General features: G+C 42.4%; 1 protein-coding gene across 1 annotated transcript; it reads right to left on the bottom strand.

Moving 5' to 3' along the window:
• Window positions 1–33616: 33616 nt before the first annotated feature.
• svild (supervillin d) lies at window positions 33617–143555 on the bottom strand. The gene is made up of 30 exons (XM_038991550.1): window positions 143145–143555; window positions 111446–111982; window positions 99195–99229; window positions 92462–92526; window positions 90575–90696; window positions 78754–78868; window positions 75747–76064; window positions 75072–75319; window positions 74612–74741; window positions 65855–66002; window positions 65580–65663; window positions 65090–65176; window positions 64439–64622; window positions 59095–59267; window positions 57107–57262; window positions 55023–55159; window positions 50840–50987; window positions 50377–50522; window positions 50110–50285; window positions 49359–49488; window positions 48511–48823; window positions 42588–42742; window positions 42293–42398; window positions 39618–39825; window positions 39243–39376; window positions 36844–36999; window positions 36547–36690; window positions 36078–36190; window positions 35553–35708; window positions 33617–34449 (listed from the first exon to the last, which is right to left on the bottom strand). The coding sequence occupies exons 2-30, from the start codon at window positions 111802–111804 to the stop codon at window positions 34363–34365; spliced, it is 4533 nt and encodes a 1510-aa protein (XP_038847478.1). The 5' UTR covers window positions 111805–111982; window positions 143145–143555; the 3' UTR covers window positions 33617–34362.
• Window positions 143556–144179: the final 624 nt, after the last annotated feature.

Raw genomic sequence — 144179 nt, 5'->3', positions numbered from 1 at the left:
ATTTTGCCAGTAGCGCTGTGGAACATCCAGGTGAACTTTTGCAAACTTCAGACGTGCAGCAATGTTTTTTTTTTGGACAGCAGTGGCTTCTTCCGTGGTGTCCTCCTATGAACACCATTCTTGTTTAGTGTTTTACATATCGTAGACTTGTCAACAGAGATGTTAGCATGTTGACACTAGGACTCTTCTTAACCTTATTGAGCATTCTGCGCTGTGCTCTTGCAGTCATCTTTGCAGGACAGCCACTCCTAGGGAGAGTAGCAACAGTGCTGAACTTTCTCCATTTATAGACCATTTGTCTTACCGTGGACTGATGAACATCAAAGCTTTTAGAGATACTTTTGTAACCCTTTCCAGCTTTATGCAAGTCAACAAATCTTCATCTTAGGTCTTCTGAGATGTCTTTTGTTCAAGGCATGGTTCACAACAGGCAATGCTTCTTGTGAATAGCAAACTCAAATTTTGTGAGGTTTTTTTTATAGGGCAAGGCAGCTCTAACCAACATCTCCAATCTCATCTCATTGATTGGACTCCAGGTTAGCTGACTCCTGACTCCAATTAGCTTTTGGAGAAGTCATTAGCCTAGGGGTTCACATACTTTTTCCGACCTACACTGTGAATGGTTAAATGATGTATCCAATATAGACAAGAAAAATACAATAATTTGTGTGTTGTTAGTTTAAGCACACTATGTTTGTCTATTGTTGTGAATTAAATGAAGATCAGATCAAATTTGATGGCCCATTTATGCAGAAATCAAGGTAATTCCAAAGGGTTCACATACTTTTTCTTGCCACTGTATATATATATTTATTCTCTTAGGTCAGTCAAGCATCCAGTTCAGTCGGCATGGAGGTGCTTGGTTTCAAAACTGGCATGGAAATGTTATTATAACGTGCCGTTAAAAAGGAGTGCGTCACCACTGACCAGTCCCCGTCAATCAAGAAGACGATGGCGGAGGAACACAGCGACGTTCCCCATGAGTTTGATACCTGGCACACTTCAAAGGGTGGGTTTGAATAATTTATATTTTATTCTTCCAATTCTAATCTCCCCATCATGTTTAAAAACATGTATTCACCTATTGCTGACTGGGTTATTTCATTTAATCTATTGTCGTTCTAATCTATTTGATTACAGGTCTGAAAAATAAATTGGTTGCTCAGGGAACTGAAAAGGCCAACCGAGAACTTCTTCCAAGTCGATCTCAAATCACTTCGTCTGCTCATCATGTGGTGAGGATGATGAAATATTGGCATAAATTACTAAGCTTTCTATTCAGTGCTTTCACACCATTATACTGTGTCCGTGCGTGCACTCCAGTTGGTAATGTCATTTTGGGACTATTTATTGATTCTGTTTTTTGTCATTTAGTTTGTTGTTAGACCTCCCACTTCACTCTGTCTTATTAGCTCAAGAGAAAACGCAAGTCCCTCCTTTATCATGTACAAGGAGTCCACTCGTGGACTGAAAATGGTGTAGAAAGGAGGTACTACCAAAAGAAAACTCACAGAAAATGAGGACCTCCGGAAGCGGTGGTTGTCAAAGGACTCGGAGGTCTACAAGGTTATCTTTGAAAAAGTCCTGGACAAGAGACTAGTGAGAGACCTCTCTCAAATGTTCAAGATTCAAGCACATTGGTATTTTTTACACACATGTACTACAAAAAGTAAATAAATTACTGTTGCTTTCTAGTACAGGTGTAGGCAACCCTGTTCCTAGGCATAGGCATAGCACCAACAGGTAATTTATCAGTTCAGATATGCCTAAATCCTACACACTTGGTCTAACAGGTCAGTTACATCAAAAACACTCCAAAAATACACCAAAAACACCTGGTCTAGTAGAATATGCTTTCAAATCAAAATGCTGATTGTAAAACTGGAGGTGTTCAACAACACTGCTCAAGTACACCCCCAAAAGAATCCACTTGAAGTATCCATTTATGGCGACACGGACCCGGCTTACCATCCTAGATCACAACGAAAATGTGGGACGTGCACGAGCCACGACAGCTACAGCCATAGAACACATCACATTTCACCACGCAGTGTCTGGTTTAATGCCTCTTATGTCTCTCCACCCATCTACTTCCCTCTTATCACCTCTAATTATGTATTTTCTTACTATAGAGCCAGCGCCTATAGCCACTGAAATTTGATATGGGTGTCAATTTTTTTATATCTGTTGCTATATTTGAAACTTTAAAGTGGTAAAAACTATCTTCCGGGAAGGGCGCTAATGGGCACCTTTCCCAACAAATCAATACTTTTATTAGGGGCAGCGGGTAGCCAAGCGGTTAATCTGTCGATGTGCCCTTGAGCAAGGCACTTAACCCTAATTGCTCCTGTAAGTCGCTCTGGATAAGAGTGTCTGCTGAATGACAAATGTAAAATGTAAAAGTTAGATTTCGTTAAAAATGGATTCACAACATCCTGCTTGTGCACTTCCTTTCTGTTTAAACCTGCCATGGAGGAAATTGAAGGGCGGGTGGGGGGTGCGGGGGGGCAGACATGAGAATTGGACAATGAACCATATTGTCTCAGATTTGATCTTTTGTTAATTTCCCCCATGTTTGTATGCTTTTCCCACCCTTTTCAAAGAGGAAAAGAGATTCCTCCACCCAGGCATCCTCAAATAGTGTTTGTCATAGTTTTTTGCCATTGCCATCAGCGAGGGAACAGCTGCTTTGAAATCAATGAAAGCTGCTATACTACCCGCGAAGCATTGCTACAGTACTTATTACCATTTCACACCTGTTACACGTGCAGTGTGACTGCTATGTAGACCACCTGCACTCATTTATCATCCTGAGCTCCCACATCTCCCACATGCTGACCTCTGATGTCACCTACTAAGGAAATGACCTACCTTCTGCAGTTAAATGCAACTAAACATTATTTATAAAATCTATTAATATGTTTTTTGAACAGTAATTTGTTAACAATCATGATAGCTTGGTTACTAACGGAGCAGAACTAACACTGAGTGACAGTGCTAATCTCATTGTTGAGTTTTATAATGTGTTTATAGTTTATGTGTTTAAAATGTTAATTAAAAAAAAACTTGAATACAATGTTACTTCTTTAAAACATTTATTTGTATACTATGTCGTGAGCCTCCTCTACTTCCTGGAATCCAACATAGCTTGCATTGGGATCAGGGTATTTAGATCAAATTGCTGCCATCACACAGGCTGGGAGTACCCGGCTTTGGCCTCGACAGACGTTCTCCCCTCAGCATCCATTACAAAGTGATCCTGTAGGAAACCAGTCTGTATTGTCTAGACAAGAGAGAAAATAAATACATGACAATGTTATATACAACAACCTTTTTAAAACAATAGGCCTAGGACTATACAACATAAAATATAACAATAGGCTCAAGAATCATTAGGTCTATTCATTTATAAGCCATATTGATTACACAAAACTATTGACAGCTCTCTTGGTCTTGTATACTTGAAGACTGCTTGGTTGTAAGGACAGACGCTGGGAGACGAGATGCAAGTACAGGGAGTAAACATTTAATAAATAACAGACTTGAAACAGAACACGGACAGCGTCTGGACAGGGGAAACAAAACAACATTTTGGGATCAAACTGAGGAATATAGACAGATATAGAGGGGGCGATCAACAAAGTGAAGGAGTCCAGGTGAGTCCAACGAAGCGCTGATGCGCATAGAGAGGGGGAGCAACGCTAATAATAAGAAAAACGGAAATAATAAAATGCAACAATAAAGAAACTATAAATACATTATACTATTCAAGTTAGGGAATGTTGGCAAATAATTGGTATGCTATGTTTTATGTATAGTATTTATAAATAGAGATGATAGGACAATTAATGAAATAATAAAAAGGAACTGGAACACAAGTACCCAAAGCCCGAAATTAGGCAGGAACCAACAAGGTAGAAATAAAAACACGACAAACAGAGGACATAAAAGGCTGTGGGTGTGTTGGAAGATGGGGTGCCTGTGTGTTTTGTGTGATTGGAAAAGTGTGATGAGTGAGTAAGGAAAATGGTTGCAAATACCAGATCCCATGTGTGTCTGCGAGCAGGAGTTGTGACAGAGCGAGAGTATTCATTTTTTGTGCAGATATGGGATATACATTTTAAAATAAAAATATGTTGTTTGTTTATTTTTGTCAATGGAACAGTTCAAATCCTATATCTAAGACACCCACCTGAGCAATCCACCCACTAGGGAGAAGTCCTTATCCGTTGTATAGGCCTACTGCAAGTAGCCTATGCAGCCATGACAGAAAGGTGAAGACAGTCAGAGACCCACTAAAGCAGCACCACACCCTCGAGAGTCTGAGCCTGCCTGGCAGGGTAGGTCCAAAAGCCAAAGCCCCCGGATGGGTGAGCATAATATACAAGTATTTTATCAAAGCTGCTAATCAGAACCTTGACGACCTCGTACCTGGCCAGTGGGAATTCCAGTGGGGTGCCCCACCCAGGTAGTGGCAGTGCTGGTAACACTGGCTGCAGTAACCCATGGGGAGGGAGTTACACTCGGACAATCAGAGAGGGGGCATAGAGTTGTGGCCCTAGCAGCACAGAATAATCAAAACGGTCTGACTGCACAGAGGTGCTTGGGAAGATGGGTCACAACGGAGGACCAGCGTGTGTGGGTGTTGGGGGGAAAGGGGGGTATCCGATCTCCATCGGCTTGGACTAGATATTGGTTTATCAAATCTTCCCATTCCTGCTCAATTTGACATGCCTTCTTAAAACAGCTAAACTGTATACTCATTCATACATCAGGTCTTCTCTTGTGTTAGGCTCGGGGATGGAACAACTGTTGAACATTTGAGCTTGTGGTTATGTGTGTGCGTGTGTGTGTGTGGGGGGGGGGGGGGTGGGGTGTAGGTCGATCTATGGGTGGAAGGGGAGAGGGGGGCAGAGATGTTCGTTTGGGTGGGGTGAGTGAGCGTATGCATCCCACATCTGTTGACAAAAATGTAGAATTCCTACTGCCAGCCCTTGTTATCGATAACAATCCTTCGTAGAAATGCTTATATTATTATGCATATTATTTCTGAATTGTGGGAATAAATTAAGATATGCAAGACTTTTTAATATATATACACAGGATATATTTTTTATAACTAGATGCAGTACAACGAGGCGAAAGAGTTTCGAAGGATGTTGGCTGCTGATCTGGTTCTGTACTATAGGTGGCACCATGTGCTCTTTTTAAAGGATGGGCCCCTATCTCTTAAAGGCCCTAGTCTCCATGTGTTCAGGGATGGTCAACCAGTCACTGGGACGACAACCCAAATTGGGATGGAGGGAGGTTTTAGTGGGTGGAACATTGGAGGACAATTAGAGGTTTACATAGTCACAGCTACAGTATCGTTAACAGTGCAATGGTACATGATACATCTACAGTTGGTATAGTTGAACACAGAACGAGGAAGAGCTCGGTATTGTTGTTTTGAAAAAGTTTGTGAAGTGTATTATTGGAAAGTTCTTAGTAGTTGTGATCCCGCAACGCAGTTGGCATCAGTTGCTAGGACTGCTAGTCTCTGCCCAGTGATCCTGCCGACCAAGGATGGGTCTTAGGAGCTATTTGGCGTCGCAGCTAGCCTAATTACTAGCTAGCTGCATATTAAGCTAGCAGAGTTTTCGTGAGGGCTTGAACGCAGGCCGCGATGCGGTTAGCCATTGTGGCTGGGACCGCAGATTGTCCCGGGTTTGTGGCTGTCTAGATCCCTGCTGTTTGTTGTTTTCAATCTTCCCTGTCACCTGCCCTGCCTGAAACTGAGGAGTAACAGCATAACCTACGTTGCTAGCTACCATGACAAAGACCAAAGCCAGCAGGAGTACCGTTGAGGACAGTGGTGCCTCTCTATCACATTTGAAGGATCTTTTAAACAAACAAAAAGAGTTCTACAAGCAGTTGTTACAACAACAAGAAAATATCTTCAAGTGTTGTCCAAATACTGGTGGATCCAACTAATAAAAGAATGGATGACCTGACCAGAGAGGTCCAGGATCTGAAGAACAGTTTGCAGTCCTCCCAGGGCCAGCTCGATGAGTTGAAACAGGAAAATGGCAAGATGATAGCAATCTGTAAGTCATTGAGAGAGGACATCAGTTCTGTGTGTGAATCCATGATAACAATGACGGATAAATCGAGGGACAATCAAGGCGGAAGAACATGGTTGTGGACGGAATTCCAGAATCTCCATCTTCCACAGGAAGATAGAGGGGGTGTCACGTTCCTGACCTTATTTCCTTTGTTTAGTATGTGTTTAAGTGGTCAGGACGTGAGCTGGGTGGGCAGTCTATGTTATGTGTTTCTATGTTGGGTTAATTGTATTTGCCTGATATGGTTCTCAATCAGGGGCAGGTGTTTTACGTTTCCTCTGATTGAGAACCATATTAAGGTAGGCTGTTCTCACTGTTTGTTTGTGGGTGAGTGTCTTCCGTGTCTGTGTATGTACCACACGGGACTGTTTCGTTTGTTTAGTCTGTTCCTGTTCGTGCGTTCTTCGTGTTATGTAAGTTCTCATGTCCAGGTCGGTCTACGTCGTTTTTGTTATTTTGTAATTTATCAAGTGTGCTTCGTGTTCGTCTTGTCTAAATAAATTCATCATGTCTTCACAACACGCTGCGTTTTGGTCCGATCCATGCTCCTCCTCAGACGAGGAGGAGAACAATCGTTACAGGTGGAGTGCGCCCAGAGGACTGGAAAACCCACCACTGGCCCAGGTGACAGGCCCAGGCCGATAGTGGTCAAGTTCCTGAAGGACAAGGTAGCTGTTATGGAAAGAGCCAACAGGACAATGACCCAAAGCACATCTCCAAACTGTGCAAGAACTATTTAGGGAAGAAGCAGTCAGCTGGTATTCTGTCAATAATGGAGTGGCCAGCACAGTCACCGGATCTCAACCCTATTGAGCTGTTGTGGGAGCAGCCTGACCATATGGTACGTAAGAAGTGCCCATCAAGCCAATCCAACTTGTGGGAGGTGCTTCAGGAAGCATGGGGTGAAATCTCTTCAGATTGCCTCAACAAATTGACAACTAGAATGCCAAAGGTATGCAAGTGCTGTAATTGCTGCAAATGGAGGATTCTTTGACGAAAGCAAAGTTTCAAGAACACAATTATTATTTCAATTAAAAATCATTATATATAACCTTGTCAATATCTTGACTATATTTCCTATTCATTTTGCAACTCATTTCATGTATGTTTTCATGGAAAACAAGGACTTTTCTAAGTGACCCCAAACTTTTGAACGGTAGTGCAAATCTTCCTCAACGAGGACTATCCTGAAGCTGTGCGTGCGAAGAGGAAAGAACTGATCCCAGCCATGAAAGCTGCCAGAGCACGTGGGGACATTGCTTACATCCGCTATGACAGGCTCATTGTCTACCGTTCAGGTTATTAATCAACCTACCAGGGTGTTTACAGACATCCACATGTATCGATCACATTTTTACTAATACTGTAGAACTTTGTTCTAATGCTGTATCCATACCCATTGGATGCAATGATTACAATATAGTGGTTATATCCAGGAAAGCCAAAGTTCCAACAGCTGGGCCTAAAATAGTGTATATCATACAAATGATTCTGCTGTTACTCCTATGTGAATGATGTTAAAAATATTTGTTGGTCTGATGTGATTAATGAGGAGCCTCCAGACGCTGCACTTGATGAATTTATGAAATTGCTCCTTCCAATTATTGATAAACATGCACCTAATAAGAAACTGACTGTTAGAACTGTTAAGGCTCCATGGATTGATGAGGAATTGAAAACCTGTATGGTTGTGTAACGAGGGCGCTGAGAGTCGGGAAGCAAGTTCAGGGAATGAGTGTTTGAATAAATAAATGAAACAATGAACACGAAACACAAACAACGCACCGACATGAAAACAGAGTCAATAACACCTGAGGAAAGAACCAAGGGGGGTGACAGATATAGGGAAGATAATCAAGGAGGTGATGGAGTCCAGGTGAGTGTCATGAGGCACAGGTGTGCGAGATTATGGTGACAGGTGTGCGGGATAATCAGCAGCCTGATGACCTAGAGGCCAGAGAGAGAGTAAACGTGACAGTACCCTCTCCTCGAACCTGTCGAGTCAGCTGGGGCGCGGGAACCTGACAGATCAATTGAGGCAGGGGAGCCTGGCAACCCGGATGAGGCATGAGAACCTGATGAGTCGACTGAGGCGGGGGAACCTGGCAATCCGGCTAAGGCATGGAAGCCCGACGAGCCAGCTAAGGCATGGAAGCCCGACGAGCCGGCTGAGGCAGGGTAGCCTGGCGATCTGGTTGAGGCATGAGAGCCTGTAGCAGTTCCAGGGCCCGACGTCATTACTCCATGGCACAGCTGGTGCGAGATGCCTGGTCCGCAATCCTTTCGGCCCTCAGCAGCAGCAGAGGCCTACAGAGGGAAGGCATACAGAGGGAAGAAACCGAAAAGGACCTGAAAGCCTTCCTGGGAGATACTTCATGTTGTATCCCGGGTGGCGCAGTGGTCTAGGGCACTGGCTGGGCTGGGTTCGCGCCCAGGCTCTGTCGCAGCCGGCCGCAACCGGGAGGTCCGTGGGGCGACGCACAATTGGCATAGCGTCGTCCGGGTTAGGGAGGGTTTGGCCGGTAGGGATATCCTTGTCTCAGTATGTAAAATGTAATAAAATGTATGCACTCTACTGTAAGTCGCTCTGGATAAGAGCGTCTGCTAAATGACTAAAATGTAATGTAAATGTATCCTACAGTCATAGAAATCGTCTCCACGCCTGGTAGCAACACGAAAGATAAGACCAACTACACATTGCCCACTGCCAGCAAAAGCCTCCATGTGTATATGCACACAAGACACACTTCCACACACTATGTGTACACACTCCTATGTCTCCCAAGCATTCTCCTGCCCCCTATCCACTTGTTCCTACGAGCGTCATAGCCATAGAGAAAGATTCCTTGAGCCCAAGGCCAAACATACAGTGAGGATGGCACAGTTTGGTTTCACCGAGACACACAGTTCAATTCCAGTCATACAGCAGGCTCTGCCTTTGGCTCAGCTAAACAGTCAAAATGAAATGACAGCTTTGCCCTCTCTAATAGAAAGAGCAGTGCTGTCCAGCAGACTGTGTTTGGGTACTGAATACCATTCGGAAGGGTTACGTGTTGCAGTTTGCTAACAGTCCTCTGGGATTCATTGGTGTCAAGCCCACTATTCTAGAACAGGAACAATCTCCCTTCTAGGAAAAGGAGCTATTCACCCAGTGAGGGAAGCAGACAAAAATGGGTCATTACCAGAAATATTTTCTAGTGCCACAAAAATTCATGAGACCAAACTTAGATTTGAAGGTGCTGAACAAATAATTACAAAACTACTTTTTTGCATGTTAAACACACCGCATCCATTCAAAGTTATCAGACAGGCAGATTATTTCACCACGGTGGACATGAAGGACACACTCTATCATGAACCGATTCTGGAAAGGTACAGGACATTTCTCATGTTCTCATTTCAGAACAAAGAATACCAGTTTTGTGTCCTCCTGTTTGGCCTAAACTTAAGCCCTCACTGCTTCACCGTTTGTGTGAATGTAGCTGGTTATGGTTTTACTTTATCTTTTTAGCAACATATTAAGTTGCATTCATTCTTAATTGTTTTGGGTAAAAATTTAATTAACCAGTTAAATGTAACTAAATGTAATTGAAAATGTAATCTATGTAATCCCCAAAAGTAATTATTTAACATGAAAAGGCCATAAACAATAACTAATAGTGCTGCATACTCAAAGAAAGGTTAAAATCTCACCTTTCTGGTAAAAATATTTATAAATTGCTGAGATGTAGTCACTTTTGAGGACACAAATATGATGAAAATATAAAATATTTTATATGATGTATTTCTTATTCAACAAAACTGTATGAATAAGGCTTGAAATAATGCATATGCTTTCTAAATATAGCATAATCAAATTATAAAACAACTATAAGATTTCACCTTCCATATTTGCATGTTTAGAGAAAATTTGCATATTTTCTAAATGTCTCTGTTGATCAAAACGCCTGTCCCCAACGCTGGGAAAGTCTCACAGAGCTCTAGCTTAGCTTCCTGAACTCGTTAGGAACTCGACTTTCAACTCATATTGGTTTATGACAAACAGAAAGTGTTTTTTGTTTAAAATCTATGAATTATATTTAGACTAATGGATAGAAATTGATCTCTTAATGTGGTACCGTGATGAAACCACTCTCCCCTGCACTACGATGTAAGAATTAAAGGCATGTGCTTTGACAGTGGCTGCAATGTAGGGTTCAGCCAGGAGTTGATGGACAGTTGCAGGAGCGAATTAAATGGTAGAAGGGACATCCCAACTTCAAGTGGTTTCAGATTTTACGTCACACAGGCACTGTGTCCGTGGGAACCAGCTCCATCGCTCAATGCAAGCCATTTCAATCTATGGTGTCCACAGATCGGTTTATAAGCGAAAAGGTCCATCGGAAACCAGTACCAAAACCACGTAGGTTCCCAAAACAGGGGACCTTACATCGAAGTTGACAAATCATTAAAACAACTTGCATTCATTTGAATTAAGTATAATGCTATTATATCCATTTCAATTCACCCCAGAATAGGCTACATTTTACAGTGTCGGCTACATCATGTTGTTTATATGCATAACAGACAATAGACAAAGAAGTTTGAAGAGTTACAGAAGGTAGGGTGGTTTAGTTATCAGGAAGAGGCATCCAGAGAATCAGTACAAAGAATCCGGTCACGCAATCCAGTCCCATAGGGCAGCGCACAATTGGCCCAGTGTAGTCCGGGTTAGGGAAGGGTTTGGCTGAGGTAGGCCATCATTGTAAAATAAGAAGAAGTTGTTCTTAACGGACTTGCCTAGTTAAATAAAGGTTAAAAAAATATACAAAACGTAGCCTCTCAGTATTAAGTAATTATTTAGCAATTGCCATTTTACTATGGGATTTCTAAACTAAATACCAGGTAAATAACAGGATAAAACAAATCGTAACCTTAATTCATAGTTCATGGTATTTTCGTAGTCATTGTAATGACTGAATTGGGCTGACATTATGCAATGGAAGCTTCTTCTGTTTGTGTTACATCACCCTGCTGTTTGGTTGAAGTTAGATAAGACAGTAGCATAATTAGGCACATCTGGAGGTCAGCTGCTATTCATACTTGATTGGCCTTCGGACAAAGCACAAACACACATGCATGCACACAATACATTGGGCACTATTACAGTAAACACACCTCTGTCACGTATACAGATGTCATACTACCACACACACACACACACACACACACACACACACACACACACACACACACACACACACACACACACACACACACACACACACACACACACACACACACACACACACACACACACACACACACACACACACACACACACACACACACACACACCTGGTCCTGCATGCCCTGTTCCTTCCTCTTTGGCCCTGGGTGCAGATGAATGAAGCATGAAGGCATGTCCGTATGTCACTGTGTCTCTTCTCTTTATTCCTTATGATGAAACATTAACCCTGCCTTGTGTTTTGTCAGTGCACACATCCCTCCTCTCACTCCAGACACACATAACGGAGAGGAGTGCGTAGCTGGATCTGAAAGGTGAGGTAAGCCAACATAGGAACCAAGCTAGCTAACCGCTCATCTCTCTTTTGACATAACAGACCTCAACGGTGTATGTGTAGGAGAGAGAATGAGAGTGTGTGTGAAAAAGAACGGCACCAACTGATGGTGGTCTTGAAAGAGGGGCCTGTTTGAAATATAGGAACAACTGTCCCAGCGTCCCGGTAAGACGATGTAGATCTCACGTTTTGAGGGAACTTGCAATTGGCATGCTGACTGCAGGAATGTCCACCAGAGCTGTTGCCAGAGAATTGAATGTTCATTTCTGTGCCATTCTACGTTGTCTAACCAGGACACCGGGGCCGATGTACCTATATTTTAAACAGTTACCTCTTTCAAGACCACCATCAGTTGGTAGTGCTCTTTTTCACACACACACACTCTCATTCTCTACATACATGTACATACATACATACATACATACATACATACATACATACATACACATGTATGTCCCCAAATACAGTGGGGAGAACAAGTATTTGATACCCGATTTTGCAGGTTTTCCTACTTACAAAGCATGTAGAGGTCTGTAATTTTTATCATAGGTACACTTCAACTGTGAGAGGCGGAATCTAAAACAAAAATCCAGAAAATCACATTGTATGATTTTTAAGTAATTAATTTGCATTTTAATGCATGACATAGGTATTTAATACATCAGAAAAGCAGAACTTACTTTTTGGTACAGAAACCTTTGTTTGCAATTACAGAGATCATACTTGAAATACATTCCAGGTGACTACCTCATTAAGCTGCTTGAGAGAATGCCAAGAGCGTTAAAAGCTGACATCAAGGCAAAGGGTGGCTACATTGAGTAACCTCAAATCTAAAATATATTTAGATTTGTTAGCAGTTTTTTGGTTACTACATGATTCCATATGTGTTATTTCATAGTTTTGATGTCTTCACTATTATTCTACAATGTAGAAAATAGTAAAAATAAAGAAAACCCCTTGAATGAGTAGGTGTCCAAACTTTTGACTGGTACTGTATATACACGTACATACAGTTTAAGTCGGAAGTTTACATACACTTAGGTTGGAGTCATTAAAACTCCACAAATTTCTTGTTAACAAACTATAGTTTTGGCAAGTCGGTTAGGACATCTACTTTGTGCATAACACAAGTAATTTTTCCAACAGATGTTTACAGATTTTTTCATTTATCATTCACTGTATCACAATTCCAGTGGGTCAGAAGTTTACATACACTAAGTTGACTGTGCGTTTTTAAACAGCTTGGAAAATTCCAGAAAATGATGGCATGGCTTTAGGAGCTTCTGATAGGCTAATTGACATAATTTGAGTCAATTGGAGGTGTACCTGTGGATTTATTTCAAGGCTTATCTTCAAACTCAGTGCCTCTTTGCTTGACATCATGGGAAAATCAAAACAAAATCAGCCAGGACCTCAGAAAAAACATTGTAGACCTCCACAAATCTGGTTCATCCTTGGGAGCAATTTCCAAACGCCTGAAGGTACCACATTCATCTGTAAAAACAATAGTGTGCAAGTATAAACACCATGGGACCACGCAGCCGTCATACCGCTCAGGAAGAAGACGCGTTCCTTCTCCTAGAGATGAACATACTTTGGTGTGAAAAGTGCAAATCAATCCCAGAACAACAGCAAAGGACCTAGTGAAGATGCTGGAGGAAACAGGTACAAAAGTATCTATATCCACAGTAAAACGAGTCCTAAATTGACATAACCTGAAAGGCCGGTCAGCAAGGAAGAAGCCACTGCTCCAAAACCTCCATAAAAAAGACTACGGTTTGCAACTGCACATGCGGACAAAGATCGTACCTTTTGGAGAAATGTCCTCTGGTCTGATGAAACAAAAATAGAACTGTTTGGCCGTAATGACCATCGTTATGTTTGGAGGAAAAGGGGGAGGCTTGCAAGCCGAAGAATGCCATCCCAACCGTTGAGCACGGTGGTGGCAGCATCATGCTGTGGGGGTGCTTTGCTGCAGGAGGGACTAGTGCACTTCACAAAATAGATGGCATCATGAGGTAGGAAACTTATGTGGAAATATTAAAGCAACATCTCAAGACATCAGTCAGGAAGTTAAAGCTTGGTCGCAAATGGGTCTTCCAAATGGACAATGACCCCAAGCATACTTCCAAAGTTGTGGCAAAATGGCTTAAGGACAACAAAGTCAAGGTATTTGAGTGGCCATCACGAAGCCCTGACCTCAATCCCATAGAAAATTTGTGGGCAGTACTGAAAAAGCGTGTGCAAGCAAGGAGGCCTACAAACCTGACTCAGTTACACCAGCTCTGTCAGGAGGAATGGGCCAAAATTCACCCAACTTATTGTGAGAAGCTTGTGGAAGGCTGCCCAAAACGTTTGACCCCAGTTAAACAATTTAAAGGCAATGCTACCAAATACTAATTGAGTGTATGTAAACTTCTGACCCACTGGGAATGTGATGAAATAAATAAAAGCTGAAATAAATCATTCTCTCTACTATTATTCTGACATTTCACATTCTTAAAATAAAGTGGTGATCCTAACTGACCTAATACAGGGACATTTTACTAGGATTAAATGTCAGGGATTGTGAAAAATGTCAGGAATAGTGAAAAATGTTAAATGTATTTGTCTAAGGTGTATGTAAACTTCTGACTTCAACTGTAGGTATGCATGGAATTTCTTGACGCTCCACACTAGCGCCAGTGCTTCTTTGTCGATTTGTGATTTGTTTTTCTCTGGGGGAGAAAAAAAATCTTTCAGTGTGTGTGAAAGGACGGCCCCTAAGCCGTAAGGGGACGCATCACAAGCCAACTGCACTGGCAGTTCAGGGTCACAATGCATCAGGACCTGTTCAGATGTGATGAGCCGTTTTGCCTCAAGAAACATATTTTCACACTGTTCTGTCCACTGCCATGTGCTATTCTTTTCCAGGAGCTGATTGAGAGGGTGGAGTACTGCTGAAAAGTTTGGGAGGAATCTTCTGTAGTAATTGATCAGTCCCGTGAAAGATCTCACTTCTGTGATATTTTGTGGATGTGGTGCCTGTACCACTGCATCGATTTTGTCCTGCGTCTTGTGCAATCCATTGCGTTTGATTTCATGTCCACAGAAGACAATCTTGTCTTTGAAGAACTCACACTTCTGTAAGTTTGCCTGTAGTCCATACTCTTTCAGTCTTCTCAGGACCTCTTCCAGGTTAGCCAGGTGCTCTTTGTTGGTGCGTCCTGTTATGATCATGTCATCCAGGATACACTGGGGACCTGGGATTCCTTGCAAAATCTGGTCAATAGTTCGTTGCCAAATGGCTGGGGCCGACGCAATGCCAAAAACCAGGCGGTTATACCTGTATAGACCTATGTGTGTGTGTTTATTGTCAGGTACTGTTTGGAGCTCTCTTCAACCGGTAGCTGCAGGTAAGCCTGTTTCAGATTGATTTTAGTTAAATGTTTTCCACCAGCTAGTGCAGCAAAGATGTCATCCAGACATGGCAGGGGGTATTGGTCCACATGCAACATTGAATTCACAGTTACCTTGAAGTCCCCACACATTCTAACAGACCCGTCTTTCTTTACAATAGGAACTATGGGTGTGGCCCATTCGCTTCTGTCGACTTTCGTCAGGATCCCTGTATCCTGCAAGCGATCGATTTCCGCGTCCACCAATGGTCTCAGGGAGTATGGAACAGATCTGGCTTTGCAGAATTTTGGGGTTGGTCATCTCTCAGTACAAGTTTGGCTGTGAAGCCAATTACTGTTCCTATCTGATCACTGAACACTGTTGTATTTCTTCCGCAAGTGTTCCAGTGTTTGGTCTGTGCCTTTCTCTTTGGGCTGGAACGTGTGGAGCGTTTACAAGTCACACCAGTTCAGTTTTATTTTTGAAAAGCCATTCCTCTCCAAATAATGGGGGGCCAGTTCCAGGTACCACATACAGCTGTAACTGCTGTGTTTGCTCCCCATAACTCACGCTGACCTGCAAACGTCCCCATTGGGCTCAATCTCTCTCCTGAGCAGGTCTTCAGCAACACATTTGTGTCCTTCAGCTTGAAAGCCTTCAAGTGCTCATTGTAAACAGTCGTGGAAATTATAGACACTGCAGATCCTGTGTCCAGCTCCATTTTGAGGGGTTTGCCTTCAATGCTACTGCTGGGAGAAGTCACTGTGCTTAACTCCATTGTACCAATTAATTGTTCTCTGCTCTTGCATTCACAGACCCTTTCATTTTCTCAGTTTTCCTATTGTGACTGAATTTTGCTCTGCATGCTCTTTGAATGTGCCCCCTTCTATTGCATATCTGACAAATTTCGTCTTTGAAACGGCAGTCCTCTGCTCTGTGACCGTCTCTGTCACGCCTGTTGAATTTTTCGGCCACCCGGGGGCGCTGTCGGCTGCGTGAAAACTTGTGCGGGGAAGTTTGTGATAGGTCAGTATTTCTTTTACTTTGCAACTCAATTGCATCTTTAGTGGCGATTTCCATAGCCACAGCAATTTCAACAGCCTTTGCAAAAGTGAGATCTGATTCTGTGAGCAAACGTTTTTGAATGTGTTCATGTTTCAGTCCAGAAACAAATCTATCCCTTAATGTGTCATTTAGGTTCTCTCCAAACTGGCAATGTTCAGACAGTTTCTTCAACTCTGCTACATCTGTACTAACACCCTCCTCCTCATTCTGATCCCTCTTATGGAAACAAATAAATTCCGCGATTAGGAGTGATTTAGGTGATAGGTGATTTTGCAATATCTCCACAATCTATGTGAATGTTTTATTGGAGGGCTTCAGAGGGGCAGTCAGAACTCTAAGCAAACTGTACATTTGTGGGCCAATTAAACTCAACAACGCTGGTACTCTCTTGTTATCAGCAATGCCGTTTGCAATGAAATACTGTTCCAGTTCTTCAATGTAAGTTGCCCAGTTTTCTTGCGTGTCATCACACACATCTATTTTCCCGATGCTCGCCATTCTCTTTACCTCCGGCTCCACGGGTCTTTGAACTGCCGCCTCGTTCTCGTCAGCGCTCCACTCGTCGTCACTGATTGCTAGCTGTTGTGCTACAGGGTCAAAAATATTCCTCCTTTCCTATGAGCTCCATCTGCATTCGTGATGCACACCGCAGGTCATCATCCTCGTCGCCATTGTAGTGTCTTAGCTCTTATTGCTTATTTATATAAGAAGAAAGACTCCGAATACAAGGAAGTGAACTGGGGCTTCACATTTACTAAAACGAGTTAGTACCAGAATAACATAGAACGCTCCGCATGGCCAAGGGTGCTCCATTCTTAAAGGGGACATCGGTAATTAACGGAACATAACAAGAAGATTCGACCAGGATGGGCTAGGGATATAAGCAAGACGAGAGAAAACCAACATTGACCCAGCCAAAGGAAGCACAACTCAACTGAATGCACAGTCCATTGACTCCCTTCACCTGCCCATGCAGCTAGACACAGGGCGCGCCTGCTGCTCCAACTCCACATGTTGGGAGCGCATAGCCCTGCAGCACGTGGCAGGACCAATGGTTCAACAAGCTGCCGCACTGCAGTTAAAATTCTTCATTCAATGCGTTTTGGGGATGTATTAGTTGGTTTTTGTTGTGTTACAAAATGTCAAATTGCAATGTTAATGTGTTGGCTATCATGAACAATAGCTTGTGAATAGAATTGTGTTTGCTACGGAAACTAGTCAACTGTGCTTTTTCTCTTCTTGAACGCAGTTGTGCTGTGTTGTGGTTTGTTGAGGAATTATTTCTAATGATTGTGTGCTTTGGTGGGAGGTTCTGCTGTTAAGTGAGTCCACTTTGCTGGATTTAGTTGGGTGGCACAGGCCCGATTCTGCATGGAGAGCTCTCAGCTGTTTTGTAAGTGGTGCTGCTCATGATTTACGCTCTTATCTATTAAATTGTGGGGGTTTGGAGTCAAACAAGCTCTGCTGCACGATAAACAGTTTAGTTTGAGTTGTCAGAGCTCTGTCTCCCTCCCTTTCCCTCTCCCCCTATTCCCCCTTGTTGTGGATATCAAGTGATCTGGAGCAGTGCTCGCAATAGTTTCCCACTTCTATTTTCTATTAGTTTACAATTCTATACTCTCTCGTATGCCTGCTCCGGCCCATGTCAAACACACTAGCCCACTAGCAAGCAACACAGGGCGCGGTCCCGGTGGTGCTGGATCAAGGTGAGCACTTTTCTCTGCGATGGCTTGCATAGCTGTCCATGGTCCTGAAACCGTTTTTTTTTTTTGGTGTTCAGTTTTCTTAGGAACGATCTTGTTTTTACTAATTTAGTTACCACATTCCCTTCATTTTCTCTCTCACACACACCAGTTGCAATTATGCAGTACAAAGAAATGTGCACGCTCTTCACAATGGGCTTTTATTTTACAAAAAGCCATGAGTTAAATGACCTTGGCTGCAGTGATACAGTTACTGAATCTTGTCCTATGCTTAGGCTACTCATTACATTAGGAATTGTATTTTATTCTTAGTCTGCATAGAGGCATGCAATGCTTTATTATAAAGGTGATTTTGGGGGGCTCTCACTCACTCACCCCCAGGGCACATAAGTGTTTCTAAAATCTATGTCTGATAATAAAATGGGTTTGTTGCTGTGATATAAGCTACTGTCATGTCGAATGGTATTACAGATTCAGAATATGGTTTGCAGACATTACATTCCAGCAAGGAGATGAAGAAGTGTTCAGAAAAACATGCACGAGGCATGTGCACGCACAAAGAAGGTACAAACACACACAGTTAACTTCTATAATTACATGATTTTCAAGTAATTAGATATAAGCCCATCGAGTCACATTGCACCCACACACATTTCTATAAACCCAGCTCTCATCATAAGATAAACTTCATAGTGACCCAATTTGACCGACTCCATCAAAAACCACAGCCTCTTCAGAGCTGAACGAGTCCCTATCCCACCCACCCCACAACACAATGTAAATGTCCCTTGGTGAGTGTGTGTGTGTGTGTGTGTGTGTGTGTGTGTGTGTGTAAGCTAATGGAAATCTCTCCTCAAGGACCAATGGTCAATGAGAACTCATTCCTCCCACTCAAACCAACTGTCTGTGGCGGTCTAAACTGGTTTAAACCAGATTCAAAACTATATTTTCAGAAAGTTTATGATATGAGTGTGATGAGTGTAATTTTTTAACTATGTATCAAGCATGTCAGAGTAGGAGAGTTGATTTAGGATCAGTCTTACCTTTAGATCACAATGAATAAGATTACATGGGAAAAAATGTCATAGCACTTACACACACGCTAAATTAGCACAACACATTACTAGGCATGACCAGTTAGTTAACATTACTAGCCACCCATCATCTCAACCACCTTTTTTTGCCACTTAATCCTAGATAAAGACCAAAGACAAAAACTCTTGACAAATACCTATGACCACAACATATAATTTAACCTGCAGCACATTGTATCAATACAATTTAGCAATAAGGCACAAGAGGCAGTGCTATGTGCTGAATACAATCACAGGTAAATGGCATTGTTTGGCCCGCCGCCTCCCCATAACACCTTTTTCTATTTTTTTCCCATAAAATTTCCTTAAAACTAAAGAGACCAACCCAGCGATCAATGAGGAATCGGCCCAGAAGCTGCCCTCTTCCGGGTGGCAGACACTGATTAAATAGGCCCGGAATTGGGTGTCGGCCTGGAATCAAAACGAATAACTGCCCAGAATCGGCCCAAGTACATCGGGCCGTTTCCGTCTTCCAGAATTCAGACAAATTTGCCAGCATCTTACCAGACTCCCCCCAGAAGCAGCCCGATGAAAATGTAAAGAAATGTATACAAAATTACCCGGTTTAGTAATTTAAATATTAGTATCATACATACAAATTATACCCATCCACAAAAAAATATTTTGTCTGAGGAAACACCATATACCTGGTGACCGTGTCAGCGTGCATGCACCTGGCCCGCCACAGGAGTCGCTACAGCACGATGGGACAAGGACATCCCGCCTGGCCAAACCCTCCTCTAACTCGGACGACGCTGGGCCAATTGTGCGACGCCTCATGGTTTCCTGGTCGCGGCCGGCACAGGTCTTGAAACAGCATCTGTAGCAACGCAGTTTGCACTGCGATGCAGTGTCTTACACCGGGAGGCTCCATCCAGAAAGTTAATGCTTATCAATTGCCTTGCACAAAGTATCAAAATACTAAAATACAACTTAAACAGGACTCTTAAAGAAGTTTATTTAAATGTTAATTGTATTTTTTGATCACAGAAACTATGAGAAAACATGTTAAAATAAATAATGAAATATTAATTATATAAAGCAGCCCATGTAATCATCTGCCAGAGAGTAGTCCCAATCGGCCAGAGCCCCAAGTAATACATTTGGGCCAGATAACTCACACCGGAATCGGCCCGAGCCCCAAGTAATACATACATTTGGGTAAGATAACTCACACCGGAATCGGCCCGAGCAATACATACATTTGGGTAAGATAACTCTCACCGGAATCGGCCTGAGCCCCAAGTAATACATTTGGGCCAGATAACTCACACCGGAATCGGCCCGAGCAATACATACATTTGGGTAAGATAACTCTCACCGGAATCGGCCTGAGCCCCAAGTAATATATTTGGGCCAGATAACTCACACCGGAATCGGCCCGAGCAATACATACATTTGGGCAAGATAACTCTCACCGGAATCGGCCTGAGCTCAATCCCCGCATCCTAGCCATAAGTAATACTGCCACTTGACGTCGGCCGAGTCTGACTCTCAGCCGGAATCGGCCCAGATCCATTGTGCTAGCTGGGAAATATGTACACAATGAACACTAGACCTGCAGTTACACGAACTGACTATCGAAACCCCCAACTCAGAGGTAAAGCCTTTCTCAAAACTGGAAACCAGTCCAAAGTTTTTTTTTAACAGCAACATCCAATTCACTACTCTGCACTCAGGTAATTTCTTCCTGCCAAAAGCATCTGACTTGATCAAACCAAGGGACAACCTGTAACCCCTCTGCTTCTAAACTGAGATACCAACTCCCTTCACTTGGACAATGGTCACAAGCACCAAGCTCCAACTGATATGAAAGCCAGCGATAAGAGACTTGGAGCAACCACCATCAGGGACATAGACCACAACTTCAGCAAACTCACTAGGAACACCATCCACATTCCTCTCACAGCTACAGACACGTAGCTGTGTGAGGCTACACCCAACGCTACCAAGTAGCCGGGACGGTGTGCAGACGGGGACATTGCCCACTGCTCTGTGAGGGAATCAACTGCTGTGTTAGTTTGCCCCAGTGCATAGTTAGGGTTATAGGCTAAGTCCTAGCCCTTTTATACATTTCTAAATCGGCCATAGTGATACTGTATACTGTCATTGTTGTAAAAGCAGAATTTATAATAAAGAACCTTTTGATTGTACTTTGGCCTGCCTCTGTGGTTGTTTGCCATGGGATCCTAAAACCCTGCTTTTGACATGTTCAAGACAGCATGCATAGGTCATCACAGGTCTGTGGAGAGCTTCACAATTGCTGTAATCCGAATCTTCAACGGCATTGATCACTTGCGCCATGTACTTTTAATGTCATCTCAACTGCAATCCAAGTCATTTGGTTCTGCTATTCAAATGACATTGTATTTGTCACATGCGCCGAATACAACAGGTGTAGTAGACCTTACCGAGAAATGCTTACTTACGAGCCCTTAACAAACGATGCAGTTAAAAAAATATTTACTAAATAAACTAAAGTAAAAAATACAATAAAGTAACACAATAAAATAGCAGTAAGGAGGCTATATTTTTTATGCATTTATTTAACCTTTATTCTTATTTACAATGACGGCCTATATACAAGGGGGTACAGGTTAGTCAAGGTCATTTGTACATGTAGGTAGGGGTAAAGTGACTGTGCATAAGTAATAAATAACGAGTAGCAGCAGTGTAAAAACAAAAGGGAGGGGGTGTCAATGTAAATAGTCCGGGTGGCCATTTGATTAATTAGATGACGCACAGTGATATCACATTAATCAAAATATGGGACATTGTATTCCCAATTATACTTTGTTGTGCATTTAAATGTTTGAAAGCACAGTGATAGACATTTGGGTGACAACTAAACCAAAAATCTGACATCGTTTTTCCATCAGAAGTTGGTTGTGCTTTCAGATGGTTGAAAGCAATGATAAGGCAATGGAAATTCAACTAACTTTTGGATGTCTTTTTGAGTGGGTGAATATAGAGCCCCACAGTGGAGGTGTCATAATACCCATAAAACCTAAACGGTCAAACAGAGACATGGTTCCAATTGTTTTTACACCATTCATTTTTCCCATTACGGGATTTTAGAAACACTTAGGGGTCTATTTTAACAAACCTAACGCAATGGAAAATCTAAACCCAGGTGACAGCGCTATAGGTTAAGAGGTTGTGTCAGAAATATTTTTCCTATTTTCACTATCACAATTATCGTGGCACTTGCTGGCATTGGCACAAAAGGGTTTTGATGGATAAACAAGTTGTGGGTGTGTCGAGGCTTGGCCCCTCACTGGCCAATCAGAATGTGCTCCATTGAGAAATATGTGGTTGCTTCAAGCTGTGTATTTACAGTCTTATGTATTGCCTTGGAACTCCAGTTCCAATGTTAGTCCTTTATAGTTTGTTAAATGGCTTACAGAAACGATATAAAGTAAACCTATCTTTGCTAAATACGTTCAACTTGAATCCATTTGGCAGTCCACATTGTTCTATGTAATTTTGCGTGGCTTCAATAGCATTCACACTGACATGGGGGCTAGGACTGCGATAAATTGCATTAAGGCTGAGCATGGACAAGCCCAACATTGTCAATAAGCAATAATAAATTAATTATTTCTAGGCCTAAAAAGTGATTAGAAACAAAATAACTTGTTTTAAATAGGCTGTGTCACACTTATAGGCACCATGATTGGTGTGTAACAGCAATCCCAACCCCGTATTGGAGCAGCCACTATCGTGGAGAGAAAATAGCCTTCCCTGGATCTTATTGTTGTGAATAAAAAGGGCATGGGGGAATAGAGAAGGAGTGGAATGGAGCGGTTGTAAGAAAAGGGGTGGAGGGTGTTTCTGTACTTCTATTACACCTCACCTTTCATTTGTCTGTGTGTGTGTATGTGTATGTGTGTGAGCATCATAGCCATAAAAGCCATTTCACATGCTCTCAGTGGTTATCTGCATTTCTTATATAACAAATCAAGCTTAAATACTGAAACAGGTATGCTGAAAACATTTTTTAAAGAGAGTACAATAACTTCTAGAACAAATATGGTGTGAAAGACAACAAAACCCAACAACTGAAAAAGAAATCTAACAAATTGTGTATATCATCAATTATGGAGGCCTTTGGTTCGGGACACCATTATGTTAGCTTCCGAACATCTTTATTAATGTCTACCGGATAACTTATACAGAGCACTGTGGGTACTGTAGTAGATAATGCTACACTTTCTTCATACAAAGGAACAAGAAAAAAGGGCAAGACGATGGAGTGTGAAGAGAGAAGGCGAAAGAGTCACAGCTAAATCCCCTTAATAGGTTTACACAGAAGGTATCAAGCATCCACCGGCAATCTCACCGGACACATACCACCGATAAAGTCTCCATTGCAAATGTTTCATCGTTCTTTTGACAGGACATAACACTGACTTTCTTTGATGAATTCATACAATGATAGGGAGGAAGGAGGAGCAGAGGGAGGGAGGGAGACAAGGTAGAGGAAAGGAAGAGTGGGGAGGAGGAGAGAAGAGGAAGACGACTGAGGGGAAAGGAATAGGGAAAGAGAAGGGGGGAAGAGAGTGAATGTACCTGTCCCTGTCTGTTTCAGTCGGTTTGGTGCCTAATGAACACAATCCAGCAGTCTTAGCTCAGTTTAGGGAACAGACATAGAAGGCTGTAAGGTCTAACACTAGAGAGAGGAGGATAAGCCTTAGTGCTCCAACAAGATCAAATGCTAATCAAACAAAAGACAAGATATTGAATGACATGACATTGGTATTTAAGAAACCACAATACCTAGCACAATTCATATTGGAGGACACATTGAAGAAAAAAAGCTGTACAGTTATACAGTCAAATGGCAAAGGTGAATTGGGGGGGGAGGGGGGGGGGTGGACAAAACAGACTGGTCGGAAATGAGTCAACTCTGTTGAGAGCAGGGAGAATATGTTGTGTAGAGAACCTGAATTCAGGGTCATGTTAAATAGGGCACACTGTAGCAACACGTTTTGCAACAGAGAAATAAAATCAAGTTCAGGTCGTACCTCCCCACTTCACAATGTTTACTCCTTACTGAACATGACCCAGGTGTCACATTCACAAACATTACCGTTTGGTATCCCTATAATATTTAACATAATTGGATTCATTACTATAATTATAGGTGATTAAAACATCAGATGAAATGACAATGACATGTAATTAATCAAATTACACAAAAGACTTGTATGACCAACAGATAAAGCAATACGCAGGATTCAATTGAAGATGCATCACAGTGGAAGTTTCTCTCCACCGTCAGAGTGAAAAAGACCAGGTCAGATGTACAGTATTGTCCATCAAACATAGAACTATCATTAACAAATAATCTTGGGGTAGCCTAACACTTTCACCAAAAACCCCAATCTGAGCTCTGGCAGTGTGGCCAAGGCTGTTTTTAAGATGGCCACAGTAAACAGCAATTGATAAACAGACATACTGGTGAAAGAGAGAAAGAGGGATAAGAGCGAATGAGGGACAAGAGACCGAGAAGGCAGTGAGGGAGAGAAAGAGGGATAAGGGTGAGAGAAGGGAAGGCCAGTCAATCTGTCATCTCTCATTCCTGTCTCATCCGGAGGGGGGGGGGGGGGGGGGGCAAATGTCACAGTCAATACAAATGTGCCTTTCTCCCTCACACACACACACGGGTGTTTGTGTATGCATGTGCGTGTGTCAGGGGCTTGGGGGGGGGGGGGGGGGGGTCATTCTAGCAGGTGCCTTGACAAAGGGTTTAAACAAACACACAAGGACTTGTATACACGAGGATATTGTATATCTATGGCAAATTGAATGATCAATATGGGTTTCCATGGAGAGGAACGACCTTGGCGGCGGCCATGTCTTCCTGGTAACAGTTCCAACTCCTTTCCATTGAAATATATTTCATACAAATAGAAAAGCATATGCAATCGTGGCCTATCCGTCACCTTATGTCCCAAAGGGAATTATGAGGACTAAATAAGGAAGTAATGCAATATAAATATACAAAAATAACTGCACCCATAGAATTAGTTTGGGACCCTTGTAAAAATAGCAACTTAGCAGCAATGGCATTTGCTATCAAAAAAACATGAGTGAGTTAGAGATTGATAAGATAAAGAGCAGAAGAGCAAGCCTAATAATAATAATAATAATAATAATAATACAATAATAATGGACCAACATTAAATAGCTTAACTATTATTGGATGTTGATGGGGTAGAGAAAGTATACTTTGTCAATAACTAAAATCTGTAACAGAATGATGTTGACCCTGAAAAATGTTTCATGGATAAGCCATTACAAATTCTTATGCTTGTATATTGATTGCAATTGTTTCTCTGTTAAAAAATAAATACATGTTGAAGTACTCATTTATGAACGTATGTACACTATTAGTTTATTTGTGCATATTCATGAAAGTGAGCTTATTATAAAAAGTGTTACTAAAAAGTGTTTTTATTTTAAGAATCAAGAGGAAAGTCCCCCTGGACCTAAAACTAGTGAATGAAGATGAATAAGATCTAAATCAAGGGACTGAGGGCCCAGCTGTGCATTAGACAAGCATCATGTGCCACTATAGGTCTGAGCCAAATGTCTCTTTCTATGGTCTTTAAAAAAAAATCTTCTAGATTTATAACGTATGGGATGAGGGCCAAAAACAAAACATCAATTAACTACATTATCACCTCATTCCTTCGGATTCTAAACTAGATTGGAAAGGTTCAACAGTGTTGATGCACCACTGACACACATTCAGTATAAATGCACACACACCTCTCGCACACACACGCATATCTCACATGCATACCTCAAACACACACTTTCCCACATGCTCAAGGTCAAAGCTTGTTTCGAGGTAATATATTCTCTATTGAACAATTTCATTTTTTTTTCAAGCCCTTGGATTTCCAGAGCATAAAAACCCAGAGCTTTTACCTGATGAAATGCTACTTCTCTATAGTACGTTCATTATTTGTCTCTCAAGGACATGGTCAAGTAACAGTTTGTCCTCCTCTACTTCATCTAATGGATGTCTTACAGTGAAAACCATTAGAAGAATAGAGGAGTGAGGAGTGAGTGAAAGAGTGCAAACCACTGAGGACTTAATTGCGCAGGAGTATTCAAAATGCTTGCGAGGAAGCTTAATTATTTTATTTTTTGTGCTCTTTTGTTGATTCCTCAGACGACGTTCTTCTCGTACATTTTCAAGTATGACAGCGTATTCCTTGGAGGAGAAAACATGCAGTAGTTGCTCTGTACTTATCTCTAAAGTTGGACAATCGACAAGGGCAAGAGGGTCTCAAGTGATTTGCTTGGAGAGTGAACTGTGCAGCGTGAAATATTTCACACGTCTCTTTAGTAAAAAGAGACTACGTCTAAACAAGCCTGCTAAAATAAAGATAAAAAGGAAACAAAAGGAGTAAACTTCAGTAGATACAGTAGATGCACTAAAGTAGGTGTAACGAAGGTGGTTCGTCGACATAACTCTTGTGATTAGTAACCTTCCTTGTGAGCCAAGGATCATATTTGCTGTCAGAGCTGACGCCCAGTACCCAGGGCTTTAGCGCAGAGTGCTAAGATGGTCTTCGAGCACAGACGACCTGTGTTCAATACCCGGTGTACTAAGCACTGGGTGTACTAAGCACTGAATTTACGTATTGCTTTATCAACAGATACCTTTATCCTAATCAAATTCATTATTCCTAAATGAACTATTTCTTATAAAACCTTCCTTATTAGTATTATCTCTCTTGTAGCCTACAGCGCCATTACTGGTTTCTCGGACCCGGATTTAAACCTTGTCCTGGACAAAAATCACACTAAATCTCATTTTAACAATGCTATTTATTCCAGGATTAGGCTTGTGGGTCCGGTAAAACCAGCCCATCCCCATCATGTTATTACTCCAAGTTAATTGGAGTCTTATTAACAGCACTGTTTTCCAGCAGCGTTGTGTCGTGTTGTGTGGCTGGTCTCTGTCTGTCTGACACCTGTGCCAACAAGCTGCTGCATGGTCCATGTGATTAATGCTCCCAGGACAGAGATAATAAATAAATAAACTAACACAGCCGCTGTTCTAGGAAGCCATCGCTGGCTGAGGCCATCTGCTGTGGAAATGACTTCACATCTGTGTGTGTGTGTGTGAGGGAGAGGACAAGTGTGTGTGTGTGTGTGTGTAAACAAATTCAGAAGCAGAGGTTGTGTTTGCATCAGGGACCATGATGATACCCAATACCTAGCAGGTAGTATCATGGGTATCTAAAATAGCAGATATTATTACAGCCATTACACTATGTACAGTATGAGTCAGGTAGGATACAGTGAAAATCCATCATGCAATTTTGGACATGGTAATGCATTACCTTTGAACTCCACTGATGGTGGATAGACCCTAATAGACCCTAGAAACCATTCTCCTAATAAAATAAAAAATTGCACCCACCTTGGGGGTAGTCGATTCAGCAAGGCCGTGTGGCTTAAGCCTTAGAGAATTAACAGCCATATTTGTTAGTATTATCATCATCACAATGTGCTTCTGCTCATAAATTAGTTGATTTAAAATGCAATGCTTGAATTTGTAATGAAACCCCCATAACCTTCAGTATAGTTGAGTGAAAAGATACTTACCTGCTTAATAAGTCAACACTGCCACCTGGTGTTTTAAAAAAACATGTTGACATGTTGAAAACGTATTTTTAAACCTGAAGCCAAGGGCTTTAGCCTGGAATCCAGACACAGTTAGCAGTTTGGATTCCAGGCTAACAAAAAAAAGTCAACTGAAGTTGCCAGATTTTTTGTGCTTTCCCCTTCACCTATATGCCATTGAACAGTATATGAAGTGTTGTTATTGAATGTACATTTTTTTTTTTAAAACACCTTATCCGACTTGCCTATATCATTGACATCCAACACAGACAAACACGGCAGATGTATCCACAGTATATTTGAAACAGTATATTCTATATTGTAACATGTTGCGTTGGTTAAAAAGGACACATTTAGTACTATACATTTGTGCATACAGTTGTAGCTATGAAGCCAGCTTTATACTGTGCCTAGTGAAAGTCTACACACACCATGCAGTTTTCACATTCTGCTGCCTTGAAATTAAATCTAAAAAGGAAATACAGATTTTTTTGTCCTACTTCTTTATATGGGTATGTGAATAACTCACGTTGGAGAGTTTGGTGAAGTTCAAGCATAATCCTTTACTCAGGTATAACATGTTACAGGTCACGACATCCTAATCAGACACTCATAATGCACCCGTTGATATATCCTAGATAGGTGCCCCACTAGCGCCATGTCTGGGTTGGCATTATGCCCATTATCTACTGGGTTGGAATTATGCCCAACACTACTGATCTACACAACATACTCCACGTTTTCAAAGTGAAAGAAATTATAGAAAATGTTAATTCATAAAAACAAAGATGTCTTGATTGTGTTTGTCTCCACACCCCAGAGTTTATACATGGCGGAAGCAATTACAGTTGTGCATCATTTTTCAACGCTTAGGGCAACATGCAGTGCCTTCAGAAAGGTCACAACTCTTGACTTTTTCCACATTTTGTTGAGTTACAGCCTGAATTTTAGTTTTTGTGTAACTGATCGACACACAATAGCCCATAAGGTCAAAGTGGAATTTTGTTTTTCGATTTTTTTTATCTTCATTTTTTAAATTAATTTGTAAAGTTGAAATGTATTGAGTCAGTAAGTATTCAACCCCTTCGTTAAGGCAAACCTAAATAAATACAGGTGTACAAATGTGCTTAACAAGTCACAAGTTGCATGGACTCACTCTGAGTGCAATAATAGTGGTTAACATGATTTTTGAATGACTACTCCATCTCTGTACCACAAACACATACAAGATAAATGTAAGGTCCCTCTCAGTTAAGAAGTGAATTTCAAAATACAGATTCAACCAGATTCAAAGATGGAGTTACTTACCAAGGCGACATTGAATGTTCCCGAGTGGCTTGAAAATCTATGGCAAGCCTTGAAAATGGCTGTCTAGCAATGATCAAACAACCAACTTGACAGAGCATGAAGAATTTAAAAAAGAATAATGGGAAAATATTGTACAATCCAGGTATGCAAAGCTCTTCGAGACTTACCCCAAAACACTTACAGCTGTAAATGCTGCCAAAGGTGATTCTAACATGTATTAACTCAGGGGGTTGAATACTTATCTAATCAAGATAGTTTTATTTTTCATTAAATTGTTAACAAATCGTATAATCTTTCTTCCACTTTGACTAATATTGTGTGGATCTTTGACCAAAAAGGACAATTAAATACATTTTAATCCCACTTGGTAACATCACAAATTTAAAAAAAAGCCAAGGGTGAGAATAATTTCTGAAGGCAGTTTGTCGTCTAAATTGTTCAAGCTCAATATTCAAACCTTGTCTATGACGGTCAAGCAGATTTAAGTCAGGACTGAGACTGGACCACTCAACACCACTTGGAAAGGTTCAACAGTGTTGGTGCACCACTGACAGGCATACAGTATAAATGCACACACACACACACACACACACCTCTCCCACACAAGGATTAGGTATTCAGAAGACCGAGGCAGGTTTTCCTCTTACTTTTTACCTGGGCTTCGCTCCTTTCATATTTATCTTGATCTTGACAAACTCCCTCGTCTCTGCTAGTGACAAGCATACCCATAACACGATGCTGCCACCCCAATAGATGAAAATAGAGAGTTTCACTCTGTGATGTGTTGTATTGGATTTGACCCGTACCTTAAGGTTTTAATTTAAGCAAAACAATGAATCTTTGCCATGTTGTACTGCAGTATTCCTCAAAGCTGGAATCCGTAGCTATGAAACTGCCACGTAGGTTTACAATATTACAACGACAGAGAAGTTACTTCAAACCAAGAACCCAATTGCACCCGCAATAGAACAGAAGAGTATGTACTGCGATTTGTTTTTTAACCAAGATGCTGTATGCTCCTCTCCTCGGTTCACAGACCAAACAAAAACGATAAATGGAGCCTGGGGCGACCAGTGGCACTGTTTCACCTCCTGTAATGCGGATTCAAGCTTTAACGTCCTCGATTTTTTAAACACAGGGTTCCTTCTTTTCACTTCATCATACGTGCCAGTAATGTGGAGTGAATGTAATGTTGTTGATCCATGCACTGTTCTCTCAGCTCAGCCATTGAATTCTGCGGCCATTTTAAAACAATCTTAAACCCCATAGAATGTAAACTGCTCAGGGACATCCCTATCTCACAGCTCAGTTAGGAATGACAGCCAGAACTTTGCAGTGTCTGGGTCAGTGGCGGTCGGTGCCATTTAGTATTAGGGAGGACACTTATTTTGTATTTTTTTATGAGCATGGCCTTATTTCTATTACAGCATATTGGATGACTGTTATTCATATTCCATTCACCCAGCTCAATGTAACATCGATAGGTTTAGGCTACATGATATTCAAATTTGCCCTACACCCATCATGAGGTTGCTAAAACCTAGCCTACAAATGAAAGTTTATAATGTAGATCCACAGGTTGAGAGACAAATTGGAGTAATCATGGCGGCACAGTGACATATTCGATAAAATACTCATGCTAGACATTGGTGGTTTACTACTAGTACTGCACGGCAAAGCAAAGGACAAACTGAAAAAAAATCTCTTGCGACACAGCATGGAGTACTACCCACAACCTCACACTGGATGGAGTACCACCCGCAACCTACGCCTCGATCAGACCAGCAGTATCATTGCGTTTTGGTACACCAGAAGTATACTGAACAAAAATATAAATGCAACATGTAAAGTGTTAGTATCATGAGCTGAAATAAAAGATCCCAGAAATGTTCCATTAGCACAAAAAGCTTATTTCTTTCAAATGCTGTACACACATTTGTTTACATTCCTGTTAGTGAGCATTTCTCCTTTGTCAAGATAATACATCCACCTGACAGGTGTGGCATATCAAGAAGCTGATTAAACAGCATGATCATTACACAGGTGCACCTTGTGCTGGGGACAAAAGGCCACTAAAATGTGCAGTTTTGTCACAACACAATGGCACAGATCTGTCAAGTTTTGAGGGAGCATACAGTTGGCATGCTGACTGCAGAAATGTCCACCAGAGCTGTTGCCAGATACTTTTATGTTAATTTCTCTACCATAAGCCACCTGCAACGTTGTTTTAGAGAATTTGGCAGTACGTCCAACCAGCCTCACAACCGCAGACCATGTATAACCATGCCAGCCCAGGACTTCCACATCCGGCTTCTTCACCTGCGGGATCGTCTGAGACCAGCCACCTGGACAGCTGATACAAACGTGGGTATGCACAACCGAAAAATGTCTGCACAAACTTTCAGAAACCGTCTCAGGGAAGCTCATCTGGGTGCTCGTGGCCTTCACCAGGGACTTGCTCTGACTGCAGTTTGGCATCATAAAAGACTTCAGTGGTCAAATGCTCAGCTTCAATGGCCACAGGCATGCTGGAGAAGTGTGTCTTCACTGATGAATCCTGGTTTCAACTGTACCGGGCAGATGGCAGACAGCGTGTATGGCGTTGTGTGGGTGAGCAGCTTGTGGACTTCAACGTTGTGAACAGAGCGCCCCATGGTGGGGCTATGGTATGGGCAGGCATACTGTAAGCTACTGACAACGAACACGATTGCATTTTATCTATGGCAATTAGAATGCACAGATATACCGTGAGGAGATCCTGAGGCCCATTGTTGTGCCATTCATCCGCCGCCATCACCTCATGTTTCAGCATAATGCACAGCCCCATGTCGCAAGGATCTGTACACAATTCCTGTAAACTGAAAATGTCCCAGTTCTTCCATGGCCTGCATACTCAGCAGACATGTCGCCCTTTGAACACACCAGATACTGACTGGTTTCCTGATCCATGCCCCTACCTTAAAGGTATCTGTGACCAACAGATGCATATCTGCATTCACAGTCATGTGAAATCCATAGATTAGGGGCAAATTAATTCATTGCAATTGACTAATTTCCTTATATGAACTGTAACTCAGTAAAAAACAATAATAATTGCATATTGCGTTTATATTTTTGTTCAGTGTAGCATTCCTCTCCGAGTCAGGTTTTTGAGTCGGCTAAATTAGCTGCATTAGCTAGCTAAGTAAGTGAAAGATAAACTAAAACTAAATACAATGAAATGTAGCTAGCTCTTTCTCCCTCTGCTGCTTCTCCATTTAAGAAATTAATTTGTTCAAAACTGTTAACTACTGTATTTCTCTCTCTCCGAGTGAACTTTCTCTCTCTCCGAGTGAACTACTAGCTGTAGATTATGCTCTCAGTATTAGATTAATGCCCTGATCATTTCATTGGCTGGACAACATGTCAGTTAATGCTGCAAGAGCTCTGATAGGTTAGAGGACATCCTCTGGAAGTTGTGTTTAAACAGTGCATTTTAAATCAATTATTTGGTGACATGTGAATATATTTAATATAGTTTATTCTAAAAAGTGTTTCACTACATTAAAAAAAGTATGAAATTCACTTAATATGATGGTCCGCCACCTCCCCCACTGCTCTCCACTGATCTGGGGCAATTACCATACTTGACAACACTCAATGGGATACTCAGTGGCTTAGAATTATTTCTAAACCTCCCCTGATCTATGCCTGTCCAAAAATGTATCCCAGACATGCTTTTAAAGCTCATTGGGTGTGGCTCGGAGGTTGAATCACGGTTTGACATTCATTATCCAATTGCGGGACCTTACAGAGACAGAGAAAGTTGTTCTTAAAATCAGGAAAACCACAACTTTTGCATGGACCTCATTCAACAAGTGTGATTTTGTATTAAGATAATTTGCAACTAAACGTATTTAGATGTGCCACAGCGAGGGGTGTGAATAAAAAATTAAATAAAATCTGAAATATTCTAATTACATTTTTCTAGGAAAATGGGGGAGTATGTTGTGTAGATAGATCAGAGAGAAAAAAATACTTCTTGAATATTTTTGGGGGATTTAAGTTTTAGGCTGCAAAATGGGAAAACTGTGCAAGGGTTTGTAGGCTTTCACTAAGCACTGTAACGCTTACTCATCCACCACACACTCCAAGAAATTCATAGTGAAGAGGTACAATACAGTCAGAGGTTTGGTCCTAGAGAAGCAGTCACACCATTGTCAAACACATGCAAAGATTTGGGTCCAGTTCCCCGGACAGAGATTAACCGTTGTGCTGGACTGAAAATCATTCAAGGGAGATTCACAATTGAAAGAGCTTTTTAGTACAGAACTAGGCTTATTATCTGTTCAGGAAACCGGCTCTTAGGGTGTACTGTATTCATAATACTTAAAACCCCACAAAAAATCTAGCACCTTTTTTTTGTGTTTTTTTTGGAGCCATTAGTATTTACCAATTTTTCATTTCATCTTTAATTATACAGGTTAGTCTCAATGATATAAAATCACTTTTGCAAGAGAGACCTGAAAGTTCAAGGGGCGATTTCCCGGACACAGATTAAGCATTGTCCTGGACTAAAAATCTATCTCAATGGAGATTCTCCAATAAATGCTTTTTAGTCCAGGATTAGGCTTGATCTGTTGGAGAAACCACCCCAAAGAGACTTATTGTTTCAACTGCAGATTGAACCTTTAACAAAGAGGCACCCCACTAGTGTTTTGGTAAAAAGCTGAGGGATGGGGCTGGAGAAATGTAACCACTCTCAAATTCATAGACAAAGCTATGGACCATGATATCAAAATTATAGTTTAAACCATGGTTTGAGGCGATACAGTGTTTGTTGACATTTATGTTGTTTACAAACATTAGGTCAAACAAGCTTATATTTTGGGTCGTAATGGGGTACGACAGTTGAACAAAGCTAATGAGGCATTCGTAAATTATAGTCCTAATGAATCAATGGGTATATATAAAAAAAAATGTATGTATGTATGTAGCAACTGCAGATGGCCTCTAACTTAGAACGGCTAATGAGTATTTCTTCTCTAAAAACTGGTGGCAACTTTTAGGTGATGGTTAGGTGTATGAATGACCCTCGAGTGTTTTTGTTGAACACAGCCATTCAACACAACAGACACAAAGACAATCTCCCACTCTTGACAGAATTGACAATGCTAGAGTACACATGTAAGAACAGACATTTATAATACATATTTATAATTCAGGGGCATATATAGTTCACTATAATGAACAATAACCTCGCTGCCAAAAGGTAACACTTGCATATACTGTATATATTTGGCTACAATATATTGCTTTGTAGGAAAGGTCTATAAAATTGGCATTTTTAAAAAGAGGTTATCGTTTTGTCTGTACATGTGTTTTGTTCTTTCGGTTTACATGAAAAAAACAACATGATTTCCCACAGAATACAAAACAGTATGAAAAAGGTGCCATATGGGCTTTAAAAAAAATCCTCTTGTTTTTTGGTTTGTTTACAACAACAAAAAAGGAAAACTTTTTAAAAAAGGCCCTTGCTTTTCTTCAGGTTCTTCTGTTTCCAGTTTGGCAGGGCGTTGAATTCGGTGCGAGTCATCTCCAAGACCCTCTGTAACAGACATTTATAGGAAAATAGAATAAGTGTGATAGCAGTCATATTCATTACCATTATGTCGCAGCAGTTTATTTTTTTCCTCAGTACCAGACAAAGCACTCCGGTAATATGAATAAATGGATGTCATTTTCGCTAACAACCCAATTGGGTTCTCTAAATAGCTCTCGAGTCATGGAGTGCACTCAGAATTATGACAAATTATACACAGATGACAACGTAAATGTTCGAGATTGATGTGTGTATGTTGTTAAACGTAAGTAAAAACAGATTCCCTATAGTTCATTTATTCATAGATTAAATGTTTTTATATTGGATTTTTAAACAGAACAGCCTCAATTCATCGGAGCATGGACTCTACAAGGCGTCGAAAGCGGTCCACAGGGATTCTGGCCCATGTTGACTCAAATGATTCCCGCAGTTGTGTCAAGTTGGCTGGGTGGTGGGCCATTCTTGATACACATTGGGAAGTGTGAAAAACCCAGCAGCGTTGCAGTTCTTGACACAAACCGGTGCACCTGGCACCTACTACCATACCCCATTCAAAGACGCTTATAAATGTTTCGTCTTGCCCATTCACCCTCTGAATGGCACACATACACAATCCATGTCTCAATTGTTTCAAGGCTTGTAAATCCTTCCTTGACCTGTCTCTTCCCATTCATCTATACTGATTTAAGTGTATTTAACAAGTGACATCAATAAGGGATCATAGCTTTCACCTGGTCAGTCTACAGTATGTCATGGAAAGAGCAGGTGTGCTTAATTTTTTGTATACTCAGTGCAGAGTATAACCACCCTCGGCTACCTCAATCAAGTTCATTCTCAAAATCTATCAATACAACTTTTATGTGCTATATTAACCAATATTTCAAAACAATAAAAACTTGCTCCAATTGTAAAGCCATATGTAATGTTAATCTGTACTGTTTTTTTGTGTTCTTTTACATCCTGTTGGATTGTTGTGCATATCGTCTTAATGTTGTAAATGTGTCGATGAAAGATGTTCTTTTAAATAAATATATCAATACAACTTTTACATTCAGCTAAATAGTTTCAGTTCCGCCAAGCCCCAGTATGGTTCCAGTAAGTCCCTGTACCTGGAAGTCCTGGTCTGAAAGGTAGATCTCCAGGCGGAGGGGGTCCACTCCTTCTGGTAGAGGCTTGGCCGTCAGCTCCTCCACAGAGTATTGGTTCTTACTCAGCCAGTTCAGGGCGTCCTGCACCAGGGTCACCTTGTTGCGTGCCCCCTCCGCCTACACACACGTTCACACACAAGATATCAGCGACAGCGTATCATACTCAGACTTCAAAAGGAAAAACACAACATGCTACATTAGGGGAAGGCACCACCCTAACCCCTCCCCTGTCAAAGTACAACCGTGTTTACAATTTGGGCTGTACAATATGCACTGTATGGCGAACATGGCGGTATATGATATTTTTTGTTGTTGATACAATCACTTTGCAGGTTACCAGTGTAACATTAATCCACCACACAGGAAGATTCCCACCCCCCCTTAACACAAAGATATGTGTGTTAAGTCTCTCACGATCAACTACATTATTGCTGACTAGAAGGGTATTCTTGTATTAGTAGGGGAGTAGGGCTGTCAGTCTCTTGCCTGGGTGGTGATGTTGGGATCTCTCTCCCAGTAGGGGAAGATGTTGGTGAAGGTCAGCGGTTCAGAGCCCGCAAGGACCAGGTAGGCCTGAGGGGGGCGGCGAGAGTTCTTCTCTGAAATACGACAGCACAACATTATCAATAGTCAACTCAAGTACCACAACCTTTATATACTGCACATACAACACAACATTATCAATAGTAACATCAACTACCCGCAACCTTCATATACATACAACATTATCAATAGTAACCTCAACTACTATATCATATTCACTACATCTACATAAATATATGAATACACAAAACCTAAACAAACAGCACTGTGTCAATATAGCCTCTGCTGAATCTAATACATCTAATAATGATAATAATACATAAGATTTAACTCTCTCTCTTTTTCCTTTCTCTTAGACTTCTGTTCATCTCTCCGTCAACGTCTTCCCTCTCTCTCGTGACCTCTGACTGACCTTTGCAGTACTGCAGCACCGTCTCCATGGCACACTTCTTCTGGTTCTCCCAGCGGATCTTGGCTGAGCCTGTACACTCTCCGTCGTCGGGCTGCTGGCCCTGCCACAGGTACACCTCCATACGGTTATCTAGCATGAAGAGGGCTGGAGGGAGAGAGAGTAAGGGAGGTGGAGGGAGTTAAATGAAAGACAGGTGTAGAAAGGAGAGAGGGCGTACGCATGCATGAAATATTGTGGACAGAAACAGAATGAGTAAGAAGAGCGCGAGAGACAGAGCTATCCATCTGGGGTCTGTACCTGGCTGTGGCACAGAGTATAGATTCTCCTGGAGGAAGGGCATGGCCATGACGGCCCCTGTCACACGGGCCGGGCTCAGCAGTTCCTCCCCTTCAAATACCCCCGAGCTGGCGCTCAGACAGAACAGACGTGGGGTGAAGTTGTATTTGCCTGGATCTGGACCAAACAACACCACAGGTGAAACAACACCACACAGGTGAAACACAACACCACACAGGTGAAACACAACACCACACAGGTGAAACACAACACCACACAGGTGAAACACAACACCACACAGGTGAAACAACACCACAGAGGTGAAAAACAACCACAACAACACAGGTGACGGAGGTAAGCTGGATGTGTAGCTAGTGCGGGACAACAGCAACATATAATTATCTGGCAGATGCTAATATCCAAAGTGACATAGTGAATACATATAGTCAGTTTAGTGTGTGTCAGAGTAAGGAATTGGTGTGTTGCACTAAGGGATGTGCATTACGGTAAGGAGTGCGTGTTACGGTAAGCAGGACATGTTACGGCATGAGTGTGTGTTGCATAGAAACGATGTGTGTTACGGTACGGTTAGTGTGAGTTAAGATAAAGAGTGTGTTACCGTCCAGGGAGTGTATGTTATAATAAGACGTATACGTTAGGGTACAGTAAGAATGTGTTGCGGTAAGGAGTCAGTTTAAGTTATGGTATTGTAGTCTTTATGTTACGATAAGGAGCCTGTGCAGTGCAGTCGGAAAGTATTCAGACCCATTGACTTTTTCAACATTTTAGTTATGTTACAGCCTTACTCTAAAATTGATTAAATACATTTTTGTCCTCCTCAATCTACACACAATAGTCCATAATGACAAAGCAAAACAGGCTTTAGATTTTTTTGCAAATGTATTCAAAATAAAAAACAGAAATACCTTATTTACATAAGAATTGAGACCCTTTGCTATGAGACTCAAAATTGAACTCAGGTGCATCCTATTTCCACTGATCATCCATGAGATGTTTCTACAACTTGATTGGAGTCCACCTGTGGTAAAATCAATTGATTGGACATGATTTGGAAAGGCACACACCTGTCTATATAAGGTCCCACAGTTGACAGTGCATGTCAGAGCAAAGACTTAGCCATGAGGTCAAAGGAATTGTCCGTAGAACTTCGAGACAGGATTGTGTCGATGCACAGATCTGGGGAAGGGTAACAAAAACGTTCTGCAGCATTGAAGGTCCCCAAGAACACAGTGGCCTCCATCATTCTTAAATGGCCACCTTGCCAAACTGAGCAATTGGGGGAGAAGGGCCTTGGTCAGGGAGGTGACCAAGAACACAATGGTCACTCTGACAGAGCTCCAGAGTTCCACATTGGAGATGGGAGAACCTTCCAGAAGGACAACCATCTCTGCGGCACTCCACTAATCAGGCCTTTATGGTAGAGTGGCCAGACGGATGCCACTCCTCAGTAAAAGGCACATGACAGCCTGCTTGGAGTTTGCCAAAAGGCACTTAAAGGACTCAGACCATGAGAAAAAAGATTCTCTGGTCTGATGATACCAAGATTGAACTATTTGGCCTGAATGCCAAGCGTCATGTCTGGAGGAAACCTGGCACCATCCCTACAGTGAATCATGGTGGTGGCAGCATCATGCTGTGGGGATGTTTTTCAGCAGCAGGGACTGGGAGACTAGTCAGGATCGAGGGGAAGATGAACGGATCAAAGTAGAGAGATCCTTGATGAAAACCTTCTCCAGAACACTCAGTACCTCAGACTGGGGCGAAGATTCACCTTCCAACAGGACGATGACCCTAGCACATAGGCAAGACAACGCAGAAGTGGCATTGGGACAAGTCTCAATGTCCTCGAGAGACCCAGCCAGAGCCCGGACTTGAACCCGATCGAGCATCTCTGGTGAGACCTGAAAATAGCTGTGCAGCGACACTCCCCATTCATTGACAGAGCTTGAGAGGATCTGCAGAGAAGAATGGGAGAAACTCCAAATACAGGTGTGCCAAGCTTGTAGCATCATACCCAAGAAGACTTGAGGCTGTAATCACTGCCAAAGGTGCTTCAACAAAGTACTGAGTAAAAGGTCTGAATACTTATGTAAATGTAATATATCATTTTATTTTTATTTTTAAGAAACCTGTTTTTGCTTTGTCATTATGGGGTATTGTGTGTAGATTGATGAGGATTTTTTTTTTTTTAATCAATTTTAGAATAAGGCTGTAACGTAACTAAATGTGGAAAACGTCAAGGGGTCTGAATGCACTGTATGTTACAGTATTTGAGCCTCTGTTACAGTAAGGAATATGTATGTTACGGTTAGACTAGCGATAAGACGTGCGTTACAGTATAGTCAGAATGCGATATGATAAGGAGTGTGAAAATGTTACTGTAAGAAGTGGTACGGTACCTTGGAGCATGCAGTCATATGCCTTCCGGTCCTGCTGTCCCAGAGCATTCCTGAACCCAACTGGCTCCGTGCCTTCCTCTACCTCCTCTACCTTCAGACTGCTGTTACTGTTCAGGCCCAGCTCAGAAGGATGCCTGGTAGACACACACGTAAGCAGTGTGCACACACACACACACACACACACCACCACACGTTAACAAACAAACACATTAACTTGTATACATAAACTAAACGAATGGCACACCAAACTAGTCAGAGCCTAAACTAGTCAGAACCTAAAAACGAATGTATTTGCTTTACGTTTGGTTGCTACTTTACGTAAAGAATAAAGCAGATGGCAACAAGTCTCTCCCATAAACTGTATAGGATACTCACCTCTGTTTGAGCCTTTCCACAGCCCTGGCGCCCACCTCCCTGGCGCTGGCGTGGGACTTACATCCGTGCCACAGGTAGAGCTGTCCCTGGTGGGCCTCCAGCAGAACCAGGGTGGCACGGGAACGCAGGCTGGCACAGCAACACTCCACCTCCACCAGGGAAGCCTCCACCGTGGCTTCCCCGCGCACGCAATACAGATGCCAGCCGCCTGGACAGGGAGACACACGGACAAATTCAAGTAGACGCACACAAGCTCAGTGGCACAAAACAGACAGACGTGTGGTAAACACAAGCACTATGTTTTAATGCCACTCAAGGCATCCGTTCTAGTAGTGCTAAGTGAATAATAAATAAGTGATCGCCCAGCTACTAGCCATATTCCTCATTCAGATTTTGTTTTGAAAGAGCCTACTGGATTACCTTTGCAGTAATGAAAAGAGTGCTATATATTGTATCGACAGTATAAATGTAATACATTACTATTATTAGTAGTAGTAAGTGCTCATGTGAAACATACACTGTGCTCTAAATAACAAAATGTAATTAGTAGCACTGGTACTCCCAATTTATAAAAGTAAGGAGCACAACATAACATTTAGGAGCACCAGAAAATGTTTAATCGATTGAGATATAACCTATATTGGGTCCATACAGTTGAAGTCGGAAGTTTACACAGAGCTTAGCCAATTACATTTAAACTCAGTTTTTCACAATTCCTGACATTTAATCCAAGTAAAAATTCCCTGTCTTAGGTCAGTTAGGATCACCACTTTATGTTAAGAATGTGAAATGTCAGAATAATAGGAGAGAGAAAGATTTATTTCAGCTTTTATTTCTTTCATCACATTCCCAGTGGGTCAGAATTTAACATATACTCAATTAGTATTTGGTAGCATTGCCTTTACATTTTTTAACTTGGGTCAAACATTTCAGGTAACCTTCCACAAGCTTCACACAATAAGTTGGATGAATTTTGGCACATTCCTCCTGACAGAGCTGGTGTAACAGTCAGGTTTGTACGCCTCCTGCTCGCACACGCCTTTTCAGTTCTGCCCACACATTTTCTATGGGATTGAGGTCAGGGCTTTGTGATGGCCACGCCAATACCTTGACTTTGTTATCCTTAAGCCATTTTGCCACAACTTTGGAAGTGTGCTTTATTGTCCATTTGGAAGAACCATTTGCGACCAAGTTTCAACTTCCTGACTGATGTCTTGAGATGTTGCTTCAATATATCCACGTAATTTTCCTTCCTCATGCCATCTATTTTGTGAAGTGCACCAGTCTCTCCTGCAGCAAAGCACCCCCACAACATGATGCTGCCACCCCCGTGCTCCACGGTTGGGATGGTGTTCTTCAGCTTGCAAGCCTCCCCCTTTTTCCTACAAACATAATGATGGTCATTATGGCCAGACAGTTCTATTTATGTTTCATCAGACCAGAGGACATTTCTAAAAAAGAACGATCCTTGTCCCCATGTGCAGTTGCAAACCGTAGTCTGGCTTTTTTATGGCGGGTTTTGGAGCAGTGGCTTCTTCCTTGATGAGCGGCCTTTCAGGTTATATGTCGATTTAGGACTCGTTTTACTGTGGATAATAGATACGTTTGTACCGGTTTCCTCCAGAAAATTCACAAGGTCCTTTCTGTTGTTCTGGGATTGATTTGCACTTTCCGCACCAAAGTACGTTCATCTCTAGGAGACAGAACGTGTCTCCTTCCTGAGCGGTACGATGGCTGCGTGGTCCCATGGTGTTTATACTTGCATACTATTGTTTGTACAGATGAATGTGGTACCTTCAGGCGTTTGGAAATTACTCCCAAGGAAGAACCAAACTTGTGAAGGTCTACAATTTTTTTTCTGAGGTCTTGGCTGATTTCTTTTGATTTTCCCATGATGACAAGCAAAGCAGCACTGAGTTTGAAGGTAGGCCTTGAAATACATCCACAGTTACGTAGCCTAGTGGATTATTTTGCTCTTCACTCGCGTAGGCTAGGCTACCCCCGACCAAAAGCCTGTGAGTTGTCTGATAATCAATCGGATTTAGTTCCACTGAATCTTTGTCTGTATTTGGTTAATTAATCTCTGGCTGGGCAAATAAATGGAGGTTAAGATTATCGATTTGTTTGCTCATCACTTATCAGAAACATTTAGCATGCTATAAAGTAGCCTAAATCAAGAGTAGCCTATTATGTAGCTATTGACTAGCTCATAGGCAGCACCAAAAGCCTGTGGAGGTTGTGAAATATGAACACGAGACTCACCTGCTTCTGAAAATATACATTGCTATTTTCTATGCGTATTGTGATGAAGATATTGCCCAATTTAAAACCCTACGCCTGCTCCTTAGCCTACTAGGTGTAGGATCTGCCATAGGAAGGAGGTTGGTAATATAGGTTGGTAATATAGGTCATATCATAGGGGTCAAATCTTTTGAACTGTTTTGGCTACAAACAAGCTGTAGTAATGGTATAACCATGATGGCAACAAATATGTGCTCGCTTTCTTCTCTCCGAAACAACGGTTGAGTGAAGACTAATCATGACAACAATTATTACCAGGGCGATTTTTTTTCTAGGTGCACTGGTGCTCCCAAATGAAAATATGCAGGTCGCACAGCAAAATATTTAGGAGTGTATGCGAACGAAATGGTCAGACTTTAGAGCTGTGCATATACCTGTGTTGTTGACGCCATCATCTTCTCTGCTGCCCTTTTGGATGACCAGGCCTCCCTGGAAAAGCTGCAGGAAACATGGAGGCTCCTTGCCCTGTGTCACCAACACCTAACCACCAGTAAGAAAGACAGACCCCATTGTAACACAACGGATTCAATCAATCAAGGTCCTGTTGAACAGCTAATTCATACAATCAAGTGCGCTAGATTAGGGCTGGAGCGAGAGCCTGCAGGAGGGTAACTTTCCTGGGTAAGTGTTAGGCAAAAAAAGTGATACTTTTGGGTGCGGTGGACTCACCTGCGCCCCCCTGTGGTTCCCCAGCTCTACGGTCATCAGTGCGGAGGTGCCCTTGCCGCTGACGCTGGAGTGACGGCCCTGCCAGAAAAAACAGGCGCTGCGCTCCCGACCTGGACCCCCACTACTCAGCTCCCCCGGCTTCTGCCTCTTACCCACTGGAGGACAAATAATGCAACATACAAATTACAACATGAATGGAGTAATATAATATTTGTCGGGTTATGATGGGTAAGATATACTAAGCTATTTGTATGTATTATGCAAAGGCAGCAGCTCTCCTCACGGGGTCCGGCAAAATTAAGGTAGTTATACAATTTTAAATACATTACAATACATTCATTACAGAATTCCCAACACACTAAGTGTGTGCCCTCAGGCCCATACTCCACTACCACAACACAAAATCCATGTGTACGTGTGTGTATAGTGCGTATGTTATCATGTGTGTGTATGCATGTGTCTGTGCCTATGTGTGTGTTAAATCTGATTCTACTGCTTGCATCAGTTACCTGATGTGGAATAGAGTTCGATGTAGTCATGGCTCTATGTAGAACTGTGCGCCTCCCATTGTCTGTTATGGACTTGGGGACTGTGAAGAGACCTCTGGTGGCATGTCTTGTGGGGTATGCATGGGTGTCTGAGCTGTGTGCTAGTTGTTTAAACAGACAGCTCAGTGCTTTCAACATGTCAATACCTACCACAAATACAAGTAGTGATGAAGTCAATCCCTTCTCTACTTTGAGACAGGAGAGATTAACATGCATATTATTAATATGTTTGCTCTCTGTGTACATCAAAGGGCAAGCCGTGCTGCCCTTTTCTGAGCCAATTGCAATTTTCTTAAGTCCCTCTTTGTGGCACCTGAACACACGACTGAACATTAGTCCAGGTGTGAGAAAACTAGAGCCTGTAGGACCTGCCTTGTTGATAGTGCTGTTAAGAAGGTAGAGAAGAAGGTTAAAAAGGACAGTCTTCTCCCCATCTTAGCTACTGTTGTTTCAATATGTTTTGACAATGACACAGTTTACAATCCAGGGTTACTCCAAGCAGTTTAGTCACCTCAACTTGCTCAATTTCCACATTATTTATTACAAGATTTAGTTGAGGTTTAGTGAATGATTTGTCCCAAATATAATGCTTATATTTAGGACTAACTTATTCCTTTCCATCCATTCTGTAACAAACTGATGCTCTTTGTTAAGTGTTGCAGTCATTTCAGTTGCTGTAGTAGCTGACATGTATAGTCATCCGCATACATTTCGTTAGTAAAGATTGAAAAAAGTAAGGGGCCTAGACAGCTGCCCTGGGGAATTCCTGATTTCTACCTGGATTATGTTGGAGGGGCTTCCATTAAAGAACACCCTCTGTGTTCTGTTAGACAAGTAACTCTTTATCCACTATCCACTATTATCCTCAGTAATTTTCCATCCAAGTTGTCAAGACCCCGGTGGCTTGTTTTTTATTTATTTATTTAACTAGGCAAGTCAGTTAAGAACACATTCTTATTTTCAATGACGGCCTAGGAACGGTGAGTTAACTGCCTTGTTCAGGGGCAGAACGACAGATTTTTTACCTTGTCAGCTCAGGGATTCCATCTTGCAGTTAATTTACAGTTAACTAGTCCAACGCTCTAACCACCTGATTACATTGCACTCTACGAGGAGCCTGCCTGTTACGCGAATGCAGTAAGAAGCCAAGGTAAGTTGCTAGCTAGCATTAAACTTATCTTATAAAAAACAATCAATCAATCATAATCACTAGTTAACTACACATGGTTGATGATATTACTAGTTTATCTAGCGTGTCCTGCGTTGCATATAATCGATGCGGTGGCATTCGCGAAAAAGGACTGTCGTTGCTCCAACGTGTACCTAACCATAAACATCAATGCCTTTCTTAAAATCAATACACAAGTATATATTTTTTAAACCTGCATATTTAGTTAATATTGCCTGCTAAAATACATTTCTTTTAACTAGGATAATGGTGTCACTTCTCTTGCAACAGAGTCAGGGTATATGCAGCAGTTTGGGCCGCCTAGCTCACTGCAAACTGTGAAGACTATTTCTTCCTAACAACGACAGCCAACTTCGCCAAACGGGGGATGATTTAACAAAAGCACATATGCGAAAAAAGCACAATCGTTGCACGACTGTACCTAACCATAAAGATCAATGCATTTCCTAAAATCAATACACAGAAGTATATATTTTTTAAACCTGTATATTTAGCTAAAAGAAATACAGGTTAGCAGGCAATATTAACCAGGTGAAATTGTGTCACTTCTCTTGCGTTCATTGCACGCAGAGTCAGGGTATATGCAACAGTTTGGGCTGCCTGGCTCGTTGCGAACTAATTTGCCAGAAATGTACGTAATTATGACATAACATTGAAGGATGTGCAATGTAACAGCAATATTTAGACTTATGGATGCCACCCGAACGGTTCCGGATTTCACTGAAAGAATAAACCTTTTGTTTGAGATGATAGTTTCCGGATTTGACCATATTAATTACCTAAGGCTCGTATTTCTGTGTGTTATTACGTAATAATTAGGTATATGATTTGATAGAGCAGTCTGACTGAGCGATGGTAGGCACCAGCAGGCTCGTAAGAATTCATTCAAACAGCACTTTCGTGCGTTTTGCCAGCAGCTCGTCGCTGTGCTTCAAGTATTGCGCTGTTTATGACTTCAAGCCTATCAACTCCTGAGATTAGGCTGGTGTAACCGATGTGAAATGGCTAGCTAGTTAGCGGGGTGCGCGCTAATAGCGTTTCAAACGTCACTCGCTCTGAGACTTGGAGTAGTTGTTCCCCTTGCTCTGCATGGGTAACGCTGCTTCGAGGGTGGCTGTTGTCGATGTGTTCCTGGTTCGAGCCCAGGTAGGGGCGAGGAGAGGGACGGAAGCTATACTGTTACACTGGCAATACTAAAGTGCCTATAAGAACATCCAATAGTCAAAGGTATATGAAATACAAATCATATAGAGAGAAATAGTCCTATAACTCCTATAATAAATACAACCTAAAACTTCTTACCTGGGAATATTGAAGACTCATGTTAAAAGGAACCACCAGCTTTCATATGTTCTCATGTTCTGAGCAAGGAACTTAAACGTTAGCTTTCTTACATGGCACATATTGCACTTTTACTTTCTTCTCCAACACTTTTTGTTTTTGCATTATTTAAACCAAATTGAACATGTTTCATTATTTATTTGAGGCTAAATAGATTTTATTGATGTATTACATTAAGTTAAAATAAGTGTTCATTCAGTATTGTTGTAATTGTCATTATTACAAATAAATAAATAAAAATCGTCCGATTAATCGGTATCGGCTTTTTTTGGTCCTCCAATAATTGGTATCGGTGTTGAAAAATCATAATTGGTCGACCTCTACTACAAACCTTATTGTATGACTTCTTATACACTATATTAGGCCCAGCATTTGACACTTTGGTTTTCCTAGATATGGCTATGATACTGTGATCACTACATCCAATTGATCTGGATCTGCAGCATGAGTAAAGATGTGATCAATACATGTTGATGATTACATTCCAATGCTATTTGTAACTACCCCGGGAAGGTTGACTGATAACCTGGACCAGGTTGCAGGCACTGGTTACAGCTTGATGAAAGCAAGTCAATATTCAAATCACCCAGAAAATAGACCTCTGTTGATATCACATACATTATCAAGCATTTCACACATGTTATCCAGATACTGACTGTTAGCCCTTTGGTGGTCTATAGCAGCGTCCCACAAGAATGGGCTTTAATTGAGGCAGATGAACCTGTAACCATATTACTTCAACAGTATTTAACATGAGATCCTCTATAATCTTAACAGGAATGTGGTTCTGAATATAAACAGCAACACCTCCACCACTGGCATTTCTGTCTTTTCTATAAATGTTATAACCTTGTATTGCTACCACTGTAACAAAGGTATTGTCTAAGTGAGTTTCTGAGATGGTCAGAATATGAATGTCATCTGTTACTAGCAAGTTATTAATTTAATTAACCTTGTTTCTAAAGCTGCATATGTTAAAGTGGGCTATTTTGAGAACTTTTCTGGGATGTTTGTTTTCATTGGGAAGCTTTGCAGAAGTAGACATTCTCATGTTATTTATGTCCGTGCAGGGTGAGCTGCACACAGACTTCCTACTAGAGCACAACGCCTCAGTGCTAACAGCATAAATCTGGTTCATAGACATGCTTGCTGCATACAATAGCTGTAGGATCAGCAGAGGCATTCGGGGCGGTTTGAGAGACCACGATTAGGTTACTTACATTGTGTCTACCAATGTCCTTGGTATAATATACATTTGTTAAAGCATTATGTTGACTCAGGAACACAATGGTAGGGATTAACTGGGCTTGGGTCATTGATAAGTCATTGTCTCAACGCAGCCTTATAAGGCTGTGAAAGGGTCCAGGAAGCCAAATTATTTGGGTGGATCCCATCCTCTTTATAAACGTGTTTTGTTTCCAAATGGTATCAAAATTGTCAACAAGTTACACCCATTAAGCTGCAATAACCACGTAGCCAGTTGTGAGGAGAAAGAAACCTAGTAAAGTGTTCAATGCCACAATTCAGAGAGGTCACAGGGCCAGATATGATGGATCTTTTATTAGTGTCAAGCAGAGAGTCAATCAACTCTTTGAAATCCAGTTTAAACTTTTCAGAGCAGCCCTTCATAATGTCATTAAAACAAAAATGGACTACGATAGAATCGATGTCCATGTCCTGCCGTACTACATTCGGGAGCAGATTAGTAATGTCATTTACTCATGCTCCGGTATAGGACATTGTATTTGCACCAGGAACAGTCACATTTCTTACCACGGAGCTGCCCAAAACCCCGGCCGGCGAGAAGGACGAGGAAAGCCGCCCACTCCCACAATTCACAGGATGGCGCAGGCCTCTGACAGATGGAAAAGCCCAGCTCGATCCAGAGCAGGGACGGACACTCGCCGACGTCGAAATCGTAGGGGAAGGATAGGAGTAGGCACAGCGGCCGCAGACACAGGTACCCCCAGTGACTAAGGTGCAGGAGAATCAGGCTCCAGGGCCTCTCGCTGGGAGTGTAGGCTGCTTTGCGGCTTCCAGGGCTCGTGACATGCGACCATCGTTGATTGCCATGCTCCCTTTTGCTTCAACTCAGCTATCAGATGGGGGAGGAGAGGTAGGAGATGGCTCCCCTGGCGAACGAACTCCGAGCAACACCGGCCAGTCGGATAACGACAAACGACAAGACGGAAATGCATCCAACATGCGCAAACGGTAAACATTCCACTCTGCGTTTTCCCTCAGGTTCTTACGTAGGCTGGCTACCTGCATGATCAAGAAAGCCACCTCGAGCTTATAATCCTCGGCAAGCAAACAATTGCCGCACTGGATCTCTTCCAGTTTGTCCCGAAACAAAGCGTAGGAGATACAGCTCCTACAGCGCTGGTTCATTTACCTCTCCAGACAAAGAGGGCTCCATTGGAAGACTCATCTGGGACTAACTTCATAAGCTGAATGGCTGACGTTAGCTATAGTCAGCTCATGAGATATTATTTTTCAAGAACCGACGGGTATACATATATGGCAAAAACATCTTTAACTATCACCGATTGTGTGTTTAATCCTGGTAAAGCATCGATCAAAACTTTTGACGAGATCCAATGAGTTGTTTTTGTAATATTCAAGATACAATACCAGTGAGCTGGAGTTTCTCAATCGTCTTTTCCTCCATGCCTCTGGAACTACGAACAACTACAGCGTGCAAAAACATCCCTCTCCTCAACAACCCGCTGTACTACTTCTACCCCCATAGAGATACAATATAATGTTACACCTAATACCGTGACTCACCCACAGTGAGTCTACCTTAAGTAGATTTTGATGATGTTCGTCTGACATTACTCACCCACAGTGGTGACCGAGTACTTCCAGCGGATCACGTAGGTGTCTCCTTCATGCAGCTGGCCCAAGCTCGCCGCCACCAGCTCCTCCTCCTCAAACTCCCGGATATGCCAGGTGTCCACTGCCACTGTGGCGAGCTCCGCCTGGCGTCCGTCCTCCGTTCGGACCAGCCCGTAGCCACGCTGCACGTCTACGCCCTCCAGGAGGCTACGTACGGGGCCTCCCACACTGTCCAGCAGGGCCTTGGCATCGCACGGTTTTAAGACGTCGGGCTTGGCCGCCTCAAGCGGCGAGCGGAGGGTAGAGTGGACAGGGCTCTAGAGGGGGAGAGAGAGAGGGGGAAATGGGTATGAGAGAGGAGGAAATGGGTGTTAGTATTTTTCACCCCCTTCTTTCCACAAAAGCAATGAGACCGTATACTGTATGACTAAGTATGTGATTATGCCTCATAACATGATGACCCAATGTGACAAAAAGGCCTGAAAAGGGTGCATTCTATGAATCTATTATTTTTAATACTGTAATGAGGTAAACATTTTTAATTGCATCCCCATACCAGAACGCTTTCATTTGCTACACAGACATTCTTCTCCCTGTCTCATCTGCACTGATCTGAAAAAAACTGATCAGGTGAAAGACAGCCTAACGATGAGCTTGCACCATATTGCTTTCACCTGTCTTTCCCAATCCATTGCTTGCTCTCTGGGGTTTTAGGCTCGGTTTCTGTGTAAGCACTATGGTGACAACTGCTAATGTAAAGAGGGCTTAATAATAATACTTTTTTGATTGAGGACAGATGTTTAAGCAACTGAGATAAAGCCCATGGCCTCCCCCCTAAACCCATTTCCATACCTTGGCCTCATCCATGGCAGACTCATCTTTCCTCTCGGCCCAGTCCAGGAACTTCTCTCTGAACAAAGCCGTCTCGTTGTGCTCCGACAGTCGGCCGAACAGAGCCCAGCTGGGACGTCCCTCACCCTGCCTACACACAAAACACATACAGATACACACAAACATTGAGAAAACGACACCAACAAAAACACTTTCTCACAGACAGATACAAGCGGTGCATCTAAAGCAGTGATGGGGGAAGAAAATGGATACAATTACATATCGCAATATTATTTGATGATCTTATAACGATACTTTGACTCCGAGTATGTCTCTCTGTAGCAGACAAGAGCAATATGTTTGGAAGATCAAATCGCAATATCGAATCGCAATACATATAAAATCGTGAATAGCAATACATATATTGGCACCTAAGTATCGTGATAATATCGTATCGTTAGGTCCCTTGCCCCATCTTCACTCCATCGACACTGACTTCAACATTTGCAAATACTTATCACTGCTAAACAGATGCTAGGCACATGCTGCCATACTCTAGTGTAGACAGTCCTTTGCCTCTGCATATTCGTGTTAGTGGTACTCTGTTCAAATGAGAGCACTGGTCCTTCAAACACTAGCCCTTCAAGCAACTCCAAACGTTTTTGTGGCATGACCCGGCAAAGACCTTTTGAATTTTCCTGTGGTCATCAAAAACTGAGCGATGTGATTGGACAGTGTGTATAAATGGGCAGGCTAAGAGCTTGTAACTCACTCAGGGACATCAGTATTGGTTGAACAGGAGTCCAGGGGGTTGACCCTGCAGCTGCTGTAGTCGTAAGAACCGCTCCACAGCTGCTTCCCTAATTGGACAGCCACCTTTCTGTCACCCAGGGGGACGTCCTTCCCCGTCCACACGTACACCTCACTGCCAAAGTCAAACACTAACACCTAGAGAGAGAGGGAATCAGGAAAGTCAGACACACACACACACAAACACATATATACAAAGACACACAAACTTACACACACAGGTATATACCTCTTTAGAGTTGAGCAGGGTGACACTGGGGATGGAGGCCCAGGCCTCTTTGTGGGGCACCAGTTTGCCCTCCTGCAGCCCGTAGACCCCATTAGAGTCTAACACACCACTTTCATACAGCTCATCCTCCTCTGGCTCCCCTGCACCTGCACACAAATGGACATACGTGTGTGTGTTTTGGGTGTTGGAAGGTGGTGTGTGTGTGATGGGGGTGTATTAGATATGGTCATCAAATAATATACGGTCATCTAATGTGTGTTTGTGTGTGGTCTGTGTTCAAGAGTGCACCTGGGATATGTTTACGACCTGGTCCACCGTGTGTGTGTGTGTACAAGAATGTGTTTATGCGAGTAGGCGCATTTATTTATTGTGTAAGTGTACACTGTGTGTGTGTATGTGTGTGTGTGTGTATGTGTGTGTGTGAGAGAGACTGTGAGAGACATGCAAACATGCACGTATGTACCTCTGTAGTCGGTCTTGCCTCCCAGTAGGTCCCAGAACTCCTTAGCCCATTTGTTGTCAGTGTTGATGCCCTCCTCAAGCACAGTCACCTGGGAGGCCTTACAACCAAGGTCCCTCTTAGCCTGCACGAACGATGCCATCTCTGAAGCCTAGGGATACAGGACAGGCCAAAGAGCTTAGACCATGGCCGTGTTCATTCGGGCAAGCAACGTAAAACTTTTTTTCCAATTCATTATTTGTATTTCGACTAACTTCCTGACGTGAATGAAACGGACTACTTTCGGATCAACAGAAGTGTCTGGGGGATTAGGACCTACTGTAGATACCGTTTCTGGATGGGGATCAACTACAGTACATTGATCAAATAGAAAAGCATTATAACAGAGGCGTGAGACGCTACGCTCCCCAGATAGACGTGGACATCAGCTCGGAGCCAGAGCGTCAGCAGTCTCAGAGGAAGAGGACCAAGCACTGAACTGAACTGCCCAACTGCTTTTACTCTTTAAAAATATAATGAATATATTTTTTACACATTGCCATTTTCAAAATAAATATTTTTAAACTATACTATTTTGGGCTGGTCTTCCTAAATATCATATTTAGACAATAAAATGAAGATATATTTAAAATATATATTTTTAAACAAATAGTTCATAAACTATAACAGTCTTCCTTATCATCTGTTCATTTGAGAACATGTTGAGAAGTCGGACGGTGTTAGTGAATGATAGTCATGTAGAATAGAGGGTTGAGAGTGATGGATGGAAAGGTGGAAGGAATGTAATGGGAGAGTGCTCAGCCCATGTCCCTGTGAGTAGATCTGAAAGGATCAGATAACAGTAGCCTGTTCCAGGAGAATGTTGTGGTGAGTACATCCTGTTTGAAGTACATTATACCAACATAGCTACAGTCATGTAGCATGTGTCAAAGCTGAGTGCTGAAAAACCTTGGAAGTACATGAGTGAAGTTATGGCTATGACGCTCATTTGAATTTCCTAGCTTTTTCGGGCTATGGATCAGTCCAAAATGTTCACCTAAAACATTGTTTTTGTGTTTAATTATAGACAGAGGCTGCGGTTACAAAAGTAACCACCCCATTCCGGCCCTGTCAAGGCCCCCCCGAGCAAAAAACAACACTGAATCTTCCCCAGAGGAACAGCTGTATCACGTTCTGCACGTGTGTTTCTTTACCTCTACTTGACCTCTACTTTTGTCATCATCCTCCCTTCACATGTCTCACTGTCAATTGTGAATGAAAAGTCATGTTTTACGATGAACCATCCATGCCAATCATCTGATCAGTTTAATGGGAATCTGCATTTAGATCTTCTTGAGGTGTGTACAGTGTTGTTTCGAAGTAGTGTTGTTTTGAATGATGTATAATGACTGAATTTTTGAGCAGATGGAGTTCAACTGAAGCATAGCTGTGTTTTGTTTCAATCAAAACACATTTTGCCTAGTGGCGCACGCTGTTGAGTTTTGGCCGCATGAGAAATACGCACAATCTTCCTTAAATCTCATGAGGTGATGTTTTTCGTCTTACAGTATTATTATATTACGCTGTTATATTCTGTTTTGTAGATTGTAGACAACTATCATTGTGTGACCTTACACATAAGTGATTGATTCAACTTTGATTCATGTGCAGAAGCTTCAGATATTTTGCTTTCAGGAATAGGACTGTTTTGTCTAGTTTTACAAAACAGATGCCTCACAAGTCCTCAACTGGCAGCTTCATTAAATAGTACCTGCAAAACACCAGTCTCAATGTCAACAGTGAAGCGGTGACTCCGGGATGCTGTCCTTCTAGGCAGAGTTCCTCAGTTCAGTGTCTGTGTTCTTTTGCCCATCTTAATCTTTTTTTTATATATTTTTTATTTATTTATTTAATTTTTACCCCCTTTTCTCCCCAATTTTCGTGGTATCCAATTGCTAGTAATTACTATCTTGTCTAATCGCTACAACTCCCGTATGGGCTCGGGGGAGACGAAGGTCGAAAGCCATGTGTCCTCCGAAACACAACCCAACCAAGCCGCACTGCTTCTTAACACAGCGCGCCTCCAACCCGGAAGCCAGCCTCACCAATGTGTCGGAATAAACACCGTGCACCCGGCTCCCTTGATTAGCGCGCACTGCGCCCGGCCCGCCACAGGAGTCGCTGGTGCGCGATGAGACAAGGATATCCCTACCGGCCAAACCCTGCCTAACCCGGACGAGGCTAGGCCAATTGTGCGTCGCCCCACGGACCTCCCGGTCGCGGCCGGCTGCGACAGAGCCTGGGCGCGAACCCAGAGTCTCTGGTGGCGCAGCTAGCACTGCGATGCAGTGCCCTATACCACTGCGCCACCCGGGAGGCCTAATCTTTTCTTTTTATTGGCCAGTCTGAGATCTGGAATTTATTTTGCAACTCCGCGAAGGCCAGCATCCTGGAGTCGCCTCGTCACTGTTGATGTTGAGACTGGTGTTTTGAGGGTACTATTTAATGAAGCTGCCAGTTGAGGACCTGTGAGGTGTCTGTTTCTCAAACTAGACACTCTAATGTACTTGTCGTCTTGCTTAGTTGTGCACCGGGGCCTCCCACTCCTCTTTCTATTCTGGTTAGAGCCAGTTTGCGCTGTTCTGTGAAGGGAGTAGTACACAGCGTTGTACAAGATCTTCAGTTTCCTGGCAATTTCTCGCATGGAATAGCCTTCATTTCTCAGAACAAGAATAGAATGATGAGTTTCAGAAGAAAGTATTTTGTTTCTGACCATTTTGAGCCTGTAATCAAACCCACAAATGCTGATGCTCCAGATACTCAACTAGTCTAAAGAAGGCTTTTTGGAAGGTTTTATTGCTTCTTAATCAGCACAACAGTTTTCAGCTGTGCTAACATAATTGCAAAAGGGTTTTCTAATGATCAATTAACCTTTTAAAATGATCAACTTGGATTAGCTAACACAACGTGCCATTGGAACACAGAAGTGATGGTTGCTAATAATGGGCCTCTTATGCCTATGTATATATTCCATAAAAAATCTGCCGTTTCCAGCTACAATAGTCATTTACAACATTAACAATGTCTACACTGTATTTCTGATCAATTTGATGTAATTTTAATGGACAAAAATGTGCTATTCTTTCAAAAACAAGGACATTTCTAAGTGACCCCAAACTTTTGAGCGGTAGTGCATGTTGGGCGATTAGGCCTGGCTCGCAGTCGGCGTTCCAATTCATCCCAAAGTTGTTAGATGGGGTTGAGGTTAGAGCTCTGTGCAAGCCAGGCAAGTTCTTCCACATCGATCTCGACAAACCATTTCTGTATGGATCTTGCTTTGTGCACGGGGACATTGTCATGCTGAAAGAGGAAAGGGCCTTCCCCAAACTGTTGCCACAAAGTTGGAAGCACAGAATCGTTGAGAATGTCAATGTATGCTGAAGCGTTAAGATTACCCTTCACTGGAACTAAGGGGCCTAGCTCGAACCATGAAAAACTGCCCCAGACCATTATTCCTCCTCCACCAAACTTTACAGTTGGTCCTATGCATTCGGGCAGGTAGCGTTCTCTTGGCATCCGCCAAACCCAGATTTCGACCGTAGGACTACCATACGATGAAGCGTGATTCATCACTCCAGAGAACGCGTTTCCACTGTTCCAGAGTTCAATGGGCTTTACACCACTCCAGCCGACGCTTGGCATTGCGCGTGGTGATCTTAGGCTTGTGTGTGACTGCTCGGCCATGGAAACCCATTTCATGAATCTCCCGACAAACAGTTCTTGTGCTGAGGCAGTTTGGAACTCTGTAGTGAGTGTTGCAACCGAGGACAGACGATTTTTAAGCGCTACACGCTTCAGCTCTCGGCGGTCCCGTTGTGTGAGCTTGTGTGGCCTACCACTTCATGGCTGAGCCATTGTTGCTCCTAGACGTTTCCGCCAGCACTTACAGTTGACTAGGGCAGATCTTAGAGGGCAGAAATTTGACAAACTAACTTGTTGGAAAGGTGACATCCTATGACGGTGCCACGTTGAAAGTCACTGAGCTCTTCATTAAGGCCATTCTACTGCTAATGTTTGTCTATGGAGATTGCATGGCTGTGTGCTCGATTTTATACACCTGTCAGCAACGGGTGTGGCTGGAATAGCCGAATCCACTAGTTTGAAGGGATGTCCACATACTTTTGTATATATAGTGCATGTCTAGTACCTTGGCTTTCTCGATGACGTTGGCGAACTCTCCGCTCCACATGAAGCAGTGTTTGGGGGTGATAAGCAGGAAGCAGTCGCCGCTGTTCAGGGAATGGGCAGCGGGCTCCACCAGACGCACCTGCACGTGCCTCCGACCTGCAGACCACACCCAGACAGACCTCCTTTAGAAACCAGACACTCACTTACTCCAACCAGTCATTCCTCTGCTTATGGTTTATGGAAGTTTAGTTAAGGAACTACCCTGAAAGAATTTCCGAAAAATATATGCTACTGTACACTCCTTGGAGATAAAGTGGAAGGGTGAAGCAAAGTTTGAAATCTGTGCCACTGTTGTATTGTTCAAGAGTACTGGTAATATATATATATATACACTGCTCAAAAAAATAAAGGGAACACTTAAACAACACAATGTAACTCCAAGTCAATCACACTTCTGTGAAATCAAACTGTCCACTTAGGAAGCAACACTGATTGACAATAAATTTCACATGCTGTTGTGCAAATGGAATAGACAAAAGGTGGAAATTATAGGCAATTAGCAAGACACCCACAAAAAAGGAGTGATTCTGCAGGTGGTGACCACAGACCACTTCTCAGTTCCTATGCTTCCTGGCTGATGTTTTGGTCACTTTTGAATGCTGCCGGTGCTCTCACTCTAGTGGTAGCATGAGACGGAGTCTACAACCCACACAAGTGGCTCAGGTAGTGCAGTTCATCCAGGATGGCACATCAATGCGAGCTGTGGCAAAAAGGTTTGCTGTGTCTGTCAGCGTAGTGTCCAGAGCATGGAGGCGCTACCAGGAGACAGGCCAGTACATCAGGAGACGTGGAGGAGGCCGTAGGAGGGCAACAACCCAGCAGCAGGACCGCTACCTCCGCCTTTGTGCAAGGAGGTGCACTGCCAGAGCCCTGCAAAATGACCTCCAGCAGGCCACAAATGTGCATGTGTCAGCATATGGTCTCACAAGGGGTCTGAGGAGCTCATCTCGGTACCTATTGGCAGTCAGGCTACCTCTGGCGAGCACATGGAGGGCTGTGCGGCCCCACAAAGAAATGCCACCCCACACCATGACTGACCCATCGCCAAACCGGTCATGCTGGAGGATGTTGCAGGCAGCAGAACGTTCTCCACGGCGTCTCCAGACTCTGTCACATGTGCTCATGTGCTCAGTGTGAACCTGCTTTCATCTGTGAAGAGCACAGGGCGCCAGTGGCGAATTTGCCAATCTTGGTGTTCTCTGGCAAATGCCAAACGTCCTGCACGGTGTTGGGCTGTAAGCACAACCCCCACCTGTGGACGTCGGGCCCTCATACCACCCTCATGGAGTCTGTTTCTGACCGTTTGAGCAGACACATGCACATTTGTGGCCTGCTGGAGGTCATTTTGCAGGGCTCTGGCAGTGCACCTCCTTGCACAAAGGCGGAGGTAGCGGTCCTGCTGCTGGGTTGTTGCCCTCCTACGGCCTCCTCCACGTCTCCTGATGTACTGGCCTGTCTCCTGGTAGCGCCTCCATGCTCTGGACACTACGCTGACAGACACAGCAAACCTTTTTGCCACAGCTCGCATTGATGTGCCATCCTGGATGAACTGCACTACCTGAGCCACTTGTGTGGGTTGTAGACTCCGTCTCATGCTACCACTAGAGTGAGAGCACCGCCAGCATTCAAAAGTGACCAAAACATCAGCCAGGAAGCATAGGAACTGAGAAGTGGTCTGTGGTCACCACCTGCAGAATCACTCCTTTTTTGTGGGTGTCTTGCTAATTGCCTATAATTTCCACCTTTTGTCTATTCCATTTGCACAACAGCATGTGAAATTTATTGTCAATCAGTGTTGCTTCCTAAGTGGACAGTTTGATTTCACAGAAGTGTGATTGACTTGGAGTTACATTGTGTTGTTTAAGTGTTCCCTTTATTTTTTTGAGCAGTGTATATATATATATTTTTTTTTAAATATGTCAATTTTATTTACAATGAAGAATCATTGTAAATAAAACGTAGTGCACTATATTGAGAATATGGTGCAATTTCTGAACAGAAAAAGGGCGTTCCTGACCTATTGACCTTTGCCCTCTGACTGACCTTTGATGCGGATGAGCATGAGCTTGTTGAAGGGCAGCGTGCTGTTGTTGGTCACCACCTCAGTGGACTTGGTGCTGCGCAGGTTGACCTTGCGGAAGTTCTCCTTGCTAGCCAGGCCAGCCAGAGCTGCGTCCGCCAGGTTGGAATGCTTGGCCACTGTGGATGACAAGAGACAAAATGGAGGTTAGTAGGCCATTATTGTACTTGGCCAATGTGGACGTGAGCTGAAACGGGGGTGGGTAGCAATCCAAAATAGAGGTTAGCAGCGACTCATCGACACCCCCACCCGCAGCCTCTAATCCTCTGACTCCATGGGGGATCGTGCATTCAGCTATGTCACCCTCACTCTCTGGAACTCTCTCCCCCCCTTATACCCGCGAATCTGACTCCATTCAATCCTTCAAGTCTAGGCTCAAAACCCACCTTTTAGTAATAGTATTTACTAGTATGGGGTCCAAACAGGAAACAAAACAAATAAAATACATAATGTAATATTGATACTACTCTATTATCTCCTCCCTCTGCCTCACACTTCAGAAACAGGAAACAGCTCCTGCCCTATGAGCCCCTACATAATACAGTGCAAATTACAATACAAAATATATAAAAATGTCTGTCTCTTCACAGTCCCGGTTGCCCGTAAGGTGTTTTTTAAATGTGGTTTTATTGCTAGCTTGAGTTACTTGGGGTTTCAGAAAGTTTCATGTAGTCATGGCTCTATTAAATACAGTGCATTTCCCAGCCTCTGTTCTGGACCTGGGGACTGTGACGAGACCACTGATTGCATATCTTGTGTTGCACCGATGAGTGTCCGAACTGTGTGTCAAATGCTTGAACAGACAGTTTGGTACCTTAAACAGCAAGCATTCAGCCTATAACATTTTATTCTTGGTCTTGCTCTCTTGTCTTTTTATCATGTAGGCAATGTCATGTAAACTGTTGGTCCCATGTTTCCTGAGCTGATATAAAATCTCAGAAATGTGCCCTCCCAGACCCACCCATGGCTGTGCCCCTGCCCAGTCATGTGAAATCAATAGATTAGGTCCTCATTTATTAATTTAAATTGTCTGTTTTCCCTTCTATGAACTTTAACTCAGTAAAAAAAAAATGAAATTGTTGCACTTTGCGTTTATATTTTTAGTTTAAGTATATTTTATTCAGCTAAGTTCAATTCTATTCTTCTTACTATAAAATCTGATAAAACAAAATAATGGCAGGGGACTTATAATCAATCATGTCAGCTAAATGAACAAGCCTACAGCCTCTGTCATGGGAGCGTAGCCAGATAACATAGGCCAATAGTAGGCAAACTCATTCCCGTTCTTCAGATCATGTTTCTTTAGACCGGAGGTAAGGTAAATGCATAAGGTAAATGCAGACTGTGATCAAGAACAGTGTAGTGACAGAATATAATAAAATAGAATAGCACTTCCTTAGCCACCTGGAGATTGCCTTTGGATTCACCTTTTAGAAAATGATATATTTACAACTTGTTAAACGGATAGTTCTTTTTGAAAACAGAGTTGCATGGGCCTCCTGAGTGGTGCAGCGGTCTAAGGCACTACATCACAGTGCTTGAGGCGTCACTGGTTCGATCCCAGGCTGTGGCGCATCTGGCCGTGACCGGGAGACCCATGAGGCGGCACGCAATTGGCCCAGCATCGTCCGGGTTAGGGGAGGGTTTGGCCGGCCAAGATGTCCTTATCCCATCGCGCTCTAGCGACTCCTGTGGCGGGCCGGGCACATGCATACTAACGTCGGTCTCCAGTTGTACGGCGTTTCGGGTTAAGCGAGCAGTGTGCAAAGCAGGGTCGTTTTTCAGAGGACGCATGGCTCTCGATCTTCGTCTCTCCTGAGCTCGTACGGGAGTTGCAGCGATGGGACAAGCCTAACTACCAATTGGATATCACAAATTTGGGGAGAAAAAGGGGTTAAAAATAAAATAAACAACATTGCATTATAGAACGCATATCATAGGGATGGCTTACTCCTCTCCACTTGGATCCTCTTGGTTTCCACGGTAGCTATATTGAGTCTCTGTTCCGTGTAGACCTGGCGGATGTCGTTGCGGGCCGCCAGGGCACGGAGGGGGTTGCGTGAGCCCTGGTTATTCCGAGTAGGACGCACAGCACGCTTGTGTTCCGTCACTGCCGACGTCAACCTAGAATCATACGTAGAAGAGGGAGGTTAGAAGGAGAGATATACACCTTGAGATCATTTACAAATGCAAAAGGTAATTTAAAAACAAAAAACCATGTTAAGTGAGAATAGGCATTGGTCTGAAGCCAAAAAATAAAGGAAATTCACATGAGCACCACAATGCCTATTCCACCCATGTTCTACCAAGGTTTTCCAGGAAACAGCTCTGACCTGCTACAGTAGCTATGTTGGTATTGTACTTCAAACTGTGTGTAGGCAGGTTGCTTAGGATTCAAACGTTCTCAAACCACCTAATTCATACTTTTTGAGGTGCTTCCACAATAATGTGATTGTACGACATACAAGGTAAAGTATTGGAATCTTCACCCACCACAGTAAGACACTTTCCCATTACGCTACCTTTTCATGCTTTATAAATTAAATGAAGGCCAACTTTGCTTTTATTCTTACAAGACCATCAGGCTTGATTGAGCCGATTTGTCTTGTAGTAATGTGGTGCATGCCTGTATTTCCTTAAGCTTTAATTTTAGCAAAACATGTAATAAAAAATAAAAAAAACATAATAACATCCTTTTTTTGGTCAGTAGGTGCCCAACATAACAGGTGGTGGTGTGTTGGACACAGTAGCTCAGATAGCATGTCTGCATTCATGATTTTTGTAACTGTTAGCTTATCTGTGTAATATTATGCTCAGAAGCACTTGTTTCAAACATGATCCTGTTTTATCAATTGCTGTGCTGATTAATGGAGGGTTCATTGCCTCTGTCAAAATAATATGTAGTTGTTTGTACTTGTATTTCTTTTTGCAATAAAGATGGCGACGCAAGAATAATACACATTTGTGAATTTCAATTATTTTTCGGCATCAGACCAATGCCTATTCTCACATAAAACATTGTTTTTTGTTTATAATTTCCATGTTTTTTTACACCGGAAGGTGATTATGCTAAATTATTATACAACATTATAAATAAGCAATAAGGCCTGAGGTGGTGTGGTATATGGACAATATACCACAGCTAAGGGATGTTCAACATTCCAACCTTGTCTAGCATTATCTACTCTAAATAATGGCATTATTCCATTGTTTGACTCACTTTTAAATGGGGTACTTTTATTATGAAGGCGAACTGTAAATTCCACTATTGTGGCTAATCTTTACTGTGGTTAGCATCACACCGGTGTGCACGGCATAGTTGAAAAAAATCCAACACATGGTAGATCCGTTAGTATGGCCCTGTTGATCAGCACACATAGATTAAAATGCCAAAAAGACAGGAGTATGGTGTCAACAGATCAATATATAAGTGAAAATATTGCTGGGAACCAGTACCAGAACCATACAGGTCCCCTAAACAGAGGACTTCACGTCTAAGAGGTTTAATGAAAGAATGGTCACAATATCTCCTCCAGGAGGCGAAACTGCAATGTTCTAATCCACAGGCAGGAACTCTAACCATTACGTTCCAAATCCTGTTCTTAAAACGTTGACTTTGACAGACTATTTAAATGTCTGGAAGCGTTCATTCCAAAATGATTTTGTTCATACACTCAGTAGTGATTGCACATTTATTTATCTTGCTTGGTGAAAATATAGTCTAAAACAGTTGATTTGTTAAAAACACTCAAAAACAGACTCAATTGATCAAGTAGAAAGCGTTTCCTTTTCTTTTGACCGCACGCTGCTGGCTGGCTGTGCTGCAGCCTGATCTCATAGCATTTCGTATGATTATGTACAGTACCAGTAAAAAGTTTGGTAACACCTACTCATTCAAGGGTTTTTCTTTATTTTACTATTTTCTACATTGTAGAATAATAGTGAAGACATCCAAACTATGAAATAATACATATGGAATCATGTAGTAACCAAAAAAGTGTTAACAAATCCAAATATATTTGATATTTTAGAATCTTCAAAGTAGCCACCCTTTGCCTTTACAGCTTTGCACACTCTGATTTTGATGTTATTTTACACTTGTGCAGCCCCCGCACTACTTTGGCGACTTCAGATTTTACGTGAACACACTGAAAAGTAACTTGACACTGTGTTGATCAGTGAGCACAAATGTGACCGACCGGCTCAAAAATCGGTCTTATGTAGCACTCAGAGCTACAAAATGGCATATCATACACTACAGTTCAGGAACAATGGGAAAGTAATTTTGCTTTGAAAGTTGATAAACTTGTAAACTCAATTTGAGAAAATGGCCTTTGAATATTTTGCTACTACTATTGGAGAGCCCTTCTTTGTCTACACCCATTCAGCATCGTTCACATCCTCTTAAGCTTTAGCCTCACCCATCTCTTTAAGGGTAGATCCAAATGTACTAACTTGCTAGCTACTTCCAGTCATCTACTGTAAGTGAGAGAGAACAGCTCACTGAACATTACTCGCCCTAGCAGAGCTGGTTAGGCTGTTATGTTATCCAGTGTGCTGTCAGATTGTCCATTCCAAATTCAGAGCATCCACTGGACACTCTGACCGATGAGTTTACTGACACCGGCCATATTCAACGGGTGTTAAGTGTTTGTAAATGAATCCGTTATTCTGCGCTCTCTGGCACACTCAGAGTGCTCTGAAATCGGAGTAGATGGACAGATTGAATTTAGGAACGCACCCGAAATGGTTACTTGCATGGTGGAGTCTTTTGATAAGACATGTAGCAACTCATGACGTTACTACCCTGCATGCATCTGCAGGTAGCTAACCAACCAGGTACAATGTTAGCTAGCTAACATTAGGCTATAGCTAGCCAAGCAAATGGCTCTTTCTGATAAAATTAGAAACATGTCATATCCGAAAATGTAGCTAGCTAGACTATCTTAATCGCATACATCATTCATGGTTGGAGGCGTCTCCTGTCGGATGCCATGGTTGTCCTGGTGTTTTCTCCATCTCCTTAGCTATCATACTTGAATTCCACTGATTTCAAAATATGTTAGCATTGTTTATAAATGCTACAAAAAAGGTAGCACATTGTTGTTTCTTATGTGCATGTGAGAGCGATAAATTATGCATTTTATAAAAATTGTTGCACCTACAAATTTAGCAAATCCGGCATAAAAAAAATAAAAAAAGTCCAATAGTCACTTTATGGACGCTATAGTCTCGTTTTAATCCGACGTCTAGAATTTGAGCTAGGTAGGCGCAAGAAATTGTTTTAAAAATCAATTGCTAACAACCCAGTATGTGGTTCTCGGTAACGGCTGGACGGCTCATGACGAGTTGCGGGGAGCGTGTTGTGTCCTCCAATCAAGTTGATTTACGAATTTTCATCAAGATTGGTGTCATATTGGCTTAGATATGATGGTGGGGATTTTTTTTATTTAACATTGAGCTTCAATCAATGCCTATCGCCCCCACAATGATCAAGTTAACTGGTACAGTACATCTCATAAAGTACATTGGTATGGAAGATTCTGTAGTCATGCTCGTTCTGTAGGAATAAATAAAGAAGAGCAATTTGCCTAAATGAATATGGGGAAAAAGACAAAACTAAAAACTACTATCTATACTTTGTTAAAACAGTGTTTCCAAATCTCACCTCAAGTACCAACTACTCTAGTAGACAAGCAAACTCAACTAATCAAATTGACTAGTGGAATTCCCTGACTTATTCTCCCCATGAGAACTAAACTCAACGTCCTCTCAATGTCAACTGCGTTTATTTTAAGCAAACTTAACATGTGTAAATATTTGTATGAACATAACAAGACCCAACAACTGAGACATAAACTGAACAAGTTCAACAGACATGTAACTAACAGAAATGGAATAATGTGTCCCTGAACAAAGGGGGGGGTCAAAATCAAAAGTCAATACAGCTGGTGGCCACACCAGATACTAAGTACTGCAGTGCATCTCCTCATGGACTGCACCATATTTGCCAGTTCTTGCTGTGAGATGTTACCCCACTCTTCTACCAAGGCACCTGCAAGTTCCCAGACATTTCTGGGGGGGAATGGCCCTAGCCCTCACCCTCCGATCCAACAGGTCCCAGACGTGCTCAATGGGATTGAGATCCGGACTCTTCGCTGGCTATGGCAGAACACTGACATTCCGGTCTTGCAGGAAATCACGCACAGAACGAGCAGTATGGCTGGTGGCATTGTCATGCTGGAGGGTCATGTCAGGATGAGCTTGCAGGAAGGGTACCACATGAGGGAGAGGATGTCTTTCCTGTAACGCACAGCATTGAGATTGCCTGCAATGACAACAAGCTCAGTCCGATGATGCTGTGACACATGCCCCAGACCATGACGGACCCTCCACCTTCAAATCGATCCCACTCCAGAATACAGACCTCGGTGTAACGGTCCTTCCTTCGACAATAAACGCGAATCCGACCATCACCCCTGGTGAGACAAAACCGCAACTCGTCGGTGAGGAGCACTTTTTGCCAGTCCTGTCTGGTCCAGCGACGGTGGGTTTGTGCCCATAGGCGACGTTGTTGCCGGTGATGTCTGGTGAGGACCTGCCTTACAACAGGCCTACAAGCCCTCAGTCCAGCCTCTCTCAGCCTATTGCGAACAGTCTGAGCACTGATGGAGGGATTGTCCATTCCTGGTGTAAGTCAGGCAGTTGTTGTTGCCATCCTGTACCTGTCCCGCAGGTGTGATGTTCGGATGTACCGATCCTGTGCAGGTGTTGTTACACGTAGTCTGCTACTGCGAGGACAATCAGCTGTCCGTCCTGTCTCCCTGTAGCACTGTCTTAGGCTTCTCACAGTACGGACATTGCAATTTATTGCCCTGACCACATCTGCAGTCCCCATGCTTCCTTGCAGCATGCCTAAGGCACATTCACGATGATGAGCAGGGACCCAGGGCACCTTTCTTTTGATGTTTTTCAGAGTCAGTAGAAAGGCCTCTTTAGTGTCCTAAGTTTTCATAACTGTGACCTTAATTGCCTACCGTCTGTAAGCTGTTAGTGTCTTAAGTTTCACAGGTGCGAGTGTTCATTAATTGTTTATGGTTCATTGAACAAGCATGGGAAACACTGTTTAAACCCTTGACAATGAAGACCTGTTAAGTTATTTGGATTTTTATTAATTATCTTTGAAAGACAGGGTCCTGAAAAAGGGACGTTTCCTTTTTTGCTGAGTTTATATTCAACAGGACTGATTCCAATACAGTTCGTAGATTGCTACATTGACACAGACTGAACCGTACTTTGGCGTGTCGGCTTGAAGGTCGCTGAATTCCTCCTCGGTCAGCGCAGTAACGACAGTGCCTCGAGCGGTGGGCGACACAGGCTTGTAAAAGCGGCCAAACGTCTCCTCATCATCCAGGGTCATGACCTCCTTCTCTGTCTCGGCAGTCACCTCGATGGTGGATGTCCGGCTGTGCCCTAGCCCTGCCAAGAAACAGAAAGCAGGAAATGAGAACTTTCAGGATTCAACCAGTTTGACTGAACTCTTACTACTGTAGATCAAAAGGCCACCACTGTCTAGTTTTCTACAAAACCCCATGTGTATGACTCATTATGGATTCATTAGCAGTTTACCCATTATCGCACTATAGCCCTGCAAGCCAATGTGTCAGAGAAGTTTGAACGTCAAGAAACTCAACAAGCGATTCCAGTTGCTTTCTGTAACTCTGAGTGTGAGGAAGATTCAGACAGAAGTCTATTGGAGAGAGAAATGTTCTTATTTATTGGCAATTGTGTGTTGAGTGTCGATTTTCAAGCTTCTATGGCACAAAGGGTGTCATGACAAAAAGTGTGCCTACAGAGAAACCTGATAGTGGCTTTATTTTTAAAAGGTGTCATAACAAAAAGTGTGGCCATGGTGAAACCTAATAGTGTCAGTGTGTGGGATTTACCTTTACTGTGGAGCTTGTCCAGGAAGGACTCTAACTTGTCCAGCCTCTTGTCCCCTTCCACCTTGACGCCAGTCGGAGTGGAGATTTCTTCTCAGCAAAAGACATGACAACATACAGGCGGCCATTTTGACAACAGGTCACTTGATGTATGGTTAGTTTCCTAAGTTCAGAAGTCTAGGAAAATGGCACTTGTATAGCACTTTTAACAAATACATGTCATGGGGCAACTAACTATGGACCTAAACCCCAAATAGCAGAGGCTTAAAGGGATAGCGCAAGATTTTGGCAATTAAGCCCTTAAGCATGCTATGCTTCTAGTAGACTTCCAGTCATTGCGCTAACGCTAGATAGCATAGGCTCGAGAAACTAATACGAGTTCATCGGACTCTGGGTAGGTAGAAAAAGGGCTTAATTGCCAAAATGTTACACTATCCCTTAAGTCTATCTAATCATCAGTCTATCTAATCATCAAAAGGAGAACATAGTATACCTTCATGTGGCTTGACTGGCGTGGAGCTGGACTTCTTAATGTGAGAAATGGGAGACTCCTCTTTACTAGTCTCGGACACAAGACCTGATGGGAAAGAACACAGGGGTCATACTGACGTCAAGATGAAGTATGAAGTGTGAGTATATACTCTAAATATAGTATTTCCAAGCTGCATTTTTTAAGCCCACTCCACATACAATAGGATTAGCCCATATAAAAACAGCATGCGTGTGTGTAACGATAGATGTGATAAAAGAGGGGTGTCTGACGCAGACCTCTCTTGGCCATGCGCCCGGCCACGGTGAACTGGGTGGAGTCGTTGGCAGCGCCCCGCCCCCTGCTCTTCCATGCCTCCTCCTTCTCCTGCAGGATCTTCATCCTGTCCGCCAGGGACATCTTGGTCTCCACGTCTGCACTGGACTTCTGATGGGGGAAGAGAGAGGAAGGAGAAAGGGATGGAGAGGGGGAGACAGGTTAGAAATAGGCAAATGAATGTGTAGCACATGGGGATGTGTGAAACCGATTCCTCAGTCTGAAGTGTCCCAACTTGTGCCAGCAAATAGCTAGCTTTTCGGCGTGGCGCAGACTGGTAAGACGATTCAGGAAGGCGGTCACGTGAGCTGGCAAGGCAGAGGTCCCGAGTTCGCGACAGGTATGGGCCAAATCGGGAGGAAGTGGCACTCGCTAAGCAAGGAGCGTGACGTCCTTTAAGAATTCATGTGTTGACAGGTGTTACAGCATCGTACCTAGAATATTGGGCTACTTCTACAGCTGAATGTTGGAGACAAAGAGTGTGGGAGAGAGATGCAGAGAGAGCAAGAGGGAGACAGAGAGACAGAGAGACGAACAGAGCACAAACACATATTGGAACATTTCCCAAACTACATTGGTCTTCAGGAAACTTATGAGCTGCACTACCAACAGAGAACCCCACTTCCCCCCTCAGTAGCAAAACAAATGTATACTCATGAATTTTGCTTCATTGCCATTTCTGCACCTAAATTCCATCATTAAAATGAATTACTGTGGAATTTACCAGGCACAAGTCCCACAAGCTGTTGCACAGTAATTCATGATATTAAATATCCGTGATGCATTTTATGGCCTTGGCTTGATTTCCAATGGCTGAGTACAGTACAATGGTGTGTGTGTGTGTGAGCTGTGAGACACAATAACAAAACCCCTTTCGGGAGTGCATGGTTTCAAAATGGCAATTGTTATCAACTTATTAGAAAATAACAATGTGATATTATTTAATCTCGCTAATTTACTCGGGTGAAAGTTAAAATGCTAATTGTGAAAATTGTGAAACGTAAAACAGGCTACAATGATTGAATGAACGTCGAGGGAACGTTGCCTAGCGCCACGCGGAGAATGGAATCATGTTAAACATACATATAGTAGATCAAAAGAACTCCTAGAACCACCTGGCCTGTCAAAGTCTGCATTAGTTTTTGTTCAGCTGAAAACTAGGAAGCAACTAAGCCTGCTGACTCACTGATACATTCAACAATAGAGTACCAACCTAAACACACAGGGCCGGCATCCCAGACACAGATTAAGCCTAATCCTGGACTAAAAAGCATTTTCAATGGAGATTTCCCATTTGAGCATGTTGTTAAGTCCAGTACAAGCTCAATGTGTCCAGAAAACTGGAGTAAGGTAGATAGGTAATGCAATGGTCCCAGTCTAGATTATTGAGAAAGTTGATATTACATAGAAATATACCAAGATATATAGACATTGAATTAGTCAAAAGGAACTGAATTACGAGAAATAGAAATATGAACAGAATGACTAAAACTGTTCAGCTTTAGCTGACAGCTAAAATGTCTATGAATATAAGTGTTATGCGGAGACATAAAAGAGATAGGGTTTCAGGCCCCAAGGCTCCATATAAAATCACATCCCCAGACTTGACACCCACACCTGAACATATATAAGTCTTGGGTCAAAACATGGATACCCATTTTGAAGGAAAGGCTTGGTTGATTCCAAAAACGAAAATTTTAAAAAGATGGCCATCTCTATTATTACTTTAGAGAAGAAAAACGACCGTCATGGATATTACAGGGTCTGAAATACACAATGAAATCTTAAAGATTACTTGATGAAAATCTATCATAACATGTTGTCATTTGGAATGTTTTTAAAAATGTCAGCAGAAGGCATAGTACCTTAGGATTGCATAAATAGGAGGTAGCCTGAATACTATACAAGGACAGGCACCACACAGTTACAGATAAAGGTATACAAACACACACAGTTGAAGTCGGAAGTTAACATACACCTTAGCCAAATACATTTAAACTCAGTTTTTCACAATTCCTGACATTTAATCACAGTAAAAATTCCCTGTCTTAGGTCAGTTAGGATATGTTACTTTATGTTAAGAATCTGAAATGTCAGAATAATAGGAGAGAGAAAGATTTATTTCAGCTTTTATTTCTTTCATCACATTCCCAGTGGGTCAGAAGTTTACACGCACTCAATTAGTATTTGGTAGCGTTGCCTTTAAATTGTTTAACTTGGGTCAAACGTTTCAGGTAGCCTTCCACAAGCTTCCCACAATAAGTTGGGTGAATTTTGGCCCATTCCTCCTGACAGAGCTGGTGTAACAGTCAGGTTTGTACACCTCCTTGCTCGCACACGCTTTTTCAGTTCTGCCCACAAATTTTCTATAGGATTGATGTCAGGGCTTTGTGACGGCCACTCCAATAACTTGACTTCGTTGTCCTTAAGCCATTTTGCCACAACTTTAGAAGTATGCTTGGGGACATTGTCCATTTGGAAGACCCATTTGCGACCAAGCTTTAAATTTCTGACTGATGTCTTGAGATATTGCTTCAGTAAATCCTCATAATTTTCCGTCCTCAAGATGCCATCTATTTTGTGAAGTGCACCAGTCTCTCCTGCAGCAAAGCACCCCCACAACATGATGCTGCCACCCCTGTGCTTCACAGTTGGGTTGGTGTTCTTCAGCTTGCAAGCTTCCCCTTTTTCCTCCAAACATAACGATGGTCATTATGGCCAAACAGTTCTATTTTTGTTTCATCAGACCAGAGGACATTTCTCCAAAAAGTACAATCTTTGTCCCCATGTGCAGTTGCAAACCGTAGTCTGGCTTTTTTATGGTGGTTTTGGAGCAGTGGCTTCTTCCTTGCTGAGCGGCCTTTCAGGTTATGTCGATATAGGATTAGTTTTACTGTGGATATAGATACTTTTGTACCCGTTTCCTCCAGCATCTTCACAAGGTCCTTTGCTGTTGTTCTGGGATTGATTTTCACTTTTCGCAAAACAAAGTACTTTCACAGTTCCAATCCTGATTTGTTGGTCATTACTGAGACGTGGTTAAATAAGAGTGTTTTGAACACTGATGTTAACCTTTCTGCTTATAACATTTTTTGGCAAGACAGATCTTCCAAAGGTGGTGGAGTGGCAATCTTTACCAAGGAACACCTTCTGTGCTCGGTTGTCTCCACCAAGTCTGTCCCCAAACAATTTGATTTGCTGGTTTTACGCATTAAACTTTCAAATAACTCAGTTGACTCTTGCTGGGTGTTATCGGCCACCATCAGCACCGGCCTGTACCCTAAATGCCCTAAGCGCTCTCCTGGCCCCTTACACTAAGTCTGAATTTGTCCTGCTAGGTGACCTAAACGGGGACATGCTTAAACCACCTGACCAAGTCCTAAAGCAATGGACTCACTAAATCTTTCTCAGATTATTACCAATTACCAATCATTATCCCACAAGGTATGACTCCAAACACCCAGAAAAGGCTACTCTCCTTGATGTTATCCTTACAAATAATCCTGATAGGTATCAGTCTGGTGTTTTCTGTAATGACCTTAGTGATCACTGTTTGACAGCTGGTGTTTGTAATGGTAGCTCAGTGAAACGACCTGTCCTGATTTGTCATAGACACTTGCTAAAAAACTTTAATGAGCAAGCCAGCCTTCATGACCTGGCCTCTAAATTGGTATAGAATCAGCTTAATCCCCTCTGTCAAAGACGAATGGACCTTCTTTTTTTATATTTTCAGAGGTATCGTTAACAAATACGCACCCATAAAGAAAATGAGAATTATAAACAGGTTCAGCCCCTGGTTAAACCGTGATCTGGCAGAGTTACTCCACTTCAAGAATTCCATTTGGCAAATCGCTCGGCACAAGCATACTCAGGCTGACTGGCTCTCGTTCAGGCAAATTAAAAATAAGTGCACTCAGGCTATCTGGAAGGCCAAAGTTAGTTGCTTTAAGGAGCGGTTCTCCCTCTGTGGGTCTAAACCCAAGTAGTTCTGGAAAACGGTTAAAGACATGGAGAATAAACCCTCCTCCTCACAGCTGCCCATGTCCCTTAATGTTGATGATGTGGTTGTTACTGACAAGGAGCACATGGCTGAGCTCTTTAATCACCACTTCATTAAGTCAGGATTCCTATTTGACTCTGCCATGCCTCCTTGTCTGTCCAACATTTCCTAATCTCCCACCCCTTCTAATGCGACTATCCCCAATACTCCTCCCTCTTTTTCTCCTTCTCCTAGTCCAAGGTGCTAGAGCTCTTTAAACTTAGATGGCTAATACAACCTGAAACCAGTGCTGGTGTAAGCCTAGATCAGCATTTCTGTGTACCGGTATCTACAGAGAGAAATAGGCGAAGCATGAATATGTTAGCTAGTTAGCTACATAAAAGGGGAATGTAACATCGTATAGGGCCCCCTGGGAAACGATGACCAACACTTTGGTTCCTACCTTTTCACAATAATTCCTCCCTGACTTATTTATTTGACATCATGTCAAACAACAATGTATTCAAAGTGCTGCCCACTATACTGTAACTATTGAACTACAATAATCATTCTATTCCCATGATTCCAACAGTACACCGATAAACTAGGCCTATATATATTTTGATTCCATGTGTTATTTCATAGTTTCGATGTCTTCACTATTATTCTACAATGTAGAAATGATAAAAATAAAGAAAAACCCTGGAATGAGTAAGTGTGTCCAAATGTTTGACTGGTACTGTACATACAAGCTTGCACACACACTAGGTGTACACACACACACGCAAACACAAGCGCGTACACACACACACTCCCAGTAACTCACCTGATTACTACTGACTTGTCAGTGTGTACGGTTGACAGAATAGGCAGGGTATCATACAGAGATGAGGAAAGGGTCTTGAGGTGGAAGCAGGGGAGGAAGAGAGGAGAGAAGGGGGTGGAGGGTGGGTCATCCTTAATATCCGGCGAGACCACAGCTGGAGTGGGAGGAAATTGGGTTTTGAGACCGTGCAGAGAAGCAACAGGAGTCATTCCCAACCTATGAGGGAATGCGGGAAGAGCGAGGGGAAAGGAGAGAGGGAGGTGAAAAGGTGGACCTATTCAGTGAGAAGAGGGGGATACATAATTAAGATGGTGCCCACCCTTCCCATTTGAGATTGAGGCCTGTATTTGGTAACACTTTAGTAAGCCTGCAGGTATAATGCTTAATAAACTTGCTATAAGTACTCATGCATGTCTTTATCAAATCTCATAAGACTTATGTCCCTATGTATCAGCATTTCAACAGACTCAAAATGTGTGGTATTTAGTCAGGATCAGTATGAGATAAGAGGGTCGTGCATGCTCATGACAGTACCTCAATGCATTATAACTGCATAATAATGCATGATACCTGTAGGATTTAAGTAAATGGTTACCCAAGTTCTCCTAACGAATATAGCAGAATCTACACAACAGATGAATTCTAAGACAGACTCGACCCTTTCCCCTCGCAGACCTAGCATATGGCTCTCGTCTTTCATCTCCACAGAAAAGACTGTTTCTCCTATTTTGATTCGGGGAGAACAAACGTCCAACCAATCCCAAGCCCAGACAGGTGGGAGTGGGCGGGAGGGGGAGTTGCACACATCGCTGTGGTGAGCTCACTGTTATGGCACTGGAGGCAGCCTGTGAGTACTAAATGTCATTACATTCATGTTTTTCACTCTAAGGATGTTATAGATGGGTTACCTGACAACGTCACGAAAACGATGCACTCAATGCCTGTGTGTTATGATTCTGGATGGCCAGCTAGCAACAATGACAAGAAACTGCCATTTGGTGAATAAAAAGTGGGTTGTTTCAATTCGTTTGATCTTGTTCGTGATTCCATGTCTATGCTAATATGGCTACAATTTGCTAGCTAGCTAGGTAACCAACAACTGCAACGATGTATTTGAGAAACAAGTGCTCAATGTGCAAATGTATTTATGTTTTCAATAAAAATTGGAGACAAAATATAGTTTACATGTTATCAACAATCTAAGTCAAACCCATCTGTTTTGCCCCATAGTTGTGCAAGCATCGGTTTGGTTGCTAAACAACCAATCCGTCTATAGCCTAGTCGACAGATGTCAGGCAGACCTCCAGTTACTGGCGAGAGGGGAAACTTTTACAGGTTTACTGCAGGTTGGGGGAGGTGAGAATGAATTTCATAGGTTTTGTGGTATTTGTTGCTGTAAAAAAGGATACAAGTATTAGCCAGTGTTTCTCCTAGCTAAATTATTTTCCAAGCGGGGGACCGCAAAGCCACCATAAAATCATCCAGGTCCACGTTAACATAACATTTCAATGTAACCAATTTAGGTCAAATTATTTTAGGTAGAGGGGAACATAACAAGGCTGGAGTACCCATCTTATCTACACAAAAGTATTCGGAACACTGAATATTTCAAAGCTCTGGTCAAGTTTGAACCCAGCAACAAGTCACATTGGAATTCAAGATGAGAACTAGCATTTTCGCTACAAAAGATTAACTTACTCCACTGAATGACAGTAGAACTTTGCATGTAGAGTACACTAATAAGTGACAGCCACATACAAATCAGTGTCACTCATACACTCCAACAAATGTTTTTTCAATAGCATTTTAAAAATAAATAAAAAATGACACCAGAGTGGAAAATGTTGCGCTAGCAGGAAACATCTGTAGCTTGTGAGAGAAGGTGGCGGCGGTGTATGTTCCATGCCCCATTCTCCTGACGACGGCGAAAGAGCAACAACATCTGTTCCGGCTCGGTTCCACAGCGACTCAGAGGAGAGTTCCTGTTTTTCCTAAACGTGTGCCTGGAAAACTAAAGGTGCTACCTAGAGTAAAAAAAATAAATAGAGCATCTGGAACTATGATTTTCACCATTATATCCACCCAAGATGATGAGGGGCACAACTTGTGTGCTGGTGAAGTGTTTCACTGTTTTGAATCAACTTTTTTGATTGAATAGACTTCATTTCCCCCCTCCTAGCTCTGTTGCACTTCACCCCCACTCAATAGTTTTGTTTTTATTGATTTCAATTGACAGTTTTCATGCATTCAGGGTCAAATTTGGTATCAAAATGATAAATTGAACCTTGGCTCTGGTGGGAGCTAGCCTCCTTATAAACTTGTGCTCCCTCTCTCTCTGCAATGCTGACAGCTGCAGCATGATGAGTTCCAGTCCAATTCATCAGTAGTGACCTCAGATGGATTAAAGGAAGAAATCCACAGGCATATTTGGAAGCTTGGCATACTTTTTCCCTGGGACGTTTCTGAGCTGTCTGTGAATGCCTCCGATGCACTTTTTAGGTTAACTGTGGACTTATCCATAAATTACAGACATAAATTGAATAAATAGTCCGGTCTCCCTTGGGAAATAGGTCTTCTGACCTCAATGGAACTACATGGTTAAATAAAGTTGAAATAAAAATCGTAAAGACCCCGTCTGTATAAAGGAAGATTACATCATTTCTGGAGCCCAATTGAATGTTTCTGGGATTTGTGTTGAGAATGCTTTGGCTCCCGGTGAACACTTGAGATGGGATTTTCAGACTAAGAGTGTATTTATAGGGAAGATGGCAGCTACTCTCGGATGGAAGCTTCACCATAACCAGTACACCCATCGAGGTTTGTCTCATGTTGAAGCCTAGAAAGATGTTCCATCCATATGAATAAAGATGACATCGTTTCTAGTGTCCTATTGAAATGTTCTGGCGATTTGTGAAGAGCTCCACAAATGCGTGCCACAAACGTTATATAAATGAGTAACATGATGATGCATTCAGAGTTGGAAAACAAAAAGGAGAGGGAGAGCACATGATATGTCGAGTGAGGTAGAGACAGAGATAGATTAGGTAAGGGAGTTTGGTGTGAGTGAAAGAGATGGAAAAAGAGTGTATGAATGAGAGAGGGAGGAGAGACTGAGCATGTGTTTTTGTATATTTTATATGAGCAGGAAATTACACTTATGTTTCTGTGTGTGTGAGAGAGCAAGAGAGAGTGTGTGTGTGTAGCACAGAAAAGTACAGAGAGAACTTTAATTTCTTATTTCTATTAGTGAGAGACAGGGAGAGGGTATGTATGTACGTGTAGGACAGAAAGAGGGAGAGGGTATGTATGTACGTGTAGGACAGAAAGAGAGAAAGTGAGAAAGACAAATAAAGGGAGAAACAGGAAGTAGACCAACTCGCGGGAGGAGAACCACAGGAAACACCCTGTACTGCGTGGTATTTTATTTTTATGAGTGCGTCTTTCTCTGGGAAGCTGCATGGCTAGGCCCTGGATTTGGCCTCATCGCACAACCACTCCCAAATCTCCCTCCCCACATCACATCTCCTCCCCACCCACCCCACCACACTCCCCCCTTTCCTTCCCCTCCCCACCTTAGCCACACTCACCCTTTTCTCAACCTCCTCCCCACCCTACTACACTCCCGTCGTTTTCCTCCGCTTTCCCACCCTTCTCTTCTTAGCACAACACACAGGAAAGCAAACTGGATCAGCACATTTCCACCACAAAACCCAGACCGAGTCTCAGTCTTTACAGACAGGTCACATTTCCTGGGTCATGATCACTACCAGAGGCCCAGGCTTCAGAGGCCTCCAGTCCTTAACCTTGTCAGACCCAGAGTTTCTCCAAACCTCCAAAGCCCAAATCGAGCCTCATTCCTAGCCTCACAAACAGCTCCAGTCCTCTGTATAGAGTGACTCAGAGGCCCAGACTTACCTTCTTCTTCCAGGCATCTCCAGAGTCCTGGAGCTGGTTGAAACGGTCAGCCAGGGACTTCTGCACCAGATCCTTGGGCTTCTTCAGCTTGGCCTTCCACTCCTCCTCACCACTGCTCAATTCAGCCAGCCTGGGAGAAGGAGAGGAGGGCAGTCAATGTAGGCCTTACTAGCAAAGAAAATCACATGTAATGTATAGGCTATTTTTCAAACAGAGTAACACACAAAGTGTGAAGGACTACATCTGAATCGTCAGGAATATATCTTATTTATACAGTATCATAGAATATGCATCTTACAGTATGTTTATACAAAATACACTGTAGAGGTAGAAATGCTGTCAATGTCCATGTATGAAGTGCGCAGACCTGTACCAGTCATTTGTTTTATGATAGGTAGGCGATGTCTACAAAATGAAAACGCATGTGTGTGTGCATGCGTTTAAATTTCCCCTACTGTACCTCTCTTTCAGGGATGACCCCACACTGCTGTCCAGACTGCTATCCACATCCTGATCCTCTCCATCTTCCGTGTCCAACGACGACATCTTCTCCATCTCTTCCTCCCCCAGGCTCTCGTCTGGAGAGGGGGTCCGGCTCTGGAGGTCCTCCGCTGAACTACTGCTACCACCACGCCCACTGCCCCTCTGCATCTGGGGGGTACTGAAACGCCCGCCGTCAGGGCTATCGTCCACTATCGTCTCATCTTCCTGAAATAACAACAATAATTATTGATTGGGCTGATCGCTCGTTAAACCATCAATACACGCTAAAAATCACCCGCACAACCATCATCCGCCACCGGATTGCAGCTCCATAAAGCGGATGTCGGGGTTATTTTTTAGTCCTGATTGCAACCAACGTTTTCCAAGACAATTTCGCCCTCTTATCATCGGAACAATTTGCTCTAGCAATTGATCTATTATACAGTCATTCAACTGAAATAAAGTATTTCACATAATCCAGATGATCATAGTGGGAAACTAGTGTGGATACTATTTTACATAGGGCCGATTTCCCAGGCACAGATTGAGCCCAGTCCTAGACTAAAACACATGTTCAATGGAGATTATATAGAGATGTATATAAATTCAGATCCTCAAACTGTTTTACATACTAAGAAGTGAGAAAACACACCTCATCCTCCTCTTCCTCCACCTCCTCTGTTTTCTCCTCATCTTCCTCGTCGCTCTCGGGGTGGCTCAGGGTGACGCTGGTTTGTCGGACCGCCCCGGTGGTGGGGGGGCTTTCAGGGGTTCCTCCCTCACTGTAGTCCGACTCGACACTAGTGGAACGACTCTTTTTGAGGATGCCCTTGATGCCGCTGCGGGTGCCCGAGTCTTGGCGCTGCAGCAAGACAGGCTGGGAGGGTATAGGGGACTTGTCCTCTTCGTCCTTGCTTCTGGGGTATGGTGTTTGGTCGGAGAGGGGTAGGGGGGAACTGGAGGACGAGAGCTGGACGGGGGGAAGGAGGAACAAGGGAATTATCGAATTATGAATCAGAAAACTTCACTGAAATTACAACATCTAGAGTGTACAATGGTAAGCTAAAGAAATGAGAAACACATTTTTTACAAAGTGGGATTCAAACAGTTGTCAAGGATCTATACAAAACACAATGTCAAAGTGGAAGAAAAATGTTTACTTAATTTTTTATTTCAAATAAAATATTCATTAGATAATTACTCAACCACCTGAGTCAATACATGTTAGAATCACCTTTGGCAGCGATTACAGCTGTCAGTCTTTCTGGGTAAGTCTCTTAGAGCTTTGAACACCTGGATTGTACAATATTTGCCCATTATTCTTTTAAAAAATTCCTCAAGCTCTGTCAAGTTGGTTGTTGCCATAGATTTTCCAAATTCCAAATTGTAACTAGGCCACTCAGGAACATTCAATGTCGTCTTCGTAAGCAACTCCAGTGTATGTTTGGCCTTGTGTTTTAGGTTATTGTCCTGCTGAAAGGTGAATTTATCTTCCAGTGTCTGTTGAAAAGTAGACAAACAGGTTTTCCTCTAGGATTTTGCCTGTTCTTAGCTCTATTCCGTTTCTTTTTATCCTAAAAATCTTCCTACCCACTGGGCACAGATGTCAATTCAATGTCTATTCCACGTTGGTTCAACTTCATTTTGTTGAAATGACATGGAAATAACGCTGATTCAACCAGTTTGTGCTAATCCTTGCTGAGGACAAGCATACCCATAACATGATGCATGCAATATGAGGAGTGGTACTCAGTGAAGTGTTGGATTTGCCCCAAACGTTATGCTTTGTATTCTGGACCAAAACAAATAATTTATTTGCCCATTTCTTTTGCAGTATTACTTTAGTGCCTTATTGCAAACAGGATGCATGTTTTAGAATATTGATATTGTGTTCAGGCTTCCTTCTTTTCACTTTGTCATTTAAGTTAGTATTGTGAAGTACTACAATGTTGTTGATCCATCCTCAGTTCTATCACAGCCGTTAAACTCTAACGTTTTAAAATCACTATTGGCCTCATGGTAAAATCCCTGAGCGGTTTCCTTCCTTTGCGGCAACTGAGTTAGGAAGGACACCTGTATCTTTGTAGCTCGTCATTCAGGACAAAGAGTTCAATCTTGGTTTCATCAGACCAGAGAATCTTGTTTCTCATGGTCTGAGAGTCCTTTAGGTGCCTTTTGGCAAACTCCAAGCGGGCTGTCATGTGCCTTTTTACTGAGGAGTGGCTTCCATCTGGCCGCTACCATAAAGGCCTTATTTGTGGAGTGCTGCATAGATGTTTGTCCTTCTGGATGGTTCTCCCATCTCCACAGAGGAAATCCAGAGCTCTGTCAGTGACCATCGGTTTCTTGGTCACCTCCCTGACCAAGGCCCTTCTCCCCCGATTGCTCAGTTTGGCCGGGAGGCCAGCTCTAGGAAGAGAGTCTTGGTGGTTCCAAACTTCTTCCATTTAAGAATGATGGAGGCCACTGTGTTCTGGGAGACCTTCAATGCTGCAGACATTTTTTGGTACGGTTTCCCAGATCTGTGCCTCGACACAATCCTGTCTCGGAGCTCTACGGACAATTTCTTCGACCTCATGGCTTGGTTTTTGCTCTGACATGCACTGTCAACTGTGGGCCCTTATATAGACAGGTGTGTGCCTTTCCAAATCATGTCCAATCAATTGATTTTACCACGTGGACTCCAATAAAGTTGTAGAAACATCTGTAGGAATATCAATGGAAACAGGATGCACCTGAAGCACAATTTCGTGTCTCACAGCAAATGGTCTGAATATTTATGTAAATAAGCTATCCGTTTTTTGTATTTTTAGAAATTTGCAAAAATATCCTAAAACTTTTTTCGCTTTGTCAGTATGGGGGTATTGTGTAGAATCCTGAGGATCAAAAAAATAAATTTTAGAATAAGGCTGTAACGTAACAAAATGTGGAAAAAGTAAAGGAGTCTGAATACTTTCCGAAGGCACTGTATATATATTTATATACACACAATTTTGTATGGATTTCACAAGGCTGGGCAGAGGCGCAGCCATGTGTGGGCCTTGGAGGGCATAGGCCCACCCACTGGGGAGCCAGCCCAGCCAATGAGAATTAGTATTTCACCACAAAGGGGCATTGTCAGACAGAAATACTAATTTAGTATTGTTTTCTTTAGTAATATAGCTACTATTCTTTAATATGAATCATTTAGCTTTGGCAACACTGACCTTATCCTTTATGCCAATTAAAGCATTTTGAATTCGACAGAGAGAGAAAGAGAAAGAGAGGAATGGGACGAGGAAAATGAAGTGAAGAAAGGAGGAGGTGGAGAAATAAGTAGAGAGGTAATAGAGGAGAGGAGTCGAAGGTAGTAATGAACAAAAAAGGGAAAGCATTGCAACAATGATAAAGGTTAACTACAGTGTGACTTTTTCAACACATCTTCAAAAGCAGACTCCATTGCTAATTAACCTACCCTGGCCTGTAGCTACCACTCACAAGACCTGTATTTTTAGCATGAACACGCTCAATCCATCTTTGTAACACATGACTCAACCCTGAAATACACACAAACCAATTCTCACGCATACCCCACAGACTGATACAAGAACACACATCCACATTCATACACTGCTCTTACAGTAGAACACACTATCACCCACATTTTTAAACAGACTCACCCTCTTCACCTCAAACTCAGTGACCGGTTGTGTGTGGGAGCGCTCCCCCTTCGACCTGCGCTTGTCTGTAGCCTCCTGCATCTCTGAGCCTTTAGATTCTTCCTCTTTGGGAGGGCTGCAGAAGAAGACAGGGCGAGATAGAGAAATAAATAGGGAGAGAGACAATGATGGACAGAGAAAATACAATTGAGGATGGCATTGATAGAGGTTGCCTACCAGGACTTTTATTACTGGCACCAACTATCTCCTTTATTATGACACCTTGGCTGGCTGGCTGTCATTTGTGTTTATCATGGGCACTAAATGTACCTTGCCTTCTGATTTGATAGTGGCACTGGCCTCATTCAGGGCTTCTGATAACAGAATCTATGTAAAATATAATCAGTGAGTGAGTGCGTGCGTGTGCATGCGTGTTAACAATTTCAACGTATATTCAATTCAATGAAAAACGTGTTAAAAAAATAACTCCTAGCACCATAAATGTGGGTCCAACATTTTAGTGTTCTATGTCTATACTGTGCATTCGGGGAAAGTATTCAGACCCCTTGACTTTTTCAACATTTTGTTACGTTACAGCCTATTTTTCAAATGGATTAAAAAATAAATATATTTAAAAAAGTAATCTACACACAAAAGTGACAAAGCAAGAGGTTTTTTTCGAAGAAATATCTTACTTACATAAGTATTCAGACCATTTGCTATGAGACACGAAATTGAGCTCAGGTGCATCCTGTTTCCATTGATCATCCTTGAGATGTTTCTACAACTTGATTGGAGTCCACCTGTGGTAAATTCAATTGATTGGACATGATTTGGGAAGGCACATGCCTGTCTATATAAGGTCCCACAGTTGACAGTGCATGTCAGAGCAAAAACCAAGCCATGAGGTCGAAGGAATTGTCCGTAGAGCTCCAAGACAGGATTGTGTCGAGGCACAGATCTGGGGAAGGGTACCAAAAAAATGACTGCAGCATTGAAAGTCCCCAAGAACACAGTGGCCTCCATCATTCTTAAATGGAAGAAGTGTGGAACAACCAAGACTCTTCCTAGAGCTGGCTGCCAGGCCAAACTAAGCAATTGGGGTAGAAGGGCCTTGGTCAGGGAGGTGAACAAGAACCCGATAGTTACTCTGACAGAGCTCCAGAGTTCCTCTGTGGAGATTGTAAAACTTTCCAGAAGGTAGAGTGGCCAGACGGAAGCCACTCCTCAGTAAGAGACATGACAGCCCTCTTGGAGTTTGCCAAAAGGCACCTAAAGACTCTCAGACCATGAGAAACAAGATTCTCTGGTCTGATGAAACCAAGATTGAACTCTTTGGCCTGAATGACAAGCGTCACGTCTCGATGAAACCTGGCACAATCCCTACGATGAAGCATGGTGCTGGCAGCATCATGCTGTGGGGATGTTTTTTAGAGGCAGGGACTGGGAGACTAGTCAGGATCGAGGGAAAGATGATCGAACATCTGATCTGCAAAGAATGGGAGAAACTCCCCAAATACAGGTGTGCCAAGTTTGTTGCGTCATACCCAAGAAGACTCGAGGCTGAAGTTGCTGCCAAAGGTGCTTCAACAAAGTACTGAGTAAAGGGTGTGAATATGTATGTAAATGTAATAATTGTTTTTTTTAAATAAATTGTCAAAAATGTATAAAAACCTTTTTTGCTTTGTCATTATGGGGTATTGTGTGCAGATTAATGAGGAAACAAACAATTTAATACATTTTATAATAAAGCTGTAACGTAACAAAATGTGGAAAAAGTCAAGGGGTCTGAATACTTTACAAATGCACTGTAACCTGAAAGTAAATGAAACAAGGTTGTGTGTGGAATTTATGAAGGAATGAAAATTGTCACATTCCTGACAGTTATAATATTAGTGGCTGGTCTCAGAATGAAACTGAAGACAATCAGTAGAACTGGTCAAATTCCAAAAGGGTAGAGGGGAAGGTACGCATTGACATCACACACACGCACACAGTGGACATGACCCAGTGGTAGACACCTGCAGCCAGATAACACTGATTATACAGATTATACAGAGACACCATGCATGCACCAAGGTTATTATAGTTTGTGTTTTTACATTCGTTTTTATTTCTATTCGTTTTAAGATTTTTATTATTTGAAATTCAGTTTATTTTCAGAACCACTTTACACGTTTTATTTATTTGAAGTTTTATATTATTTAGTTTCAGTGTTCAGAACTGAAAGTAGCTTATGCGTGGGAGGCTAGGAACAATTTATGTGTTGTATAGATTTTTGGGACATCACTTCTTGCCAGCGTGAGGCAGTAATGAATAAGGTGATGGTCAGATCATAGGTTAGGTTTAGGAAATGTTCTGGTTAGGTTTGGGAAATGTTCTGCTTCCTGGAATTGTGTACATATCCTTGCGACATGAGGTGATGGTGGCGGATGAATGGCACGACAATAGGCCTCAGGATCTCATCACGGTATCTCTGTGCATTCAAATTGCCATCAATAAAATGAAATTGTGTTCGTTGTCCGTAGCTTATGCCTGCCCATACCATAAACCCCACCATGGGGCACTCTGTTCACAACATTGACATCAGCAAACCGTTCGCCCACACGACGCCATACGTCTGCCATCTGCCCCGTACAGTTGAAACTGGGATTCCTCTGTGAAGAGCACACTTCTCCAGCGTGCCAGCGGCCATCAAAGGTGAGCATTTGGCAACTGAAGTCATTTATGAAGCCTAGCTACAGTCAGGTCTAGACCCTAGTGCGGACGACGAGCAGATAAGCTTCCCTGAGATGGTTTTTGACAGTTTTTGCAGAAATTCTTCGGTTGTGCAAACTAGAGGTCGACCGATTATTCGGAATGGCCGATTAATTAGGGCCGATTTCAAGTTTTCATAACAATCGAAAATCGGTATTTTTGGACACCGATTTGGCCAATCTTTTTTTTTTTTACACCTTTTAATCTTTATTTAACTAGGCAAGTCAGTTAAGAACACATTCTTATTTTCAATTACGGCCTAGGAAGGGTGGGTTAACTGCCTTGTTCAGGGGCAGAACGACAGATTTTTACCTTGTCAGCTCGGGGGATTCAATCTTGCAACCTTACAGTTAACTAGTCCAACGCTCTAACCACCTGATTACATTGCACTCCACGAGGAGCCTGCCTGTTACGCGAATGCAGTAGAAGACAAGGTAAGTTGCTAGCTAGCATTAAACTTATCTTATAAAAAACAATCAATCATAATCACTAGTTAACTACACATGGTTGATGATATTACTAGTTTATCTAGCGTGTCCTGCATTGCATATAATCGATGCGGTACGTATCGTTGCTCCAATGTGTAGCTAACCATAAACATCAATGCCTTTCTTAAAATCAATACACAGAAGTATATATTTTTAAACCTGCATATTTAGCTAAAAGAAATACAGGTTAGCAGGCAATATTATCCAGGTGAAATTGTGTCACTTCTCTTGCGTTCATTGCACGCAGTCAGGGTATATGCAACAGTTTGGGCCACCTAATTTGCCAGAAATGTACGTAATTATGACATAACATTGAAGGTTGTGCAATGTAACAGGAATATTTAGACTTATGGATGCCACCCGTTAGATAAAATACGGAACGTTTCCGTATTTCACTGAAAGAATAAACGTCTTGTTTTCGAGATGATAGTTTCCGGATTCGACCATATTAATGACCTAAGGCTTGTATTTCTGTGTGTTATTATGTAATAATTAAGTCTATGATTTGATAGAGCAGTCTGACTGAGCGATGGTAGGCACCAGCAGGCTCGTAAGCATTCATTCAAACAGCACTTTCCTGCGTTTTGCCAGAAGCTCTTCGCTGTGCTTCAAGTCTATCAACTCCCGAGATTAGGCTGGTGTAACCGATGTGAAATGGCTAGCTAGTTAGCGGGGTGCGCGCTAATAACGTTTCAAACATCACTTGCTCTCAGACTTGGAGTAGTTATTCCCCTTGCTCTGCATGGGTAACGCTGCTTCGAGGGTGGCTGTTGTCGTTCTGTTCCTGGTTCGAGCCCAGGTAGGAGCGAGGAGAAGGATGGAAGCTATACTGTTACACTGGCAATACTAAAGTGCCTATAAGAACATCCAATAGTCAAAGGTTAATGAAATACAAATGGTATAGAGAGAAATAGTCCTATAATAACTACAACCTAAAACTTCTTACCTGGGAATATTGACGACTGATGTTAAAAGGAACCACCAGCTTTCATATGTTCTCATGTTCTGAGCAAGGAACTTAAACGTTAGCATTCTTACATGGTACATATTGCACTTTTACTTTCTTCTCCAACACTTTTTGTTTTTGCATTATTTAAACCAAATTGAACATGTTTCATTATTTATTTGAGGCTAAATTGATTTTATTGATGTATTAAATTAAGTTAAAATAAGTGTTAATTCAGTATTGTTGTAATTGTCATTATTACAAATAAATAAATACATAAAAATCGTCCGATTAATCAGTATCGACTTTTTTTGGTCCTCCAATAAATCGGTATCGGCTTTGAAAAATCATAATCGGTCGACCTCAAGTGCAAACCCAGTTTCATCAGCTGTCCGGGTGGCTGGTCTTTGACGATCCCGCAGGTGAAGAAGCCAGATGTCGAAGTCCTGGTTCTTGCGTGGTTACACGTGGTCTGCGGTTGAGATATCGGTGGCCTTTTATTGTCCTCAGCATAAATTGTGCCTGTGTAATGATCTTTTTTTTATCAGCTTCTTGATATGCCACACCTGTCAGGTGGATGGACTACCTTGGCAAAGGAGAAATGCTCACTAACAGGGATGTAAACAAATGTGTCAAATTATTTGGGAAATGGCATGAGCATTAAATATTTTGAGGAGCGAGGGGAACGTGACGGAATTTAACATGCTAAATTAAAGACAGTACAGTAAACGTTGGGATTGTAGCTACATGTCCAGGCAAGACAACGTTAGCTGGAAATCTACAGTGATTTGGCCGGTGGGTGAAACTGACTAAATGTAATGTTTTTCATGTTGTTAACTAGTTAGCTAATCCGTGTTGGTATTTTCTGCTGTTGGCTGGCTGCAGCCTCTTTATAACTAATGTTAGCTAGCTAATGTTTGGCATGGTTGCTAGTAAGCTAATGTTAGCTAGCTGACGCTATGTTGCCAACTTTAACTAGCTCAAGATGAGCTGAAACAATGGCTAGCTAGCTACTTTGCTCAAAAAGGCTTTTTGTTGAGTTAGCTAGCTAGCCGTGTCACTACATGCTAGGCCTTGGCTTACTGTTGCGCGATAGGACGTGTGTTGTCGAGTGAGCCAGCCGCGTCAATTCGCACAAACTATATACTGCCCTGTTGAGCTATCTAGCTAATGTTAACTAGTTACACACCATTCGGACAGTATTCAGACTCCTTGACTACATTTTGTTACGTTAGACTTATTCTAAAATGGATTAAATATATTTCCCCCCTTCAAATCTACCTACAAAACCCCATACTGACAAAGCAAAAACAGGTTGACATTTTTGAAAATATAAAAAAAAACAGATACCTTATTTACATAAGTATTCAGACCCTTTGCTATGAGACTCAAAATTGAGATCAGGTGCATCCTGTTTCCATTGATCATCCTTGAGATGTTTCTACAACTTGATTGGAGTCCATCTGTGGTAAATTCAATTGATTGGACATGATTTGGGAAGGCACATGCCTGTCTATATAAGGTCCCACAGTTGACAGTGCATGTCAGAGCAAAAACCAAGCCATGAGGTCGAAGGAATTGTACGTAGAGCTCAGAGACAGAATTCTATCAAGGCACAGATCTGGGGAATGGTACCATGTCTGCAGCACTGAAGGTCCCGAAGAACACAGTGGCCTCCATCATTCTTAAATGGAAGAAGTTTGGAACCACCAAGACTCATCCTAGAGCTGGCCACCCGGCCTAACAGCAATCGGGGGAGAAGGGGTCACTCTGACAGAGCTTCAGAGTTGCTCTGTGGAGTTGGGAGAACTTTCCAGAAGTATAACAAGCTCCGCAGCACTCCACCAATTAAGCCTTTATGGTAGAGTGGCCAGACGGAAGCCACTCCTCAGTAAAAGGCATGACAGTCTGCTTGGAGTTTGCCAAAAGGCACCTAATGGACTCTCAGACCATGGGGGAAAAAATATCTGGTCTGATGAAACCAAGATTGAACTCTTTGGCCTGAATGCCAAGCATCACATCTGCAGGAAACATGGCGCATGGTGGTGGCGGCAGCATCATGCTGTGGGGATGTTTTCAGCGGCAGGGACTGGGAGACTAGTCAGGATAGAGGGAAAGATGAACGAAGCAAAGTACAGAGAGATTCTTGACGAAAACCTGCTCTAGAGCGCTCAGGACCTCCGGCTGGGGCGAAGGTTCACCTTCCAACCTGGCAACCCTAAGCATACAGCCAAGACAACAAAGGAGTGGCTTCTGGACACGTCTCAATGTGTTTGAGTGGCCAAGCCAGAGCCCGGACTTGAAGAGACCTGTGAATTTGCTAAAAGATCTAACAACCTGTTTTTGCTTAATCATTATGGGGTATTGTGTATTGATGAGGGGGGAAACGATTTTATCAAATTTAGAATAAGGCTGTAATGCAACAAAATGTGGAAAAAGTCAAGGGTTCTGAATACTTTCACTAGCTAGCACGTTTTGCACGGGAGCTAACGTTAGCAAAATAGTTGAACAAACTTGCATTAGTAGTAAAGGAAACACATGTTTGAACCACTGAGTTGACTATGTCGTGCTTTGTGAGTGTATATTTCTCAGTAGCTAATTACGCGGCCCTCGCTGTATTTGTCGGCTATTGGCATACTCGGTCCAAATTTCAAGCAATGTTTGTAGCTACCGAGGCAAATACAATGAAGCAGAATGACGGCTGCCATTTGGTCAGAAAGCTGATGAATTGTTCAGGAATCGCTTTGGAAATGATTCGCGATTTACATGCTTTAATATATTGGGAATTTATTATTTTTAAGGAATCAAATCTTTATTGGAATCGATTTAAGGATTCATGTCTTTTGTGTGTGAAATTTCTGTATTTATTTTATAACTGTTGTTACTTTCGAAATAAATAAATAAATGAAACACACCCGAAACGAAACAAATTAGAAACTTGGCCTCCTACACTAACTAAAGTAAAATAAATACCATGGTAAATTATTGTGCTAGCTAAATCAACCTTTTATAACAGACTGACCAGAAAAATTCTAATTACATGATCTTGAATTGATTCTAAATGGTCAAAAAATATTAAATGAAAAAAAAAAGACTAGATAAATCATAAGGGAATAAGGTTACTGTATGTCAACGACAGCCCATTAAGGTCCATTTGGCTACATCTACACTTGCAGCCCAATTCTGATCTTTGCCCGATTATGGGCAAAAGAGCTGATCTGATTGGACAAAAGACCAATTTGTGGAAAAAGCATCAGTACTGGGCTGCCTGAGTAAATGCTGCCATAGGGACCCATGTTGTAGCCCACATGGGTTTGTCCATGTCTGGCCCAAAAGGTTAACCCAACTAGGTCCCAGTTAAGATGTCCATTTAGAGTCCTTGGATATGAAATGTTGCACTAGATCAGTAACCTAAATACTTTGTTTTATTTTCACAGCTACCTATGAACAAACCCGGATCTAACTTTTTAAAAAAGCAGAGGAAACTTCTGATCTGCAGACAGACTCCGACTTGGATGAAGAAGAGTCAGAACCTGACAGTGGTAACACGGCGACAACTTCATTGCTGACATGCACATTTTTGGGATTGTATAAAGTGTGAGTAAACCAATGTGCACATTGGTAATTTTCTTTAACTATACCTGTAATCAGACTTCCTGCATTCTATTTGATCTGAGCATGTGCTATAAATAAACATTCATTTATTTTTTATAAAGAACTGCTTTTGTCATCTCTTAAGAAAGCTTGCTCGGGCAACAACATCTGGGTACTGCATGGAGACAGAACAAAGCCAGTTTGGTCCCAGGTGGACAGCACAATTGAGAAAAATATATTTAAAAAATGCACATACACATCCATTTGGGTAAACACCTGGGACCCATGTAGGTAAGTGTGATAACCCACATGGCCCTCAGGTTTAAGCCCACTTTGTAGGTCCTTGTTGGGTTTCCCCCTAATGGGGCCCATGGAACAGCCCTTCATTTCCATGTGGGGCCCATATGGAAATGTTGGCTGCAACATGGAACCAACAGTTTACATGTTTATTTTTTTGATCAGTCTGTGTGTGTATGTATGTACAGTTGAAGTTGGAAGTTTACAGGCACTTAGGTTGGAGTCATTGAAACTCGTTTTTCAACCACTCCACAAATGTCTTGTTAACAAACTATAGTTTTGGCAAGTCGGTTAGGACATCTACTTTGTGCATGACACAAGTCATTTTTCCAACAATTGTTTACAGATTATTTCACTGTATCACAATTCCAGTGGGTCAGAAGTTTAAACACTAAGTTGACTGTGCCTTTAAACAGCTTGGAAAATAACAGAAAATTATGTCATGGCTTTAGAAGCTTCTGATAGGCTGATTGACATCATTTGAGTCAATTGGAGGTGTACCTGTGGATGTATTTCAAGGCCTACCTTGAAACTCAGTGCTGACATCATGGGAAAATCAAAAGAACTCAGCCAAGACCTCAGATAAAGAATTGTAGACCTCCACAAGTCTGGTTCATCCTTGGGAGCAATTTTCAAACGCCTGAAGGTACCACGTTCATCTGTACAAACAATAGTATGCAAGAATAAACACCATGTGACAACAGCCATCCTACCGCTCAGGAAGGAGACGCGTTCCTTCTCCTAGAGATTAATGTAGTTTGGTGCGAAAAGTGCAAATCAATCCCAGAACAACAGCAAAGGACCTTGTGAAGGTGCTGGAGAAAACAGGTACAAAAGTATCTATATCCACAGTAAAACGAGTCCTATATCGACAACCTGAAAGACCACTAAGCAAGGAAGAAGCCACTGCTCAAAAACCGCCATAAAAAAGCCAGACTACGGTTTGTAACTGCACATGGGGACATCAGTCCTCTGGTCTGATGAAACAAAAATAGAACTGTTTGGCCATAATGACCATCGTTATGTTTGAAGGGAAAAGGTGGAGGCTTCAAGTCGAAGAACACCATCCCAACCGTGAAGCACAGGGGTGGCAGCATCATGTTGTGGGGGTGCTTTGCTGCAGGAGAGACTGGTGCACTTCACAAAATAGATGGCCTCATGAGGACGGAAAATTATGCGGATATATTGAAGCAACATCTCAAGACATCAGTCAGGAAGTTAAAGCTTGTTCGCAAATGGGTCTTCCAAATGGACAATGACCCCAAGCATACTTCCAAAGTTGTGGCAAAATGGCTTAAGGACAAAGTCAAGGTATTGGAGTGGCCATCACAAAGCCCTGACCTCAATCCTATAGAAAATCTGTGGGCAGAACTGAAAAAGCGAGCAAGGAGGCCTACGAACCTGACTCAGTTACACCAGCTCTGTCAGGAGGAATGGGACAAAATTCACCCAACTTATTGTGAGAAGCTTGTGGAAGACTACCCGAAACATTTGACCCAAGCTAAACAATTTAAAGGCAATGCTACCAAATACTAATTGATTGTAACTTCTGACCCACTGGGAATGTGATGAAAGAAATAAAAGCTGAAATAAATCATTCTCTACTATTATTCTGACATTTCACATTCTTAAAATAAAGTGGTGATACTAACTGACCTAAGACAGGGGATTTTTACTTGGATTAAATGTCAGGAATTGTGAAAAACTGAGTTTAAATGCATTTGGCTAAGGTGTATGTAAACTTCCGACTTCAACTGTATGTATGTGTGTATGTATGTATATATGTATACACACACCTCTTTATCTATGGTTCTGAACTATTCTCAAAGACGAACACACACCACCACTACACTAGTGTGTTTTCCTGTATGTGATACAGGGCCTACAGCCTCAGAGCTCAATTCAATATATTATAAAAGATAACCAACTCTCGCATAAACAAACGCACATACATAAAGTACATGAGTATGAGCACCCACAGACACACGCACACAAAGTGTTTGCATCTATATAAATGTTAGGGACCATTATCTGCTACCACTACAATAGTCTGTGAAACTGGCCTGATGAATGCTGAGTTGCACTGATCAAAAAGCCCTTTGAAATGCTATGCAAGTTTGTCTGGAACTCTGGTTATAAAACAGGGTCCGGTTGCACCAGTTGGGTGTAAAAACGTGGTCTTAAATGCAAGGTCGGGCGAAGCTACGTCAGAATTTACACCTGTTGCACCAACCAAAAATAAGACTAGTCGTAGATAAATCCGTAAGCAATGCGCATTCATGAGATTCGATGCTTCATAACGATGGTTTCTAGGCTGTTAATATCTTTACGTCAGTTCTAAACTTTGCGAGGTATGTCCCATCACTTCGCAAAGCCCACCACTATGCACGCACGTTTTCTTAACCACAACTGGATGGATCAATCAATAATTATTGTGGGAATGAATATCACTGAATGACGAAAATATTGGTATAAAGGACACTAATGCCATTGAAGGCATTTGTCATATTGTTGCTTACTGAAACTCCCCAAAGTCATCCAACCGTTTGAAATACTTTAAAGCAATAGCCGTGGGGGATAAAACTATAATTTCAGCACCGTTATGATTGGGACATCATTATCACGATGCTTTGAGACAAGCGTGGGGACTCAGATTTTTCTTTTCACGGAATCTCCGTTTGGATATTTGGTTACAATTAGGCTGGGAAAGTGTTAGCCAAATTGAGTTGAGTGTTAATGATCTTTAGTCTAGTTTGCTCGTCTAACAGTGTTATCAGAACATTTTGAAAGCCTGTTATGTAGCCTATGATAGCCTAGTATAACAGGCGGATTACTTTGCTTTTCACTCACGTAGTAGCCTAGGCTATATCCGCAAAGGCAAATAAGTGGTGGCAGCTCATCTATTAGTTTGCTAATATCTAATTAGACACATTTAGCATGCAAAAATGTAGCACAAATCAAGTGTATTATTTTGCTTAAAGCCCGCGGAGGTTGTGAAATATGAACACAAGACTCACATCCTTTTGAAAATATAGATTGCTATTATTTTCTGTGCATATCATAAAATAACATAGTCCCAATTTAACACCCTACGCCTGCTCCCTACTAGGCGTAGGATCTGTCCCAGGCGTAGCTCATAGAAGGGCTTACACCCAGGTGGTGCCACAGGTATCATTTTTAGGTCCGGTTTAAGGCACATTTTATGTCAGACGTAGAGTTTACTAACCACTTGCACCACTTACCGACTGGTGCAACCGGCACCAGGTGCACTAGCCTGGCCGCTATGACAACCAGACAGACCACAGTAGCCATGCCGATGGGAAGTAGACTGTTGTAGCTATGGTAATGAGAACATGGCTGTAATTGGTGCACTATCCACTTGGGATGTGGGTGACTTGGGGGAATGTTGAACTTTGCTAGGAGGAGTGAGGAGTTGAAGTGACCGGTTCAAGTACCTGCCACCCACAAAAAAATATGCACAGGAAAACGCACACAACACACACACACACGTACACCACCACCGTGTGATACAACTTATCTGACAGGCTGACTGTGCTGTGTTTTTATCTGTGCTGACTCACTAGACTAGCAGACTACAGTGACATGTTGCTCCGACGCACCAGAAAACACTTATATAACAACTGTGTGTGTGTGCTCATGTTTATATTTTGAGTCCACAATCCAGTGCATAATCATTCAAATTTGTAGACAATCCCATGACCTTATAAATATAATACAATATCTCCTCGACGCCGCCTACCTGCCTGCCGCCACCATCTCCTTGCTTGTGATTGGCTGGGTGTGCGCTCGGCTGTCGTTGTTGGCATGGCGACCACTCCCCTCTGTTGTCAGGGGAGACGACTCTTCAGTCTTCTCCAGCCCCTGGTGGAAAAGGGATTTATGAGTATTTCCCACAGACAGCGTCCCCAGGGGTTTCAGGGTGAGGTTTCCCATAGATAAAGTTCTAGGATCAGCTTCCCCTCCCCTAATTCGAACCTCAACCGTTAGTAAGGGAAAACACGAATCTGACCCAAAACAGCATCTAGGGGCATCTTCACCCTACTACAACCCTGGGGAGGCAACATTGTGGTTTTACTGTCCCCAAAGTTCCTCTGTCCAGTGTCTGTGTTCTTTTGCCCATCTTAATCTTTTATTGGCCAGTCTGAGATGTGGCTTTTTTCACAACTCTGCCACACATAGGGGATCCATTCACAAACTCGATGAGGAGGAGAAAGAGATGGAGGAAGAGGGAGGAGAGTTGTGTGTCTCCCGAGAGTAGTGTTTCTCAGCCAGCCAGTGCTGGATTGGAGCCCTCAATATAAATAAACAAAGAGAACACCCAGGGAACTGGACAACAAGTGAGTCCAGACCTACAGCAGAGCAGATGTCGATGAGAACCATACAGTCGAAGGCCTACAATGTATACGTGTCTATCTATTTGGTGCCCGGGTTGTATTAATTAGGCACCAAAGAAATAAAAACAAACGGACTGGAACAGAGGGACAACGCAAAATTGTGCAATAAGAAATGCTCATTCTCCATTGAAAAATGTTACCATGGGCCCTTATGAATATGACCCTGAATACATCTCTTTATCTATGGTTCTGAACTATTCTCAAAGACGAACACACACCACCACTACACTAGTCTGTTTTCCTGTATGTGATACAGGGCCTACAGCCTCAGAGCTCAATTCAATATATTATAAAAGATAACCAACTCCCGCATAAAGAAACGCACATTCATGGAGTACATGAGTATGAGCACCCACAGACACACACACACAAAGTGGGTGCATCTCTTTCTTAAAACACTGTCATTTTCTACCATCTGGGTCCACTTGGCCAACCCCTGGCACTCTCCTAAGGCCAATTATAGAACCACAACAACACCGCTTCCTTCTTTTAGGCCTACGACTACACAATCCCCTCATGGAAGCCCAATAGCCTGGGAAAAGTCAGTTACTCTGTTACTGTGCTTTTCTGTCATTTGGTTTAAAAATGTGTGCACGTGCACAAAAAAAGGGGCAGTACCGGGATATTTGTTTTTATATACACTATCGTTCAAAAGTTTGGGGTCACGTAGAAATGTCCTTTATTCTTGAAAGTTTATCATTTTAAAAAGGCTAACTGATCATTAGAAAACCCTTTTGCAATTATGTTGGCACAGCTTAAAACTGTTTCTAAGTGACCCCAAACTTTTGAATGGTAGTGTACATATGGCCTTAAGTATGCCTGAGTACACAGGCTTTCTTTTCCTTTCCAAATCTTGGCTCGGTTTGTACTCCAATCTCCAAGGGAGTGGAGGAGCCAAGTCTGACTCCAGGTGCGGGTCAGTCCGTATACTCTACGGGACAACTCAATTATAGAGGATATTTTGGAGTAATCAGCTTTGGGGGATATGGGACTAGGCCAGATGTATGGAGCAAGAAAGAGGAATTGAGATTTGAGGTTTGTTGGAATGGGGCCTAGGTAACACACAAACAACATAAGTGCAAAATACTCATACTTGTACTGTAGCCATATTCATAATTGCAGATGACAAACACCCATACAAGTATGCACAAATACATGGCTGTACACAGAGGCATATGTGCACATAAACACACCTCTACATACACAGGTACACACACACGCACAGAGTATACCTTAATCAAAGACATGTTGGCAGCCATGTTCATCTTGGCTCCGTCATCAGTCTTCCTGTCAGTTACTGGCAAAAAACACATATTAGCACACGTGTATGTGATTTGATTTAAACATTGGTCAAAAATCACATAAGCACAAATTCACAGGTTCACATCAGAATGTTATTCTTTCATTATTGTGGAGGATATGAGCGACCTATCAGTCACCTCAGGTCTTGGATTAGGTCTTTGTGTGTGTTTTGTTTTTAAAACAGCTATTGCTGTAACAGTGTTTACAGGGTTGGCTTGTTGGTGTGAGGCCCACTTGCACACACGCAAACTCGCACACAGAAGGACAACTCATTCTCGCTTTCACGCGCGCACACATGCAGTCACACACACAGCGAGACAGAGACAAACACACCTACTTCCTTCCACCCACACATACATGCACTAATCCTACCATAGCTGGCCTGAACACTCTGTACTCTGTCTGGGAGGGAACAGTACTGTACATTCACCACCTGCTCTGTAAAGTGATAAGGGTCTTTCCCAGGAGCGAAAACGGCAGAAAAGGGCCTGGGAATTCTGAGGATATCCCATCAGTTTCAGTTTTACAAGTTGTACAGACAAGTGCCTCTGAGATGGCAGTCATCGCCATACTTATGGAAATTATATGTTATATGTATACAAAATATATGTTCCTAAAACACAAAAACTGTCCAGAGACACCCTGTTTTTGCTTTGTCATTATGGGGTACTGTGTGTAGATGGATTAAATTGACGAGGGGGAAAAAAACTATTTTAAAATGAGACCGTAACGTAACAAAATGTGGGAAAAGTCAAGGGGTCTGAACACTTTCCCGAATGCACGGTACATCCTGTCATATCCCGACAATGTTCCCACAGCCTAAAATAATGTTTTAAGAACTTTTAAATGTATATTGCATTCTGAAAGTATTCAGATCCCTTGACTTTTCCACATTTTGTTTGTTAGGTTACAGCCTTATTCTAAAATGTATTAAATTGTTGTTGTTTTTTCAATTTACACACAATACCCCATAATGACAAAGCAAAAACATTTCTGGCAATGTATTAAAAATGTAAAACGGTCATGACATTTACATAAGTATTCAGACCCTTTACTCAGTACTTTGTTGAAGCACCTTTGGCAGCGATTACAGCCTCGAGTCTTCTTGGGTATGACGCTACAAACTTGGCACACCTGTATTTGGAGAGTTTCTCCCATTCTTCTCTGCAGATCCTCTCAAGCTCTGTCAGGTTGGATGGGGAGCATTGCTGCAAAGCTATTTTCAGGTCTCTCCAGAGAAGTTCAATCGGGGTCAAGTCCGGGCTCTGGCTGGGCCACTCAAGTACGTTCAGAGACTTGTCCTGAAGCCTCTACCGCCTTGTCTTGGCTGTTTGCTTAGGGTTGTTGTCCTGGTGGAAGGTGAACCGTCAACCCAGTCTGAGGTCCTGAGTGCTCTGGAGCAGATTTTCATCAAGGATCTCTGTACTTTTCTCCATTCATCTTTCTCTCTATCCTGACTAGTCTCCCAGTCCCTGCCGTTGAAAAACATCCCGACCGCATGATGCTGCCACCACAGGCTTTAACAGAGATGGTGGCAAGTTTCCTCCAGACGTGATACTTGGCATTCAGGCCAAAATGTTCAATCTTGGTTTCATCAGACCAGAGAATCTTGTTTCTCATGGTCTGAGAGTCCTTTAGGTATCTTTTGGCAAACTCCAGGCGGGCTGTCATGTGCCTTTTACTGAGCAGTGGCCTTCGTCTGGCCCCTCTACCATAAATGCCTGATTGGTGGAGTGCTGCAGAGCTGGTTGTCCTTCTAGAAAATTCTCCCATCTCCAGAGAGGAACTCTGGAGCCATGTCAGAGTGAGCGTCGTGTTCTTGGTCACCTCCCTGACCAAGGCCCTTCTCCCCCGAATGCTCATTTTGGCCGGGCGGCCAGCTCTAGGAAGAGCGTTGGTGGTTCCAAACTTCTGAATACTTATGTAAATAAGGCATCAGTCTTTGTTTAAATTTTACTCTAAAAACCTTTTTTCGATTTGTCATTATGGGGTATTGTGTGTAGATTGATGAGGAAAAAAATGTATTTAATACATTTTAGAACAAGGCTTTAATGTAACAAAATGTGGAAAAGGTCAAATGCACTGTATAACAATTTCTTTTTAATAGTTTTTGGAGTTTTAAATATTGAACTTTTTTTCGGGTAACTTCGGAACTACTCAGAATGCACTATATCGACCGTCATTAAGAGAACCTACTCTGCTACAGAGTTCGTATGCTAGCTCAATAGCTAGCACGAACTGGCTAACTTTAGTCACTAGCCATGCTAGCATGTAATTACATTCCAGACCGAGTGTTGGTGGTGGTGAGCTACAATCCACCAATCACGAGAAAATGTGATGTAAACAAGCTATCGTATTACCAATCAGCGAGTATTCCCCACACGTGAGGCATCCTGCATGTTCAACAGGCAGGCTCTTTGTGCCTTCTTGCCTCAGGCTCACGAAAGGAGAAAATCCTCCCTGCCTGCTTTAATTGTTTAGTACCTCATCTGTTTAGTACCTCATTTTCGTCCTGTGTTTTGTCAACTTTGCTTCTCTGGTAGCTCTGAATTAGGCTACCAGAGATTTATTTTAATTACTTTTTCAACGTTGGCTTAGTGTTAGATGACTGACATCGGAGTCTGGACTGTGCTATTGTGTGATCATTTCCGATTGCCGACTTGTTGACTGACTGTCTCCCTAGTCTACTGTGCACTCTGCCGCTTCTGGAGTATTGCTCCTGGAATCCATCTACTTTGGATTTCCCTCGCTATATAGCTATTGGATTATCTGCCTCACTGACTCTCAGCCCGGTGAAACGGCCTATCCCTCTGAAGGGCCTCGCTCCCTGGCCCTCACTTAGCAACTCAGCCACTCTTGCCATAGGTTGGGCCCCAAGCATCAATGTGTAAGTCTCTGCTCTCTCTTTGCTTTTGATCTGCTGGTGTTGTTTAAATTGTGGTCTGTGGGTTCCTGCCTGTGCTAGTTGGTCTCGAGTTGTTAATCGTGTTGAGCTCTGGCTTGCTACTTATGCTGACCTTGGTGGTTGGCTAGCTAGGCTAGTTAGCTAGCTGGCTAGTTAGCTAGCTGGCTAGCTTAGACAACTGCATATAATACTATTTAATAACTGGTTAGATGGTGTTTCAGATTACTTTAATGTGGCTCAATTCAATATTAAAGATGTAAATTAGCTAGCTACTGTCGTGCCAATTAGCAGCACACCGGCCACCATGCTGCAGACAAGGAACCAGAAAAAAAGCTGCAAAAACTAAAATGTTAAAAATATAAATCTAAGAGAGTGCACTCAATTTAGAATTAATATATGCAACAATTTGAAAAAAATGTCTGATTTTTTAAATGAAAACCATGCATTGGTCATGAAACATTTGGTGCAAATGAATGTTAAAGTGCAAATGATAGGAATATTTAGCTGTGCGGCTACATGTGGCCGTCACATTGACGTAATCCAAAATCCACCGGAGTCGGCTGTTCAAAACTACTTCTGACACAAGTCAGCAAAGACCCATTACACACACACACACACACACACACACACACACACACACACACACACACACACACACACACACACACACACACACACACACACACACACACACACACACACACACACACACACACACACACACACACACACACACACGAGCCAAGGAAGTTGAGCTTCACTCTAGTTATGCTCAGTGGGGGTTTTGGGTTTTGACTTCAAGCCAGAAACCATTTTGACAGAGTCAGAGAGTAGGAGTGCTGATCTAGGATCAATTTTGCCTTGATCATAATGAATAAGATATACAGACATGGGGAAACTGATCCCAGATCATCACTCCTACTCTAAGATACTGTTTGACTCAAGTCCAGCCCTCATCACTTCATCCTAGACCTTTCGTAGAGATCAAAATAAACACAAAAGCCTGGAAAAGCCTTGGCAACATGTCCACCTCTGAAGATTAGCAATTGTTCCGTAAGTGTTTCCCATTCATCTTGAAACAGCTTGTATCCCTCAGGGAGCCAATTGGAAAGCGGGGATGGCTGGAGGGGCCAATGGATCCAGCAGCGCTGATGTGAATATTACCCAGCATCTCTTGGGACGCTCCAGAATTGAGCTCTGTGGTTGGAATTCACACATTAATTCAAACCGTCACCCGTTTCTCTTATTTTCAAGGAGTTAGACAACTTTTAAGTAAGTGAAATGTACAATACCAGTCAACAGTTTGGAAACACCTACTAATTCAAGGGTTTTTCTTTATTTTTACTATTTTCTACATTGTAGAATAATAGTGAAGACAAAACTATGAAATAACACATATGGAATCATGTAGTAACCAAAAAAAGTGTAAAGTGTTAAACAAATATTTGATTTGAGATTTTTCAAAGTAGCCACCCTTTGCCTTGATGACAGCTTTGCACACTCTTGGCAGTCTCTCAACCAGCTTCATGAGGTAGTCACCTGGAATGCATTTCAATTAACAGGTGTGCCTTGTTAAAAGTTAATTTAATTGATTTCCTTCTTAACGCGTTTGAGCCAATCAGTTGTGTTGTGACAAGGTAGGGGTGGTATACAGAACATATCCCTATTTGGTAAAAGGCCAAGTCTATATTATGGAAAGAACTTATCAAATAAGAAAAGAGAAACGACAGTCCATCATTACTTTCAGACATGAAGGTCAGTCAATCTGGAAAAGTTACTTCAAGGGCAGTCGCAAAAACCATCAAACGCTATGATGAAACTGGCTCTCATGAGGACAGCCACAGGAAAGGAAGCTCTACCTCTAATGAACGTATCTTCTGCAGCAGATTATTCACAGAGTTCAAGTAACAGACGCATCAACATCAACTGTTCAGAGGAGACTGCATGAATCAGGCCTTAATGGTCGAATTGCTGCAAAGAAACCACTACTAAAAGGACATCAATAAGAAGAAGATACTTGCTTGGGCCAAGAAACACGGGCAATGGACATTAGACCGGTGGAAATATGTCCTTTGGTCTGATGAGTCCAAATTTGAGATTTTTGGTTCTAGCCGCCGTGTCTTTGTGAGACACAGAGTAGGTGAACGGATGATCTCCGCATGTGTGGTTCCCACTGTGAAGCATGGAGGAGGTATGATGGTGTGGGGGTGCTTTGCTGGTGACACTCTGTGATTTATTTAGAATTCAAGGCACACTTAACCAGCATTGCTACCACTGCATTCTATAGCGATACGCCATCCCATCTGGTTTGCGCTTAGTGGGAATATCATTTGTTTTTCAACAGGACAATGACACAACACACACCTCCAGGCTGTGTAAGGGCTATTTGACCAAGAAGGAGTGTGATGGAGTGCTGCATCAGATGACCTGGCAGCCGACAAGCAGGCAACAAGTGCTCAGCATATGTGGGAACTCCTTCAAGACTGTTGGAAAAGCATTCCAGCTGAAGCTGCTTGAGAGAATGCCAAGTGTGCAAAAATGGCATCAAGGCAAAGGGTGGCTACTTTGAAGAACCGAAAATATATTTTGTTTAACACTTTTTTGGTTACTACATGATTCTATATGTGTGTTATTTCATAGTTTTGATTTCTTCACTATTATTCTACAATGTAGAAAATAGTAAAAATAAAGAAAAACCCTTGAATGGGTAGGTGTGTCCAAACTTTGGACTGGTACTGTATGTGCTGAGCCAGCATTCTTCGTAGTTCGACCAGCCTTTTCCATTTGAGAGAGTTAATCTCTGCCACACTTGCCAGTGGAACAGTTTCACGGATGGGGAACTTCATACTATCTATGACAGGACACCGAATCTGACCCCCCCCCCCCACCCCCCCACTCCCCTTCCTCCAATAGAAAACTCCAAAAGCAAAACAGAGGCTTTGCCAACTCTGCATATACACACTAATTGACGAGCCCACAGAGCTTACCTTTCCCAGTCTCCTCTCTCCTTCTGACCCTTTTTGTATCATCAGTTCGATTCCTCTGCCTCTTTTCTCCTGCTTCTTCCTCGGTCTCTTTTGTTTCTCTGCTTTGTATCTCCAATGTTAAAATGAAGTGTGCGGTTGCGAGTCAGGAAGCGAAGAAGTGATCCATGGTCTAACTCCACAATTTCCCCTCTCTCAAGCTCTCCGTGTCGGAACAAGCACTGGGATTGGTCCGGATTCGGGAATAGCTGCTGCAACATTAAAGAGCGTTTTGCCACTTTCCCTTCAGGTCCTGAACATCTCTCCTTCTCACACGCAGTCATGCACGCACACTTGTTTTAAACACAGTAGCACTTAAGTCACCCTCTGTTTCTCATTCACACACAAAGACACACAGAATACTCACTCCCTCTCAAACGCACACACACGGACGCAAGCACAAGCAACGCACACACGGCCTCACCCTATGCCACCACCGCTGCTTTTGATGCTGAACATGAACCCCTGAGGTGGGATGGCCAGCTTTCAAACATAGCCTGAACTGAAAAGGCTCTGGGCCGAAGAATCCCTTTTCATTCTGCTCCGAAGCGCGACATTAGCCCTATCAATGCCCTCTTATCCCGACAGCTATAGCAGCTGTGTATCTGTTTAATGTACTGTACACTCTGTAGCCTCTTTCCTTTAACATTGAAATGCATAGAGTGTACAAAGGAGGTGGAAAGAAAAAAACTGGTACAATGGTGCCTTTGAGGCCTGTAAAAGCAGAGTTCTTACCTTTTGGCTCCTCGGCGTCCCCAGCTTCCAAAAGGCTGTTAAAAGAGAGAGAAAGAGCGAGAGAAGACAAATGAGGTCACACACTGAGATATGTGGCAAGGGGACAAACGATGACATGGTTTCACCTGCTAACACACGCCAGGGTTTCCATCAGCCCCCCCCCCCAAAAGATGAAAAGCTGATAAAAAAAGTAAAACATGTTGCCGGCGTAAAATGACCGGGAGAAAGAAAATCCTGTTGCAAAATAATGCTTTCTATTTATTGATGGAAATACCAGTCGATGGAAATACATTTGACCGTCATGCTTATCGGTCTATAGGTTGATTAGCGTAATTTAGTGGAATTAAATTGGCCTGTGTGTATTTTCAGTAGTCATCATACATCTTATTTACCCAACACAACTATCACACAAGCTTACAGAGCCTATTGTGAGCAGAATGTCTACTAGTAGTTCCTCAGCTGGTTGCTGCGTTAGTAAAACATGTGCTTTTATAAGCCCGTTTATTGTGCAACAACAATTCTAAATGCAATGACATACTAAAAACGTTTTTGGTGAACGATTAAAAAAGAGATACTATTTTTATTTCTCAACGTGTAATTGAAGTAATTGCCTCCCACTCACCGTTCAAATGGAGGCAACATTCTGTCAACCTGTCACCCACCACTTTACAATGTGAGCTGGAAGCTGTATGCATTTTTGAAAGCACACTTGTTTGAAACCTGAATGCTTCATTTCATATTATGAGGTATATCTTCCCTTGCTTCAAAGTAGCCTACACGCAAAATCCGACCATGGAAACTTGGAGGCAATTATTTTATAAAGACTTCACAGGCGGCGCATGAGTTTCAAATCCGGGGAAGCATAGAATTAATCCGACCATTTCTACCATTCTACGTGCCAGATTTTCATATGGGCATTCTTGTGGAATAGTTTCATATCAATAATGTCTTTGTTTCTCAATCTAGAAGTTAAAATTCAACTAATGTGAGATATGTGGACCATTCTTGATACACGTCGGGCCCTCATACCACCCTCATGGAGTCTGTTTCTGACCGTTTGAGCAGACACATGCACATTTGTGGCCTGCTGGAGGTCATTTTGCAGGGCTCTGGCAGTGCTCCTCCTTGCACAAAGGCGGAGGTAGCGGTCCTGCTGCTGGGTTGTTGCCCTCCTACGGCCTCCTCCACGTCTCCTGATGTACTGGCCTGTCTCCTGGTAGCGCCTCCATGCTCTGGACACTACGCTGACAGACACAGCAAACCTTTTTGCCACAGCTCGCATTGATGTGCCATCCTGGATGAGCTGCACTACCTGAGCCACTTGTGTGGGTTGTAGACTCCGTCTCATGCTACCACTAGAGTGAAAGCACCGCCAGCATTCAAAAGTGACCAAAACATCAGCCAGGAAGCATAGGAACTGAGAAGTGGTCTGTGGTCACCACCTGCAGAACCACTCCTTTATTGGGGCTGTCTTGCTAATTGCCTATAATTTCCACCTTTTGTCTATTCCATTTGCACAACAGCATGTAAAATTTATTGTCAATCAGTGTTTCTTCCTAAGTGGACAGTTTGATTTCACAGAAGTATGATTGACTTGGAGTTACATTGTGTTGTTTAAGTGTTCCCTTTATTTTTTTGAGCAGTGTATTTTGAATTACTTCACTCATTTCTGTACAGACAGGAATAATTATTTAATTATGGCACCCAAAAAATAAATGTACTTCCCTATTGGACCCATCGCTTTGCCATTTCTCTCCTGTTCTATTGGCTTTCATATCAACTTTCTTGTCCAGACACCAAAGGCACAATCCTTGTCATATTAGCAACCCATGCTAGTTGTTTCATCTTTAGATTCCCCCTTTTTCTAGGTTTCTAACAGAGATGTTCATATCTGTCACATATGGAACCGCTAGCATGCATGCATACATGCAGTTTAGAATGGTGTTTTCCCGCTGATTGCATTTTGGCAAATGTTTGAAAATTACGTTTTATTGGCTGCTTCATTAAATGAGTTGCATGTTCTGTTAAGATGAATTACCATAATCTAAATGTGATTTCAGTCATTCTGAGCACCGTGGGTGGACGCTGGACCTGTCCCAGGCTAAAAAAAAAATCTTGGTCGACCAAAAGTTGCCAGAGATCTAGATCACTAGAAAAAAAGAAGAAAAAAAACGTAACCTGACCCAACTAGTCTCCTCCTGTTGGCTTTCGCAGATTCTGCCATTACTCTCCTGAAGTTTCTAGTAATAGGCTACACGAGGAATCGGCAACATTTCTCATGTGGAATGCCAATTTATCTGATAATTTCTACCGATCTGCGTGCCAGTTATGGTTTTCATATGCACATTTTCATTTCATTTAAATGTTTAATAAGTTCTTTATATCTCAAAATAATTACTAATAGTTGACTAATTGGGGTCAGCCCTAGTGAACGCCCTAATGGATTATGCACCCGATGCATATGGGTCTGGTAAATGGCTGGTAAATTGAAGTCTTACCAGTCACATTGTCTGGCACCATATTTTCCTAATTGGAAACCCTGAGGCACGCACAGGTGCAGGCACACACAAAGGGTCACATAAGGTCATGAGAAATGTTGATAACTTTCCCAAAATCACAAGGTTTCTCCAGAAATCCCGGTTGGAGGGCTCCCTCAATCATGAAGGAATAAGCATGAAAGGGAATCCTCCAACAGGAATTTTGCAAGCCTACATCCACGTGAAATCAGAGAACGGTTAAAAGAAGGCTACTTACCGTCGCCTCAATTTTCAATTCAACATTAATTCAGAGGTTAGAAAGACTGCTCACATTGTGTATCCGTGCACCCACAGCCACATCACTACCCATAATAAAAGTGAAACGGGAACCATTTGAAGACAGCTATTCATCTATAAGTAATGGCCTTTAAATATGGATAGAAAGCAGCTGATGTGGGGACGGATGATGATGTAACACAAGGAAGGAAGCTGGTTTTAACACAAAAGAGCCTGGAGGGGATAGCTGGGTAAGGGGGCAAAGGGCACAGTGGAATAGAGGGTGATGCTGAACCACAAAACGGTACACTGCAACGACAACTAGGCTGGCATCTAAGTAAATTGACCACAGCAAGGATAGCTTTTTTCACTAAAACTAACTGATTTAGCAACTGGTTGCATGCCCTTGCACACAAACACACACAGCTATGCAATATGTTATGCGTCTCTACACTTGTCCACTACACTTGAGCTCGGCACAGTGAGCATCAAGCTAACGTTGTCTATTAGGGACTAGTGGCTCTTCCTTGAACCCTACCATTGACTCGCGGTGACGTCGCTGGCGGTCACCGGCTGCGTCCGGAAACGACCGCTAGCCATGCGGCTCCCTTCAGACACCCCCCTTAGCAACCGGAGGGGTCGGCGACGCGCGGTTGACCCCGCCCCTGGCTTGACTGGCGGGTGAAGGGGAGGGGCCACGACATGCAGCGTGTCCATGCTAGAGTCCAAACAGAGAAGAACAAGAAGAAAAAGGAGAAGAAAAAATAATAACAATAATGGAGAATGAAAGATGAGGGGAAGTAGGAAAAAAATGTGAAGAAAAACAGACAGCCAGAGTGAATCAAAGAAGTCATAAATCAAACACTTATTTCAGTGTTTCCCCAACTCTGGTCCTCAAGCAACCCCAACAGCAGGCAGGTGTGCTTGTCCAGGGATACAAATAAAATGTGTGCTGTCGGGGGTACTCAAACACTTGTCTCTATGGATCACGCAGAAATTGTGATGCTCTCAGATACCAGACAGACACCATCTTCGAATAACCGTCACAAAGCCTGAATGATAATTGTGTTAGTACAAAAGGGCCTAGTGCATGGCTCTCCAACCCTGTTCCTGGAGAACCTACAGGACGGTAGCTCTCCAGGAACAGGGTTGGAGAGCCCTGGCCTAGTGAATGAAAAGGGGACGGGGCGTCTTTAGATAATGAAATGGAATGTAAATTGGATAATGTTCAATAATTCATTATTGCCCTGAACATGCATGAAAGGTCAATTTTATTCCGTATGGGTTTTACTAGTGAGGATCTAGCAGTACACAATGATTTTTGAAAATCAGGCTAATTCGTGACTGAGCATGCTGTGTATTATCTCAGGGGGGGGAAGTCAATGGCCAATACTACTGAGCCCGTATTCAAAGATATTCTCAAGATTAGTCAAATCAGGTCCTCCCTGTTCATTATAATCTGAAAGGCAAAACTGAATCTGCAACACAAACTCTTACGTTTTACGTTTTAGTTCGAAAAGATTCGGTGATAACATGTTTCATAAACACATTCATTTTACATTCTAAATTAAAATCTACTGGGCCTCTGAGCTTTCACAAAGAGTTTCAGTCTGAGCTGTGTGTGTGTGTGTGTGTGTGTGTGTGTGTGTGTGTGTGTGTGTGTGTGTGTAAACATGTAAACGATGTATGTACTATGCAGGCACCTGAGCTGAGCCATAAGGGAGACTAGGCATCTACCATCCCACTAACCACTAGATTATGGGGTAAAATGTAGCCTGTGACATAGCCAATTCATATTTATAGCACAATTTTGGATTACACCCCCCACACATCTCAAAATAGAATGGTTTTGACCCTTTGGAAGTTTAGTGAGTTTCTTTTCTCTTCCCGCTTTGGCCATGCAGTGCGCCTGCAAAGTAATTGCGGTCCTTGTTATGAAATTATCAACTTTACCCTGTAGATCTAAAAATGGCCATATATACACTTATTGTTTAAAGCAAAACTACAAAAACTATTGCTGGTGAACCTGAAAAATCAAATCTATTGTAAGCCCCATTCAGCATGTAGCCTACTGTATAGCCAGATGAGTGTTGCGTCTCCGGTAGCTTATTTTAAGTCCAGTAAAACACAATTTTCAACAGAGCATCAGTGAATCATTACATCCTTATAAACTACTATTGAAAAATAATACTTAACTGGAGGTAGGGCTTGTCGATATGGCCAAAATATCATATCACAATATTTCAGATTTGAGACTGTATTTTATGTTTTGAATAATAAAAGTTCTAAATATGCTTCATGAGTAGTGCATGACCTGACCCAAAAATTATTCAGCATTCCATTTCTGTATTTCCTTCACTAATTAGTTCATTTCCAGTGTACCACATTTGTTTTGTCTTTGTATGCCTCTATTTTGTGGAAAAAGTCACTTTTCCTTTATCCGAATAATTATTCTTTATGACCAATTATTTTCAATGGATTCATTGGCAGTTCTTATTTTCGCCACAAGGGGCGTTGTGCCAATTTCTAGGGTGCTTTTGGCAACAGTGCAGCTTCACAGGCAATATTAAATGGCAAAAAAGTATGTATGTTGCGCGCCTGAAGCTCTTGCTAGAAAATTAGCAGTTCTCAACTGTTAGCAGTCTTTTACTGGCGGTAAGAATGGATGATGGCCATCATTTTGAATGTCATCATACAGTTCGGCCTATTATTACATTTATATTATATTTAACAAACCAAACATTGAAATAGCGTTATGTAAAGTAAAGTAAAAATCCAAACCTGTCCATGCATCATACTGGTATATAGTAAAATACGGTTTACCGCCAAGACTGGAGGCCAGTGTCTTTGGTTAACCTGGAATTGAATCACTCCCAACACCACAATTACTGGTGTTTACTACAAGCACTGCATGAGTTTACACAGCACAAAACAACACTTGGCCGAGGAAGAGAGGTTTAACCACCCACCCACTAGGCTATACCAGACAAAAGAAAATATTGGTAGACCGAGAGTCATCCGTTCTTTCGACCAATCGATTGGTAATTAAAATGTTTAAACATGTATTTTTCCATATATTGACACAACCTGTTTGAATAAAGTCAACTACAGTGGGGCAAAAAAGTATTTAGTCAGCCACCAATTGTGCAAGTTCTCCCACTTAAAAAGATGAGAGAGGCCTGTAATTTTCATCATAGGTACACTTCAAGAAAATGAGAAAAAAATATCCAGAAAATCACATTGTAGGATTTTTAATAAATTTATTTGCAAATTATGGTGGAAAATAAGTATTTGGTCACCTACTAGCAAGCAAGATTTCTGGCTCTCACAGACCTGTAACTTCTTCTTTAAGAGGCTCCTCTGTCCTCCACTCGTTACCTGTATTAATGGCACCTGTTTGAACTTGTTATCAGTATAAAAGACACCTGTCCACAACCTCAAACAGTCACACTCCAAACTCCACTATGGCCAAGACCAAAGAGCTGTCAAAGGACACCAGAAACAAAATTGTAGACCTGCACCAGGCTGGGAAGACTGAATCTGCAATAGGTAAGCAGCTTGGTTTGAAGAAATCAACTGTGGGAGCAATTATTAGGAAATGGAAGACATACAAGACCACTGATAATCTCCCTCGATCTGGGGCTCCACGCAAGATCTCACACAGTGGGGTCAAAATGATCACAAGAACAGTGAGCAAAAATCCCAGAACCACACTGGGGGACCTAGTGAATGACCTGCAGAGAGCTGGGACCAAAGTAACAAAGCCTACCATCAGTAACACACTACGCCGCCAGGGACTCAAATCCTGCAGTGCCAGACGTGTCCCCCTGCTTAAGCCAGTACATGTCCAGGCCCATCTGAAGTTTGCTAGAGAGCATTTGGATGATCCAGAAGAAGATTGGGAGAATGTCATATGGTCAGATGAAACCAAAATATAACTTTTTGGTAAAAACTCAACTCGTCGTGTTTGGAGGACAAAGAATGCTGAGTTGCATCCAAAGAACACCATACCTACTGTGAAGCATGGGGGTGGAAACATCATGCTTTGGGGCTGTTTTTCTGCAAAGGGACCAGGACGACTGATCCGTGTAAAGGAAAGAATGAATGGGGCCATGTATCGTGAGATTTTGAGTGAAAACCTCCTTCCATCAGCAAGGGCATTGAAGATGAAACGTGGCTGGGTCTTTCAGCATGACACTGATCCCAAACACACCGCCCGGGCAACGAAGGAGTGGCTTCGTAAGAAGCATTTCAAGGTCCTGGAGTGGCCTAGCCAGTCTCCAGATCTCAACCCCATAGAAAATCTTTGGAGGGAGTTGAAAGTCCGTGTTGCCCAGCAACAGCCCCAAAACATCACTGCTCTAGAGGAGATCTGCATGGAGGAATGGGCCAAAATACCAGCAACAGTGTGTGAAAACCTTGTGAAAACTTACAGAAAACGTTTGACCTCTGTCATTGCCAACAAAGGGTATATAACAAAGTATTGAGATAAACTTTTGTTATTGACCAAATACTTATTTTCCACCATAATTTGCAAATAAATTCATAAAAAATCCTACAATGTGATTTTCTGTATTTTTTTTTCTCATTTTGTCTGTCATAGTTGAAGTGTACCTATGATGAAAATTACAGGCCTCTCTCATCTTTTTAAGTGGGAGAACTTGCACAATTGGTGGCTGACTAAATACTTTTTTGCCCCACTGTATATGTAGGCTACTGAGCTTGTCTGATGCTTTAAGCACTGCAAATAAAAATAAAGACACAGAAATGACTAAAGAGGGAGCCAGAGATCAATATAGCCTAACCAGTAGAAGAAAAAAAAATTGCAGCCCGCAGGTGGAAAATATGCTGATAAAAATAAATATCCTATAAATCACTGCAAAGAAATTGAAACATTGTATCAACTATTAACTTGGTTCAGACTCGTGCTAGCAGACTTGCAACATTGTATAAAACATTCTGGGCCCTCAGAGTTCCACACTGCAGTGAGCTCCTGACAGACAGACAGACACAGCTGTAGGCTATTTGCGCAAGGGATAAGAAGTAAATCAGGTATTTTTTTTTTTACATCAGAGCATTATTTTTTCCCCTTCATTCTGAGCGGTTATCTAAAGGGAGAGAGATGGAAATATTTTTCACATTGACAATAGTTCCTCAATGTAGCCTTTCTCAATAGATGTAAATACAGACTGTTTTCTTGATATTTGAGGCAAAGAAAAAAAGCTCCACATTGATGGTGAGTTAAGACAATCAGAAATAGTATCAGATCCCCAAATGGGCACATTTATAGGTCTACATTTGCACGCAGGCCAGGTAGCCTAGGCCTACTTCTATGTGTAATCAGGTACGTGTCCTTACTCAAGATTGACAGGAGTGTGCCAAACAAAAGACAATTAATAAATTGACAACTGGTAAATGGAATGAAATCAACCAAAACCTTTTTTCTCACAACTGTATCCTAGGTTGTGTGCTCCGCAAACAACATGTCCACTCCTACAATGACAACGGTAAGACTGTAATAATAATATATTGAAGGCATTAACAGAAATGACCATAACCAAACAAGCATTATAGATTAGAAATGATGGGAATTAAGGGTAGGCTAAATGTACTACTGGTGATACTGGTGTACCATCCCCGCTTCCGCAATGGATTAGTCCTCTCAGACAGGCGTGAATCAGACAGGTGTCTGATCTGCCATACATTTTTGTATATATTGCCACTGCTCGAGTAAAAAATAAAAAAATTGGTCGACCAACAGCCTATCGACTGTTGAGGGTTCAGTGAATGTGTGAAAACCAGCCTGACCCTAACATCTGAGCATACCTGAGCACAACAACATACCTGCCTTACTTAACACCCACTCCATCACCTGCAAACAATAACAACAATGTTACGGTGTCGCACTGGAATGTGTTCCGGAATTCTTCCAATGGCATTGAGGAGTACACCACATCAGTCACTGACTTTATCAATAAGTGCATTGAGGATGTCGTCCCCACAGTGACTGTACGTACATACCCCAACCAGAAGCCATGGATTACAGGCAACATTAGCACTGAGCTAAAGGGTAGAGCTGCCACTATCAAGTAGCAGGACTCGCACCCAGAAGCTTATAAGAAATCCCGCTATGCCCTCACGCGAAACATCAAACAGGCAAAGCGTCAATACAGAACTAAGATCGAATCATACTACACCGGCTCCGACACGCATTTGATGTGGCAGGGAATGCAAACTATTACAGACTACAAAGGGAAGCACAGCCGAGAGCTGCCCAGTGACACGAGCCTACCAGATGAGCTAAATAACTTCTATGCTCGCTTCGAGGCAAGTAACACTGAAAAATACATGAGAGCATCAGCTGTTCCAGACAACTGTGTGATCGTGCTCTCCGCAGCCGATGTAAGACCTTTAAACAGGTCAATATTCACAAGGCAGCAGGGCCAGAAGGATTACCAGGATGTGTACTCTGAGCATGCGCTGACGAACTGGCAAGTGTCTTCACTGACATTTTCAACCTCTCCCTGTCTGAGTCTGTAATACCAACATGTTTCAAGCAGACCACCTTAGTGTTCTTGGGCACAGGGACTAAGGTAACCTGCCTAAATGACTACCGACCCGTAGCACTCACGTCTGTAGCCATGAAATGCTTTGAAAGGCTGGTCATGGCTCACATCAACACCATTATCCCAGAAACCCTAGACCCACTTCAATTTGCATACCGCACTAACAGATCCACAGATGATGCAATCTCTATTGCACTCCACACTGCCCTTTCACACCTGGACAAAAGGAACACCTATGTGAGAACACTATTCATTGACTACAGCTCAGCATTCAACACCATAGTGCCCTCAAAGCTCATCAACTAAGCTACAGGATCCTTGACTTCCTGACGGGCCATCCCCAGGTGGTAAGGGTAGGGAACAACACATCCGCCATGCTGATCCTCAACACAAGCACCCCTCAGGAGTGCATGCTCAGTCCCCTCCTGTACTCCCTGTTCACTCATGACTGCACGGCCAGGCACGACTCCAACACCATAATCAAGTTTGCCGATGACACAACAGTGGTAGGCCTGATCACCAACAACGATGAGACAGCCTATAGGGAGGTCATCAGAGACCTGACCATGTGGGGCAAGGACAAAAACCTCTCCCTCAACCTGATCAAGACAAAGGAGATGATCTAGGACTACAGGAAAAGGAGGACCGAGCACGCCCCTATTCTCGTCGACGGGGCTGTAGTGGAGCAGGTTGAGAGCTTCAAGTTCCACATCACCAACAAACTAACATGGTCCAAGCACACCAAGACAGTCGTGAAGAGGGCACGACAAAACCTATTTGCCCTCAGGAGACAGAAAAGATTTAGCATGGGTCCTCAGATCCTCGAAAGGTTTTACAGCTGCACCATTAGAGCATCCTGATTGGTTGCATCACTGCCTGGTATGGCAACTGCTCAGCTTCCGACCGCAAGGCACTAGAGGGTAGCGCTTCTGAAGCTAAGCAGGGTTAGTCCTGGTCGGTCCCTAGATGGGAGACCAGATGCTGCTGGAAGTGGTGTTGGAGGGCAAGTAGGAGGCACTCTTTAAAAAAATATTCCAACGCCCCAGGGCAGTGATTGCCCTGTGTAGGGTGCCGTCTTTCGAATGGGACGTTAAACGGGTGTCCTGACTCTCTGTGGTCACTAAAGATCCCATGGCACTGATCGTAAGAGTAGGGGTGTTAACCCCGGTGTCCTGGCTAAATTCCCAAGCTGTCCCTCATACTATCACGGTCACTTAATCATCCCCAGCTTATAATTGGTTCATTCATCCCCCTCTCCCCTGTAACTATTCCTCAGGTCGTTGCTGTAAATGAGAATGTGTTCTCAGTTAACTTACCTGGTAAAATAACGGTAAAATAAAATAAATAAAAGGAAGTACGTACGGACCAGTATATCACTGGGGCCAAGCTTCCTGCCATCCAGGACCTCTATACCAGGCGGTGTCAGAGGAAGGCCCTAAAAATTGTCAAAGACTCCAGCCACCCTAGTCATCGACTTATCTGCTACCGCACGGCAAGCAGTACCGGAGCGTCTAGGTCCAAGAGGCTTCTAAACAGCTTCTACCCCCAAGCCATAAGACTCCTGAACAGCTAATCAAATGGCAACCCAGACTATTTGCATTGCACCCTCTCTTCTACGCTGCTGATACTATTATTATTTTATCTATATCTATGCATAGTGACTTTAACTCTACCTACATGTACATATTACCTCAATTACCTCGACACCGGTGCCCCTGCACATTGACTCTGTACCTGTACACCCTGTATATAGCCCCGCTATTATTATTTTACTGCTGCTCTTTAATTATTTGTTATTCTTAGCTCTTACTTATATTGGGGGGGGGGTATTTTCTTAAAACTGTATTGTTGGTTAAAGGCTTGTAAGTAAGCATTTCACTGTTGCATTTGAGGCATGTGACAAATCAAATTTGATTTGATTCAACAGCATGGGCCACAGAGACTAGGAGATTACGTCAGAATGTGCGCTAAGACTTTTAAGCGACACGCAAGCGCGACAACACCCTCAAGCTGAATATTATCTCCGCATAACTACACTTTGACTGCATGTGAAGAAACATGTAAAATGCCACAGGTCTTCCGGGAGGGCATTGCAACATAATACAATGAGTGCATGCCTTTCCTAATCAACATGTAGTAAGGAGACGATAAGATCTGACGAGCAGTCAGTCAGACTTATCTAGTTCAACAAGGAGGGGGCTGGAAGCTTTGGCACAAACTACGGTGCATGTTCCAACTCGTTCAAATTCAACCCCGTACTCTCACTCATTCTCTCCTCTTTTCAGTCGGTCCATCTCCCCCTCCTCTGCTACACTCATCCCCTCAAGCTGCTTGTCAGGAGCCAACAGGCTTATGCGCACTAGGCAGAATATTTGGGATGATTAAGGGAAAAGATCCCAAATGGAGGAAAGGACATGTTTTGCTTCATCCATGTGCAGACGTCGAGGACATTGTTGGCAGCGAATGAGTTTTGTTCCCAAATCTCCACTCCCTATGCAGCATTTCCATGTTGTTTATTCTCGAAAAGGCTAAAACACTCCCATTCCGATGAATAGCTGTAAATTGAACCATAACAAGAATCTAAGATGTCATAACATGCAGCAAAACATGTCTCAGCAAAAGCATTTGGCATATGTGCCATTTCCCAACTAACTGAATTTGTCCATCTCTGGACATTCCAGAATGGTTCCCTCCAAAAAGGAGTGATATGATAGCAGCATGACTAACTTATCCTGATCTCTTATAAGGAGGGGTGTATGGTGATGAACCACTGACAATGGCAGCTTCCCCCTTAGATTGGGGCACCCTGTCTGGAGACTAAAGGCCCCGATAGCAACGTCCAACCCTCTGGCAGAACAACTGTCAATTGAAACCAGGCGGGTGGAGGCTGCAAAAGAGCTAGGAGTGGACAAGGGGAGTTGACCGGACTCACCTGTGATTAGAGTTAAGCCTCTTGGTGGCAGCAGGCTTTGACGGGCAAGGTGTATCCAGTTGGGCCTCCTCATCCCCCACGGTCTCCTGGGAGGACTCGCTGTCAACAGACTCGTCGCGGTCTTCCATCCTACTCCTGGAGGCCCGGCTAGATAACGTCTGCTCGGAGCTTTTGTCCTCCGGCTTCTCTTTCTCAGAAGTCTCACCAGCTTTCCTGTCCCTCCTGGTGTATTTAGAGCCGACTTCCTCAGCGTTTCCGTAACGCTCCGCCAGCTCTCTCCTCCTCTCGGCTTTGTAGCGGGCGATGCGCTCAGCCTTGGTCTCCAAGGCAGAATTCTGGATGGTGTCTACGGCATCCATTTTGTCGTGCCTCCTTTTTAAGTCCTCTCGCTTCACTCAATATCCGGGGGTTTGAGGAGCCTCCTCTCCACTGGACACCACCAGATCAAAAGGAGTCACAGGAGTTGTTCAGACGTTGATGGTTTTGCAGTTGGTCTCCCCTCGAAGGACGATGGACCACGTCATTAAAATCATCTCTCTGTTGGAACAAATCAAGAGAGACAACGTTTTGTATTGCAACAAGCGAAAAAGGCTATGTGAGACTTCCAAACACTTAACAAAAATCACCAGGACTGGGCCATTAGGATATATACAGTCTCTGCTGGGTGCAATGGGAACTGGATGTAACTGCCTGGATAAACAAGAGCCCAACCCTGCCTAGCCCAACCCCAGCTAATGAACCCCCGGTGAGAGTGAAGTCAGCCAACTCAGCTCAAAGACAATACAGGCCCCACAGCAGACTGCCGCACTGAGACTCTCACATAACCTCTCAAGGATATTTAATCCCCTCACATAGAGGAAAAGGGAGAGAGAGAGAGAGAGAGAGAGAATCAGAAAAAGAGTGGGAAAACAGCCGTCCAACAGAAATTCTCGATCTACAGTTTCTCAACATTCAGTTAACTGGAGGCAGATATCCTTGCTTAATCTGGACTTGAATGGCATCCAAACGCTACAAATCATTCCATGTTTACTACGGCAAGCACTGCACAGGCTTACAAAAACAGCAAAAGCCACTTGGCTTAAGAGACGTTCCACAATTACGGACGCAAATAAAAACACACCAGTAAAAATCCACACAACCAAGTGAACCATCGGCATGCCCAGAACACTATACACAAAGCACAAAAACACCCCAGGAGCTGTAGAGAAAGTAATGGGTATGTGGAGGTATGTTTATATAAGTGGGGGCAGGGATCGAGGGTTAACGTGACGCTCTGGGATCCCTACAGTAAAGGGGCAAGGGGTAATTTAGCACATCTGGGATTGCACATTCAATAGCGCTTAGTCAGAAGGGGGGGGGGGGGGGGGGGGGGGTAATAGAGAGAGGGGGAGAGTAGAGAGGCAAGGACTCTACAGGAGAGAAGAAAGAGGGGGGAAGAAAGTGTGGGGGTAGGGTTGTGCAAGAGGGGAAGGGGGAGTCAGAAGAAAGTAGGTGGGATGAGAGAGGAGAAGAGAAAGGGAGCGGGGTCGCAGAAGGGAGAAGGTAGTGGTTGGAAGGGGGAGAACAGGAGAGGTGGGTGTCAGACTGTAGAAAATTGGAAAATCGAGAGTTACATATTGGGATATTATTTGACAATATACCGTATTGACAATATCACAATATAATTTTTGCACTAGTTTGCTGTACCCGCACCAAAACTGCAGTATTTTTCCTTCATAGCTCATTCTCCATCTTCTTTTTAAATATAGGGAGCCCTTTTTTTCCTCAGAACTTTTATTTCCAAGACTGATCAACACTTGTTTTCTCATGGCTCTCTTGTCCCTCTGCAGCAACATATTTGGAACATCGAATCACAATACGTATACAGTATAGAATAATGAGTATCATGAGAATCGCAATACATATCGTATCGTCACCTAGGTATCGTGATAATATCATACCGCGAGGTCCCTGGCAAATCCCTGCACTACTAGAGTAAATTAGCTGTCTTGGGGGGACCATTTCTGTAAGGGTGACAGGGGTTCATAAATCTCCCAATATACACCAACCACCTGCAGAGCCAAATAGTGGACCAAGAAATTAGACCACCCCCCCCCCCCCTTCACTCAAAAATAAGTCTGGGAAATATTACACAACAAATCTGTGTGTGTGTGTGTGTGTGTGTGTGTGTGTGTGTGTGTAAGCAAGCATGTGTGTGTCTAACTTCACCTTGACCTCACCCTCCTCCACCTATCAAACTGTTGTTGGAACAATGAGGACCACAATACCTCCACTGGAACAGCTTGAAGACATCAGCCGAACAAACCCATACTGTGAAATCTGCTGGATGAAAACTATTAGCTGACCTTGTGTAGGATTTGCTGCCAGGCTCTAGCTACGGGAGAGACATTCACTACAACCAGCCATTCAGTGACCTACAGTGCCTTCAGAAAAGTATTCACACCCCCTTGACTTATTTCACATATTGTTGTGTTACAGCCTGAATTCAGAATGAATTATATAGATTCTCTCTCTCACCAATCTACACACAATACCCCATAATGAAAAAGTGAAAACATGTTGTTTTCACATGACGGCAGGCCTGGAGTTTGGAAAAAGGCACGTGAAGGACTCAAAGCATAAGGCAAAAATATTATGTGGTCTGAGACAAAAATGTTACTCTTTGGCCTAAATGCAAAGCACTATGTCTGGAGAAAACCAGGCACAGCTCATCACCCATCTAACGCCATCCCTACTGTGAAGCATGATGGTGGCAGCATGATGCTATGATGATGCTTTTCAGCAGCAGGGACAAGGAGACTGGTATTGATAGAGGGAACAATGAATGGAGCCAAATACAGGCACATCCTTGACGAGAACCTGCTTCAGAGTGCAAACGACCTTAGACTGGGGTGAAGATTTAGGTTCCAACAGGACAATGACCCCAAGCATACAGCCAAAGCAAGGCTGGAATGGTTTCAGAACAAGAATATGAAAGTCCTTGAGTGGCCCAGCCAAATCTAAGACTTGAATCCCATTGAAAATCTGTGGAAAGACTTGCTGTTCACTGCCGCTCCCCATCTAACTTAACAGAGCTTGAGAAAATCTGCAAGGAAGAATGGGAGAAAATTCCTAAATCCAGATGTGCAAAGCTGATCCACACATACCCAAAACGACTCAAAGCTGTAACCACCGCCAAAGATGCTTCAACAAAGTATTGACTCTGGTGTGAATACTCATTTAATTTACATATTTCTAATATTTCAAATGTTTAACAAATTTGCTAAATATTCTAAAAACATGTTCTCACTTTGTCATTATGAAGTATTGTGTGTAGATGTGTGGGGAAAAATGGATACATTTTGATTTCATGCTATAACAAAATGTGAAATTAGTCAAGGGGTATGAATACTTTATGAAGGCACTGTAGCATAATAAAAGCGAAATCAATTTGATTTAAGGACAAGCGGAATCCCTGGGGTTATTTGGCTTTATGAGTTTACAAACTTGCTCCAACTTTTGATGGAATATTCGGAAACAAAATTGGATTTTCTTGATCATAAAGAAAGCTCTACTTCAGCGGTCACCAACCGGTCGATTGCGATACAAACTCTGCCTACCTGGCCGACCGGGAGATTTGTGGCTAAATCGAGTGCGCTTACTGTGCATAGCTCCAATCACCGTGCCATTAGCTTGCACGACCCCGGCCACAACAAAGTTTGGTACTAGCCTACGTGAGATTGTATAACCATGACCAGAGAGAGACTATCAAAGAATACAGCAAATATCTGTGGTGTTTATGAGTGAGTTTTTATTCGACTGTCAACACTGTTTTTAATTCAACACTATTGCAAAACATAAAAACACGCTTCTCCCTACTTCCACTGGTGCTGCAGCTGCAATTAATGAGTAGCCAAGTGTATTGATAGCCCTGTATTTTTATTACTACTATTAGCAGCTCGTCATGTCCATTTTAATATCAAGGAATATTTCACTTTATCTGGTCAAAGGAACAATGTGAATTTGTGGATGAGGTACAACTCGAATTCAAAGTTCACACTTGTCTTGAAAGCACCATGAATATCAGATGCAGGTCCCATCAGTCTAGTAAAATAAAGTATTATTTCAATTTATGCTCAGCTATGCCTCACGAGCACTACACCAACTTATCTATTTTGTTATCAAAGCTCAATTTTGAAATATACTATTGCCTGAGAATAATAATATTGGCAGCCCAGGCCAGGCATAGAGCCAATATGCTGTGATAATGTATTAGTCCTACTGCACAAGCCTCATTCCTAGAGAACTGTTTTTATTAGGTTAATGTTACATTTTTTAAGTCATGATTTATTTTTATTTTTTAAATCGGAGCGGTAGATCTCCGCTTGCTTTTTGACTGTGAAAGGGATCTTGACTCTGAAAAGGTTGGTGAACACTGCACCTCTTGGTGCTGGGCCAGTTAGAGCACTGTATTATGGAGTCTCCTTTGTTTGAGCACCAGATAAAAATCAGGAGTTGCTTCGACCCAAGTTAGCCTGCTAATTCATCTCGCTTCATACCTCACTACCCTGGGATTCTCCCTGACCTGAGTTGAGTAGATAATCTCTGGGGCATCGAAAACTCATGCCGCCATTGATTTCTAACTCATCCAATATCAATCCCAAACATAGGCTTATAAATCTCCTAATGAAGGCAACATTTCCCTTGAGGTTTCAATGTTGATTTCGGGCCTCTGAATACACTGACGTAACTCACAAAGTCATCCCAGAGTCCACTCTGTATTACTCTCTCACTACCTATAAAAGGAGTTTTGAATAACACACTAAAGCTTGATCGTGCAGATCGAAAACAAAGAGCCTGCTTTGTTTGGAAGCCGACTTTGTTATTTCAACCGAACAAGGAGAAGAAAATCAAAGTTGTGAGTCATACTGAAGATATCACCCCTATTAGGGAACAGTGAACTCACCTAAAGACATGCAAAACATTTTTTTTATTTTTTATTACCCTTTACCTTATGGTATTTAAAAAAAATAAGTTGCACCATGGCTGGAGAGCATGTGGGAACATGCAAAGCTGAAGGCACAGAGAAGCTCTCTCAACAAGCCAGTGTCTGAGAGACACTAGTAATGTCCCTGTAAAATAACAGATGTTAGGCTGATTAAAGAAGAAAAATTCAAAATAGAACAGACCTCATCTATTTCAATGAAGTAGAAGTAATGCCTGTGCAACCCACATCTTTGTTTTGTGGTTTTGTTGAGTGACAACAGTCAATGTGTCAGAAGAGATAAAACCCCAAAACATGGCATTTATATGCATTGCAAAAGAAGATAGTATTCCTATTTATTTTTTATTCTAAACAACACCAGTCAAACACTCCATCATTTTGGCTTGTCCAAATTGGATGTGTAAATATGGCACTACCATGCCATGTAAACAAAGTCCACATCCAGTGTTTGACAGCATGAGTGAGCTCTGACATGTCCTTGCCCCAGGGGAGAGGTTATGGGCCTTGAGAGGAACCTCTGTCTCAACAATGGCCAAGTATGTCACTTCCTGACTGGGAGTCATATCCTCTTTCATAAAAGCACAATTAAATGGCAGCATTGTATTCATCATAAGCTAGGCAACTCTCCAAAACCCTCGGTCTTGGGGGTGTCGGGTGAAGAGGGGGCACTGGTTTTAAGTGGGTTCAAAGGGCAGATTTCCCCTCACATAGAAACTTCAATCCATGATCATTATAATGTTTTCTTTTTTTCCCCCCCGAGTTACAGACCACTAGCATGCAGCCTTGCCCATCACTTGCAAATCTCAGCATTAATAAGAGTCCACCTTTTTGACCTTGTGGGAGATCTATCGACATGCCATTGAGCAGGGCGTTGATCCTGGTTGCTTCTGTGTGTCGCTCTGGATGGGCGTCTGTTAGATGACTAATGTGATGTAGTTGTTGAGTTGCTTCACTGCAAGTATATTGTACGTTTTAAACATTCAATAAAACATTATTATTATTGAATTTTTTTAAAGAGTCCATCCACTTATGGAGCCCGTATGCCACATGGGGGTAGAGACTACTACAGCCCAGTGGATTAAAGACCCTTAACTCCGAGGGAAGAGACTTTCCCATTGATCTTTTACGATGACATCCCATCCTAACGTTTATCTACGGTCGCCTTATCTTTTTGGCCTGTAACAAATCCAACAGGTCAGATGATTCACATAGGGAAACAACATGGAGTTGAGAACTCAATAGCCTGTGCTCTAAATAGGCTTTAAAATCAGAGTAATTGAAAATACAGTTCAAATCAAATGTTATTGGTCACAAACACATGGTTAGCAGAGGTTAATGCGAGTGTAGCGAAATGCTTGTGCTTCTAGTTCCAACAGTGTAGTAATATCTAACAAGTAATCTAACAATTCCCCAACAACTACCTAATACACACAAATCTAAAGGGGTGAATGAGAAAATGTACATATAAGTATATGGATAAGCGATGGCCAAGCGGCATAGGCAAGGTGCAGTAGATGGTATAAAATACAGTATATACATGTGATATGAGTAATGTAAGATATGTAAACATTATTAAAGTGGCATTATTTAAAGTGGCATTGTTTAAAGTGACTAGTGATCCATTTATTAACCTGTTTGGCGTGCAAGCCCGACGTCGGTACACTTATGACAACAGCCACTTCAAGTGCAGGGCGCGAAATTCAAAAGATATTTTTTTTTAATATTTAACTTTCACACATTAACAAGTCCAATACAGCATATGAAAGGTACACATCTCGTGAATCCAGCCAACATGTCCGATTTTTAAAATGTTTTACAGGGAAGACACAATATGTAAATCTATTAGCTAACCACGTTAGCAAAAGACTCCACTTTTATTACTCCATCAGTTTTTGACTCCATCAGTAGCTATCACAAATTCGGCCAAATAAAGATATAAATAGCCACTAACCAAGAAACAACCTCATCAGATGACAGTCTGATAACATATTTATTGTATAGCATATGTTTTTTTCGAAAAATGTGCATATTTCAGGTATAAATCATAGTTTACATTGCAGCTACATTCAGAAATTGCACCGAAAGCAGCCATAATATTTACAGACACCAACGTCAAATACCTAATTACTCATCATAAAACATTTCTGAAAAATACATAGTGTACAGCAAATGAAAGACAGGCATCTTGTGATGCCAGACAATATTTCCGATTTATTAAGTGTTTTACAGCGAAAACAAAATGTTGCGTTATATTAGCTTAGCACAATAGCCAGAAACACTTTGGCGCCGGCGACTACGACAGATATATGAAATAACATCATAAATTGGGTCTTACTTTTGCTGATCTTTCATCAGAATGTTGAACAAGGTGTCCTTTGTCCAGATGAGTCGTTGTTTGGATTCAGAATGGCAACTTTCTCTCTCCATTTAGCAAGCGCGCTAGCCGGGTTGCACGGATCTCTCCATGTAAACAAACGGAAGAGAACGGAACACGGCAAAACTCCCGAAAAAAATTCAATAATCTGATGAAACTATATTGAAAAAACATACTTTACGATGATATGGTGACATGTATCAAATAAAATCAAAGCCGGAAATAATAGTCGCCTATAACGTCAGCAAAACAAAAGGCAACCCCACTGTCCAAATCGCGTTCTTCAGAGTACCGGAACTGGGGTACACGTCATTCCAAGAGGATTTATTCCATCCCAGATCGAGATAATCACCTCATTTCTTCTCTCACAGCCTTCTTGACACCCAGAGGAAGGTGTATGACGTGTATGTATACTAATAGGTCTTGTGCCCATGTATAGGCATGAAGAAGAACAGAGCATCGATTTCAGACGTTCCACTTCCTGGTCAGGAAAAGTGCTGCAGAATGAGTTCTGTTTCACTCAGAGAAATAATTCAAACGGTTTTAGAAACTAGAGAGTGTTTTCTATCCAATAGTAATAATAATATGCATATTGTACGAGCAAGAATTGAGTACGAGGCCGTTTGAAATGGGCACGATTTAACTGGCTACTCAATACTGCCCCTTGCAGCCATAAGAAGTTTTAAAGTGTCCAGTGATTGGGTCTCAGTGTAGGCAGCAGCCTCACTGAGTTAGTGATGGCTATTTAACAGTCCGATGGCCTTGAGATAGAAGCTGTTATTCAATCTCTCGGTCCCAGCTTTGATGCACCTGTACTGACCTCGCCTTCTGGATGATAGCGGTGTGAACAGGCAGTGGCTCGGCTGGTTGTTGTTCTTGATGATCTTTTTGGCCTTCCTGTGACATCGGGGGCTGTAGGTGTCATGGAGGGCAGGTAGTTTGCCCCCGGTGATGCGTTGTGCAGGCCGCACCACCCTCTGGAGAGCCTTGCGGTTGAGGGCGGTGCAGTTGCCGTACCAGGCTGTGATACAGCCCGACAGGATGCTCTTAATTGTGCATCTGTAAAAGTTTGTCAGGGTTTTGGGTGACAGGCCAAATTTCTTCAGCCTCCTGAGGTGTGGATAGGGGGGGTGCTCCCTCTGCTGTTTCCTGAAGTCCACGATCATCTCCTTTGTTTTATTGACGTTGAGTGAGAGGTTGTTTTCCTGACACCACACTCCGAGAGCCCTCACCTCCTCCCTGTAGGCTGTCTCGTCGTTGTTGGTAATCAAACCCACTACTGTTGTGTCGTCTGCAAACGTGATGATTGAGTTGGAGGCGTGCATGGCCACGCAGTCGTGGGTGAAGAGGGAGTACAGGAGAGGGCTGAGCACACACCCTTGTGGGGCCCCAGTGTTTAGGGTCAGCGAAGTGGAGATGTTGTTTCCTACCTTCACCACCTGGGGGTGGCCCGTCAGAAAGTCAAGGACCCAGTTGCACAGGGAGGGGTTGAGACCCAGGGCCTCCAGCTTGATGGGTACTATGGTGTTGAATGCTGAGCTGTAGTCAATGAACAGCATTCTTACATAGGTATTCTTTTTGTCCAGATGGGTTAGGGCAGTGTGCAGTGTGATGGCGATTGCGTCATCTGTGGACCTGTTGGGGCAGTATGCAAACTGACGTGGATCTAGGGTGGCGGTGATATGATCCTTGACTAGCCTCTCAAAGCACTTCATGATGACAGAAGTGAGTGCTACGGGGCGGTAGTCATTTAGTTCAGTTATCTATTGCCTTCTTGGTTACAGGAACAATGGTAGCCATCTTGAAGCATGTGGGGACAACAGACTGGGATAGGGAGCGATTAAATATGTCTGTAAACACACTAGCCAGCTGGTCTGCGCATGCTCTGAGGACGCGGCTAGGGATGCCGTCTGGGCCAGCAGCCTTGCGAGGGTTAACAAGTTTAAATGTTCTACTTTTGTAGTCCGTGATTTCCTGTAGACCCTGCCACATACGTCTCATGTATGAGCCGTTGAATTGCGACTCCACCTTGTCCCTGTACCGGCATTCCGCTTGTTTGATTGCCTTGCGGAGTGAATAACTACACTGTTTATATACAGCCATATCTCCAAACCTCTTTCTATGGTTAAATGCGGTGGATCGTGCTTTCAGTTTTACGCGAATGCCACCATCCATCCGCGGTTTCTGGTTAGGGTAGGTTATAAATGGTCACAGTGAGTACGACGTCTCCAATGCACTTATTTATAAAACGCACTCACCGAGTCAGCGTATAGGTCAATATTGTCCTCTGAGGCTGATCTAAACATATTCCAGTCCGCGTGATCAAAACTTGAACGTACACAAAACTCCATACATTTTCCCTGACACCCAAAAGTACTCGATACATTTTGAATGCTTAGCAGGACAGGAAAATGGTCTAATTCACACACTTATCAATAGAACATCCCTGGTCATCCCAACTGCCTCTGATCTGGCGGACTCACCAAACACATGCTTCGTTTGGAAATGATGTCTGAATGTTGGAGCATGCCCCTAGCTATCCGTAAATAAATAAATAAATAAACAAGAAAATGGTGCCGTCTGGTTTGCTTATTATAAGGAATTTGAAATGAATTATACTTTTGATACTTAAGTATATTTTAGCAATAACATTTACTTTTGATACTTAAGTACATTTAAAACCAAATACTTTTAGACTTTTACTCAAGTAGGATTTTACTGGGTGACTCACTTTTACTTGTGTCATTTTATATTAAGGTATCTTTACTTTTAGTAGTACGACAATTGGGTACTTTTTCCACCACTGCTGTAAATGCACCCTTCCCTGGTTTGAAAGTTTACAAAGCAGATACAGAGTTCATAGTTCACCGTGTACATTAATAGGTGCAGGTGATAGTGGGACTGTCGACATGAGTGTGTGTGGGTGTGTGAGGGGGTGGGGGCAAAAAGGGACAGGATCAGGCTACTTTAGTGACTGGTCTTCGAGGTAAAGGACCATAGCAGTTTGCAAAGTTAAGGGGGGGGGGGGGGGGGTTGTGGCCAATGGTGCAGTTTTAGAGGCTCTCCTCTTTGCTGGAGACATTTGGTTGTTTTAAAGCTGGTTTCCGGCGATTATACACATTTTGCTATGGCTTATGCCTTATGCTATCTCAGTGACTCAAACATTTTAACAAAATAGGGGCCTCATGCCATGACATTTTTGGAATTTCAGATTCTCCCACTTTTTTGGAGGGGGGGCAGCTATGATTTAGCAGCGGCGATGATTTAGCAACTATGCTATTCATGATAATCACAGCTGATTTACGGATTACAACAGCTGAGTGTTGTAAGAGATTTCTCACCAGCTACACATGCAACAGCACCATTTCCTACAACAACAAGAACCGTTGAAGGGAGGGTGGGTCACAACACGACAGGATCCCATTTCCTAGTCCACCTCACAGGTGTCAAAATCTAAACGTGTGAAGAACGGGCCATCTTTGGAAAAACATACCACACACAGGACCTTGGAGGTTAGCTGCATTTATGAACAAGTTCATGCGTTCATTCTTTATAGGTCTGGGACAAGGCCCAGGCATAAAGGCTGCATCGGGGGCCAAACCACTGACCTGTAGTCCATTAGTCTTCAGATTCTTTAGGAACTCGCATGTCCACACAAGAACACGGGGCAGGAATGCAGCCACCACCCTTGGATCAATTTAGGAGCAAGGGAAAACAACTGCTTTGGCTGTATGCATTTCTGACAGTAACACTCTTGGAATTAGTTCAAAGGAATGTCAAAACTGGGGTATCTATTCAAAAAAGGCACAATTCTGGTTGTACACAAGCTCTTGTCAGTTCATCTATCAAATGATTATCAGTTAGTTGCACTACCCCTTTCAAATCTACCACAGAAACCACAGCAAGACATCAGTCTCTAAATGACAGGAGTCGCAGCACCAATGTAATGAACACTGGCACTAAATGCTGATTCACGGTAAGTGTCTGGTAACACCTTTTTAACAAGACACTCAATTACCATGTTAGGCTAATGACCAAGTGTAGTTCATAACACAAACACTCAATTGACAATTAATTGGTTTAAAGTGAAGCGATGCACTAACATGCACGTAAACACTTGTTTGAAACAGATGCAAAGCCTAATGCTTTGGAAAGTCTGAAATATCTGTTGAGTGAAAATGCTTTGCAGTTATAAAACTGAGGAAGAGCTCCTAAGCTTAATAGTTATAGCCTAATCGTGTCCAATCATGTCTTGAGCCATATTCATTCCATGTAATTTCAGCATGCCAAGCCAAGATCACCCACAATCATTTCAGTGGTTAGAAACAGAAAAGAATGGCTTTCCTGAAACATTTTGTTGAAATGTAATTTGATCTAGGAGAGAACAGCAATAACAGCGGCATCTGGTACTTTCGGACTAAATTTATGGTAAATAATGACAAATGACTCTGAACAGGGGAACACTGCATAGTATGAAGAAGCAATACTCCAAACTGCATATTCCTACTACTTGTCAGACAGAGAACTGATACTGTATACTGGTTGTTGGGGTGGGATTGGCATAGGGTGTGGGGAGTATGTGGGTGGCTTTTGACCATGTTATTGGATTACTCATGTCTTACTCATTGGTAGGAAGAAGTTTGGTCCAAATTGAATGTTGTATACTATATTTCTTGAATATTATCTGAATTCTATAAATTAGAAAAGGTCAAATTGGGTGCAATCATATTTGGGGACCTTATTCGATTTTTCTCATTCAATTCAGTCTGGTATGAGAATGGTAGCCTCTATCTGCAAAAGCAGGGTGTTTGCGGGAAGCTGAGTATCTTGGATATTGATCTGTGACTTAAAATCTTTGGTGTTACTTTCTACCATATGGGCATACAAATGTATAAGGGCAGGCTGAGCCGATGACCTCATTTCAAGATGGCTGCTACCTACATTACAGTTAGCGTTGTGACGCAATAACGAAATAAACGGGGAATATGTCGATACACACCGAAAGCCGGGACTCCACAGATCATGAGGATGTCTTATTTGTCTGCCTGTGACCTATCGTTATTGATCACCAGCCCCGAGAGTCAAAATGTTTATTTTACACAATGTTTTCAGCAAACATCTTACAAGGTAAGCTTCGATTTGGTCTGTATTTGAGCTATAGCTACATGGGGAGGGGGAATTACATTAATCCTTACATTGGTAGGAACACATCTAGCCTATTGCCAATGTTATTTGATGATGTATGACTTAAATGGCAACATCGAATATCCACCGAGTCTTCATCGACCTGGCCAAGGCTTTCGACTCTGTCAATCACCGCATTCTTATCGGCAGACTCAACAGCCTTGGTTTATCAAATGACTGCCTCACCTGGTTCACCAACTACATCCCAGACAGAGTTCAGTGTGTCAAATCGGAGGGCCTGCTGTCCGGACCTCTGGCAGTCTCTATGGGGGTACCACAGGGTTCAATTCTCGGGCCTACTCTTTTCTCAGTACATATCAACGATGTCGCTCTTGCTGCGGGTGATTCCCTGATCTACCTCTACGCAGACGTCACCATTCTGTATACATCTGGCCCTCCTTTGGGCACTGTGTTAACAAACCTCCAAATGAGCTTCAATGCCATACAACACTCCTTCCGTGGCCTCCATCTGTTCTTAAACGCTAGTAAAACTAAATGCATGCTTTTCAACCGTTCGCTGCCCGCATCCGCCCGCCCGCATCACTACTCTGGACAGTTCTGACCTAGAATATGTGGACAACTACAAATACCTAGGTGTCTGGCTAGACTGTAAACTCTCCTTCCAGACTCATATTAAACATCTCCAATCCAAAATTAAATCTAGAATCGGCTTCCTATTTCGCAACAAAGCCTCCTTCACTCACGCCGCCAAACATACCCTCGTAAAACTGACTATCCTACCGATCCTCGACTGCGGCACTGTCATTTACAAAATAGCCTCCAACACTCTACTCAGCAAATTGGATGCAGTCTATCACAGTGCCATCCGTTTTGTCACCAAAGCCCCACCACTGCGACCTGTATGCTCTTGTCGGCTGGCCCTCGCTACATATTCGTCGCCAGACCCACTGGCTCCAGGTCATCTATAAGTCTTTGCTAGGTAAAGCTCCGCCTCATCTCAACTCACTGGTCACGATAACAACACCCACCCGTAGCACGCACTCCAGCAGGTGTCTCTCACTGGTCATCCCCAAAGCCAACACCTACTTTGGCTGCCTTTCCTTCCAGTTCTCTGCTGCCAATGACTGGAATGAATTGCAAAAATTGAGACTTATATTTCCCTCACTAACTTTAAACATCAGCTATCGGAGCAGCTAACCGATCGCTGCAGCTGTACATAGCCCATCTGTAAATAGCCCATTCAATCTACCTACCTCATCCCCATATTGTTTTTATTTACTTTTCTGCTCTTTTCCACACCAGTATTTCTACTTGCACATCATCATCTGCATATCTATCACTCCAGTGTTATTTTGCTAAATTGTAATTACTTCGCTACTATGGCCTATTTATTGTAGCCAATGGGATAAGCTTTCCAGGGATATACAGTTGATCTGGGTGGGACAAAACAACGCCTAGAACCTTTAATGCGTAATGCAAACTATTGCTACCTGGCTCAGAGATGAGATGCACCGAGCACGCTACATTACATCGTAAACAGATTTCATCGCTTTAATTTCATCGCTTTAGCATAAAAGATGGCTTCTTATGGGGGAGAAAAAGTTAAAGAATATCGAACAGGAAGCTAAAAAGGCAGCAGCTATGAATAAACATACCGACATAGAACCTTTGAATAAAATACTGGTCGGACTTGGATGAGGGGAGCAATTTGGACAATGAGTGTTCCGCCTCAGCCGACGAAGATTGCTTTCTAGAAGGATTGGAACCACTTTTAGACCTGTAAGTAAATTATTTTCATGAATTTCCTGTATGTATATCGTTTTTAACAACTTGTCTGCTATTTGTGCTTTGGATTTGGTTTACATAGGCCTATGTAACAAGTCATTTCAATGTTATATAATTCCAAAGTAGTTATTTTCTATGTTTCATATTAGTTCACTGTTTGCTGTTCTGTTTCATCCTTGTAACTTGAGGCCACTAAACTCTCATGCCCATTCTTTACTACATTGTGTTACTGTTTCGATTGGGAGTGTGTGCTTCACACCTATGTGAGTCACTGTACAGATAAAGTTTAGACTTGGTGTTTTTACTTTACAGTAATGTCGTTTTGTAAATTTAGTCAACTGTAATTCCGTGTGTCTTACAACAATATATCCCTTTAGAGGATGCAGAGGATTTGGATGATGACATTTGGGAGCCACCCCTCCCCAGCAAGTGCCCCCGCCGGTCAAGGTCTTCACCCCCCACTGCTATGTCAGTCATCCCATCGGATGGTTCTGCATCCACTTTTGATAGACCTGTTGAAAAAGACAATAGGACAAATGGTGCCACAAGCCCCTAAGAAAATCTGTTTCCCCAAGACCAAGGTAAAGGTCATGACAAAGACAGCGGAGAGGGGGACCATACATTGGATCAGGACTAACAAGCTGCTTTTTGTGAAATGGAAGGACACTAGGGAAGTAACCATGCTCACCATACAGCATAAGGCATTCAACAACCATGTCTCAAGGAGGGTGAAAAAGGAAGAATGTAGTCCTTCACAGGAATGGGGACAATGGCAGCATGGGGGGTGTCGACCTGGTAGTAGCCTCCACAAGACCAGGAAGTGGTAGAATACTTTTTTTTACTACTTTGTGAACAATGCTGCAGTAAATGTTTTCATTCTCCACCAGCAGATGGAAGGCCAACCTTTTTGCTTTCGCCGAGAGCAGCTGGTTTTGGAAATGGTTGAATTGGGGGCTCAAAGCAACCTCACAACCATTACAATTCCCCCCCACTCAAGGTGAGTGCCACTATCCAACACACATGCCAAAAGGAACAACTGCAAGCATTGCACAAAACACAGGTGAGGGGGTTAAATGCCAGATCTCCTGTCCGAAATGCCAGTTCGCTGTGTGTTTCCTGGCAGAGAGGGACTGCTTCAAAGACTAATCACGAAATGCACAAGCTACAGTGAAAGTGAAATCTAATCATCTACACCTGGGATGTAAAACGAACACCATCGGTAAATAGTTCAGTTTATTTCTATTTTTGCACCCCTTTTAGTGAAGGACGTGTGTAAACAAGTTTGTGTATGATAAGAAATGTTTATATATCTTTATGTATATCTGTTGCTTTAATATTGTTTTGTAAACAGTTCATTTGTATGTGGGACCAATACATTGGATATGCCTGGGCTAAACGTTCAGGCACTTTGAAGAGGTTGAGAAAACACTTGGATAACCCCTGAATGTCCCGACACCACCACAAGGAATGTAGTTTTATAGTTAACAATAACTTTTAGGCACATCCACTGTGCAGAAATTACCACATTCGGAAACTTTGGAGGTTGAAAGGACACTTGAATGTACCCTGGATACTCTATAACACCAATGTTTGAGTGAGGCTGATAAAAAAATTGTTTTTATACTGAACAAATCACATTTAGGGATTGCAAATATGTAATATCACTGGAATTTTCTAATTTACAGACATATGCCACTTTGGAGAGGTTTAGGGACACTTGGAAACGTCCCGTAACCACACCTGACACAACTTACTAAAACATCTGCCCATTTCTAGTTGTTAGGTCTATCAATTCCATTTTTCTGATATCGTTCGCATGTTGTGGAAGCCATCTGATGCGTTTCCAGGTCTGGGCATCATTAATTCACTTATAACTTGTCAATGAAAGATAACTTAAAAAAAAAAAAAAAAAAAATGGTCTTGTGTATTCTGAACTACGTAACTTCTATCTTCTTCTTCTTATTATTATTATCTCCCAGATGTCTTCTTTCCAAAGATACCAAGTTTTGGCATGTCAGAATCATGTAATTACACATGAATAGCAGTTACTTTTGGGTATGTAAAAAAAAAAAAAGTTCAACTTAATTTCAGAGATCAAATATTTCAACAAAATAATGTTTCAGGAATGCTAATTGTTCCCAAACTACAGAAACGATTTCAGAACAATCGGAGATGGTGGGTGTCGAAAATGTCTTTCTTGTGCCTTTTGAAGTGGAACGACCCCATAGAGACATTCAAGCATAGGCTTCCTTCCCTTTGCACCCTGGGAAGAGCCAGTTAAACAAATCGCCAGCTCCTGACATTCACATTCTTCCTGAGGGAGGAGGGTGGAAACTTTTGTCCACAGTGAGAAAACCAGGTGCCAGTGTTCAGCTGCTGAAGACAGCAAGCAAACAGGCAAGGCCAGTAGTCTCTGTTATAAAAGTCTCTCACCCGTGGCAAGTCAAAGCGATTTGCCATCAAGTGCAAGCACCCACAGAGAGGAGAATAAAATGAGTGAGAGAAATAGGGTATGCCACTGAGATATTACAGTATCTTATGAAAAATATAGCCTTACCTTTTCCTGTAGGCTACACTATGCCTCTAGTTGAAAATAATGTTAAGGAAAAGGTGTCAAGCTAAGACCGGCAGACGCACATCTCCGGACAGCAGCAAAAGTGTGTGAGTTTCCTGCCCCGTTTCTAGCAGTGTGCGAATCCAGACGGGTCATGTGACCAGGCAGCGAGAGGAGACGAAGCTCAGTATGGGTCATCAGCCCGTAATCCAATAACGCTATCTGACATCTACATGTGCTAAGCAGCAGCTTAGGCCAAAACTATTTAACCAACCACAGGCGAAAAACTCCATAGGGGCGGGGCCATGGTGCCATGCATTTCCACCCCATACCGTAATAGACCGCATACTGGAAAACCAATGTGTTTCCCATTACAAAGCCATAGAGGCTGATGCTCATCGTATGGCAGTTTAAGGGCCCAGAGTGCCATCATCGGCAAAACGAGGGCTTAATTACAATTGCAGAAACTTTTAACACTAGTATCCACTCCTCCAAGAGGTTATTCTGCTAATAAAGAGCTTTAAAGGGAACGCTGACAGCTTGGGCGGGTTTTGCATGGCAGGCCCCTTTATTGATGTGACTCATCCCTTCCTTGTGCTTTAGTTGGTGGGAATAGAGAGGGTAAGGGAGAGGGGGGGGGGGGGGGTAAGGGAAGGGGGTGTTGTGGGGGCAGATTTTCTGTTTTGTGGGGCATGAGTCACCAGGGTGCCAAGAGGCTCTTGTCTGGTGATACCGGGGGGTGAGGAGGTTGAAAGGGGAGCGCAGGATGGGGTAAAAACAAGGTCTGAGGCAAATCGGTCAAACACAGACACACACACTCCTCCCCAGCCAGATCCCTTTAACCCACACAGTCCCACTGACTAACCAGCCACCCACTGTCTGCTGTTGACATAACAACCAAGCCTAGTCATGCCCCTCAACTCCATTTTGCCTTTATAACTGTAAAGTTATGTATATTTAAACTGACTGGGTTCTGTTGTATTTACTGATACAGTGAAAGCTTGTAGCTACACTGAAAAAGTGGGTTGCTTCCTTTAATTCCTCAGGAGTGCCTTTGAGAGACAATGGCTATTGTTTCCCAAATACACACTGTGGTAATGTGGTTTACACACGACACACCCAATAGGAAAGCACTGTTAAATTCTATTCTTCGATTTGTGCTCTGGTTTCTTAGTGATCCCCTTTGTCCCAGTCTTCCGGCTTTCTGTTTGCCTTAGTCAAACGTGAAGGAAATGAATTGAAAACAGACAAAAATATGTGGACCTGTATCTGCACAGCAGCACATAGACACTGTGCTGTAGACAAGGGTACAAAGTACCACACAGAAGTACGCAATACAGTGCATTACGACACACAGACGTCTTGCTGGCCTACAGAGCTTTCAGGAAGTATTCATACCCCTTGACTTATTACACTTTGTGTTACAACCTGCATTCAAAACATATTAAATATATATTTTTACTCACCCATCTACACACAATACCCCATAATGACAAAGTGAAGACATGTTTTTAGGAATGTTTGCAAATTTATTGAAAATGAAATACAGAAATCTAATTTACAAAAAGTATTCACACCCCTGAGTCAATACTTTGTAGAAGCACCTTTGGGAGCAATTACAGCTGAGTCTTTCTGGGTAAGTCTCTAAGAGCATTCCAAACCTGGACTGTGCAACATTTTCCCATTATTCTTTTCAAAATCCTTCAAGCTCTGTCACATTAGTTGTTGATCATTGCTAGACAACCATTTTCAGGTCTTTAAGTCAAAACTGTAACTCGGCCAATCAGGACCCCTCACGGTCTTCTTGGTAACCAACTCTGTAGATTTGGCCTTGCGTTTTAGGTTACTGTCCTGCTGAAAGGTGACATCTCCAAGTGTCTGGTGGTAAGCAGACAACCAGGTTTTCCTCTAGAATTTTGTCTGTGCTTATGGAATTATGTTATTCTGTACAAGCTTCCTTCTTTTCACTCTGTCAATTGAGTTAGTATTGTGGAGTAACTACAATATTGCTGATCCAATCCTCAGTTTTCTCCTATCATGGTGAAATCCCTGAGGGGTTTCCTCCCTCTCCGGCAACGGAGTTAGGAAGGACACCTGTATTGTTGTAGTGACTGGGTGTATTGATACACCAACCAAAGTGTAATTAATAACTTCACCATGCTCCAACGGATATTCAATGTCTGCTTTACCAATAGGGGCCCTACTTTGAGAGGCATTTGAAAACCTCCCTGGTCTTTGTGGTTGAATCTGTGTTTGAAATTCACTGCTCAACTGAGGGGCCTTGTGGAGTTCAGAGATGAGGTAGTCATTCAAATCATGTTAAACAGTAGTGCAAACTATGTTACTTGTTAAACAGATTTTTAATCCTTAACTTATTTGCCATAACATAGGGGTTATTTTTCATTTGTAAACATTTCTAAAAACCTAATTCCACTTTGGCATTATGCGGTATTGGGTGTAGGCCAGTGACAAAATCTAAATTTAATACATTTTAAATTAAGGCTGTAACACAACAAAATGTGGAAAAAGTCCAGGGTTGTGAATACTTTCTGAAGGCACTGTATTATCAAAGAGGAAGGGTGGTGTGTTTTTGTGTCCATTATCAGACTGACAGATCGGGAATTCCCCGTAACCGGCGCTCAGACAAACTCATACCATGCGTGGCGTGCCCAGCTGGACTGTTCTCAAAGGGCTACTGCAGCCAGAGTAGACACACAGGAAGTCTTTATGAGAGCAATGTAGTATCTTACTAACACACGTCCGCACCCTTCATCAAATAAACACCCTTTGTCCCAAAAAAAATTGCACTGGGTTACCTTGGCTTGAGTAGCCTTCAATGACTTATATAAACCCTGGATTGCTGATGTTGTGTACTGGCAAATGACAGGCTTTGAAACCACCGGTCAGCCATATTGGCACTCCCCAGAAGGAGCAGTCCTCCATAATAATGAAAGGAATTCTACAGTATTTCAATTAAAATGTTAAAGGACAAAATTACATGTATTTAACTAAATTTGTTGCTGTGGAGACAGTAACATTAGAACTTTCAAAAAAGTATACTTCAAGGAAAATGTTTTAATATATTTAAGTTCAGCTCACATAATATAATTAAAATATGCATTAAGGTGTTTAATATAATAAATGTGGCAAAAACAAATGTAGTAATGATTAATAAAATGTATTTCCATAGCTTCCAAAATATATATATATATTTTTACAATGGTGGGGGGAGTGCCAAGATGGAGGCGTGGTGGATTCAAAACAGAGCCCCGTCAGTCATCTACTGTACATACACATCCTTGGTAGCCTTCAACACTAAAATTGACAAACGAACTGACTCCTTACTCCAGTATGTTTTAAAAGTGTCAATCTATAAAAATAAAAATTTAAATTATATACAATGCGCTTCTTTGGATCACAGTGATATTGTTGATAAAAATGATATAAGCACTCTCCTGGTAGTGTTTCCCAAGAGCACCCCTTGGGGAAACTGCATTGCAGATTGGAAAAACTGACAGACTAAATTGGAAAGGTGGTTACTCTAGGATATCAAAAAAGAGACCACGTTAAAATGCTCTCTATGTGGAAACCGTCAAAATAGCTTACGTCAATGCAACAGTCTCAGGTTAGATGTAGAGGAATGTCACTTTACAGCCTCAGTCTGGCCTACTGTAGAGGACAAAGACATCCAGACAGAGAGGGAGAGAGAGGAAAGGAAGGAAGAAAGAGGCGGATAGTGGCGGGGGGGGGGACATAGCGAGGTGGAATGATTCATCCAGCCTATCCAACTCATGGGGTCTCGGGGCATCCACCAGACACCATCTGGACTGCTGGAACTCTAACGAGGGGTCGCCGTTAGGGGGTCTTCTGTACAGGCAGAGGGGGATGGGTTAGTAAATCCCAGAGATACAGTACATCAGATTTTAACCCTTCTGGACAACGCACCAAAATCAGCTAGCCTACTTTCTACTTGATAGCCTACTTTGCAGTTGATGGGTTAGGGCCCAGAGATACAGTAAAACAAACAGAACTTTTATGGGACCAGGCCTAACAGTTGACTTTTATAAAACAAAACGCTACAAAATCAACCACAGCTCAACTACATGCTAAAGGAAGGAATTACCAGATGTGGGATTAACAGTTAATTCCCATTGAAACACAAACAAAACCAGATAGTTCATATTTAGCAAGTAGGCTATGTAGAAACTGGAAACATACGTAGGCTGATGCAGGAGTTTCTCCTGTAATGTGAGATTTCCTGAATGGAAATAAAAGGGTCTATCATTTGCATCGCCACCAGAGCTACGTCAGAGTTTGTGCCCTCTTATGAAAAGTTTATGATGATGATTGGCTGGATAATGACCCAAGTATGAATGAGAGGCCAATTAGATGAAGTGGACATTCTGTCCAGTCGACTACAATGTTTTTTCAAGTGTCATGTATGGACTGCAGTACTTCAACAGAGAACAATCCAGAGACCCAAACAAGGCTTTTACTATGACTCCATATGCAGTCAGACCCTGGCACATTAGTCTTAGTGTCGCTCGTTGTATCGGAAATGCTGTCCAGATATATACACTTCAAATCATAGTTGGACTGATTGTCAACATATGCTCAATGTCACTGTCATCAATTACTGAATTCACACACTTCACATATACTAAATCACAGGCCAAATTAGCTTATCTTCTTTTTGAGAGAGTGGCCGCTTTACAATGTCCACAAACTACTAGCGAGATTTACAAATATGTCTTAGAGGAGATTAGCCTCCTGGCTAACCCAAGCACCCTTCCCCTGGGAGTTCCTATTGCTCATATTGTCACATCCCCTCCACTCACTGTAAATATTTACAGAGTGAAACTGCCTGCCGAGACGGCCATTATGGTTCCCCACCCCCGTTGACTGCTGAGGAAAAAGGATGGGTCGGGGGATTTGTTTAAAAGGTCGCAGTTAGACCATTTTCTTTAAATTTTGCAGTCGAACAATATACAATGTATTCCTATGTAATATATCAAGGCAATTAAATTAGGTTTTGGGCTCATTTAAGCCCCTCACAATCCAGTTGCATATGATTACTCAAACATTCTCAAAGTGCCTACTGACTATTGAATATCCAGTGGGCACTTGTTTCTGAACTATCAAGTAATGCAGGCATAACCAGGGTTATTGATTTCGACTGTATTGTATTGAATCGACTGTTCTCGGACTGAACAGTCAAGTATAAGTGCCGTTCAGAATAAAAAATGATTCTGATCTTCCTGTGGCCATCCACAACTTTAAACGTATTGCACGTACAATATAGTATGCTTTTATAACATGCAGTGCATTCGGAAAGTTCTCAGACCCCTTGACTTTTACATTTTGTTACAGCATCATTCTAAAATGGATACAATTAATTTTTCCTTCATCAATCTACACACAATACCCCATAATGACAAAGCAAAAACAGGTCTTTAGAAAATATTTGCTAATTTATAACAAATATTTTTAAAAGGAAATATCACTTTTTCTCCTGAGCGCTCAGGACCTCCACCCCCCAGTCTAAGGTTTGCCTTCCAACATGACGACGACCATAAGCACACAGCCAAGACATAGCAGGGGGGGGGGGGGCTTCGGGACAAGTCTCAATGTCCTTGAGTGGCCCAGCCAAAGCATGGACTTGAACCCCATCAAACATCTCTAGAGACCTGAAAATAGCTGTGCAGCGACGCTCCCCATTCAACCTGACAGAGCTTGAGAGGATCTGCAGAGAATAATGGGAGAAATTGCACACTCCCACTAAAGTCTAGGGAGTGTGCAATTTGCATTCTGACTGCAGGAATGTCCACCAGAGCTGTTGCCAGAGAATTGAATGTTAATTTCTCTACCACAAGCCGCCTCCAACGCTGTTTCAGAGTATTTAGCAATACGTCCAACGGGCCTCATAACCGCAGACCACGTGTAACCACTCCAGGACCTCCACATTCGGCTTCTTCACCTGCGGGATCGTGACCAAGCTTGTACCATCATACCCAAGAAGAGTCGGGGCTGCAATCGCTGCCAAAGGTGCTTCAAAGTACTGAGTAAAGGGTCTGAATCCTTATGTAAATGTGATCTGTTTTTTATTTAATACATTTGCAAACATTTCTGAAAACCTTTTTTTACTTTGTCATTATGGGGTATTGTGTGTAGATTGATGAGGTGGGGAAAACAATTTAATCCATTTTAGAATAAGGCTGTATTGTAACAAAATGTGGAAAATGTCAACAGGTCTGAATACTTTCTGAATGCATTGAACAAAAATATAAACGAAACATGTAAAGTGTTAGTCCATGTTTCATGAGCTGAAATAAAAGATCCCAGAATTGTTTCATATGCACAAAATCTTGTCTCAAATGTTGTCCACCAATTTGATTACATCCCTGTTAGTGAACATTTTGCCTTGGCCAATATAATCCATCCACCTGACAGGTGTTGCATATCAAGAAGCTGATTAAACAGCATGATCATTACACAGGTGCACCTTGAGCTGGGGACAAAAGGGCACTAATATGTGCCGTTGTCACAACACAACGCCATAGATGACTCAAATCTAGGGAGTGTGCAATTTGCATTCTGACGCAGGAATATCCACCAGAGCTGTTGCCAGAGAATTGAATGTTCATTTATCTACCACAAGCCACCTCCAACTGTTTCAGAGTATTTGGCAATACGTCCAACGGGCCTCATAACAGCAGACCACGTGTAACCACTCCAGGACCTCCACATTCGGCTTCTTCACCTGCGGGATCGTGACCCAGACAGTTGATGATACTGAGTAGTATATTGGTCGGTAATAAAGCCTGATTGACTGGGCCTGGCTCCCCAGTGGGTGGGCCTAGATCACAAGTAGATGGGGCCTACATCCTCCCAGGCACACTCACGGCTACGCCCCTGCACAGTTATGTGAAATCCATAGATTAGGGCCTAATGAATTTATTACAATTAACTGTTCCTTACATGAACTTTAACTCAGTAAAATCTTTGAAATTGTTGCATGTTGCACTTATATTTTTGTTCAGTATAGTTACTAGATATTCAACCTTGACATCATACTTGCATCAATGTAGGTACACTAATAGCCCTTCAGCCTGATGGCAATGGATCAAAGCCAGCCAATGTTTATGTCAGGTGTCATTAGGGTTGCACATTTTGGGGAATAGTCAGAGGTGAAAATGTTGTGGAAATATATTTGAATTAATGGAAATACACACAAATTAATATTAATACCATTTAAAATGTAGATGTTTTTTTGCATTGGATATATTTACCATATCATATGGAGACAGAACAATTTAGTTACAAATTGAACTTGAATAAAATGAGTTAACTTCACATGGGATGATTCCCCTGAACACCAAAAGAAAGGGAATATTGAATGATCCCCAAGGATCCATCGCATCTCCCAAAAACGTTTAACATACATCTGTAAAATGATAGTCTAGGAAGTAAAGCTTTGGTCGTCTTCCTCTCAGGCTTCCATGTCTTCTCCCTGGACCTCGTCAATGTCCACCTCTTGAACATCAGACTCTGAGGCCTCATCTTCACTGTCATTTCTGCAAGCAGAGTCTGAACATCAGACAGGATGGCATTGTCTCCCTCAATCCGTGCAATGGCTACTGCTATAGGTTTCAGGAATTTCAGGCTGCTTACCACTCTCACCCAAAATACATCCAGGAGGATCCTCTTGATGGGGCTGTCCATATCAGCAGACTGTAATATTGCCATTTCTTGGAGAGACTCCTTCCCCTCCAGGAGACTGTCAAACATGATGACAACACCACCCCAACGGGTGTTGCTGGGTAGCTTCAATGTGGTGCTCTTATTCTTCTCACTTTACTTGGTGAGGAAGATTGCTGCTATAACATGATGACCCTTCACATACCTAACCATTTCCTTGGCCCTCTTGTAAAGTGTATCCATTGTTTTCAGTGCCATGATGTCCTTGAGGAGCAGATTCAATGCATGAGCAGCACAGCCAATGGGTGAGATGTGAGGGTAGGACTCCTCCATGTTAGACCAAGCAGCCTTCATGTTTGCAGCATTGTCTGTCACCAGTGAAAATACCTTCTGTGGTCCAAGGTCATTGATGACTGCCTTCAGCTCATCTGCAATGTAGAGACCGGTGTGTCTGTTGTCCCTTGTGTCTGTGCTCTTGTAGAATACTGGTTGAGATGTGGAGATGTAGTTAATTATTCCTTCCCCACTAACATTCGACCACCCATCAGAGATGATTGCAATACAGTCTGCTTTCTCTATGATTTGCTAGACCTTCACTTGAACTCTGCATCCAGCAAATGAGTAGAACAAGCATGTCTGGTTGGAGGGGTGTATGCTGGGCGAAGAACATTCTGAAATCTCTTCCAATGCACATTGCCTGTGAGCATCAGAGGTTAACCAGTTGCTTCACGTGCGCGAGCATTGCAAAATAATTTTATTGCGCGCGCCAACGAGCGTCTGCATTGCCAAGCGTTAAAATAGAAGTCAGTTCTATTGACGCAGATCGCGCTGCAAGTCCTGCCTCTCCCATCTCCTCATAGCTTTTATAGAAGCAGATAACCAATGAGGAGATGGCATGTGGGTATGTGACTGAAAGACAAGGTCAGTGGCAGTAATGCACCTAATTTATGAAAGTTGCCAATCACAATATAAAGTCCAGAGAAGAAAAAGCCTGTAAGGAGAAGAGATGACTAGAAACGATTCGGTTGACCATTTCATGTGTGGATTAATTGGTGAGTAGAGGACCTTGTGCATTTCAGGTAAAATAACAACTCAATGTTTATATCCCTAGACAAATTAGCTAGCAACAGCAAGCTAGCTAAATAGGACAAATTAGCTAGCAAGTGCAAGCTACCTAGCTAAATTGACATAAATGTTTAATGCTTTTCGACCTGTCCCCAAATTAATATAATTGGTTTAGAGTTTGTTTTGATATTTTAACCTGCGTGTCGTGATCGCGTTTGGTGTGGGGAGACGAAATACATTTATGCACGATGGCGCACGCGCGCAGCCGGTTTGGGTTCCGTGTAAGGTGTCTGATTCATCATTTTCACCTCGAATAGAAGTAGAGGGACTTTTGTCAGAGGTTGCTTGTTGTGAGCGCTGAGGGAACTTTATGCACTTGGCCAGATGATTCTGCATCTTTGTTGCATTCTTCACATACATCAGATAGTGGCATTTTCCTGTAAAATATTAACTTTTTTACAATTTTAAGTTTAATTCCACATACAGATAAATAGTTAAGCAGTTAGATTAAACAACTCCTTCATAAGATAAATGTTTTAAAATGAAACATGTATGGAAACATGTATGGAAACAGGTGAATTAACACTCATTTAGCAGGCTCAAGCAAGCTAAAACCCACATGGTAGCAAAAACTAACTAGCAGAAAAAAAATTCAAGTTGTAAATGATTTAAAACACACTTTGCTGTAGACTACTATTTACTAGTTGACAAAAAAAATCATGCATGCCATATAAAATATTCACCCCACCCAATATTGTAATCAAAACTTACCAGAAAGCATGTAGTCCTTGTCTCAGACAGTGTAGTAATGTGGGCTCAATAGCATCTCATTAGTGTGCAAGATCTTCAGAATCAGCTGTACATGTGATGGAAGAGTGCACTGCACATGTGAAGGAAGAATTCACTGTGCATGCAGAGGGTTGCAATTCCATTGAATTGGGGATAATTTAATCAAAATATGCCACAAGACCTAGAATTGCCTTGTGTATGCCACAAAAAAGGTCCACTTATAAGCTAACTTTTTTTTATGAATTTAAGCAAAATTCCCCAAATTCCAGGGCTTAACTTCCCATGTAAATGTTCCGACCCTTTGCAACCTTGTGTCATACAATGTGAATGAAGGATATTAGTGGATGAGGTTAGACAGGTTTAATCTCCCAAAGGAGAGGTGTTAACTTCATCTAGTGTCCTCACAAAAACCAATTTTTTTTTACATTGTCTGTCAGGGACCGGAATGTTAGCAGTGTCAATAGCAATATGGCTTGAGCAACAAGTCAACCCCATTGCAAAGTGAGGGCTGTCAACATCAAACAAATTCAATACCCCCTTATCTAAGCGGAGCACTTCAGGTGTGCCAAACCAAGCTTTATCCAACATAGGGCTCTCCAGCCACCCTCATCCTCTCTATTCCCCCGTTTGTTGAGTGACAGATACCTGCGTACGCAACCCAACCTCACCCAGGACCACAGTCACACGTTCAGCTGAGTGATGATGACACTTACCACTTAACTGCCAAACAATGCAGTCAATGTCACCTTGTTTGGAGTCTCCATGCCATTTATATGGTCAAAATAAAAGGATGGGTAAAACAGAGAAACAAAGTCTGAGAAAACGAGTGCTGCTCCCTGCTTGGGAAATGCTCCGCTGTTTGAGCTGGAATGTTCTCTCTGGGGCAGCATGTCTTTATGAAATTGTGGCCTTGTATGCGCATGTACTAGGTCTTTTTTTTTTTTTTACCCAAACACAATGTGGTATATCAAGACACCCATCAACATTCTTCTCCCCTTCTTGCTTAACTCCAGCCGATGGTTGGGTATGATATGGCCGGAAGGCCTGTTGTGACATAACTAGTACTGTCAGAGAGGTCTACTTTACCCATGATAAAAATGAGTCTGCCTCAAATACCATTACATCCACAGTGTAGCTACAAAACGACCAACAGTCTGAGTAAAAATAAGAATTGTAATAGCAGTGTGATAAAGGCAGTTTAGTAATAGAACAATTTGCAGATATGTGCACCACGTCATTGCACCCCCTCTCGCTCGTCTGTGTGTGATTCTTACTAGCGGTCACTCAAACGGCGAGGGGCTGAATCTCATCGGCTAGAACTCAAATGTCTAGGGGGCTGGCCTATGTGGGGAGATGTCGGTAAAATGCCACAGCACAGCTTCCATAAAACAGTTGCTTTCAAACTTGGGATTTTGTGGCTAATTGAGATGAGAGTAATTCAGCATGTATGAACTACACACAGGCACATCCAGCCCAAAGCAATGCATACCTTTAACTACAGCATCATGATGACATAACACACAAGTGCTTGACAGCAATTTACTGCACAAAACCAGCCTAACTCCTGCACACACATTGTGCACAGTACTCTCTCTCACACACACACACACTACACTTACTTGTACCTTGTTTCACACAGTTTGCATGGAGCTGCTATATGGACAGATAATGCCTTGATTCCAAAATAATATTTTGCCAACTAAGCTCATGCCTCATTCCATTTGGAACTCAAACTTTCACTCCTATGGCAAAATGGCTGCCATAAGTTACATCTTACTACTACAGTATGAAACAACTAGGCCTACAGCACATTCTTGTTCCGTTTTATCTTTAGCTTCTTTAACTTTGATTTCACAGGTGTGTTTAAGAACACTTCCCCTGCTTGCTCGTTCGCAGTCATTGTTTGCAGAGATTTTGTCTCTGCCTTGCTTTGAGGAGAACCCAGGCTCTCCAAGACTCCCAAGTATACGCTCTGTCAACCAAAACACTTAGGGTAGTTTTCTGGGCACACCGCCAAGGCCAATACAGTGGGTGGAACAAGAATAGAGGTAGCTTTTATGACGTCGAGCTCATTCAGTGTATGGCCTCCATTCAACAGTGCGGTGCGTGAATGACATTCACATTCAATGGAGCACTGGTCTAGCAGCTGTTAAGAAGAGTTGGCACTTGACAGTATTGATACAAAAGCAGAATACATGGAATAGTGGCGTGAGAAGTTTTAAGACCAATTGGCCACATACTAATGATGTGTTATTCAGTTGATTGCAGTTGCAGATACTTTCACAATATTGTGAAATATTACTTACTCAATGCATTGAGTATCTGATAGATTGACTGTTCTGGGTGTAGAAAACACTGAACTGTTCTGGGTGTAGAAAACACTGAACTAGATCTACATCTCCACAGTAGGCTACCTGATATAGTCTTACTAGCATGGGAACTAAACAAAGAAGGAAGCCACAAGGACTCACAAATCTCCAGACTATGTAAATATGTTACAACATTAAGCACAGGTGAAATTGCCAAGGGGGATGGGGGGGGGGGGGGCATGTTAGCATATGAACACTTCAAAAGCAAAAGGGCAGAATGTTTAGAATTGCATGAAATGAGTTTTAAAACATGACACAAGTGTCAGTCTTTATCTATGGTATATGTAGGGACTGGGCATACAGTAGGCAAACTAACTATAATATAACTCAGTCTTCATCTTTTGTGTGTTCTTGTTCTAAATATGCATGTGTGCATCATTATAATACAACTCAGCTTTCATCTTCTGTGTCTTCGTAATATTTGCCTTGAAATACCTCCATTAGTGATCGTGGCGACTTATCCTTCCACTTATACTGTGTTTTCAAAATATCCCTCCATATAACCCTCAAGAAAAGGCATAAGTCATGTCAAACTGGATGTGTCACCGCAACCTTAAAGGTCCTAAATGAAGTCACGATTGCCCTTGATTGTAAGCAATGTTGTGCTGCTATTTTTATTGACTTGGCCAAAGCTTTTGATACGGTAGACCAGGTATTCCAAAACTGGGGAAGTGGTACGCAAATAAAAATGTGAAGGACATTTTATTTTATTAATTCACATTTTCAAACAGTACATTTATAATTTCCAACGTGGCTATACATTTGGGTGAGGTTTTTTTTTTGGGGGGGGGGGGGGGGGGGCTGAGTAGCCTTGGTTTAATTGTATTTTTGGCGGTGAAACATCTAGTGTCCGGCGAAAAAACAACACAATGTCAAATACATGTAGCCTAGTCAAATAATTAACATCCAATCACATTAACCATTAATCTCTCGTGGGAAACCTTCACCCTTGCGCAGACATTAAGAAACGAAACATGACCATTTGAAAAATAAGTCACGGGAGTTTGAGCCAGAATAAAGATGACTGTCGAGTAGTAAGACATGTATAAAAGCAACAGATAACATTAATAAGAAGGGGCTAGAAACATCTTATATAGTGAGCTACCAAGTAGCTAGTACAGGCAAGTCCCATACTATTGTGGAGGCCTTCATTCTTCCTGCTGCCGTGGATATGGCTGGGACAATGCTGCGGGAGAAGGCCAAAAACTATACAGACAATGACTTCATCAAACAACACTGTTTCACAACGCATCAGTGACACGGCAGGAGATGTTTTGAAACAATTACTGCTTTGCATACAAGCCAGTGAATTATATACATTACAGCTGGATGAGTCAACAGACGTGGCGGGCCTGGCACAGCTCCTGGTATATTCCCGTTACATTTATGGGGGGGGACATCCTCTTCTGCAAACCAGGACAACATGAGAGGATATTTTTAAAGTACTGGACCGCTTTGTGACATCAAATAGACTTTGATGGTCAAGTTGAGTTGGTATCTGTACTGATGGCGCAAAAGCCATGACAGGGAGACATAGTGGAGTGGTAATGCGCGTGCAAGCAGTTGCTCCCGACGTCACTCGGGTACACTGCAGCATCCACCGACAGGCTCTTGCTGCCAAGGGAATGCCTGACAGCTTGAAAGATGTTTTGGACACTACAGCAAAAATTGGTTAAAGCAAGGCCCCTGAACTCTCGTGTATTTTCTGCATTATGCAATACAGGCAGCGACCATGTAACGCTTTAAAAACATACAGAAGTGTGCTGGTTAACAAGGGGCAAAGTATTGACACGTTTCTTTAAATTGAAAGACGAGCTTAAAGTTTTTACTGACCATAATTTTCATTTGTCTGACTACTTGCATGATGACGAGTTCCTCACACAATGTTTTTTCTCACCCGAATGATCTGAATCTAGGATTACAGGGACTCTCCGCAACTATATTCAATGTCAGGGACAAAATTGAGGCTATGATTAAGAAATTGTAGCTCTTCTCTGTCTGCATTAACAAGGACAACACACAGGTCTTTCCATTATTGTATGATTTTTTGTGTGCAAATAAATTCAAGCTTATGGACAATGTCAAATGTGATATAGCGAAGCACCTGGGTGAGCTGGGTGCTCAATTACGCAGGTATTTTCCCAAAACTGACGACACTGTTTGTACCATGTTTGTACCATGTTTTGTGCTTGTACCATGTTGTTGTCATGTTGTGTTTTCATGTGTTGCTGCCATGCTGTTGTTGTCTTAGTTCTCTCCTCATGATGTGTGTTTTGTCCTATATTTTTAATCCCAGCCCCCATCCTTCTGGTAGGCCGTCATTGTAAATAAGAATTTGTTCTTAACTGACTTGCCTGACTTAACTGACTAGTTAAGTAAAGGTTCATTAAATGTTTTTTTCTAAACTGTAGAATTGTAGGAAATTCATTATAAAATGTTACTACAAAAAAAATAGGTGGAGGAGCCCTGGACCCATTACTGTTCATCCCTCCCACCATCTACACCACAATTTTGCCCTTAACATCAATCTGAGTGAGCAGTTGATCTTTGAGCGTAACACAAAATACACACACCCACCTATATATACAGATCAGCTAAGTAGGCTACAGCACTAGGCCTACCTCCCTGAAAAATCTATGCAGACAACTTGTCTTTCAGGCAATTGAATGACATCTTTCAATATCACAGAACAGTTACTAGAACATAACTGGCAACATTAAGAAACACTAAATTACCGTGCAGTGTTTGTAGTCATGTAATTTGGTGACGTGTTTTTGATTGGAAAATGGCAAATGTAATTATAGAAAAATGGTTTACAATGAAGGAAAATGACTAACTCAATTAATGTACGGCGTGAAATGTGTATATATTCATTCATGAAACCCGCGCGTAACTTCAAAACAGATAAATTGCTACATAATATCTAGCCTACATACCTGTTTTTCAATTGGAGAACAGCCAACGGAAGGATTGGCTATCGTCAACAAACCACATTCCCCTTCTGCTGCAGTTTGTTGAACGAGTTACCAGACGGCCAGGTGGGTTGTCTTTCGAATTTAATTCACGAAAGGAAGCTTGCAAGCTTGCGAAGCAAAATTTCAGGATTTAAACTTCCAAGTCCACTGAAACTGTAGCTAGAGCGAATGAAAATGCAATGCAAATGCCGTTTTGTCCAACAGCGGGAGGCAACAGGCTTCAACTGTTGTTAACTAAATCCTACGACGATATCCTACATATAGGATAGTGGCTTTCCCACAGTAACTTGCAAGTGTTGATGAGAAACTCCAAATACACAACCACATCGGGTGCTAAAAGCCTACCCAGTGCCCTACGATTTTGAAGTGCTGTGTGTATTTTACTTTCCAATAGCTTCAAAACTTGAAAGCCCGCCCACTCCTGCTGTTCGCGTATAAGCCACTACATCTTCTACCTCTTCTTCTATGGTATATTGGCGATCGCACAATTTTATGTGCATCCTGCCACCTACTGTGCGGGGTGGAAACAGGATTCCCCAAAATTGAATAAAATACACAAAAAAACCGACCAAAGGAATAAATAAATAAACGAACCTGGGAGGGAACCTCCACTACCATATATTCACTAGCATCACTTGTTTTCTCAATTATTTTAATCGCCTCCGCATAAGAGATTCAATTGATCGCTCTAACTTTCGCCACCTCAATGTCCTTCACCCTGACAGGGCACTCCAGGAACTCAGGATCATGATTCCCACCACAATTGCAATACTGGCGTCCTTCTACACACCGTTCTTCAATATACTCTGTCCGTCTGCACACACTTTAAACTTGGCTAAATCCTTTACAATTCTTAAACTGCAATGGTTTGGGGACGAAAGCTCTTACAGCGTATCTTACATAACCAAGCTTTACATGCGTAGGTATTTGCTCTTTGTCAAAAAACAACAGGACTGACAGACGTTCTTATTTTTCTCCACTCACCCAACAGGTCAG

The sequence above is a fragment of the Salvelinus namaycush genome, chromosome 4 (genome assembly GCF_016432855.1).
Source record: "Salvelinus namaycush isolate Seneca chromosome 4, SaNama_1.0, whole genome shotgun sequence".
NCBI classification, from domain to species: Eukaryota; Metazoa; Chordata; class Actinopteri; order Salmoniformes; family Salmonidae; genus Salvelinus; species Salvelinus namaycush.
Note: the sequence above shows the minus strand (reverse complement) of the source record. Positions and strands in the feature narration are given on the sequence as shown.

Bases quoted from the DNA above. Each gene is read 5' to 3' on its own strand.
- svild (XM_038991550.1), bottom strand. From the start codon at position 111,804: ATGGATGCCGTAGACACCATCCAGAATTCTGCCTTGGAGACCAAGGCT. The intron at 36,691-36,843 runs GTACAGACCCCA...CTCTCCCTCCAG, and splicing joins ATACTCTGTGCCACAGCCAG to CCCTCTTCATGCTAGATAAC. The intron at 36,191-36,546 runs GTCAGTCAGAGG...GTCGTATTTCAG, and splicing joins GGTGCTGCAGTACTGCAAAG to AGAAGAACTCTCGCCGCCCC.